The 144,179-nt window shown below is 37.1% G+C and overlaps 1 protein-coding gene across 1 annotated transcript; it reads right to left on the bottom strand.

Moving 5' to 3' along the window:
* Positions 1–22,639: 22,639 nt before the first annotated feature.
* Positions 22,640–137,647, bottom strand: ELP6 (elongator protein 6). The gene is made up of 6 exons (XM_090016931.1): positions 137,417–137,647; positions 133,929–134,184; positions 133,791–133,863; positions 133,448–133,659; positions 133,208–133,354; positions 22,640–23,487 (listed from the first exon to the last, which is right to left on the bottom strand). Exons 1-6 carry the CDS (start codon positions 137,554–137,556, stop codon positions 23,353–23,355), a joined length of 963 nt encoding a protein of 320 aa, XP_089873057.1. The 5' UTR covers positions 137,557–137,647; the 3' UTR covers positions 22,640–23,352.
* Between the last annotated feature and the right edge of the window lie 6,532 nt (positions 137,648–144,179).

Genomic DNA, 144,179 nt, shown 5'->3' with positions numbered 1-144,179 from the left:
CCTAAATTCGGTTTTCACTGGTCGAATTTTCTAAATTCGGTTTTTACTGGTCGAACTTCCTGAATCCAGTTTTCATTGGTCGAACTTCCTAAATCCGGTTTTTACTGGTCGAACTTTCTAAATCCGGTTTTTACTGGTCGAACTTCCTGAATCTGTTTTTACTGGTCGAACTTTCTAAATTCGGTTTTTACTGGTCGAACTTTCTGGATCCAGTTTTTGCTGGTCGAACTCTCTGAATCCATTTCTTACTTGTCAAACTCTCTAAATCCAGTTTCACTAGTCAAACCCTCTAAATTTGGTATTCACTGGTCAAACTTTTTCAAAACCCAGTGTTCGTGCTGGTACTTTTTAAAATTTAGTGCTCGTACTGGTATTCTTCCAAAATCTGGTGCTCGTGCTGGTACTTTTCTAAATCCTGTTTTACTGGTTGAAACTCTTAAATCTGATTTTGTTTTCTTCCTAGTCAATGTTTCCAAACCCAAATTATATGGGTCTAATTTTCGTTCCTTCAAATGTCTTGAATTGGTCTAGAAGATCCGAGTTTCGACTCGAAATTTCTTCCAAATCCAATTCAGAATTGGTCTAGAAAATCCGAGTTCTGACTCGAATTTTCTTCCAAATCTAATTCATCTAGTTTTCTTTCCTTCAAATGTCCTTAATTGGTCTAAAAGATTCGAGTTTCGATTTGAATCTTCTTCCAAATCCAATTCAGAATTGGTCTAGAAAATCGGAGTTCTGACTCGAATTTTCTTCCAAATCCAGTTCATCTAATTTTCTTTCCTTCAAATGTCCTGAATTGGTCTAGAAGATCCAAGTTTCGATTCGAATTTTCTTCCAAATCCAATTCAGAATTGGTCTAGAAAATCTGAGTTCTGACTCAAATTTTCTTCCAAATCTAATTCATCTAATTTTCTTTCCTTCAAATGTCTTGAATTGGTCTAGAAGATCCAAGTTCTGACTCGAATTTTCTTTCAAATCCAATTCACCTAATCTTCTTTCCTCCAGATTCTAGAATTGGTCTAGAAGATCTGGGTTTCGACTTGAATTTTCTTCCAAATCCAATTCAGAATTGGTCTAGAAAAAATCTGAGTTCCGACTAGAATTTTCTTCCAAATCCAATTCGCTTAGCTTTCCTTCAAAAGTTTGAACTAATATCAAAAATAACATGTTTTAGGGTTTTGATGCAATTTTCGTATTGAAATAATATCAAAAATATATTTTTATGATTCAAATCTAATTTTAGGGTGATAACAAATAAAAGTGTTGATTTTTATCAATTTTGGAACCCATTTGATGCTTATATGAGCCAAAATGCAAAACAGGGTGCCCGCAGGATCCCGAAACACTGCCAAAATCATGATTTTTGTGATATTTTTGGTTTTTTATGCATAAGTTTATGATTTTAGGGTGTTTTCATGTTTATAATCATGTTAGGACACTTCATGGTCAATTTGTCTGTCATTTGATTTCATTTAAACCCTAAACCCAAAGTTTTTACCAAAATATTTTATGAAAACCCTGATTTCAAGGCCATAGTCTTGCTATCAAGGGCATTTTGGTCATTTGACCTAAATTTAAAAATCCCTAACCTATATTTTCTCATTTTTAATCATGTCATATCATCTTTGGCTTAAGTTATCCTCATTTGAATTTCAAAAGTTGCATTTTACAAAATATCTTTCTGAAAACCCTGATTTCAAGGCCATAGTCTTGCTACCAGGGGTATTTTGGTCATTTTGACCCCAATTTTGAATTTTCAAATCCCATTTTCATATTTCTTCAATTTTATTTCATATTTCATTATGTTTATCTCTGGGAATCATGGAAAAAGGTTTATATCTAGCAAAATCCAGTAATTTCCATATATTATTGGATAAATCTGGAAAAGCCAACATATCTTCACTAACAAGTTTTCTAGTTTTGCAGGGACATTGAAGACTTTATTTTTATATATTTAAATTCAGTCAGTGATGTAAATTAAATTAAATTTGGGATAAGAATTTTAATTTCTACTTAGATTAGGATTTGCATTGCATATAGTTTAATTCTGCAAATTTTAATATCTGATGAATGCATCATTCATGCATATTTTTTTTATAAATCCACCATGGTCTACACGAATGGCACATGCACAAGCTCTTAGGGAGTTGACAAACTTGGTGGAATTCGTATTTATGGCCATAGTCAGAATACGAATGAGACCCAGATTTGTGATCTTCGTATTAGCCACATTCAGCCTACACTCTTAGGCTAGCTTCAAAATGCACTACATTTCTCAAAAATACAAAATATCTTTCTCAATTCCTCAAAACTATGTCTTTCAAATTCATATTCATTCATTTGCAAATTCCAATTCCCATTCAGAGAAATCGATTTTCTTAAAATTTTCTAAGTCTTACTCAGAAATTGATTTTCTCAAAACTCTGTGCTTTGAAGTGGTATTTCAAGTATTTCTCAACTTCAAATCACGATTTTTCAAGTCATGATATCTTCAATTTCAAAGTCTGAATTCAGAGAAATCAAGTTTTTCCAAAGTTGTTTAAAATTCCTCAAAAATCGATTTCCATAAAGCAGTTGCATTTCTTCAGAAACTCTCTCCTAATCGTGATTCACGTTTTTCAAAGTGTTATATTTTCCAAGAATCTTCCAAGTATTTCAAATATTCAAAGCAAACATCATGTTTTCAAATCTGCATTTTTCAGAAAATTCATAGCACATGCCTGATTCTTTGTGCATTTAGGAAATAGAACACGATTTAGACAAGTTGAGCAAAACTAAGCACACTTTTGATCCTTGGTTTGATTACCCTTGGTAAAGGTGCCAGGAATGGTTGAACCTCATACCGACAGGCGAGTCCCATTCTTCTAAATTATCCTGCATTTGAAAACGGAGGTGAGTTATTTTCAAAACTTTTTCAAATGTCAGTTTGACTTGCAAAAGTAAAATTTTGCGATAATAACAGGCGCCTCTTATTCATTTATTTCTATAGGATTTATAAAACAATTACATGTTCTTGTTGAACCTTTGAACTACCCGTTGGAAGTACATACTCTAATTGGTGAACGTTCCTTGTGTGTAACTTATGTGTTGAACATAGAAGTGTTGATAGAAGGCCAAAATCTGCCTGTTGATACTATCCTACTTGATATGACCGACTTTGATGTCATATTGGGCATAGATTTGTTGTTTGAGTATCATGCTCAAGTCTTTTATCAAGAAGGGAAGGTTGTTCTGTCTTGACCCAAATTTTTGAAAGTAGAGTTTAAACTCTCTAGGCCCACACTAAAGGGCAGAGTGATTTCTTCATTTAAGGCATGGAAGTACATGTAAAAAAGGTGCACTGCCTTTCTGGTCAATATCACACTAGTGAAACCAAAGATTGTATTGATAGAAGAACTAGACATTGTATGAGAGTTTCCAGATATGTTTCTGAAGGAGTTACCTTGACTTCTTCTACATCGAGATGTGGAGTTTAGTATCGAGTTATAGCCTAGAATCACACCAATTTTTAAGGCACCATACCGCATGGCACCAATTAAGCTCGAAGAGTTGAAGAAATAATTTCAAGAGTTAATAGAGCGAGGGTTTGTTCAACCGAGTGTATCTCTCTGGGGTGAACCGGTATTATTTATAAAGAAGAAAGACAGATCGATGAGATTATGCATTGTCTACAGGATGCTCAATCAGACTACCATAAAAAATAAATATCCATTACCGTGTATTAAAGATTTGTTTGATTAGTTGTAGAAGGCTAAGGTATTTTCGAAGATTGATCTTAGATCTGGATACCATCAACTCAGAACTAATGATGAAGATATTCTGAAAATTGCCTTTTAAACAAGGTACATGCATTATGAGTTGTAGTGATGTCTTTTGGACTCACTAATGCACCAGCAACCTTCATGGATCATATGAATCGAGCGTTTCTACCGTACATGGATACGTTTATGATCATTTTCATCAATGACATCTTGATTTACTCTGAAAATTTGGAGCAGCATCGAGATCATTTACGGATCATTTTGAGAGTTCTTAGTGAGCACCAATTATTCGCTAAGTTCTCCAAATACAAATTTTGGCTTGAGGAGGTCATGTTCTTGGGACACATGATCTCCAAGGATGGAGTGTTTGTGGACCCTACTAAAGTAGAAGTCATGCTAGATTTAAAGCAACCCAAAAATGTTAGCAACATCAGAAGTTTTCTTGGACTAGTAGGATATTATCGGTGATTCATTCAAGATTTTTTCAGAATTGCCTTACCTATAACAAAACTCTTGCGCAATGAATTCAAGTTTGAATGGACAGACAAATGCGATGAGAGTTTTCAAATCCTAAAGACAAAGCTCTTGACCGTACCTATCTTAGCTTTGCTATTTGGTCGAGGTGGTTTTGTGGTGTACGCAAACACCTCGAGAACATGATTAGGTTGTGTATTAATGCAAAATGATAGGGTTATGGCTTATGCATCTCATCAGTTGAAGATTCATAAGGGAAACTATCTGACCCATGATTTGGAGTTGGCAGCTATAGTGTTTGTACTGAAGCTTTGGCAACACTATTTGTATGGAGAAAAGTTTGAAATTTGTATAGACCATAAGAGCCTTAAATACTTATTTCCTCAAAAGGAGCTAAATATGAGATAGTGGTGTTGGTTAGAATTTATCAAGAATGATAAATTTACCTTATCCTACCAACCAGAAAAGCCAAATGTCGTAGCAGACGCACTTAGCCGCAAGTCTAGTAGAGTTTTGGCCAGCCTTGTGAGAAGTTGGAAGCTTGTTGAGGATTTTATCGCTTGGAAACCCTTTGCAGTTGGTCACAGAGTCATACAGTTGTCCAATTTGACCATGTAATCCAAGATCCTCTCAAGAATCATTACGGAACTGAAGCAGGATTTGCAGTATAAGAAGCTTAAAGTACAAGCACATAAAAAGAGTACATCTTTTTGTATTGGCAATTATGGAAGCATTCAAATGAAAGGTTGACTTTGGATGAGTGATAACCTTGAGTTGAGGAAAGAAATCCTCAATAAAACTCATATGACCAAATATACCATTCATCGTGGAGGTACCAAGATGTTTAAGGACTTACAACGAAAATATTGGTGGAATGGCATAAAGCAAGAAGTGGCAGTGTATGTCTCAAGGTGCTTGACTTGCCAATAGATTAAAATTAAGCATTAGAGACCTGGTGGGACAATACAGATAATTGAGATTTTATAATGAAAATGGGAAGACATTACCATGAATTTTATGGTAGGTCTACCAAGGACCTGCAAGAAACATGATGTGAACTGGGTTATAGTCAACAGACTCACTAAGTTTGCTCACTTTTTACCCATTATGATCAGTCAACTTCTTTAGAGCTTGGCTAACTTGTACATCAAGGAGATTGTGAGACTACATGGAGTACCAATTTTGATCATTTTGAACTACGATCTATGGTTCACATCTCGATTTTAAGGACAGCTACAAGAAGCTTTGGTTACGAAACTGAAGTTCAATACCGCTTTTCACCCTCTAACTGATGGTTAGTCAGAAAGAACTATTCAAACTTTAGAAGACATGATGCAAGCATGCATGCTTGATTGAAAGAGTCACTGGGATATGCATTTGACAACAACAACTATCATGAGTGTATCAGGACGGCTCCATATGAAGCCTTGTATGAAAGGCCCTGCAGATCACCAACTTACTAGGATGATATCAACGAGCGAGCGAGCGACCAAATCACCAATGGTGTTGCAGCACTATACTCAGCAAGTGTAAAAGATCTGAGATAGACTGAAAGTGGCCTAGAGTTGACAGAAGAGTTACGTTGACCATCATTGCCGAGAACTCACTTTTGCAAAGGAGATATGGTCTTTGTGAAGGTGTCTCCTACCAAAAGTGTTCCAGATTTGGAAAGAAGGAAAAGTTAAGTTTAAGATTTGTTATACTGTTCAAAGTCCTGAAGCGAATCAACGAAGCAGCATATCGTGTGGAGTTACCGCCATAATATGCTCAGATTCATAATGCTTTTCACGTATCAATGTTGGGAAAGTACATTTATGACCCTTTGCATGTCATCTAATATGAAAACATGGAAGTACACGAGAACTTGATTGTGTTAAAACAATCAATGGAAATAGTTGATCGTTGATATTAAGTTTTGCGATTGAAGATGATTCTTTTGGTCAAGGTGTGTTGGCAACACAATGGCATTGAAGAATGCGCATGGAAACCTGAGGCCGGCATGAGAGAAAAACATCCTAACCTGTTTATCTAATTGTGTAATATTATTTTGTGGATGAAATCCTTTTTAAGGAGGGTAGGATGTAAGATCTACAAAAAAATCAGTAATTTAGACAATACTTTCAGTATTCAATGTGAGGAAATTTGACTACACCTATCTAAATAGGTCTGTATGTGTGTTGGATTTATGAAAGTACCTAAGTTCTAGATTTTTCCCAAGTCTTTAGACAATTATTGTTCAAATTAATAACTAAGAAAACAAATAATAAAAAAAAAATAGGAAGTTAATCAATTAGCCATCTAGAGAAAAATTACCTTTGACTATGCTAATGGCTATTTACCCTGATAAATAAGTATTAACTAGATGAATTAAGTAAACTATGGTTGATGAAGACACATACTAAGTATTAAATAAATAAAGTAAGCTTGGATTGGAACAGACCCAATTGGAATTGGATCCAATTGGGGATCTAATATGAAAATTGCCTAATTAAGGATTTTTAAAATAAAAATCAAAGAAATAATACTTGCAAATAAAACAAATATATATAAAATAATATTTATGTAGTTAGTTGGACTTAGTTGGAATGCAAACAACTAAGTCAGCCATAAGGGAGGCAATTTTGGTTTGGACCCTCCTTGGAAAATGTGTGAGGGGTGAGGCCCAATGAGCCTCCTCACATGGGATTCCAAGGAATGATCTCCACTTTCTCCAAGGAAAAAAAAAAGAATGCATGTGGTGAGGTTCTTAGGTAGCATACTATTTTTGCAAAAGAATCTCACATGCCATGAGTAGGAGAAAGTCAACATGTGAAAACAGTTTTGGATTAGAGGGCTACACTCCACCACAGCCCTCCATCTCTTCTCTTGTGTGCTTAGCCACACATCTCATATGGCTTTCCAAAATCCCTATAAATACATCTAAAAATGGTGAAAAGAACCATTATTTGGCTCCCTCTCACTCTCTCTCCTACATCCATCAATTTTTTTTTAAGTCCTTGGAGTTGTTCACCTCTTTTCCAATATAAGCGTAGTGTCGGGTACCTTAGAGGGACTCTATTCTGCATGATTTTGTGGTGAAAGATTCACTTGAGATAAGCAAGATCCATTTTCAAATGTAAGTTAATCTCACACTTGTATGGTGTTTTGAATATGACTTGCTTCTCCTTCTTCCATCCATGCATACATGTATTCATGTAATGCATGTGGATGTGGACAAAGATCTTCATGAGAAAAACCCATGAATACATATGTTAATGTTCTTTTCTTTTAAGATATTGTTGTTGTAGTGTCATTTTCAATTCAAAACCATGGTAAAAAATGGTACCCACTAATTTTAATGGTGTCTCATCATTTCGATCCATGTCAATGGTTAGAAACCTTGTTCATAGATTTTTATTATTGTCACATCAATTTTAAAGCATATCAAAGGTTAGAAACCTTGTTCATAGATTTTTATTATTGTCTCATCATTTTTGAAGCACATCAATAGTTGGAAACCTTGTTCATAGATTTTTATTATTATCTTATCATTTTTAAATCACATTAATGGTTAGAAAACTTGTTCATAGATTTTGATTATTGTCTCATCATTTTTGAAGCATATCAATGGTTAGAAACCTTGTTCATAGATTTTGATTATTGTCTTATCATTTTTGAATCACCTCAATGGTTAGAAACATTGTTCATAGATTTTTATTATTGTCTTATCATTTTTGAAGCACATCAATGGTTAAAAACCTTATTCATAGATTTGATTATTGTTTCATCATTTTTTAAGCTCATCGATGGTTAGAAACCTTGTTCATAAATTTTTATTATTGTTATCATTTTTGAAGCACCTCAATGGTTAGAAACCTTGTTCATAGATTTTTATTATTGTTTTATAGTTTTTTAAGCACATCAATTGTTAGGAACCTTGTTCATAGATTTTGATTATTGTCTCATCATTTTTGAAGCACATCAATGGTTAGAAGCCTTGTTTTTAATGGTCATGTCATTGTTGAAGCAAATCAATGGTTAGACACATTGTTCATAAATTTTTTTTATGATGTATTAGCATTTTTGAAGTACATCAATGGTTAGAAACCTTGTTCATAAATTTTAATGACATTTTATCATTCCTAAAGCATATCAATGAATAGAAGCATTATTCATAAACTTTAATGATGTCTTATCATTTTTTAAGCATATTAATGGTTAGGAAACATTATTCATAAATTTTAATGATGTTTTATCATTTTTTAATCATTTCAATGGTAACATAGTTCATAAACTTTAATGATTCTTATAATATTTGAAACATATCAACAGTTAAGAAACATTGTTCATAAATTGTGTTTTTTTGTATTCTTGTTATTTTTGAACCATACCAATGACTAAAAATATGATTCATAGATTTTTAAGGTTGACTTATCATTTTTTAAAAATCATTCTAATGTTTAGAAAAAAATTTAGTGTTTACCTCATGCATAGGCTAATTCGGATTAGCCTGGACCACTGTGGGTTCAAGTCTGGCCCAAACTAGTGGGACCAGACCTGACCCGAGGTTCAGAACAGGCCGATAACCCTGCCAGATCAAGTTGGTTCAGACCTAGCCTGGATGCTGGTGAGTCTGACCCCAAGCCGGTCAGATTGGCTTGGACCTACTGGTCGGTCCAAACCGGGCCTGGCCACAGTTAGGCCTACACCCAGCGGTTCAGACTAGGTCTGAACCCAAGGAGGGACAGACCAAGTTTGAACCTGGTATGGCCAAACAGGGTCTGAACCCCGGTTTGATAAGACCTAACCTGATCCAATTTAAATCTTGATCAATTAAAAAGAAATATATAAATATGGTGGAGGGGGGGGGGGGGCAAAGTGAATAATGAAGCAATGAGTAAACATACATATTCGGTTCTATATATTGCATAGGTAAGCTTCAGTGGACATACCTATGTTGGAATGCATATGTATAGGTATATATGTTTGTGCATTCATGATGAGATGCATGATGAAAAAAATGCATATATGATCATGCCATAAAATATACATATTATGCCATAGAACAAATACCTTCTAGACAATGGTGCATGTCTTGAGCAATAAAGTATGGTACGATGATGTACCTTATAAAAGGTATAAATAAATAAGTTATGCCATGGAATAGATATAGAATGCTATGGTGGTTAAGTAGCATAACATGATGATCATGAAATGAATGCATGAATGAATATGCCATGACATACATATACCATGACATGAATGAGTTACATTATAGTTTTGAATCACATGACGTGAAGATGTACACTACAAATTTAATGCTTGCTTAATCTTGTAACTAAAGCCATTACGCCATGGATTAGATGTAACTTCCTATGGTTGTTAGAAAAGCATGATGCAATGATGCACATCATGAGTTAAATGCAAACATGAGTATGCTATATGTCAAATATGCCATGCTATGAGATGATGTATGTTCATCATGTTGAATACTCCCTGAGTAAGGCATAAGGTTCAAGGAACCTCGTGAATATCAATGCCTACATGTGTGGATTGCTTTGTTATGAATATTAATCTTGCAATGTATAGCTGGTTGCTCACATATGAGCTCAGGTGGGATATGAACCCACAGAGTGCGAAAGGAAGTCTCACACCTCGCATGTATACATTCATACTTAAAAATTGTTATTATCGCCTTCATCGGCAAGGTGCTTACATGGGCTAAAGGTGCTAGAGCACGTGAATGGGTTGGGTGCAAACCATGTCATGACATGAATACTACCATGAGAGGGCACTCAGGCCACAGAGTCCTTTTTTTTTTGTGAATCGAGGGGCATGAACTGCTAACCACCCTAAGAAAAAAAAGAATGCCCAGTAACCCATTCACAGTGTGTTGGTCTACCTTGGAGAGGTGGAATGGTACAACCTCGAGTGACAATACCGCATGTAGATTTCACCTACATGTTATACTGACTTGAATTCGGGAGCAATGACATCCTTGGACCTCCTGTCACTCAAAGTTAGGGAGCACGGGGTTATTCAAAAGTGGCACACCTCATCTATTACAGTAGTATAGATTGCAATCTTGTTAAGCCTTGTAGATATCTTTCAGTCATGGACCACTCGCTTGTGGTAGGGACATAGTTTGTTAGGTACTATGGCAAAATACATCAAATGGCATAATAAACACCATAGTATTCTCTGTAGATACGATGAAGTCATCCTTCACATACCTGAAGGCGTAATCAAAAGAAACAAAGTTTATACTAACACTACTAACTATCTGACCTCAATGATTGTTATAGCTATTTTAATGGATCTCCATGAAACTATATTCATTACTAGTTGATCTCATATTGTAATATTTGTTGATAGTTATTTTCCTTTATGCCTTTATCTTGCTTATGTTATTGTTAAACTATGAGGCCATGATAGCATAATGTCATAGATGCTTTGGTATTTTTCATTATCTATATGAGTGTGGTTTATCTTACATGCTCACAAGAGTCTGACCCCGTTTCATGGGGTGCAAGTGATGTTTAAGAAGCGGTGCAACGATGTGATGTGATGTGATGTGACGGCGAGATCGAAAACCATATTTCTATTTGTCTTGTCGATCTATAGACTTTTGTGTATCTCAACTAAATTGAGATGTTTGAATTTAATTCAGAAACTTGTTGTTTTAAATTATGAACAAATGATGTGATTTTAGAATGGATATGTTTTTCCTTATAATGTGAGTGGGGATAGATCCAGTTTCATGTTCTTGTAAGAATTGGATCCAGTTCAGTTTAACTTTTCATCTCTGTAACCCGCCCAGGGTTTTCCAACTTTTAAACCTAAACTATTTCTGTTGTGTTATATTAAAAAATTGAGTTGGAATTTTTATATATCTTAAGTTGAAAATTTTGGGACGTTACAAGTATACTCAAATTCTTTAGCAGATCCTTAAGGAGATACGATCCATTAGGACTGACTATGTAGATATGAGGTAGCTATTGGTTGAGCAGTGTGACCATCTCTTTGATGTAGAGGGCAAGATTGATGCATTAGAGCGATGTTTCCTATCCTCCTAGGCTGATTATAGATGTCATCATAAACATTGGATTATATTTTGTCTGGATATAGTATAAAGTCATATTTTGGCTGACTTATTCTATGTACATTTTGTTGACTAATCAAATGACATCATTTTGTCTTTCAAATATATTGCTTATATGCAATTTTTATGTTATTGTGCTTAGTATGATTATCTTTATGAGTGTGTGTATTCGATATATTTTATGATAATATCAAAAAAGGGGAGAAAATAAATGATTTGTGTTTGTAATCATTTTTTATAATGTTGTTATGAATGATAAAATGCAATGCCTTTTGTATGATCATATGAATCAAATTAAGAAAGCATGTATTGAAATTAAAAAGGGGGAGAAATGGTAAAACTTGATTGTATATGAATGTGTAAAATACAATCATTTTTGATATATTGAAACACGTAATATGGTGAAAGATAATATCTTTTTTGTCAAATAAATGATTAATGATTCCTATGTGTTTATTGAATAAAATGAAATTAACGATTGAATAGCATATGTGCTAAATTGAAAACTAAAAATATGATAAGGATCAAACAAAATGTACATTTCTTGATGAATTGTGAGTGTGCATCATTTGATGAAATCTACATTTAAAACATATGAATCATATGTGCAAATCCTTCAAACGTGTAAGTTCAATTGATGATGTATGAAAATCAAATTATGAAAAATGTGAAAATCAAGTGTGTATTGAAAAGAATTTTTGTATCAATCACTTGATGAAATATATGTCAATAAAAATGAATTAATTGAATCAATACACATTGAATTGAAATGAATGTAAAATGATTTGACAAGGAAAGAAAAAAACTTCTTTCACAATCAAATGCATGATAAAAAGATTGAATCTAATCCAATGATTGTGATAAAACTTGAAGCAAAATTGTATATGAAAATATAAGAATTTCTCTTCACATCAAGTGCTTATAATTGAGTTTATTTATGCTTATAAGTGCATATTCTTTTATTCGCAAAGTCATAATGGAGAGTTTTGTCATCATCAAAAAGGGGAAGATTGTTGAGCTCCCAAGTATGATTTTGATTAATACAAAACTGTCCAGGTAATGTTTGAATCTCAAGTGTAAAGGCATTTTAGATTCTTTATAACTTGAGATTGAATTTAAGTAAAGAAATTCCTTCTAAGAAGTGCCAAAAAGTTTGTCAAAATTAGCGAGAAAGTTTTATAGAAATTCAAGAATTAAAATGAAAAAGAGTCAACCCCTGAGAAGCTAGTGTTGACTCCTGAAGAATTTCAATTTGCACTTCAAGTTCAAGTAAAAAATAAAAGTGGGTGTTGACTCCTCTAACAAGGTGTTGACTCCTGAGAGAAGTACAAAAGAGTTGACTTCTAAACAAACCGAATGTAGCTTAAATCTCTGACACACAAAGTGTCGAGTCTTGAAAATCAAGTGTTGACTCTTATATGTAAAAGCTTAAATCTTTGAGACACAAAGTGTCGACTCTGGAAAATCAGGTGTTGACTCTTGAATGTAAAAGTCTTGAAGTGGTTCTCACTAAGACACATAGGTGTCGACACTCGAGATTCAGGTGTTGACTCCTGTCGTAGCCGAAAGTTTCTAACGAACTTCTAGTGGTTGTCAACTGTCATATTTTCAAATCTAATGGCTCTCCAACATCTATTTTCAAAGAAGAACTATAAGAAGAAGGTGAAGAACAACTTAGATTATTGGTGAACAAGAGCATATAAAAGATCTATCAAGAAAAAACTTCAAAGACAAGAACATTCAAATGTTCAAGAGTTTTAACGATCTCCAACAAGCAACTTCATTTGTTTTACTCATTCTTATTTGATTATTTGTATTATTCTTGCTTTGGGTCATTAGATTTCACTCTTAGGAATTGCTTTGAGCAAAACTTGTATAGAAAAGAGTGAATCTTTTTATTGTGAACTTATTCGTAAAATCTCTAAGGTTGAGCTTGAGTGAACCAAGAAGGTTTACGTTGTGAGTTTCACAAGGGGTGTGAAACAAGTGGTTGCTAACACCATGAAGCTAGTTGTATTGGTTTCTAGCACCATAAAGTTAGTGGTTGGTTACTAGTACTGTTAAGTTAGTGGATCTATTAGATTTGGCGGGAACCCAAGAGGACGTTGGTCGGGTTGGGCTGACCTTTATAAATTCTTGTGTATTATTCATTACTTCTCCCTCCTCTAGCATTGTGGTTGTGCATCACAAAAAATTTTAAACACCAAATTCACCCCCCTCTTAGGTGTTTTTCCATTTAGGGACTCAACACATCTTTCATCTTTTGAGAATTGGATCTTTCACTTTTTCCCACTAACCCTTACATATGTGATTTGCATATTTTGGTTAGTGGGAATCAGTTTTTGAATCATCTAATTACAATGTAAGGATGATTTTATGAGACTTAAATAATCAATGACCTGCAAATTAAAAACTACCAATTAATTAAAAATATATATATTCAAATACATACACTTCAACAAAAACTTCAAATATACTAAAATTAACAACTGAAGCATACATTCAACAAAAACAATATTACACTTTAAATATATACTTCAAACATACATCCTCAAATATTCAACTTTAAATATATATCCTCAAACATTCACTTCAAACATATATCCTCAAACATTCAACACACTTCAAACAGACATTCAATAAAAACTTTAAATACGCTTTAAAAAATAAACATACACTTCAAAAATACAAACCTCTTATATCTTCTCCAAGCTTGCAACAAACATACTTCAATTACAAACCCACTACATCTTCTTTAAGCCTGCAACAAACACACTTCAAATACAAACCCCTTACACTTCATTTCATCCTCTTCAAGCCTGTAACAAACATATACACTGCTAATATTCACATAAATCAAAATTTAATTATAGTAATTGTAGCAAAGAGTTTAACAATCAAAACATATACACTTCTCATTAGCTACAAAATTCGGGCCTGGCTGAATTAAGATGGTTTGGATAAAAGAAAAATGCACTCATCCCCTTCACATGTTTGTACCGCTCCTTGAAGACCTTGTGAAGAAGATGTTAAATTTTCAATCTCCACAGATTTCAACTTTGTCTGCACGTCGTTAATAATTAGTTATCAGTAACTAATGACAATGTACAAAATAGAATGAATGAATGTGGCACTATAAAGTGTGAGTTACTTACAAAGGTGTCTTTTATTTTGCTATAGATGAATGTTGTGTGATCTGAATGGGTGTACATCTCCTTGTAGAATGCACTCATCGTCAGTTCCTGCCCATCTATTTTAATCTGCAAATAACAAATTAAGAATCTATTAGATTAAAAATATTTAATATTATACTATATAAAAAAAATAAACTTAGAGAATAAGAAACTTACCCTCATATGATACCTCTAGAGGTACGAAGATGATCAACTAGTATGTTGGACTATCTATTTTGCTATATTCATTGAATTTTTCTTTGACGCCTAGTGTTAACCAATGGAATATTAATTAGTAGACAAAAATCTAAAATTTGAACATTTATTTACTTATAAATATACATTCAATATTTACCATCCAATAATCTCTAATGAAAAATATGCAAATCCCTTTCCACGCTTCAGAGTTGACTCTTTCGGGAGGATGTTGTTGTGATACATCATGGTTTTAAAACTTCTGGTAATGCTTATAGAAACCTTCTTGCACCCTTGAGTATGATAGTTGAAGATGCATCTCGATGCACCACTGATATTTAGGTATATCTTTATCTAAATCAAACTCTTCTTGCACCAAATTATCAAAATATAGTTAGTAACACTTCTTTTATGTATTAATTTGTTTATCAAAATATAGTTAGGCAATATACTTATATAAATTGCCTCACACAGCACCACCTTCTCTTCGTCTGGGACCTTCTTTCATGAGTTGTGAATGAGTATGGAACACTCCCTAACAATGCACAAAAGCCTCTTAGAGAATACAGAGGAGCCCTCGCCCATGACTCCTTGCGCCACAGGCTTGATAGTTACTGATGCTTTTTGTTGTCTGATTTGCCTTTGGTGGCTATACATTTGTTCTTCACATGTTTGCGCTTGAAAGATTTTGCAATTGCCAATTTTTAGTAAGAAACAAAATAAATATTAATAAGAATGACAATAATAAATTTTTAATTATAATAAAAAAATACTTAATTAATATTTACTTGAAGTCGTCATGGACGACTCTAGAGCTGCAATGGCCTATGGTGTGTGGGGGTCACCTCTTCCTCCCTTGAAATATCACCCACCTGTGATCTGAAGTCGGTCTCAGTTAGGTGTTGACCTTGGCTAGAGGGTGGTGAATCGGTCCTGAGGGAGGAAGAACGCCCACATCCTCGTCATGAATGTGTCGACATCTTTAGCAAAAAATATTAAATTAGACTACACTGTACATAATTGAATCGTACAAGAATATTCACTATCATATAAGAATAATATTAAATTTGATATATACTATGAAGAACTGATTCAGAAATTGCAGATATATCAACTGAACGACAACAATGAGATCATGAAGTTAAGATAGCACACCATTATGAAATATAAATATGGGCCATATATATTTTTTAACTTGTTTTCAAGAGGAAAAAAGAACATAAAGGCAGAAAACAGAGCAATAACACATGCACTTACATTACACATCCTTTGTAACCCTAGATGTTTTGCCAACTCCTCAATAGGTAGATGTTCGATTGCACTTATATCAATTTTTGGGTCTAGTCATGAGTCCTCCAACCAATTAAGATTTTTTGGCAACACATGGTCTTCCTTCTCCACTTTTAATGGAGACATGCTGCAGTGTTTATGAATCCCAAAACAACACGTGTGACTTACGTATCAAAAGATCAACCAAATTCATCCATGAGTAACAAATCACAAAAATTCTAAACTATGTTCAATTCCATTCAAAACTAAGCACATAGGCACATAAACATTCATTTCAAAAAATATATTTCAGAACCTATTCACATAAAGACATAAGCATTCATTTCAAAAAATATATTAAGTGTGTCTGCATTACTAGTTTACTACCCATGGTTGCCGGAATTGTTTGAAGTGAGAATTTACTCTAGATGCTATTTAAATTACACTAAAAAATCATCTCACATTCATATTTGTGAATTTCAATTATTTTTCTATTTTCACTTTGAACATTCAAGTAGTTATTAACATAAAATCCATCTTCAAATTCTTAACTAGCATATCCAAGATTCATTGTGATGTTGAAGTAATAAAAAAGTTCAAAAGTATTTACCATGGGGGAATGGACAAAAGAGAGCATTGGTACGGATAACCTAAGATCTTGCAATATAACACGTGTATTTAAACCAATGACTGCATAAGAGAAAGGTTGTTGAATGCTAATAAAACTACAAAGGGATAAGATCACACTGATCTGATTATAGAGTATAAACTGATATTCAACTTTGGGTCATTGATCTCTTCTGAGAATACATCAGAATCAACATGCATACCAATTGGCCAATGGATGTTCTTCTATGACGATATGATCCCAAACTTCGTAGCCGGTAAAAACTAAAAAGACACCATGTTCATCATTCATGGAAAAGTATGTGCATAAAGATGCATGATTCCCCAATTCATAATTTATGACTCGTCAAATCATCTATGATAATAGTCTATTGACATTAATCAGGCTCATTGGATGAGTCAAACTAGATTCATCCAATTATCCCACTCGTCACAAGCAGAGATTCTCAAGAGGAGGCGCAATGAATTTGACCATTCGACATGGGAACTTTGCTACAAGGTTGTGAGTGTATCTTAAGTTATTTTGAGAAGAATTATATCTTTAGTTATTAAATAGGAAAGAAAGAAAACAAACAGATAAAGCATGCAATTCTACATCAAATTGGAAGTCCTACAATCCCATTTCTTCCAATAAACCCAAACACTAACAACCAAACCATCCCAATTTTAACATATCATGATTTTAACATGCTGCTCCTGATCTTATGGATCCTATGCGCTAGACTACTTTGAAAAAAAAACTTTTTTTTTCAAGGCTATGTTTGGGATCCTTGCAATGGGATGGAAACATGGTTTCAGTGTGTTGCCAAAATAACGTTTTTCCAATGTGGCATTGCTGAAACAATGTGTTTGGACTGGTGTTGCACCCATCACGCGAGAATTAATATTTTTGGCAGCTCCATTTCTCGTGACATCACACATTGGCAAAATGATATTTTGGCAACACACCGGTGTTTCCATCCCATTTCAAGGCTCCCAAACAAAACATTAATGGAGCTAATAGATCATTACTCGGGACAAAATAGCAAGATCTCAAAGAAGGATTGTAAAGCATGATCGAGTTATGGGAAGGATTTTACTTAATGGTCCAATTAGTAAATGCAAGAAAAAGAAAAGTGGCAGGTGAGGATCGATCTTTTCTTTGGTGCATGCATCAAAGAGAATTCCTTGAATGGGGTAGACAAACATTGCCTTTTTTCAGAAGTCTTCATAACATAACACAAGGTCTTGTGGCACAGGGCCACTACTGATAACCCCTCACAAATGCCTTTGAAATTGATGGTCTCGTGCTCTATTCTTAGTCCACCCCAACAACACCCCCCCCCCCCCCCCCGCAACACAGAAACTGCCACAAAAAAGGGCACCCATCTAGACCACCTTGCCATAAGTTATAAAAAACAAAGAGAAATGAGTATGAAATGAGCTATACTCAAAGGTTATTATAGGATAAGGTTTTGGAACTTATTTACTAGAAAAGGTTGCTTCACTAGATTGAAAGGCAGAAGTCGGTCGTTCAATAGTTTGCTTGGTTAAACAATGCAGCCTTCATAAATGGTTGGCACAAAAACCTTCGGTGCTATCTATGTAACAAGGTATAAGAAAGAAAGCTTAGGAAGCAATTTCTGATCCGTGTCCTATAAAAGGACCCTTCTTTATGGTAAAGAAGAGGAAAAAGCATCCCCAAAACCTCATGCACCTCAATTTCTTGTATCCACTGTAGAACTTTCTATGGCACAAGGATCAAACTATCTTATAAGCTAAGTTTTTAATATATAGGACAGGAAATAGAAACTCTAGAGGAGATTTTATTAACTGATAGTAATCAAGAAGATTAGATCAATATTTATGGTCTCAAAATGCTGCAGATCAGGAGCGACATGTGAGTCTAGCGCATAGGATCCATAAGATAGGCGATATTTTGAAAACTATTTTTGAAAAAACTTGCCGCTTGAAAAAACATGCAATGACTACATATGACATTAAAAGAACATATCATTTATATGAGTGCCAAAACCCTAAAAAATCAAAGAGCAAGAGATGCCAAAACCCTAGAAAATCGAGAGAACGTGAACCGAAGAAATACAAAGGAGAAGAACTCATTTTTGGCCCTCTCTACCCAATCACAAAAAATGAGCAGGAATTGGGAGGTGGTCATCGACGGTGTCACCTGAGCAGGGAGGAGGATCAGGAGATGGTTGTCAGCAGTGTCACCCGAGCAAGGAGGTTGGCGGTCCAACGAAATTGCAGAGAGAGAAAGAAAGAAATATAAAAAGGGCTCGTTGGGCCCTTTTAAATATGACTATATAACAATAATATAACTATCATTGTTATCGAGTAAAACCATATAACGATGTGATCTAGATCTCTCCGTTATTGATCTATAACAGCGAGATTTTGTGGTCGTTACTTAATGAAAGAGAATTCTGTTGTTATACATATGTCTTTAATGAGAACATCTAGATGTTGCCACTATAGATATGTTTATAACAGCAAGATATATGCAAGGGAAAGGCTCGGCCCAACTTGTTGTTATTGATGAAGCAATAATGACAAAATCATGTAAAAAAAACACATTTTCAGCCATTTTCCAACTAATGGCCGGCCAGAGTCAATTGTGGCTAAGGAGGTGGTAGACGTTGAGGGGGTAGGAACACCCGCCCCTGATAAACCAGGTTTGCAACCTACGGGGGTGTTTTTTCACTTAACTAGGATTTCATTAAATTGAAAATGATTGTACTATCCTGTAAAATGCCACATTCTTGCAAAAACCCACAAATATGCTAAAATTCTTTGTATGTCTAAAATAATTGATTATTGATTTATTTAGAACTATTTTACCCTTCATAACATATTTATGAAGACTTGATGTTATGTGAACCTCCTAATGTTTACACAAATATGTTGCAAACCTACAGACATTCACACAAATATGACGTCAATTTTCTGAAGTTCTGCATGTGAACCTCCTGACATTTGCATAAATATATTGCGAACCTCCTGCAAATATTTTTGTGGACCTCCTAACATTCACACAAATATGTTGTGAACCTCCAAATATATTTGTATGGACCTCTTAAAGTTCGCAAAAATATGTGGTGAACCTTCGAATATAAAATCATATAAGAGTTTCACAACATACTTGCGCAGACCTCCTTATGTTCATACAAACTTTTTGTGGATTTCTTAATATGGTTAAAAATCACTTGAGAGATTTGCATAATAACTACCTGACCTTTGCACAAATATGTTGCGAACCTCCGAATATTGTTAAAATCAACGAGATTCAGAACATATTTGCACAAACATCCCCACATTCGCTTAAATATGTTGCAAACCTCCAAATAAGATCAAAATTACTGAGATTCACAACATATTTATACAGGCCTCCTCATGTTCACACAAATATATTGCGAATATCCGAAAGATTAAATTCATTGAGAAGATTCTCACTTGCTACAAACTTTTATTTTTATTTGTGCATATCTCCCAACATTCACACAATTATCATGCAAACCTCTTATTATGGTAAAAATCATTGAAAAAATGCATGATAATTGCATGGACATGCCCACATTCGCACACATCATCCAAGAATCATAGAAAAATGAAGGATAACATACAATAAGGATTCTCTTGATGTCCAAAGAGAGTTAAAAAAGCACAACTATTTATACGAGTCTTAAATCATGTGACTATAAACTTTCGAAAGTTCATGAAATATTTTATGCAAATGTTGAAAGATCACGTGAATCTCCTTAGCTTAACTTAAACCACATGTGGAGATTCACAACATATCTATGTGAATGTCAAAAGGTTCACAACATATTTATGTAAATGTTATAAGGTTCATAATATATGTGTAAATGTCAAGAGATTTGCAACATATTTTTGTGAACATCCAAAGATTTGCATGTGAATGTCAAGAAGTTTGACATATTTGTGCGAACATCAAGAGGTCTGCACAAATATGTTGTGAAAGATAAAATGATCCTAAGTTAGGAATCAATGATTTTGGCCATGTAGAGAATTTTGACATATTTGTGAATTTTACTAAAACCCATAATTTTTAAAGGATTGGTTTTTACCCAAAACTGGTTTTGGGTGTAGGTTTTTTGCTTTTCTGGTGTTTTTTTGTGTGTGTGTGATTCTGAACCCATACATGTGTTTGGCATGGTCAATTTACGAGGAATTGACAGCCAGATTATGTGTTTTTAACAAAAATGATATTTAGGGCCTAAAAAAGTTACAAAAATTTTCTACAGTTGATTTTTTGAACATAAAAACCCACTCATGTGTTAAGACTTGAACACTCCAAGAGCATGTTTCATTTAATAAGTTTACCTCTCTCTCTCTCTCTCTCTCTCTCTCTCTCTCTCTCTCTCTCTCTCTATATATATATATATATATATATATATATATATATATATATATATATATATATATATATATACCTGACTGCATCCATAGGGATCATCAATTTTTGGTGTTTTTTCAAAATTCTAACCTTACATATGCGTTCAATGTGATTGATTTACTAAAAATTGACACTTGGATCATTTGATTCCTATGCATGGATAGGTTTTTATAAGGTTAAAAATCAACGGTCTATACAACAACAACAACAACAACTACGCCTTCATCCCAAAACAATTGGGGTCAGCGATATGAACCAAAAAAGAAATTCATTTTGGGTCTTCCACATGAATCCTTTTCCTCCAATCATTTCTATCCAACGCCATGTCCTCGGTGAGGTTCAAAGCATTCATATCCTTTCCTATCATCTCCATCCAAGTCTTCCTAGGCCTACCCCGACCTCTTTTAACTAATATATTTTCCCATTTCTCCAACCTTCTAACTGGAGCATCATTAGGCCTTCGCCGAATATGTCCAAACCACCGTAAACGATTCTCTCGCATCTTATTTTCAATGGGTGCAACACCTACCTTCTTACGTATCTCTTCGTTCCGAATCTTATCTTTTATTGTATTTCCACACATCCATCTAAGCATCCGCATCTCAGCTACACTCATTTTTTGAATATGATGTCTCTTGGCAGCCCAACATTCCGTACCATATAGTAAAGCGGGTCTAATAGTCGTCCTATAAAACTTTCCCATTTCAAAAATCAACGGTCTATAATTTTCATAAATTTTTTAGGCTTCAAATATCATTTTTTCATCCAAAATGCATGATCCAAGTGTCAACTTCTAGTAATTCGATCATACTGAACACAACTGTAAGGTCAGAATTTCAAAAAAATACCAAAAAAAATCTTGGTGGGTAGGGTTGGTATGTTTTCTATCTAATAGGTTTTTCCATCTCTCTCTAGAGAGAGAGTAATGGGTCCGTGTTAAACCACATTGGTGCTAAAGCACGTTGACCGTCCATCACAGGTGTTGATAGACGGTCAGCACTTAAAAAATGAAAGAATCACATCAAAAATGAGATTTTGGGGCAAAAAACCCTTTAGCAGCGCATTGCGCCGCTAAACATGTTTTTCAAAAATGCCATGCGTGTCCCACTCAGCTTTTAGGGATACACTCAATGCGCAAGTAAAGGTCCTGGGACCTTTAGCGCGCTTTGAGTGCACACTAAAGGTTTTTTTGATGTGATTTGTTTTTTTGCACACTGACCGACAATCAACGCGGGCGATGGATGGTCAGCACACTTTAGCTCTGGTTTAGCACCAAATGGGTTTAGCACGGACCCATTTGTATATATATATATAGGTAAATATTTGGTACTAAAGAAGGTATAGAACTATTGAGTAGAAATCACATTTATTTCGATACTCATTATTTTTGTGTAACCTGACTTGCAAGATAGGTTTTTCAATTACAAAAGAACCAGTTATTCTATCACGAGTGAAGGTTGAATCGGATTCAAGAAAACTTTACAGAAGCATCAGATGACATAAGCCCTTTCAGTTGCTGCAAAAGACAAAAAAAGGGGGAAATAAACGAATTTGACCAACTGCAAAATCCTAAAATATTTCTTTTGATTTTGTGTTTCCATTTACACAGAACCCTTTTTAGCAACACACAACATCAGGTCAAGAGTTGCAATCAGAGACATGTTTCCAGGCAAATAAATGAACAATTCAGGTACCCCACAAAATCCATGTGCTTACAATTCATAAAGACAGGCTCCTAGAGCCTTTCCACCATAGCTGAATCATTACTTTCTTGAGGCGCTCTCCACTGTGGAGTTTCTCTTGCTATTGGCAGCATCTACAAGGTGATACTGTTCTTGCATCTTTGTGTCCAGAACTTAAATAAACCAAAAAGCTAAAAAAAGTATTCCTTTTGTTCACAAAATCATTGTTTAAGCTAACCACCAACATCAACCGTGAGGCAAACAGGTCTCTGCTACTCAAAACAAATGAGATTAAGGCCATAGAAGTGAGCTGCTCTTGCTAAACTGAAGGTCAAGGAAGTCAATTGCTTCATATTATACAATCATCTAAAATTTGGTCATGGTGGCTTCATATTATACAACCATCTAAAATTTGGTTATGGTGCCCCCGTGGTTGAGGTCCTCCTGGCTAGGGAGAGAGTCAAACATCTGGAAGCTCTGGACATCCTGAGTTCAAACCACCAGAAGGAGGGTGTGCCTGTAACTCTACCAGGAGTGTGAAAATATCAGGTCAATTTCATTCCCGGGTTTACCATGCAGGTGAGCCTGACGTGGCTCGATCTAGGGTGCATTCCTCAGCATGAAAAGAAAAGAAAGATCATGGCCATCTAGAAAACGAACTGATGAATAAATGACTTTACAGGGTCATTGAAATCTGACTTCCAGGATGAAAGTATTCAGCACAGTTTTCCCTGATTCTGAAGTGAAAGTTATGGAGCCTACTACTGAGATGCCCTTGTTCATTGAAGATGCCTTTTCTCTCAACTGTCATCTGAAATATAAAACCTAGGAATCACATATCCAGAAATAAACCATTGAAGATCAAACATGGTTACCAATATATGCTTAGCAGATTGACATGCTAGCTGGCTACATTAGCATGACAGGGATGCAGCATAAAGCAAACAAAATATGAGATAATCAATAACCGCAAAAAAGACGCTGTCCATAGTGGAAAATGCCTTTAGGTCAATAAATAAATTTATGTGGTCCAATATTATACCCACAGTTTATCGCAGCATGGAAATAATAGTAAGCACAATTAAAAGGAATTTGCCCGCAGAACCTACTGATTTCCATTTTGAATAACATTTTCTAACACCAGAAGGCAACAAGTGACAACGGATACTGAATTCCTGTCAGTCGTGAACATTCAGTGCAATAGCTACAGTAATGTGTACACCTTTTTGTATGATCGTAAGGCCTTCGGGTTTAATTTTGATTGATATTTATGTAACTGTTGACATCATGTGTACTTGATCCTTTATAGTTGGACGAGTTAATAACCAGTAAAAAAAAACTATTCCTTGCCCTACTATTTATGGCTAAACCAGTAGATAATTAAAAATTAAAATAAAAAGAGTGCTCGCAATAAGGTGTACACAGTTATTAGACATGCAGTTTTGAAAAGCCACAAGGGGTATGGCACAGGTGTGCATGCATGCACACACATACACACACAATAAAAGACACACTTCAAGCAGAGGTTAGACTGATTATGATACAAAGATCAAGTGGTTCACATGCAACACTATCCAAAACAAGACCAAATGAGTGATTTTGCTACATTGCATGATTGACACTAAGAAAAAAAAGTGTCAAAGTCATAATTGCTTGTGATGCTAGAGAAACCAGTTTGCAGGTCATAGGTTGTCACCTTAGTAGTCAAAGGTGCTAAGTGATGCCTAGGCATTGGCCCCCATAGGTGCTAAGCAAGTGCCTACGTGTCACCTAGAGACCCACAAAAGATCATAATTATTTGAATAAAAAATCATAAAAAAATGAAAAGCTTAAATGTTACAAAATAGAAAATACATAATTAAAACATGATTATAATTAAGGGTGTCAACGGGTCGGGTTTACTCGGACCCGACCCAGACCAAACCCTATAGGGTCCGGGTATGGTGACAAATAAGAAGACTCGATTAAGACCCAGGTCCAGACCCGAAGGTTCGATTAATACATGGACTTAGGTATAGTTCGTGAAATTTTATACCAGACCCGGGCGCGACTCGAGTTCCGATTAAGACCCGCACTTTTTCAATGTAAAAATGATAAAAAATATTATTTTACTAGGTACGGTCTGGGTCTGGTTCATGTAGTTCTTATCGAGTTCGGGTATGGTTTCTCTTATAGTAGACCCGCTTAGACACAGGTCCAGACCCGATATCATACCCGAAAATCTGGTCCAAGTTTGGTTCCACCTGGATCTGAACCAAACCCGACCTGTTGACACCCCTAATTATAATGGCTTAAATATTATAAAAAACTAAATATAAAATACCAACATTAGTGTTCCCCACCTAAGCACTTGCCTACGCACCTAGGCAAGATTTTAATTGATAAGATTTTCACATGCTTAGAGACCTCAAAATCCGCACCAAGGGGCACAGAGACCTAATTTAAATATTATAAGACAAATATAGAATACCAACCTTGGTGTCCACCTACGCACCAAAGCAGGACTTTAACTAATAAGATTGTCGCATGGTCAGAGACCATAATATCCACCATATATATATATATATATATATATATATATATATATATATATATATATATATATATATATATATATATATATATATGTCACATGGGTGCGGGTGCGGCACTTTCAAAAACCTTGAGTGCGGGGGTGCGGCAATATATATATATATATATATATATATATATATATATATATATATATATATATATATATATATATATATTATAATTTTTAAGTTTTATCAGTTAACAACTGTGAAGCGTCATCCGTTGATTCCAACATTGAAAATATCAGTGCAGGAAAGAGCCGTTTCGGCTCCCCACCTGAGCCGACACATACCGAACATCCGAAAGCCCACATAGCGGCAAGGGAACCAACAACAACAACACGTTGCAGTGTGGCCTGCCAAACTGCATGTCCAAGCCCTCTGTCAAGTTCCACAAGGAACCTTGCAGTTGAGCTGTTAGCACCGAGTAGGGACACGATTCCACTGCGGCAAAGGGAAAGCAAACGCAGAGACCCAAGAAGCACAAGTCGTGCACACAACCATGTGCACGATGGACATGTTGAGAAGTCGAGCACCCAAGCACCTCGTGGCAAATTAGCACCGCTTGCAGCCACGACAACGTCGGGCCCCTCCCCGACATTCTAAGAGGGTGAGAGGGAAGACGAAGAGGAGAGGAGGAGAGCATAAGGAGTCGGGGGCATACCTGGAAAGGTCCGACAAAGCGATCGGCAGCGGCGTCGGGGTTCGGCTTTAGGAGGAGAGGAAGGGAAGATTAGGGCAAAAAAAATGTGCCCTAATCCTCCTCTTCGCAACCCTTTTCATCAGGGATTTTTTTAGTCTAAAAACTGGACAAAAATGACCCTGGGTGCGTTGACCGCACCCAGAGTCAGGTTGACCGCACCGGGTGCCGCATCGCGTCGATGCGGGTGTAGCACCTGGTTGGCCGAATCCCTGTGACATAGTATATATATATATATATATATATATATATATATATATATATATATATATATATATATATATATATATATATATATATATATATATATAGAAAGTGGTAGTTGTGCAACCCTTAGGTGCACAGCTAGCTACCTGCACAATTGCGTTGGCCATGCGATGGACAGCCAATGCAAAAAATAGTTAAAAGTGTTTTTAGCAGCGGTTTCTGACCACTGCTAAAGGTCCCAGTTTTCGTTGGAGCCTTTAGCAGCAGAATTGGGACCTTTAGCAGTAGTCAAAAACTGCAGCTAAAGGCCCCAACGGAAATTGGGACCTTTAGCGATAGTTTTTTGACCGTTGCTAAAGGCCCCAGTTTTTGTCGGGAACTTTAACAGCGGTCGAGAACCGCCGCTAAAAGGGAATTTTTGTGTTTTTAATGATATTTTTAGCATTTTTTGCAGGAAAAACGCTGAGCGTCGTTCCATTCAGGGTTGCACTCCTATGGATTGTGGAGCTACACCTCTCTCTCTCTCTCTCTCTCTCTCTCTCTCTCTCTCTCTCTCTCTCTCTATCTATCTATCTATCTATCTATCTATCTATCTATCTATATATATATATAAAGAGAGAGAGGACTAGCTTCCTATGGTCTTAGGTGCCTACTGCCTACCATGAATGAAGGAGGGGTTTCCAAGTTTTTCCCAAATCTGACCATGGACCATGCAAATGCATTCGGCATGGTCAATTTGCTACGAAATGACACTTGGATCATGTTTTTTCAATAAAAAAAACATGATTTTTTAAGCCTTGAATATTTATGATATTTATAAAAATTTTACACCATAGATTTTCAAACCTTATAAAAACCTACCTGAACAAAGGAATCAAATGATGCAAGAGTCCATTCCTATAAAATCAAACACGTAGAACATATTTGCATGGCTAGGTTTGAGAAAAACATGAAAAAAAAAACCTTCAAAAGCCCCGTAGGCGGTAGGCACGGATCAATGTAGGCAGCTATTATCTCTCTCTCTTTATATATATATATATATATATATATATATATATATATATATATATATATATATATATATATATACATATATATATATATATATATATATATATATATACGGAAACCGGAATACATTTACCAACCAAATATGTTTTTTGGTATGAATCAAGATTTTCATAGGTTTTTTTTGCAAATCTAACCTTGTAGATGCATTCGACGTGGTCCATTTGCTAGGAATAAACTCTTGGATCATCATAATCAGATAAAAAAATGTGATTTTTTATGCTTGAATATTTATGAAAATTTTAAGCCATTGATTTTCAACCCTTAAAAGATCCTTTTTATACATAGTAATTGGATGATCCAAGAATCTATTTCTATAAAACCAAACGTCTAGATCACACCCGTATGGTGAAATTTCGAAAAAAGTAAAAAAAAAAAAACTATGAAAATCTTGATTCATACTGAAAACATATTTGAGTTACACAATATATATATATATATATATATATACAAAAAGGAATAACATCGAACAAGTGTATTGTTGAATGGTGTGGGACATACGAGCATCACGCATCGATTTTGTGCAAAACAGAACTGTTGACCTTGACCATGGAGATGTGTTCAGCATGGTCAAATTGCTAGAAAATGACACTTGGATCGTGTTTTTTTTATAAAAAAATATGATTTTTTAAGCCTTGAATATTTATGATATTTATAAAAATTTTACACGGTCGATTTTCAAACCTTATAAAAACCTACCTGCGCATCGGAATCAAATGATACAAGAGTTCATTCCTATAAAATCAAACACGTAGAACACATTTGTATGGCGAGGTTCAAGAAAAACATGGAAAAGAATCCTTCAAAATGAACTAAGCATGTAAGAGAATAGGTTGAAGAAAATTTCTCATAAGAATGATGAAGAATCCATGTTGGTTGTCTCTAGGCCTGGATCCAAATAACTTGTTGAGAAACAGCCACCGTATATATACATATGCATTAAGGGTAGTTTGGTAACTATTAAATAGGTTGGATCTATCTCGTTTATTTTATTGTAGCAAAGGGTATTATTGTAAATAATATATTCCTGTCTAATCTCTCTATTTAAGTGAGATTAGCCCTAATGAGAATTAACGATTCTTTCTCCTCTTTCTCTCTCTCTCCTCTCTCCTGTTTTACTTGAAACCCTAGCCGACTTCAACATGGTATCAGAGCATATTACAGATCTGGGCGTGTGATCTGATCGAGTTTCTCCTCCTTGGGCAGCTGCAACCTAGTTGCTCAAACCATATGTAGCAACTAGGTTTACGCGTGGGAGCAGAAAGATTTTTTTCTTTCCGGCCTGCAACTTGAATCTGATGCCAGATTCTTGGATCTGACGTCAAGTTTTGTTCATGGTGTGGACGTAGACGAGAGATCTACTGTCGACATCAGTGTGGAGGTCAGTCGACGGATGGAAGTATGTGATTTCAGCATTGTGGTCATCTGGTATGTAAAGATTGCAGTCGTTGTTTGAAGTCGATCTGGTGTTGAATGTCTCAGTTTTTTTTATCCAATTCTGCGTTCAGATCTGGGTGTCGATCTGAAGTTGAATGTTGCAGTTTTTTTATGATCCAAGTCTGCGTTCAGATTTGGGTGTTTCAAATCTACTTGTTGTCGTGGTTGTGGGTTTCATGTTGCCTGTCGCAGCCTTTCTCTTTGTGATCTAAATCAGATCTGTTGTGTCGATGGAAGTGTTTGTGGGTGGTGGTTTTAAATCTAATAATGGAAGTTGCCGATCGGGTGGAAAATCAGATCTGATCAGCGTCTCTTAAATCTGATCAGATCTATTAGTGTTGGAGTTGTAGATCGATGTTGGTCAAATACATAGTCGTTGGTGGACATCTCAAATCTGAGTATCAAGGTCGTGTTTTAACTAAGTTATAATTGGTTATTGGTTGCACTCTTTCACAGAAGAGTAGATTTTTTTTTGCGACAGACTGTTGTGTGGGAGTGTTTGTGCAGTGGAACACATCTACGGTCCAATCACATGGCTGAAACGCAGCAAACATATTCGAAGAATGACTCAATGACTGATTATAAAGCTTTTGCAAATCCATTCTCCTATGGATCATCCGTAAAGCTGGATGAGACCAACTATGCTAGATGGTCTCGTACGTTCATGATGTTTGTCTCAGGGCATCGCAGAAAACATATTTTGTTAGAAAGTTAGCTTAAAGACAAAACGGGAAAATATGTGACATGGGAAGAGGATAATGATATTGTCATGCCATGGATTATGAACAGTGTGCAACCTTCTGTAGCTGATGGGCTAATTTATTACACAACTGCAAAACAAATGTGGGATAATTTGTGAGATACTTACTCACAAGAAACTAATGTAAGTCGTATTCTTCAAGTGGAGCAAGAGATCTATCAATTGCAGCAAGGAGAGCAAACTCTAGCCCAATACTACGCCTCTGTGAAAGCAGCTTTTGAGAGATTAAATGCACATAGACCATTGTGCTGTGATAAACAAAAGCTACACCAAGAGCACACCATGGTCGCGCGGCTCCTTACTCGTTTGTCAGTTGAATTCTCAGTTGCCAAAGTTAAGATGTTGACGGGCTCAGATGTCCCCACTCTTGCTGAGGCATACAATCGACTGAGCAGGCTTGCCATGACCCTTCCTTCATCCCAATCGGAATCACAAACCTCTGCTTTGTTTGTTCCTATGGCTGAGGCCGAGGTTTTATTCCTAATACACGGGGTCGTGGATGTGGTCGAGGCACATGAAGAAGAGGCAAGTTCTAGTGCACCTACTGCAGGAGATTTGGGCATTTAGAAGACAGATGCTTTGACAAGAATGGACGACCTTCTGCACCTTCAGCTAAAGTTGTTCCTACGGCACAAGTTGCCAAACCTGAGTCTCTCGTTGTTCCTCCTAGTGATTCGGTTACACTTGCTCGTGTTGAGTATAATGATCTGTTAGCCCATCGTTCATCTAGTTCTTCTCCCATGGCTGATGTTGCATGTTCTGCAGGTGATGGATTATCTTGCCAACGTAGTAGATGGATTATTGATTAGGGGCATCTAGACATTTGTGTGGAAATTCATGTGATTTTTCAAATTTAAATAGTGTTGCTAAGCATAAAAAGGTAGTTCTTGCCGATGGAAGTTCCTCTCCCATTGTTGGCCAGGGAAATATTGCTATCTCCCCTACTCTTCAGTTATCAAATGTTCTTCATGCCCCTTCATTCCCTCAAAATTTGTTATTTGTTAGTCGTGTTGTCAAAGAATTGAATTGTAGAGTAATATTTGATCCTGCCTGCTGCACTTTTCAGGACTTGCTAGCGGGGAAGAGGATTGGTGGAGGCTATGAGGAAGGTGGAGTTTATTATTTACACCAACCAGTTGGATCTGTTCATTCGGCAGTTGAGTCCTCTTCTAGTCCGCTGCTTTGGCATCATCGTCTTGGTCATCTTCCGTTGCTGAAATTGCATAGAGTTATACCTCATATCTCGTCGTCCACTACCCTGTTGTGTGAAGCATGTCAACTTGGGAAGCATCACGGGAGTTCATTTTCGTCTAGTCAGAGTCCTTCGAGTCAGAATTTGTTTGATCTTCTTTATGTTGATGTTTGGGGTTCAAGTAGAATTCATAGTCGTTATAAGTGTCGTTATTATTTAGTCATTGTATATGATTTTTTCAGATTATCTTGGGTATTCTTGTTAAAAGATAGGGTTGAAGGCCCCATTATTCTCAAATCCTTGATTATTGAAATAAAAACTCAGTTTAACTCTTGCGTCAAAGTTGTTCGCACTGACAATGCTCTTGAATTCAAATCCTCTGAATTATTATAATTTTACAAAAATCTTGGAATCCAACCTCGGACTTCTTGTCCTGATACCTCGCAACAGAATGGAGTAGCTGAGCGCAGGCATAGACAAATTCTAAATGTCGCCCGTTGCCTCATGATCCAGTCTAATATGCTTGCGTCCTACTGGAGAGATGTGGTTCTAACTGTGGGATACCTAATAAACCGTATGCCTTCAACTTCTGTAGGGGATCGTATTCCCATTCAAATTCTCAGTCCTGAAGCTCCTCTTTTTCTTATCTCTCCAAAGGTATTTGGTTGGTTGCATGTGCTTTGTTCATAAACTTGGTCCCAACTGAGATAAATTGTCACCTCAGTCTATAAAATATGTTTTTGTTGAGTATCCCAAGCACCAAAAAGGATATTGTTGTTATGATCCTTTATCGCAGAGAGAGTATGTCAGTGCAGATGTTTCCTTTTTTTAGTCTATCCCATATTTTTCTAGTAATTCTCTGATATTACATGCTAGTCAAGGTGATTCCTTTCCTCTTCATGTCCCTCCTTTTCCATTAGAGTATGTCTGTCTTGAGCCACTTGTTCCATGTCTGACTACGTCTCGTTACAAGAATCCTCCTGTGGTGTACACACATCGAGCTCCACCCAACTCTATGCCCTTGCCATCAGCTTCTCCAGAGGTAAGTGTTCTTGATCCTACTGAAGAGCCTATTGTTGATGGTGATTTACCTATTGCTCTTCGAGAGGGAAAAAGGCAGTGTACGCTTCACCCCATTTCTCAGTTTGTTTTTTAGGCAAGACTTGGTGTTAATATGAAAAATTTTGTACTAGCATTATCTGCTGCATCCATTCCCCTCAATCATCATCAAGCTCTTCTAAACCCCAAATGGGCGAAGGCCATGCAGGATGAAATGGATGCAATGCTTTTTCGGGGAACATGGGCTTAGTCGATCCTCTGCATGAGGCTGATATTGTTGGTTGTAAATGGGTCTATACTATTAAGTATAACTCAGATGGATCGATTGAAAGGTTTAAAGTCCGCCTGGTTGCTAAAGGCTATACTCAAACCTATGGAGTGGACTTCTTTGAAACATTCTCTCTTGTTGCTCGCCTTGGGACTATTCGTCTTGTTTTGTCAGTTGCAATGCACCATGGTTGGTCTCTATGTCAGCTTGATGTGAAAAATATCTTTTTGTGTGGGGACTTGGAGGAGACAGTTTACATGCAGCAACCTCTAGGGTTTGAGGTTCAAGGGGAGTGTCAGAAAGTATGCAAGTTGAACAAGGCAATCTATGGTCTTAAACAGAGTTCCCGTGTGTAGTTCTCCAAGCTGGCTAAGGTCATTGTAAACACCCCAAATTTTTCAAGTTCATTACGGACATCTCTGTTCACATATGTCAGTCCCCTGCAGGGCGATATAGAGCCCCCCCCTAGGTCCACTCCAGTCTAGAGGTCAGTTTACCCCATTTTGATAATAAAAATATCATTTTACCCCTAAGTCACCCTTAGCCTTTTTGTCTGATCATTTCTGACCATTTCAGCTAATTTAGCTCGTTTCAGGAGAAATAAGCTCATTTTAGCTCGAATCTTAACCAAACTACCCCCGAGTTAGTCAAATCCATTAGATCCCATCCCAGTGAGTCTAATCTAAGTTCACCAGGAGTTCGAACAGCTCAGTTCCAGTTCAAAGTTACTCAAACCTTTGTTTCAGCTCATTTTAGCTCGTTTGAGCTCAATTCAGTCCAAATCGAGCTGACTCCAGTCGGTTGAGCTAATCTTCTGGCTCTGAATTTAGTTTATTTGAGTATAATTGGCTTCGAATTCAGATCATTCTGATCGTATCCAGTTCAAATTAGTTCAGACCAGTTTTGTACTGTGTTTCTACCCCTGTAGGGCGAAAACAAAAAAATACAAAGTTCTTCAGGGCATTGTTTCTGACATTTTTCTAAACTGGGACAAATCTCAATTCAGACTTAGATCAATTCCTTCATCTAACATCTTATCAATATCCGAGATCCAATCCATTTCTATTCAGATATTGGATCCAATGTTGAATCTTGTATCTAATTTCATTCCGAACCTGGATTTTCATCTGATTCATTCAGAAATCCATACCTAGAGTCCAATTCATTCTTTGAAACCTGGAATATCTCATCAGATATCCAGGATCCAATTAAACCATTTTCGGATTCATTTCAATCTGGATCCACCTTCTGATCCGTTCAAAAGTTTAATCGAATCAATTTCTGAATTCAGATTAATCTAACATCTGAGATTCAATTTCACTTTGATTCTGATTCAGATCCAAGATTCAAATCCATTCTCTGAACTGGATCCAAAATCAAAATCCCAATTCTCATTATAAATTTGGGGTTTTTCCATTTTCAATTCTTTAGAAATCTATATTAAAGGTTCGATTCCCATTTTTCGAACCAATTTTCTTCAAATCGAGATCCAGATCCAATCTTTTTTCAAAACCTCGGATCCAGATCCTTTTCAAAATTCAATTTTTATTCTAATTCCAAAATCAATTCATGAATTTCAAATTCAAAATCCATCATTTTGCAAAAATTCTTTTGAAAAATACCCTAGATCCAGTTCAAAATTCAGTTTGGATTTCAAAATATCAAAATGGATCCAGATCCAGTTTCAAAATCCAAATTTTATTCAGAATCGATTTGGGGATTTCGAATTCAAAATCAAAATCCAATTTTTATCCCCAATTTCAAAAATAATCTTTGAATTTCAAAATCCAAAATCAACATTTTTGCAAAGTTTCTCAAAATTCAATCTGGATCCGGTTTTAACCCAATTTGGATTTCGAAAATCAAAAATGGATTTTTTAATCCAATTATTTCCAATTTTTCCTTTTTATTTCTCATATGTTATTTCTCTTTTTTACCTTAATTTCAAAATCTTAAAAATAATATTGTTTTCAAAGAGGAGCGCCACTTGGTATTTTCAAAAATCAAAATCAAAATCAAAATCAAAATTGTTTTGAATATAACTTTAAAAAACCTTTTGCTTTTTAAAACCACATGAGCATCACTTGCAAGGTGATGCCATGTGTCAAAATTTCAATAAAATGCCCTCTTTGCCCATCTACAAAACTAGAAAATGACACATGGGCACCCTCTTGCAAAAGGGTACCATGGGTCAAGATTTTTGACAAAGGGCATTTTTGCCCATTTAATAAACTAGGAAATCCCACATGGGGTTGGAGCCAACTTTGGGCCCTCTGGGATTGCCACATTAGCCTATTCCAATTGATTTTGAGCTTTGGGGATGCCCATATTGCCCCCAAGCTCAACTATAATAGACCCCTTATGGGGGTCGATTTTGATAAGTTGAAAATTTGAGAAATTGAGAGAATGAAAAGAATTCTCTCTTTCTCCTCTTCTCCCTCTCTCTCATTCCTTCCTCCTTGAAGTTGACGCCATTTTTGGAGAAGCTTCAAGCCCTCTTCAGCCCAAGGTAGGCCTCCTTCCCTCTTTTGATTTTTTTTTATTTCTTGTAATTTTAATTTCCATAGTTAGATTTTTTTTTCCTTGTATTTTCAATTTCATTCAATGCATAGCACTATGGATTTAATGTATTTGAATCTCAATTTAGATCATCTAATCCATGCATTTTGATCATTAATCTATGCATTTTCATTCAAGCCCTTAGAATTTTGAGATTTGATCGTCTATAGATCAAATCTCATATTCAATGGACTAAATCAATTTCAATTTATGTCCCAATGCTTTCAATTTGATTTTTAGATGTTTTAATTCTTTTTTTGCATCATTTTCATCATCATCCATGATTTGAAATGATAGATCTCATGCTTGATCACTAGATCAATTCATTAATGAGATGTTATTCTATTCAATCATGTTTAGATGATATTTTCAATTTTTGCCCGTTTTAAATCTATTAATTCACCTGTAATTAGGGTTCATTTTAATCTGAATTTTTTACTGCAACTTCATGCATATGTTTTCAGAATCTCCACCAAAAATCAGATCATTCTGAGTTCGTTTAACCCACTTTAAAAATCGAGATTCAAAACCTGTTATTCTGCACCGTCAAGATTTTAGCAGAATCAGGACCGACTTGCTGGAGTGATATCTCCCTAACCGGAGATGATCTCTCTGATCCGTAAAAAGTGGTGTCTCCAAAATTGAATCTAGTTTGCTCATACAAAATTTTAGCAATTTCTATGATCGATTTCTATTTCATTTGCATTTAAAACCGAAACGATGTCTGTCTGCAACCTCAGGCGTTGCTCAGATCTACGATCGAATTGTTGCAATCATATCTCCCTAATGGGAGATCATTTTCCAATTCTGTAAAAAAGGTTCTCTTCATTTATATGTCTAGTTTATCTCTGCCAATTTTCAGAAATTTCTATGGTCCATTTTTATTTTATTTTGATTAAGTTTCGAAACCCTGTATTCTGATTCTGTATAGACAATTTTGTATATATTTTGATTTCATATCATAGTTGTTGCACTTTTTCAACAAATCGTCATTCGATTTGCGACATTCTTTTAGCAAATCTCTATTCGATTTGCGCAAATCGCTATTCGATTTACATAAATTGCAATTCGATTTGTGAAATCGTTATCTCAATTTGTATTCAGCAAATCGTTATCTCGATTTGAAGTTAGTAAGTCGTTCGATTTGCATAAATCGATATTCGATTTGTGCAAATTGTTATTGGATTTGCACCGATTTGCGTAAATCGCTACTCGAATCAGGGCCAACTTGCCAGAATAATATCTCCCTAGTCGGAGATCTCTTCGATCCGTAAAAAGTGGTGTCTTCGTAATTGAATCTAGTTTATTCCTGCCAATTTTTAGCGATTTCTATGATCATTTTATGTCTAATTTTGATTGAAAATCAGATCCCTGTCATTCTACATTATTTGAGTTGCACAGGTTTTAGTCCATTTTTCTAGAGTCAACAGGAGATCATTTTCCAAAATTATAAAAAGGGTTTTCTTCCTTTATGTGTCTAATTTTTTCATATCAAATTTTATAAACTTTTATGTTGTTTTGATATTTCAAATCTGTCAAAAACCGAAACTGGTTACAGAATCCCCATTTCTATAACAGGTTCAATTCTTGAAATGGAATAGTGACTTTTCGAAGTCACCATTTCCAAACCAAGATTCATTTTCCAAATCTATAAATTGAAAATGTTTCATGATTGAACTGAGCAACTTCTCCCATAAATTTAGGAAAAATTGAATCAGTTTAGCCTCTGAAACTCCAAAATTACAAAAACTTGTCTGTCAAAACTCAATTTCCTGATTTCAAAATTTATTCTTCAAATGTTTCAATCATATCTCGAGTTTTAAAACTTATTTTCAAGATCTGTAAAAGGAAAATGTTTCCCTAATGAGTTAGGAATCCATAGAATCATTTTCAGCTCAATTTGAGTTGTTTTAGGCTTCCATTCATTCGAAATACTCAGACAGGGACGATTTGCGTATCTTGATTTTGAAATATCTTGTTTTAATTGGATAAAGAACCCAAATTCGAATTTTTCTCCAATCTTTATCTACATTTTTTTATTCTAGGACCCTTCTAAGGTTATTAGAAACCTTCACATCAAATTTTATCAATTTTTAACACGTTTATGGATTTTTCTTCATTTTTTAAAGCATAAAAAGGCTAAATTGTGGATTTTCTTCAATTTTTCAATAATTGAAGCAAATTCATAAATGCCTACATTTATTTCTAACATGTTTGCTCATTTTGTAGGATTTCCTTTTTCTTTCTTTTTAATTATTGTAATTCATTCAAGGGTTGTAATAATTGTATTAATGAGAATATTATTTTTATGCTTAGTTTAGAATGAATGAGCATATAAATCAATTTCATGCTAATTCCTTGCATTTTATTTTCCTTTATTTCTAAATACACTATGGAAACACGAATGGCATGTGCACCATCTAATAAAGGGTAAATAATGCTAAGTAAAGTTCGTATTTTCGGCCCTAGTCGAAATATGAATAATACTTAGAATTATTATTATTTATTAAATAAAAATTTGACCTACACTTTTAGGTCATTTTCGAAATTTATCATTTCTTTCATAATTCTCTTTTCTTCCTTTATTTGAATTAAAATAAAGATTAATAACAAATGTATTTGTGGCCCTAGTCATGAATATATTAAAATTAATTTTGTTTTAATTCTATAAAGGCACAAAATCTTTTCATTCTTTTTCTTTATCAGAATTTTAAATAAAGATTCATTTAAAGTATATTTGTGACCCTAGTCATGAATATATGAAAATTAATCTTATTTTTAATTCTATAAAGTATGAAACTTTCCTTAAAATTCAAATGATTTTTCAAAGAAATAGCATTGTTGAGAATAGGTGGTTTTTAGTTTAAGTTCTTTTATATTAGAGGTCTTTTGAAATTTTGTTCTCATAAGGACTTAGATGTAATTTTTCCTTTTAGCCTCTCTCTATTTAATATAGAGAGAAGCCCTAATCTGAATATAACGTGATTAGTTTTCTGTGCAGCTCTCTCTCTCTCTCTCTCTCTCTCTCTCTCTCTCTCTCTCTCTACACAGGTGGCTGCTCCCTTCTACATGGTATCAAAGCCCTCGATCTCGGGAGCGTGATCACGAGAGGACTGATCTTCACCAACGAGAGAAAAAAAAAAACCAGACTGCGTGAAATCAGGTTTGCTGTTGCACTATTGTGGAAGATCTGATAACAGATCTGGGATGTTACCCAGATCTGTCGTCAGATCTAAGGATGGAGCTCCTGTCGTGATTTCCTGGAGCTGTAACCATTTTTTTTGAATCTGGAGTTTTTTTTCTCTTCGTGGGAGTTTTTTTTTTTCGTGATCTCCTGTCGTGAGTTCCTGGACATTGACGAGTTCCTGCTGTTGCGTGCTTGCCGTGATTGACGTGCTATTGGTTGTTCCTGTTGTTTGGGTCACGCAACAAGTTTCTGTGTTGCTGCGTGCCAGCTGTGATTGTCATGTTTTCTGTGCTGACTGCGTGCCAACCGTGATTTTTCATTTTTCTGTGCTGATTGCGTGCCTGCCGTGATTCTAAAATTTATTTCCTGTGTTTTCTGCATGTGATCGAGATATGATTGATCTATTTAATGGTCTTCTGAAGACTTATTGGCCTTTATGCCTTATATGCTCGGGGAACAGCAGTTGTCGTGATCATTTGTATTGCAACTGAATTTTATCGTTGGTCGTGGTGTGTTTGGGTGCAGCAATGGTCGTTACTCCCTGCTGTGTCGAGTTTTGTTTCGTGCTGTGTTAGTTTAAGCTATCCCTCTGTCGTGAAAGCAACAGGAGTGATTCTCTGCTGGTTGTGGGCTGTTTTTTTTTTTGGAAACAGCAGGGCTGATTCCTTACAATGTTGGAAAATTCTACTTGAATACTTGTTGTTCAAGTGAGCAGTATAGTTGAACATTCGAAATATGATTCTAAAATGGAACAGATTGGGGAGTATAAGGCTTTTGCCAACCCCTTCTCGTACGGCTCTTCCGTAAGGTTGAATGAAACCAACTATGCCAGGTGGTCCAGAACTTTTATGATGTCGGTATCTGGACATCGTCGAAAACATATTTTGTTGAAAGACGAACCCCCTGAAAAATTGGGAAAATATGTTACTTGGGATGAAGATAATGACATAGTTATGTCATGGATCATGAATAGTGTCGAACCCCATATTGCAGATGGATTGATCTACTATAATACAGCCAAATTGATGTGGGACAATCTTCGTGATACATACTCACAAGAAACTAATGTGAGTCGTATCCTGCAAGTAGAACAGAGATTTATAATTTGCAGTAGGGAGATCAGACCTTGGCCCAATACTATGCCTCTGTCAAAGTTGTGTTTGAAAAACTTAATGCTCACAGGCCTCTTTGTTGCTCGAAGCAAAAGGATCATCAAGAACAAACCAAGGTTGCTCGTTTTCTTACAGGTCTTTTTTCAGAATTTTTTGTTGCAAAAGTTCAAATGTTGACTGGATCAGATGTTCCCACTCTTGTTGATGCATACAATCGTCTGAGTAGACTTGCGATCTCTCTGCCACAATCTCAGCCTGTGACTCAGTCATCTACTCTTGTTGTCTCATCTGGTTATGGGCGTGGAAATACTCAGAATATCAGAGGACGAGGACGTGGACGTGGTATGGGAGGCAGAGGAAAGCTTTAATGTACATTCTGTGGAAAATCTGGACATTTAGAAGATCGTTGCTGGGATAAGCATGGTCGGCCAACCTCTTCTTCATCAAAGTCATATACTCCTAAAGCAAATGTTACTACTATCGAGACAACAAACGTACAGGAGAATATCTCTGCAAGTGACCGTAGTATCACCCTCAGTCGTGCTGAATATGATGAGTTGATAGCTCTTCGTCCTTTGAGTTCCATTTTCACTCCTCCTGTAGCTGGTGTTGCCTATTCAACCGGAAATCATCTTCATCCGACTGACAGTAAGTGGATTATTGACTCTGGTGCATCCAGACATTTGTGTGGAAATTCACTTGTTTTCTCAGATAAAAAGGATATTAATGCTCATCGAGGAGTCTCATTAGCCGATGGGAGTTCCTCCCCGGTCGTTGGTCAGGGAAATATTTCTATATCCTCTTCATTACAGTTGCAAAATGTTCTTTATGCTCCAAACTTTCCTCAAAGTTTACTTTTTGTTAGTTGCCTTATAAGAGAGCAAAACTGTATAGTAATATTTGATCCGATGAGTTGTCATTTTCAGGATTTGCTGACAAGAAAAAAGATTGGTGGAGGCTATGAAAAAAATGGAGTCTACTATCTACATCATCAAATGGGTAATGTTCATGCTGCAGTGGAACACGCATTCAGTCATGTTCAGTGGCATCGTCGTCTTGGTCATCCTTCTTTGTCAAAGCTTCGTTCGGTCTTTCCTCAAATTCCTTCCACCACATCATTTCAGTGTGAAGCATGTCAATTGGGAAAGCATCATCGAAGTTCGTTCCCTTCGAGTCAGAGTCAGTTTAGTAATAAAGCTTTTAAACTTTTTCATGCAGATGTATGGGGTCCTAGTAAGATTCCTACTAGGACTCAGTGTCGTTATTATCTTGTTATTGTTGATGATTTCTCTAAGTTGTCATGGGTATTTTTAATAAAAGAACGATCAGAAGTTCCAAGTATTGTCAAATCCCTAATTCTTGAAATAAAAACTCAGTTTGAATCTATTGTCAAGATTGTTCGCACTGAATGCTCTCTAGTTTAAATCAAAAGGTCTGTTACAATTTTACCAAGATCATGGCATCCAACCACAAACTTCCTGTGTCTATTCATCTCAACAAAATGGGGTGGCTGAGCGCAAACATCGGCACCTGCTTGATGTTGTCAGGACCATTATGATTCAATCCAATGTTCTTGCGTTATACTGGGGTGATGCGATTACCACTGTTTGCTATCTGATCAACCGCATGCCTTCGTCTTCTGTGGGTGATCAAATTCCATTATATATCCTAAAACCTAATGCCCCACTTTTCTCTTTCTCACCAAAAATATTTGGATGTGTTTGTTTTGTACACAAACTTGGCCCTGACCGTGATAAATTAGCCGCTCAAGCTACAAAATGCATATTTATAGGTTATCCAAAAAATCAAAAGGGCTATCGATGTTATGATCCTATTTCTCGCCGAGAGTATGTCAGTGTGGATGTATCTTTCTTAGAATCCTCTCCATATTACTCTATTCCCAGTTCCCTGCTGCAGGTTGATCCAGCTGAGTCTTTTCCATTACCTATACCTCATTTTCCTTTGGAATATGTGCCCTCATTACTGAACCAAACTTCATCCTCTTCCAGATTTAATAATCCTCCATTGGTATATGTGCGTAGAGCTCCACCTCCGCAAGAGCCTTCATCTTCTTCTTCTCCTGAGGTAAGTTCTACTGACAATAGTGATCTTCAGGATGATGATAACAGGCCTATTGCTCTACGAAAGGGGACACGACAATGCACCTTATATCCCATATCTCATTTTGTCTCCCATGCCAGAATTGGGCATCAGATGAAGTCTTTTATTTCAGCCTTATCTGCTGAAACTATTTCTCTGAACTATCAACAGGCAGAACTTGATAATCGCTGAAAGCTGGCTATGCAAGAAGAAATGAATGCTTTAGTATCTCAGCATACCTGGGATCTAGTTGATTCCCCAGCAGATGCTGACATTGTTGGATGTAAATGGGTATATACAATAAAGTACAAATCTGATGGTTCTATTGAAAGGTACAAGGCCAGATTAGTAGCGAAAGGGTATACTCAGACATATGGTATTGACTTCTTTGAAACTTTTTCTCCTGTTGCACGGATGGGTACCATCCGTCTTGTTCTCTCAGTAGTTGTTCAGCATGGTTGGAGCTTGTGCCAATTAGATGTGAAAAATGCATTCCTATATGGGGATCTATCTGAGACCGTTTACATGCAACAACCTTCAGGATTTGAGGCTAAGGGGGAGTGTCAGAAGGTGTGTAGATTGAGAAAGGCGATTTATGGCTTGAAACAAAGTCCTCGTGCAAGGTTTCAAAAGTTGTTTGAAGCGATGTCAAGCTTTGGCTTTAATAGATCAGCAGCAGATCATACACTATTTATAAAGAAAACTAGCTCTGGCATAGTTCTTATGGTGGTATATGTGGATGACATCATTCTTACAGGAGATGATGTGAAAGCTACTGAAGCCACAAAGGCTCATCTTCAAAAACACTTTGTTACAAAAGACCTTGGTTCACTCAGGTATTTTCTGGGTATAGAAGTTGCTAGGAGTCGTGAAGGGATGGTTTTGTCTCAACGGAAGTATGTTCTTGACTTATTAAAGGAAACGGGCATGTTGGGAGCTAAACCAGCAAATATTCCCATGGACCATAAAGTTCAGTTGTTTGAAGAAGGGTCAAAACCAGTTGATAGCAAAAGTTATTGCTCCCTAGTAGGGAAGCTATTATATGTAACTGTTACCAGGTCGGATATTGCTTTAGCAGTAAGCAAAGTTAGCCAGTTTATGGACAAACCAACTGAGGTACACTGGAATGCAGCCATAATGATTCTCAGATATCTAAAATCCTCTCCTGGAAAGGGGTTATTGTTCAGGAAAGGTGGAACTCTGGATATAGTAGCCTATTCTGATGCTGACTATGTTGGATCTGTAGTAGATAGAAAATCTACCACAGGATTCTGTGTGTTTTTGGGAGACAACTTGATTTCATGGAGAAGTAAGAAACAAAATGTGGTTTTCCAGGTCGAGTGCAGAATCAGAATATCGGGCTATGGCCCAAACAGCTGCTGAATTGATGTGGGTTCGCATTGTTCTTCATGATCTCCAGGTGAAGGTTTTCTCTCCAATGACCATGATGTGCAATAACAAAGCGGCAACATATATAGCAAACAATCCTGTCTTTCATGAGAGAACAAAGCACATTGAGGTTGATTACCACTATGTAAGAGATATGATTCAAGCTGGTCATATCACTACCAAATACCTAAAGTCGGAAGAACAAGTTGCAGATATGTTTACAAAGCCTCTTGTTAGGCCAAATTTCTCAAAATGTTGTGACAAGCTGAGCATGATTGATATCTATGCTCCAGCTTGAGGGGGAGTGTTGAGAATAGGTGGTTTTTAGTTTAAGTTCTTTTATATTAGAGGTCTTTTGAAATTTTGTTCTCATAAAGACTTACATGTAATTTTTCCTTTTAGCCTCTCTCTATTTAATATAGAGAGAAGCCCTAATCTGAATGTAACGTGATTAGTTTTCTGTGCAGCCGACTCTCTCTCTCTCTCTCTCTACACAAGTGGTTGCTCCCTTCTACAAGCATATTCATCATTTAAGATAGAATTGCATCATTTTTTTAACTTATTTCAAGTTATTTTCAAATTTTCAAGTGATTTTCGAAATGATTTTCAAAAACAATTTTTATTTCTGAATTCAAAGTCATTTTTCCATTTCCATTATCAAATTCAAAGTTATTTTTCAATTTCAATTTCATTCAATTTCAAATCTTATTTGAAATATCTATTTTCAATTTCCAATTTTCGATTTTTATTTCTAATTTTCCATTTTTTTCAACTTTGAATTTCATTTCAATTTCAAATATTAAATTCAATTCTTTATTCCAAATTTCGAATTCTAATTTTATTTTCAAATTTTCCATTCTAAAAATTCAATTCTTAATTCTGAATTTCATTTCAATTCTCAATCTTTATTCCAAATCAAATTTTGAATTTTCAATTCTAAGTTCCAATTTCATTTCCAAAATTCCAATTTTCAATTTCTTTAGTTTAAATTTCAAATTCAATTACATTTTAGATTTCAATTCTTCAATTTTAAATTCAAAGTTCAATTTCCAGTTTCAAATCTAATTCTGATTTTAATTTCAACTTTTAATTCCAAATTCAATTTCAAAATTCGATTTCTAAAGTCCAATTCTCAATTCAAAAATCAACTCAAATTTGGATTTTTTAATCAATTCAGATTTTGAAATTTGACTTTGAATTCAATTTCAAAAACTTCAATTTCATTTTTTTTTTTCATTTTCAATTCAAAAACTCAACTTCAAAATTCCATTTCAAAGTTGAATTCAATTTTCAAACTCAAACTCAATTTCAATTTATTTAGTTTAAATTTCAAAACTCATTTTTCGATTTCAGATTTTAATTTCAAATCAAAAGTTCCATTTCAATATCAAACCCAATTCTGATTGTCAACTTCAAATCCTAAAATTCCAAATATAAATTCCAAGTTTGATTTCTGAATTTAATTCTCAATTCAGAAATCAAACTCCAAATTCGATTTTCTATTTCAAATCAATTCAGATTTCAAATTTCAAAACTTAACTTTGTATTCAATTTCAAAATCTTTAAATTTCAAGCTTTCAATTCAAATCCATTTCAAGTTCCAACTTCTCAATGCAAAATCGATTTCTGAGTTTCAAAGTCATTTCTTAAAGGATATTTTCAAATCCATTTCAAAATCACTTGAAAAATCCAAATTTCTGAAGCATTTCCAAAAGCATACATATCTTCAAGTTCAAATTCATAGCACAAGCCTGATTCAATGTGCATTTAGGACTTAGAATAATTTCTTAGGCAAATTTAGGCAAAGCAAATGCATAAATTCGATCATTGGTTCAATTATCCCTGGTAAATGCACCAGGAATGGTTGAACATCGTACCGACGAGCGAACCCCATATCTTCATTTTCTCGCACTTTTCTAAAAACGAAAGCGAGTAAATTTTCAAAATCTTTTTCAAAAGGTCAAGTGGACCTTGCGAGAGTTTTCTCTTCCCCTAAAAAGGAAAAAGAAAAATTTTTGCAACGATCACAGTCATGTCAGCATTTGGGTTTGCCAGATCAGCCTCTGATCAGTCTCTTTTTATGAAAAAGACTTTTACAGGGATTATAGTTATGCTAGTATATGTTGATGACATTATAGTCACAGGAAGCAGTGAAAAAGACATCTCTAAGACAAAGTCCCATCTTCAGAAACACTTTGTGACTAAGGATCTAGGACCACTAAGATATTTCTTAGGCATAGAGGTTGCAAGGAGTAGAGAAGGATTGGTTTTGTCACTGCAGAAATATGTCTTGGACCTACTGAAGGAGACAGGGATGTTAGGGGGCCAAACCTGCAAGGATTCCTATGGATCCTAAGGCTCATCTGTTTGATGAAAAATCAGAGTGTGTGGAAAGTAGTCGTTATCGCTCTTTGGTTGGTAAGCTATTATATGTGACTGTGACCAGACCTGACATATCTTTAGTCGTGAGCAAGATAAGTCAGTTTATGGACAAACCTACAGAGGCTCACTGGGAGGCTGCAATGATGATTCTCAATTATCTAAAGTTCTCCCCTGGTAAAGGACTATGGTTTAAACAAAACCCTTTTTTAGATGTTACTGCCTATTCAGATGCAGATTATGCAAGGTCGGTTGTTGATAGAAAGTCGACAATTGGATTTTGTGTGTTTGTTGGAGGGAATCTGGTTACTTAGAGAAGTAAGAGACAAATTGTTGTTGCCAGGTCGAGCGTTGAGTCTGAGTATCGGGCTATGGCTCACACTGCTGCAGAGATGATGTGAATTAAATCTGTGTTGACAAATCTCCAAGTGAAAGTTTCATTACCTATGGTGATGATATGTGATAATAGCGTTGCTACTTATATTGCCAATAATCCAGTGTTTCATGAAAGGACAAAGCATATTGAGGTGAATTGTCACTATGTACGTGACCTGGTACAGACGAGGTACATTTGTACCAAGCACATATCTTCTGAAAACCAAATTGTTGATGTCTTCACCAAACCCCTAGCTAGTTCTAATTTTTCAAAATGTTGTGACAAGCTGAGCATTATTGATATATATGCTCCAGCTTGAGGGGGAGTGTTGAGAAACAGCCACAATATATATACATGTGCATTAAGGGTAGTTTGGTAACTATTAAATAGGTTGGATCTATCTCGTTTATTTTATTGTAGCAAAGGGTATTATTGTAAATAATATATTCTTGTCTAATCTCTCTATTTAAGTGAGATTAGACCTAATGAGAATTAATGATTCTTTCTCCTCTCTCTCTCCTCTCTCCTGTTTTACTTGAAACCCTAGCCGAATTCAACATGACTATGACAACAAAAGAAAAATCATTTGTCATATTGTATCAAACTAAGGAAAAATGATGAAAAATATTATACGAAGAATAAAGTGGCTACGTTTGAAACACCTCAAGAGACTAAGGATGATGATACTTCTCAAGATACATCCATTTGAATAGCTAAATCCTTATCTCAACTGGTACAACCTCTTATTAGATGATTTTCTTCTTCAATTAGAGTCGTGGTCTCATCTTAGACCAATCTTGGTAAATTTTCTTGATTCTGGTGCATCTTTTCACATGACTCCAAATCATGATATTTTATCTGAATGTCATAATAACTCTAAGTGTGTCAAAAGTTTTGCCTATCGATGGTACATATCTTGAAATCAACGGAATAGAAATTTTGAGAAAAATCTTTCAAATACAAAAAAAAATCTAAAAAATAGATATATTATCAAATTAAATTTGAATCTTCTATCTGTCTCCCAAATATCCGATTATGGTTGTAATATCTCATTTTCTTCAAATGAATATTGGGTGCAAGATCGTCAGTCAAAGAAGCTGATTAGAGAAAGAGGTCTCTACTATATGGATTTTTTTGAGATACCCAAAAATACATTTTGTTGATGTAAAACCTGTAAATTTTTTAGAGTTTAAATAAATAAAGGATTAACTGTAACTTCGAGTTAAAAATATACTTTCATCTTTTAAACCTCAATTTTGGATGTTTTATATGCTTAATTATGTATTTCTGACAAAGGGTAAAATTTCCATTTCAATAATTTTTGTAGATAAAATATTGTTAAAATATTCAATTATCATAAAAATTGATCATTTTAAAGAGTCACAAACTCATTTAGGTGTTTTTTATGTGTTTCAAACTTAACAAGACATATTTTAATGATTTTCGGAATAATTTCTTAAAAGGGTATTTTGGTCATAAAATTATTCACAGGAAATATTTTAAATGAATAAAATATTGTTTAGAACCAAACTTTCGTCTAAATAAGACTATTACTAGCTAAATAGACTTAGTCTAGTTTTATTTTTATTTTACTTTAATTTTTTTATAAAGAATCTTTTTTTTATTATTTATTTTATTTGTATTTATTTTAAGCTCTTTGGGTTGAGCTGAACCGGACCCAAACTGGGTCCAATCCGAACCCAACCATTTTACGCAAAACGAAGAGAAGGGCGGGGCCATTAGAGCGCCCGACCCACCCCCTTCTCTCGTTTTCCTTTCTCCTTGTCTCCTTCAACCCCCAGCCTCCTCCTCCTTCCCTTTTCTCCTTTGTTCACCCCTTCTCTTCCCCATTTATGCGTTGGCCAGTGGCCGAGCCACCGTCGTTACCGCCCCTGTCTACGGCTCCTCTTCCGCTTTCCCCCCTTCTTCGTCATTTCTCTCAGTCGCCGCCCCTCGCCTGTGCTTTTCTCTCCTTCACTTCCTTCTCCTCCGTTCACCCAAACCCGATCGGCGCCTCTTGGTCTGGATCGACGACCACGTGATTTGATCCTCCAACTCCATTTTCTTGCTGATCGAGAGGGTTCGACCTTGATTTCAAGCTCAACGGTGACCCCAAACTCGCATTGCAGAGCTACGGGCAGTACCTCTACTGTGGTCTTGTTCTCATCTCGCCCTTCGCCCAGAGGTGAGTAAGATTGTTGGATTTGGCGACCGTTCTCAATGTTATTGATTCCGGTCACATTCTGATTGTGGCTAGAGACATTGGGGCTTATTTAATTTGTGATCGTGAAACCAAATGCATAGCATATTTCGGTGAGGAGCGAAGAAAGGGAAGCATTGGGGCGATATGGTATCATTTTGGCGTATTGCTTTGCTGAGGTAAATGTAGATTCCTCAATATAAGATGCGCTATTTCTTTGTATCTCACTAGATTAGCGTTTTGGCGTAGCTCTGAGTGAAGTCTTGGGTTAGACTTAGAGGGTTTGATGTAGATGTAGGAGGTATTTTACCTTTTGATCGCGCCTCTTTGCCTGATCTCGTTCATGCAAAATTTATTTCTAAAAGGGAGGAGTACACTCAAGTTTGGGCCTAGTTAGGGGTTTTATTCGGGTTTTTGCACGTTCCCTTGAATAGGGACCCGTGCACCGCAGTTCGGGATCATTTTTCACGCTTAATAGTGGGTTGAAGTGTGAGAAAAGCCCAGAATTGATGAACAGGAAGCTGCAAAGGAGAAAGTGAATGGGCTGCAACTAATCACGTTTTTCCATTGTGGAAAAATCGTGACCTCTTCAATACTTATAATGTAAAGCATAATACATGACCTAATACATGGCTATATGACACAAATAGCCCTAATAAGTTACAGTATTTACAAGTTTGTCTAATATCAATTAGACATATTACATAAGCGGAGTTTGGATCCGGGTCCGGATCCAAACCTTAAGTACAAACACAAGTATACCCAGTCTAATAGCCTCCCTCAAGTTGTGCATGATTTTGAATCATGGACAACTTGCCTTTTAGAAACCAAAACCGGCACTTTGTGAGTCCTTTGGTGAACAAATCGGCCACTTGGTCTTCTGTTCTAATATAATGAGGCTCCATCTCTTTCTCCTCAATCTTCTGTCTGATAAAATGTTGATCAATCTCAATGTGTTTGGTCTTGCTGTGATGAATAGGATTAAGAGATATTTGAATAGCACTTTGATTGTCACACAAAAGAAAGCAACCAGTAATCTGCTCCTTTAATTCTGTTAACAAATGTCTAGTCCATGTCACTTCTGCCGTAGCAGCAGCCATCGCTCTATATTCTGCTTCCGTGCTAGATCTAGCCACGGCCTTCTGTTTTCTGCTACTCCAAGAAACAAGATTGGCACCAATGAAAACACAATACCCTGAAACTGACTTTCGATCATCAGGATCCCCGGCCCAGTCCGCATCTGAATAAGCAATGATGTCATGAGCAGTATTCATGGATCTGCTTTTGGTGTACAAGAGTCCATCTCCAACCGTACTCTTCAAGTACCTCAGTATCCTTTTTACTGCATTCATATGTCCCGTCCTTGGCTCATGCATGAATTGGGAAACTTGATTGACTGAATATGTAATATCGGGCCTGGTAAAAGTAAGATATTGAAGCATTCCCACTAGACTCCGATATTTGGTGGGATCATGATACAAGTCTCCATCTTGCACACTTAGTTTCTGGTTAAGCGCACTAGGAGTAGCAAGAGGCTTGCAATCTTGCATTCCACCCTTTTCTAGCAGATCTAGGGTGTATTTATGTTGGGTCAAAGTAAGTTTATTTCCTTGATTATCCAACTCTACCCCAAGAAAGTATCGAAGGTTTCCAAGGTCCTTCATTTTGAACCTTTGACTCAGAAGATCTTTAGTTTCTTGAACATGATTCTCACTGCTTCCTGTAATAATTATATCATCCACATATATCAACAAGAAGGTATAGTAAACTCCTTGCCTCGAAGAATAAAAAGGGAGTGATCCAATTGTGATCGATAAAAACCATATTTTTGAATTTCTAGGGAGAAACTCTCAAACCAAGATCGAGATGCTTGTTTCAATCCATAGAGTGCTCGATTTAGTCTACATACATACTCCTTTGAATCTCCTTCTGTATAGCCTGGTGGTTGTTCCATGTATACTTCTTCCTTCAAATCTCCATGAAGAAAAGCATTCTTCACGTCTAGCTGACTTATTCTCCAACCATAATCTACCGCCAATGAAAGAACAATGCGAATTGTGCCCATTTTGACAACTGGACTGAAAGTTTCATCATAGTCTTGTCCAAACTCTTGGGTGAATCCCTTTGCTACAAGACGAGCTTTGTATCGTTCAACACTCCCATCCGGTTTGTATTTGATTTTGTAGACCCATCGTGACCCAACAACATTCTTATTTGGAGGTCGGGGGACAACTGTCCATGTTTGACATTGGTACAAGGCTTCCATCTCTTCATTCATAGCTTGAATCCATTTTTTGGATTTAATGGCTTGATGAAAGTGTCTAGGCTCAGTCTCTTTCTCAATCTGTGACAAAAACAATTGAAAATCCATGGTGAAATTCTCATAACTGACCCACCTTTCAATGGGATGCCGAGCTCTTTCAGATCGTCTGATCGGAATGGCTACTGGATTAGAAATTGGAGAAGTAATGTCATTGGATGACATAGGCTCTTCTTGTTCAATATCATCCGGAGTTAAGGGTGAGTCCCTTTCTCTTCTCCTATAAACTTGCCCAGCAAACTTGTGAATCTCTGGAGGATGTTCTACTTCAAGTTCTTGTATGCTACTATTTCCATCTTGACAGGATGTTCCTTGAGCACAGGAAGAAGAACACTCATTGTTGGTTGCAGGAAATAGCTTTGCACTGAGCCATGGATCATAAAATAGCGCATTCATATTGGTTTGGGCAGAAACATATTCTCCTTCTCCAAAATCATTTTCATCAAAAACTACATTCCTAGATTTCTTGATTCGTCTGCTGTCAGGATCATAACACCTGTACCCTTTGTGATGATCTGCATATCCGACAAACCTACACTTTGATGCCTTAACCTGAAACTTGTTTCGCAAAGAAGAGTCAATATGAACATAACGCATGCAGCCAAAAATTTTTAATTCATCATAATCAGGATGTTTCCCAAATAGGATGAAATAAGGGGATGTATTTTCTAAAAGCTTCATGGGCGAACGATTAATAAGGTGAACAGCAGAGTGAAAAGCCTCTGTCCAGAGTCCTATGGGAGTACGGCTGCCGTGCATCATGTTCATAGCGCTTTCCACAATGTGACGGTGTTTCCGTTCTGCAATTCCATTCTGTTGGGGCGTATGCGGGCAAGATACTCTACGAGTTATCCCATTATCTTGGAGGTAATTGATAAAATCCCTGGAGGAGTATTCCCCCCACCATCACTTTGGAAATGTAAAATATTGCAAGAAAAGTGAGTTTTGACAAATGCATGAAAACAACGAAAAATAGAGAAGACTTCGGATTTATTCTTCATGAAATATATCCAAGTGAAGCGGGAGAAATGATCAATAAAAATAACATAATATCTGCTACCAGAATTAGAGGGATTAGGAGCCGGTCCCCATACATCGGAACAGACGATTTCAAAAGGCCTTGAAGCTCTCTCATTTATTGAATGAAAAGGAAGAACATGACTCTTACACATTTGACAACTTGAACACATTTTATTATCTGGTCTAGAAATCAAGCTAGACTCAGGAATAAGACCATCAGACACTAGTCGCTCAACAAAGACTCGACCACAATGACCAAGACGCAGATGCCAAAAATAAGGCTTATTACATTTATTTGAAGATTGCAAACTGAACACATGAATATTCTTTGACGACATAGACTTAGGAGATGTCTTCAAGGTAGGTTGAACACAAGTAGAAGGATCCTCCTGGAAGACATACATATTTTCCCGGCGTTCCCCTCTAGCGAACGTCTCCTTCGTTTGTAGATCCTTGACATAAACAGAAGATGGAGTAAATTCAACAGAAGAATTGGTATGATCAACAAGCTTAGAAACAGAAACAATATTTTTTGTAATATCTGGGGCATGAAGAACATTGGACAGATGAAGTGAGGATTTAGGCAAGGGGATAGAAACATTTCCAATGTGGGTGATGGGGTGGTGGGACCCGTCTCCAGTAACGATGTTAATTTTTCCAAAATAGGGAGTTGAAGTAGAGAATTTACCCGCATTACCTGTGACATGAGTAGCTGCTCCAGAATCAATATACCACACTCCTTTATCATCACGCTTCAGATCAAGTTCAGACAGCGTTGCCAAGAGAAGCTCTTTCACATCGCCACCGAACTTTGAAGAGTTTTCCTTTCGTCCTGACGAGCTCTCACCCTTTTGGAACTTTCCTTTGTTCTGCGGATTGTGCCAACAATTGGCTTTAATGTGGCCTCGCTTGTTGCAAAGATAACAGGTGGGTACGTTTTTTACATTATAGAGAGGTGAAGCATTTGGGGTAGGTAATAGCCCACGTCCCCTTGGAGCACCTCGACCTCGTCCTCTGCCACCACCAAAATTATTATCACCACGTCCCGGACCAAAAGAAACCCCAGTAGCAAGAACCTGTCCACCAGTCTCATGAGACATCCCTTTCAGAGTCATCTCATATTGAAGTAATTTGGCTTGCAAGTCTTCAAATGATGGTAGATCAGGCAGGCATAACAAGGAAGTCGAGAGAACATGAAATTTCGGTCCCAATCCATTCAAGGTTTGTCTGACCTTGTCTTTATCTGCCACTTCATACCCAACAACTGCAAGTTGATCACTGATGATCTTAACCTTATTCAAGTACTCCATGACGGACAAGGAACCCTTAGTCAGGAGTTGAAATTCACGCTGAAGAAAGGAGATTCTAGCTTCTGATATCTGAGAGTACGTCTTCACTAGTCTGTCCCATAATTCTTTTGCTGAGCATTCATCTGGAATCCCCACCAATACTTCTTGAGAGATAGTGGAGATGATAAAGGCAACTGCAACTTGATCACGCTTCATCCAAATCTCATATTGAGGATTTGGAATTTGTGGTATGAGATCAGCCTCATTTACATTCTTAGCTTCCTGTATGATAAATTCTGGAGGAGCTGGGATTGATCCAGTGAGATGTCCAGAGAGACCTTGACTTTTAATAAAAGGAAGAATTTGTCTTTTCCAAATCAGGAAATTGGAATTGGTAAGTTTTTCAGAAATGAGTTGACCGAGAAAATTAGATGAGAGAAATGACTGAGAAGAAGCATCCATGGCTAAAAATTTTTTTTTTTTTAAAAGTGCAATCAGTAGAACAGAATGAGAGTATCTGTAGACAGATCACGATGCAACAAGTAAGACGCGTTTTTTTTTTTTTTTAACTTGAGTACTTAACTTGAACGAGAAATAATAGATCTGGTGTACAGATCCAATCTGATTTCAAAGTTGCATACGTAAGATTGCACACTGCAGTAACAAATGTAAAGAGACAGCAGGCTAAATCAAGGATTAAGGAAGATAGATAGAGAAAGGTAAATCTAAAAGGGAACTTTAGATTTGATTCTAGCCAGTTATCGGATCTGATGCACAGATCTGGGAAAACAAAACCCGATCCAACAAACCTGATATGCAAGAGTAACGTGAGAAGAATCAAACAAAGCAACACAGAGAAAGAGAAACTGATTTGGGGCAAGAATAAATCAGTTTCAGGAAATAGGGGCAAGAATAAAACCTTTTTGAAAACGTGAAACTGATTTGACGCTGTCGTGAAATGGATTTGACGCAAACCCAAAGAAGACGTGAAACTGATTTGGGGCAAGAAATAGGGTTGTCGTGAAATTAGGGTTGTCGTGAAATCAATTCAGCACAAACCCAACTCAGTTACAGATCTGAAGAGCAAAAACGTAATCCAGAGAAAACTGGAGAAGAATAGAAGGGAACGGCAAATGAATAGAAGAGAGATAAGAAGGAGAGTTAGGTCTCTTAGGTACGTACCTACTGGAAAAACCTTCAGCCCTTGGATCAGAGTTGCTCTGATACCATGTGAGAAAAGCCCAGAATTGATGAACAGGAAGCTGCAAAGGAGAAAGTGAATGGGCTGCAACTAATCACGTTTTTCCATTGTGGAAAAATCGTGACCTCTTCAATACTTATAATGTAAAGCATAATACATGACCTAATACATGGCTATATGACACAAATAGCCCTAATAAGTTACAGTATTTACAAGTTTGTCTAATATCAATTAGACATATTACATAAGGGGAGTTTGGATCCGGGTCCGGATCCAAACCTTAAGTACAAACACAAGTATACCCAGTCTAATATGAAGTACCTACGTGCATTGTTTTTAAGTTCAATCATGGATTATGCATTGGTTACGTATTTTTTCAGCTGAATTATGTTTCTATCGTTTCCTCGGTTTGTGTGCCTGATTCCCAGCATTAGAAATCGTGCATGGCTATTGTTTTATGACAGCAGGGGTACCCTTCGCGTTATTGGCATTTTCTGATGGAGGTTCCTTGGTTTGGTTTTGATTCCAATAAGTATATATAAATATTTTGTTGGAATCATGTACCTCGATGTTTGTGCCATCACTGGGTGATGCATGGGGCAGCGTGCAATGCTGTCCAAACTTGTTAGTGTGTCGCTGTGAGGTTTTTGCAAATCGGGTTACTGAATTACGTTTTGATTTTTATCGCTAGAATGCAAAAGTGTATTTAGATAAAAGTTATTGATTTCTTGTGCAGCCCTGAAGCGCTCTCTCGTTGTGAGGGGTCGAGTAGCACTTTTTCACAAAACTTTTTGGTTTTCGAGTCCGCTACCTCTGATCTTGCATCGTAAAAGTAGGATTCTTAAACTAAATTTGTAGAATGTAAATTCTTGTTGTTTGATAGCAATCTATTGTATTTCAGTACCTATGTCACAGGGACTCTTCAACTAGGTGCCGCACCCACACCCGCACCAGATGCGGTCAACCTGACCCTGGATGTAGTCAACACACCCAGGGTCATTTATGTCCAACTTTTGAACTTTATATATATATATATATATATATATATATATATAATTTTTTATATTTTTGCCGCACCCAAGTTTTTTGAAAGTGTTGCACCCCCGCACCTGCACCCATGTGACATAGTTCAGTACTATGTCGAGTATGAATTATTGTGTAACTAAATTCATGTTAGAATGTAGAATGTACTTAGATTAAAATAGTAGTTTAGTCGTAATAGTAGAAATTACTGAGAGATACATGTATATTGCATTGTAATTGTTTGTTTGCAGGTACAAAACAAAGAAAAAGGAGAATAAGTGATACTTGTTAAGTATCACTTGCGGTTAGAAATTCTATACGCATTGAATGCAATGCATAAGAATGCAAATCGGGTAAATACATGTGGTAAGTATGCGGTGCAATTGCATCATACACCATATTTATTTTATTAAATGCAACACCTTTCTGCTCTCACACTCACTTAGTTGTGGATATCTAGGACTGTTATGTTGTAGTTCAGAGATCATGTTGAGCATGATTTGAATGTATGAGAATAGAAGTGATCTTATTTTTGCAATTTGAAGATCATGTTTGTCATGATTGTAGTTAGCGGGATATGGAGTGTGTTTGCTACAAGTACATGTTTGAACATGCATTGTGTGAATTGTATGAATGCATGATTTGATGTGATTTAAGATGAGTATTGAATACTTGTGTGAATTGATAACTAAATGAAACATATCATATGTATGAAGCATGTAACATGAGTGCATAGCATAGAATGTATGTATCATGTGCGGGAGTGTGAATGTGTGTTAATGTATGTGTGTGAATGTTGTTGTGATATGTAATATGTATGAAAAATGAAATCTTGTATGAAGGGTACATGTACAGTGACTTATGTAAGAGAATCATGCATAAAGTATGTTGAATGTGATTCATACATGAAAGCATGATAGAAATGAATCTTGCCTGAGAACTTGTGTAGTTTAAATCATGAACGCATGTAAGGTTAAATCATGCATATGGTATAGATTGTTTTAATAATGCAAGAGAGCATGAAATGTTGATATCATGCAAGAGGGCATGAGAGGGTTATTCTGTGAGAAGATAATACTTAGCTTTGACCTATGACTTAATAATAAAGATAACCCTATACCATGGGTCCATTTAAGGCGTCAGTGAAGTCGAGCTCTCTGAGATGGCTGGGTCCATCTCGATCTCTTGTCCTCCCGAAAGAGAGAAGAGCAGTACAAGCCTCGTGAGACATGTGTTTTCGAGGGTTGAAGTCGTCTCTTGTCCCCGTCCCACGGAGGTTAAGGGACAGGTCTACCAGTGAATCCCAAATGGTAGTACCACAGTTCTACAAAGTTAGGGATGCATGCCCATTTTGTTCACTGGTGATTTTTGTTTAGCGTAAGTCAAGACCTGGGACCATGGGTCTGTTCTCCCAACCGCTGTATTGCAGGGTTGAATCGCTCGGAAAGAACCAGTTAAGCCAAAGGAGGGCAATTAAAATACATAGAATAATAAATACTCCTATGGTTGTTTCTAGATGTCTATACCCTCTTTTATACCAGATGGGTCTGAATAAACAATAGAAACAATTAATTAGATTTCTTAGAATCACTTATATCATATGTATAATATAAATGTGAACATGCAGAGACCACTAAGGTTTGCATGAGTATTGCATATGATTTGTTATATGTGAATGAAAAATACATGTTTATGTTGGTCATGTGATTTGACATGTTGATGCAAGCCAAGGGATTGGTTGTTGCAAATAAGGTGCTTGTATGTGAGACACACGAGAAAGGTCGAATGACGGCCTATTTTATTTTTATATAATTGAATGCAAAGTGCATAAATGTTCTGAGAAACGACTTGAGAATTTATAATTTAGATAATGCATGTCTTAGTCATGAGTTGGACATGACCATGCTTCTTTTGAGGATAAAGAAAGTGAATGTTTATGTTATCTTGCATTGTTAACTATTACTTTACTTCAAAGCATGCTAGAAATTGTAAACTTTCATTCATTTATGCAAACACTTGTCATGGTTATGAATGATTGTAATGTTTAATGTCATGCTTGAAAAAAAAATGAGTTTTAAGTTTCATGCATATGAATTACGCAAATATGAATAATATGAAATGAATGATGATAATGAGATTGAATTGTTAAAATATATGTACTCATATATATATATATATATATATATATATATATATATATATATATATATATATATATATAATACCGTCATACCCGACTAAGAGTATTTTTGTAATTCTGCCCAATAGAGGCATTTCAGTCTTTTTTATGTTTTTCTTCTTTTTTTTTCTTTATTATTTGTATTTTTCCTTGTTTTGTTTTTACTGAGCATGCATTAAATGCATGTTCATTGGGGGTCCCTATTGAAAAGTGAAGACCTCCACACTCACCTGTGCAAGAAAGGAGAAAATGAAGATTGAAGAAGAGGATGCAAAACACGTCAAATGATTCCAACGTGTTTTCATTGTATTAGAGGTTGAATATACAACTAATACATAATTTGTTTAGGGTACTAAACTACCCTCTAATAATGTACATAATTACAACAGACTTTCATCACTTTGGATCTGGATCCGATCCAGTACAGAAATCTGCTCCAGACCCGACTTGGTTTAAAGAACCAAAATCGACTTCTTTTCAGCCTCCCTCAAGTTGTGTATGGTCCTAGACCATGAACAACTTGCCTTTTAGAAACCAAAATTTGTTCTTTGTCAGTCCTTTGGTGAATATATCTGCAACTTGCTCTTCAGTTTGCACAAACATGGGCTCAATCTCCTTTTCTTTAACCTTTTTACTGACGAAATGTTGGTCTATCTCAATATGCTTTGCTCGACTATGATAGATGGGGTTAAAAGGCATATTGATGGCACTTTGATTATCACACAACAGAAGTGAGCGAACAATCGATTCTCCCATCTCTGTTAGGCGATGTCTTATCCACGTAGCTTCAGCAGTCGCAGCAGCCATCGATCTGTATTCAACCTCTGTACTTGACCTAGCAACTGCCTTTTGCTTTCTACTACTCCAAGAGACCATGTTCGATCCAATAAAACTACAATAACCAGATACAGACCGTCGTTCATCTGGGTCACCCGCCCAATCAGCATCAGCATAGATAATGATTTCATGGCCACCTTTATTTAATTCACTTTTCCTGTACACCAGCCCACCACCAACTGTACCCTTTAGACAACGAAGTATTTGCTTAACTGCCTCCATGTGTGATGTATGAGGTTCATGCATAAACTGAGATACTTGATTTACCGAATAGACTATGTTGGTTCTAGTAAAAGTCAGATATTGTAACATGCCCACGATGCAATGATATCTAGTGGGATCTTCATATAAATCCCCTTCTTTAGAACTCAATTTTTGATGGACGATGCTTGGAGTTGCCAATGGCTTGCAATCTTTCATGCCTGCTCTACTAAGAATATCCATCGTGTACTTGTGTTGAGTAAGAGTAAGTGTATCACACGTTTTATCAACTTCCACCCCAAGAAAATATCGCAGATCACCGAGATTTTTCATTTTGAATCTCTGATTTAATAGCTTCTTTACTTCCTCAATATGGCTTATGTAGTTTCCTGTGATGGTAATATCATCAACGTATATTAACAGAAGAGTGGTCACATCTCGTTCATTGTAGATGAATAATGAGTGATCTAGAAGAGACTGAGAGAAACCGTGTTGTATTTCCAACGAAAAACTCTCGAACTAGGACCGAGAAGCTTGCTTCAATCCATATAGAGCTCTTTTCAACTTACATACATAATGATTGGCATCTTGTTCTGCATACCCGGTGGGCTATTCCATATAGACTTCCTCTTTAAGGTCCCCATGCAAAAACGCATTTTTAACATCTAACTGGCTAAACGTCCATTCGTGTTCAATGGCAAGACCCAACACTATACGAATGGTTCCCATCTTAACAACAGGGCTGAAAGTTTCATCAAAATCTTGTCCTTGTTCTTGTGTGAATCCTTTGACTACAAGTAATAGCTTTATACATTTCAAATGCTCCCATCTGGTTTATATTTTATCTTGTACACCCATCTTGACCCAACTACATTTTTATCTAGTGGTCTAGGTGATAGAAATCATGGGTTCCTTTCTTCATCTACAAGCAACAGCACAGCATGGGGAGAGAGAACGTGGCTGCAGCAAAATTCCCTAATCAGGGTATTCAGTTTTGCTTCTCTGATTAAATACACACATATACAATAGCTAGGGTACGAAAATACCCATTACATGTTATGATAAAATTACAGCATGCCATTAATGAAACATTAATGAGCATGTGTTTAAAATGAAAGGAATTGGGTCTGGATCCTGAGATCCAGACCTTATACTAAATGACAGTATCTTTTCACCCGCCCTCAAGTTGTACATGGTTTTGAACCATGAACAACTTGTCTTTTAACATCCAAAATTTGTCCTTGATAAGTCCTTTTGTAAACAAGTCAGCAACTTGATCAGCAGTCCGCACGTATTCTGGTTCAATTTCCTTCTCTTCAACCTTTTGTCTTACAAAATGTTGATCAATTTCAATATGTTTGGCACGACTGTGGTAGATAGGATTGAATGACATGTTGATAGCACTTTGATTGTCATACAAGAGAATACTTTTAGAAATCAATTCTCCTACTTCTGTCAACAGGTGTCTGATCCATGTTACTTCGGTTGTAGCAGCTACCATTGATCTATATTCAGCTTCTGTGCTCAACCTAGCTATGGCTTTTTGTTTTCTACTGCTCCAGGAGACAAGATTTAGCCCAATGAAAATGCAATATCCTGAGACAGACCTACGTTCATCTGGATCTCCTGCCCAATCTGCATTTGTGTAAGTAAGGTGAGCATGTGATGACCAGGCATACTCTTTCTGTACAGAAGACCATTTCCAATAGTACACTTCAAATATCAAAGAATGCGTTTAACGGCTTCCATATGCCCAATATGTGGTTCATGCATGAACTAAGATACCTGATTGACAGAATAGACAATGTCAGGCCGAGTGAAGGTAAGATATTGAAGCATTCCTACTATCCTGCGATATCCTGTAGGATCCTCATACAAATCTCCAACTTGCAATCTGTCATACCTGCCTTGCTGAGAACATCAATGGTATACTTATGTTGAGTAAGCGTCATGCCTTCAGGAGTCCTGTCAACTTCTACTCCAAGAAAGTATCGCAGTTTACCAAGATCCTTCATCTTGAATCTATGATTCAAAAGTTCTTTAACCTGTTCAATATGTTCATTAGAGTTACCTGTAATGATAATGTCATCAACATATATCAATAACAGGGTAACTATATCTTTGCATTTAAATATGAAAAGAGAATGGTCAAGAAGAGACCGACTAAACCCATATTTTTCTACTTCAAGAGAGAAACTGTCAAACCAAGATCGAGATGCCTGCTTCAGACCATATATAGCTCTCTTTAACCTGCACACGTATTCTTTAGAGTTCCTTTCTGCATACCTAGTGGGCTGCTCCATGTATACTTCTTCCTTCAGAGTTCCATGTAGAAACGCATTCTTCACATCCAATTGGTTGAGAGTCCACTGGTGCTCAACAGCCAATGATAGTATGATGCGGATAGTTCCCATTTTCACGACTGGACTAAAGGTCTCATCATAGTCTTGTCCTTGCTCTTGTGTGAATCCTTTGGCAACTAGCCCTGCCTTATATCGCTTGATAGTACCATCTGGCTTATACTTTATCTTATAGACCCATTTTGACCCAACCACATTCCGATTATGTGGTTTGGGAACAATATCCCAAGTGCCACAGTCATGAAGAGCCCCCATTTCGTCGTTCATAGCTTCAATCCATCTCTTAGAATTTATTGCTTGATATAATGTTGTTGGTTGATCTTCCTTGCCCAAAGAGGTTAAGAAAAGTTGAAAATCCATCGGGGTTCTTGTAGACGATGGCCTGAACCCTAGAAATAGAGAAGAGAGAGAGAGAGAAGAGAGAAAGAGAGAGGAGAGAGAGACGGCTGCAAAGAAAAAATCAGAACTCATAATATGATTAGGGCCTCTCTCTATGTTAAATAGAGAGAGGCTTAAAGACCTAATTACAATACTGCCCCATTATAAAGAACTAAATTACAAAAAGCACCTTAATGAAAGATAACTCTACTTAAAACCACCTATTCTCAACACTCCCCCTCAAGCTGGAGCATAGATATCGATCATGCTCAGCTTGTCACAACATTTTGAAAAATTTGGTCTGGCAAGAGGTTTTGTGAACATATCTGCAACTTGGTCTTCCGACTTTAGATATTGGGTAGTGATATGACCCGCTTGAACCATATCCCTTACATAGTGGCAATCAACCTCAATGTGCTTTGTTCTCTCATGAAATACAGGATTGTTTGCTATATATGTTGCAGCTTTGTTATCGCACATCATGGTCATGGGAGAAGAAACCTTCACCTGGAGATCAAGAAGCACAGTATGAACCCACATCAATTCAGCAGCTGTTTGGGCCATAGCCCGATATTCTGATTCTGCACTAGACCTCGAAACCACATTTTGCTTCTTACTTCTCCAAGAGATTAAGTTGTCTCCCAGGAACACACAAAATCCTGTGGTAGATTTTCTATCTACTACAGATCCTGCATAGTCAGCATCAGAATAGGCCACTATATCCAGAGGTCCACCTTTCTTGAACAATAACCCTTTTCCAGGAGAAGATTTTAGATATCTGAGAATCATAATAGTTGCATTCCAGTGTACCTCAGTAGGTTTGTCCATAAACTGACTGACTTTACTCACAGCTAAAGCAATATCTGGCCTGGTCACAGTTACATACAGTAGTTTCCCAACTAGGGAGCGATAGCTTTTGCTATCGACCAGTTTTGACCCTTCTTCAAACAACTGAACTTTATGGTCCATGGGAATATTTGCTGGTTTAGCTCCCAACATTCCTGTTTCCTTTAATAAGTCAAGAACATACTTTCGTTGAGACAAAACCATCCCTTCACGGCTCCTGGCAACTTCTATACCCACAAAATACCTGAGTGAACCAAGGTCTTTTGTAACAAAGTGTTTGTGAAGATGAGCCTTTGTGGCTTCAATAGCTTTCACATCATCACCTGTAAGAATGATGTCATCCACATATACCACCATAACAACTATGTCAGAGCTAGTTTTCTTTATGAATAGTGTATGATCTGCTACTGACCTATTAAAGCCAAAACCTGACATTACTTCAAACAACTTCTGAAACCATGCACGAGGACTTTGTTTCAAGCCATAAATTGCCTTTTTCAATCTACACACCTTCTGACACTCCCCCTCAACCTCGAATCCTGGAGGTTGTTGCATGTAAACAGTTTCAGATAGGTCCCCATATAGAAATGCATTTTTCACATCTAATTGAGACAGGCTCCAACCATGCTGCACAGCTACTGAGAGAACAAGACGAATGGTACCCATTCGTGCAACAGGAGAAAAAGTTTCAAAGAAATCAATACCATATGTCTGAGTATACCCTTTGGCTACTAATCTGGCCTTGTACCGTTCAATGGAACCATCAGATTTGTACTTTATCGTATATACCCATTTGCATCCAACAATGTCAGCATCTGCAGGGGAATCAACTAGGTCCCAAGTATGCTGAGATAGTAAGGCATCCATTTCTTCTTGCATAGCCCTCTTCCAGTGAGTATGAATCTCAGCCTGCTGATAGTTCCGAGGAATAACTTCAGCAGATAAAGCTGAAATAAAAGATTTCATCTGATTTCCAATTCGGGCTTCAGAGACAAAATGAGACATGGGATATAAAGTACATTGTCGTGTCCCCTTTCGTAGAGCAATCGGCCTGTTATCATCATCATGAAGATCATTATTGTCAGTAGAACTTACCTCAGGGGAAGAAGATGGAGGCACTTGAGGAGGTGGATCTCTACGCACATATACCAATGGAGGATTATGAAATCTGGAAGAGGATGAAGTGTGGTTCGGGAATGAGGGCACGGATTCCAAGGGAAAAGGGGGTATGGGTAATGGGCAAGACTCAGCTGGATCAACCTGCAGCGGGGAACCAGTATTAGAGTAATATGGAGTGGATTCCAAGAAAGACACATCCGCACTGACATACTCTCGGCGAGAAGTAGGATCATAACATCGATATCCCTTTTGATTTTTGGGATAACCTATAAATATGCACTTTGTAGCTTGAGCAGCTAATTTATCACAGTCAGGGCCAAGTTTGTGTACAAAGCAAACACATCCAAACACTTTGGGCGAGAGGGAGAAAAGAGGGGTATTGGGTTTTAGGATATGAATTGGAATTTGATCACCCACAGAAGAAGAAGGCATGCGGTTGATCAGATAGCAAGCAGTTGTAATTGCATCTCCCCAGTATAACGCAGGAACATTTGATTGGATCATAATGGTCCTGGCAATATCAAGTAGGTGACGATGTTTTCGCTCAGCCACCCCATTTTGTTGAGATGAATAGGCACAGGAAGTTTGGGGTTGGATGCCACTATCATGGTAAAATTGTAACAGACTTTTTGATTTAAACTCGAGAGCATTATCAGTGCGAACAATCTTGACACTCGATTCAAACTGAGTCTTTACTTCAAGAATTAAAGATTTGATAATATTTGGAACATCAGATCGTTCCTTTATTAAAAACACCCATGATAACTTAGAGAAATCATCAACAATAACTAGATAGTATCGACACTGAGTCCTAGTAGGAATCTATACATCTGCATGAAGAAGTTCAAAGACTTTATTACTAGACTGACTCTGACTCGAAGGGAACGAACTTCGATGATGCTTGCCCAGCTGACATGCTTCACACTGAAATGATGTGGTGGAGGGAATCTGAGGAAAGACCGAACGAAGCTTTGACAATGAAGGATGACCAAGACGACGATGCCACTGAACAGGACTAAATGAATGGTCCACTGCTGCATGCACAGTACCCATTGGATGATGTAAGTAGTAGATTCCATTTTCTTCATAGCCGCCACCAATCTTCTTCCCCGTCAGCAAATCCTGAAAATGACAACCCATTGGATCAAATATTACTCTACAGTTTTGTTCTTTTACAAGACAACTCACAGAAAGTAAACTCTGAGGAAATTTTGGGGCATGAAGAGCATTTTCCAACTGTAATGAGGAGGATATAGAAATATTTCCCTGACCAACAACCAGGGAGGTACTCCCATCGGCTAATGAGACTCCAAGCTGAGCCTTAATATCCTTCAGATCTGAAAAAACAAGTGAATTTCCACACAAATGCCTGGATGCACCAGAATCAATAATCCACTTACTGTTAGTCAGATGAAGTAGATTTCCGGTTGAATAGGCAACACCAGCAACAGGAGAGGTAGAGCTCAAAGGACGAAGAGCTATCAGCACGACTGAGGGTTATACTACTTTCACTTGCAGAAATATTGTCTTGTGCCTTTGTTGCCTCGAGAGAAGTAGTATTAGCCCTAGGAGTATATGACTTTGATGAAGATGAGGTTGGTCGGCCATGCTTATCCCAGCAACGATCTTCTAAATGTCCAGATTTTCCACAGAATGTACATTGAAGCTTTCCTCTGCCTCCCACACCTCGGCCGCGACCTCGTCCTCTGATGTTCTGAAGATTTCCATGTCCATAACCAGATGAGACAACTAAGGCAGAAGACTGAGTCACAGGTTGAGAATGTGGAAGAGATATAGCAAGTTTGCTTAGACGGTTATATGCCTCAGCAAGAGTAGGCACATCCGACCCAGTCAACATTTGGACTTTTGCAACAGAAAATTCTGAAGATAAACCTGTAAGAAACCTAGCAACCATAGTTTGTTCTTGATGATCCTTTTGTTTCGAACAACAGAGAGGTCTGTGAGCATTAAGTCTTTCAAAAGCAGCTTTTACGGAGGCATAGTACTGGGCCAAGGTTTGATCTCCCTGCTGTAAATTGTATATTTCCTGTTCGACTTGTAGGATACGACTCACATTAGTTTCTTGTGAGTATGTATCTCGAAGATTGTCCCACATCTGTTTGGCGGTATTATAATAAATTAAACCATCTGCAATATGGGGTTCGACACTATTCATAATCCATGACATGACTATGTCATTATCTTCATCCCAAGTAACATATTTTCCCACCTTTTCAGTGGGTCCATCTTCCAACAAAATATGTTTTCTACGATGTCCAGATACCGACATCATAAATGTTCTGGACCACCTGGCATAGTTGGTTTCATTTAACCTCACAGACGAGCCGTACGAAAAGGGATTGGCAAATGCCTTATATTCTCCCATCTGTTCGAATTTTGAATCACCTTTCGAAGTTTCAGCCATACTGCAGGGAAAAAAAAACTGGACAGTCTCCACACTATCCAAAAAAAAAAAACCCGCGTGTTACACCCACACGCCAACTGATATTCCAACCAGCAGTTGTTCACTTACGAACAACAATAAAGAAACCCCACTACAGTAGTGAGCAGCAGCCCACAAGCAGATAGATAATTCAGCACTTCAGTGATTCACAGCTAACACGACTTCTGCATATGCAGAAAAATTTTTCATAACAGGGGCAGCTCCCCAGACATATACAGTTTGACAATACGTCATTAATTTTTCCCGAGCAACACCACTAAGAGTTGGATTGCTGGAGGGAAAAAAAAATAAGCAGGAAGTAATAGCACCAATCAAACTCCACACAACCACGATATCACCAATCAAACTCCACACAGCCACGATATCAAGATACACAAAACAGGCCCCCAACCATATGTAAAATCACCAACAGTAATCAGACTCCCAACAGCAACTATAGCAATATCTCACAACATGTTCAGTGTATATTATACCAACAGCAATCAACTCCCAACAGGTAGCCACGAAACCGAGACAGTAGGCAGTCATGAAATGATAAAAACAAGAAGCTGCGAACTCACAGCAAGCATCCACGACAAGAAGCTGCGAACTCACAGCAAGCATCCACGACAAGAAGCTGCGAACTCACAGCAAGCATCCACGACCAACTACGTGATCAGATCTGTCAACAGATCCAAAAAAAAAAAATTATCGCTGACCTGATTAGGTATTTTTCCTTTTACTCATTAGATATGTTGACAGATCTGGTGGCCTCCACGATCTGATGGCCTCCACGATCGATCGAGCCTTGATCAGACTCGATCACGCTCCCACGATCACGCTCCCACGATCACGCTCGATCACGCTCCCACGATCGGTACTGCTTTGATACCATGTAGACGATGGCCTGAATGTAATGAAATGGTGGTCTTCAACAAATGCACAAATAACTCACAAACAAGTGTCTATTGGAGACACTACAAGCATGACCCTTGAAAGGGTATAAAGGGAAGAACACTTGAAAAATAAATAATACTTTATTCATGAACAAAATGCTTAAGAAGCATGGTAATTTACATTGAAGGGGTTCACCCCTATATATACAAAACAATGGGAGAGAGAGGAGAGCTCATTTTGAGCTCTCCAAAAAGAGACGTTGGATTCCAACGTCTCTTAATATAGCTGTTGGACTACAGTCCAACAGCATTTATTATTATAGCTGTTGGACTATAGTCCAACAGCATTTATTGTAGCTGTTGGACTACAGTCCAACAGCTACTTGCACAGTCAAGTTCCAACAGGAACTTGACTGGATCAAAATATCTAGTTTCTATTGAACTAGATGCTAAAAAAGAAAATAAAAAAATAGAAAAAGAAAATAATAAAATAAAATATAATAATAATAAATAATATATATATATATATTGCAGTTTACATTTTAACACTCCCCTTCAAACTTACGGTACAATGAGCGAAAGTTTGACTAAGAGGAAGTGAAATCTGGGAGCAGCGAGAGGCTTGGTGAAGAAGTCTGCTAATTGATATTCTGATGTAACATATGGCAGATCAATGGTTCCATGTAAGTATTCCTCTCTGACATAGTGACAGTCCATCTCAATGTGTTTAGTGCGCTCATGGAATGTCCGGTTGCTTGCAATGTAGATCGCACTTTTGTTGTCACAGCACATCTTTTAAGCTTGCGTTGCTTTAGCTCCCATATCTGCTAGCAATCGTCTGAGCCAAACAACCTCCATAGTGGTGGTTGCCATGGCTCTGTATTCAGCTTCGGTGGAGGAAAGAGAGACTTTCTGCTGCTTCTTGCACCTCCACGAAATTAAGGTTTCACCTAGGAACACACAAAAACCAGTAGTTGAGTGTCTATTATTGGGATCATCTCCCCAGTCAACATCAGTATATGCAATTAAATTTAATGAAGATGAAGCAGACAAGAAGAGTCCTCGTGAAAGAGAGGATTTTAAGTATCTAATAATACGCAAAATCGCTCCCATGTGCACGGAGGTGGGAGCATGCTGAAACTGACTGACTGTATGAACCGCATGAGTTATATCTGGCCTAGTAATGGAAAGATAAGAAAGAGCTCCAACAAGTTGTCTATAAGGAGTAGGATCATCAAGAAGTTCTCCATCATCAATTTTCATTTTAACATTGACAACTTCTGGAGTGTCTACTTTCTTATCATCTGTAATTCCAGACCTGGAAACAATATCAAGAGCAAATTTAGATTGAGATATCAAATACCCCCGAGGGGAATAAGCAACTTCAATGCCTAAAAAATATCTTAATAAACCTAAGTCAGTCATTTCAAAGTGAGTTTTAAGAAGAGATTTGATATTTGCAACTCTCTGTTTGTCGCCTCCGGTGATGATCATATCGTCCACATAGAGAAGAAGAATAATGATGCCTGCATCAGATTTCTTAACAAACAAAGCAGTGTCAGTTAAACAAGGTTGAAAACCAATATCAAGCATAACATGACTAAATCGGTCATACCAGGCTTTTGGAGCCTGTTTAAGACCATAAAGAGCTTTTTCTAGACGAAGAGCTTTACCCTTAGGGATACTAATACCAGGTGAGGCTTCCATGTATACTTCTTCAACGAGATTCCCATTCAGGAAAGCATTTTTGACATCTAATTGAAAGATAGGCCATGTTCTAATGGAGGCCAAGGCTATTAAAGTTCTAACAGTGGTCATACGGGCCACAGGAGCAAATGTTTCTTCATAATCGATGCCATACTCTTGGGCATATTCTTTTGCTACTAAACGGGCCTTATATCTTTCCAGGGTCCCATCACTTTTGGTTTTGACTTTGCATACCCACCTACAACCTATAGGTTTCTTACCCGGAGGAATATCTTGTATCGTCCAAGTATTGGCCTTTTCTAGTGCATCTAATTATATTTTCATGGCTTCTATCCATTCTATATGATTTTTTGCTTGAGAATAGGATGATGGTTCAACATATGATTGTATTAATGTAATGGCGGCCCTATACGTGGGTGAAAAAGATTCATAAGACACAAATTTTTCTAGAGGTTTAAAGATTCTAGACGTTCTTCTAGGTGGGACTTTAGAGTATTTTTGTAATGCACATGGAAGATTTTGCTCTCTACGTCTTGAATATTGTAGACTAACATCCCTATGGATTTGCTCTTCATTATCATCATTTTCAACAACAATAGGACTTTGATCATTGTCAAGGTCACATCCAACATCACATTCATTGGATTTTGAAGTTGGATCAATTAAAAATGAGTATTCAGTGACATCCTTGGATTTTTCAAATTCAAAGAAGCTTTCTTTTTCCAAAAAAGATACATTTCTTGACACATATAATTTGTCATTTTGAAAATCGAAACACCTGTAGCCTTTTTTATTATCAGCATATCCTAAAAAGGCACATGGGATTGCACGAGGAGAGAGTTTATCATTTCTGTTGGTGAAAACAAAACATTTGCATCCAAAGACTCTTAATCTAGAATAATCTGGAGTTAAATTAACAAGCTTTTCTATTGGAGTTGTATTCTTTAATGAGGAAGATGGCATCCTATTAATGAGGTAGGTGGCAGTTAGGACCGCTTCAGCCCAAAAACTTTTTGGAACTTGATTTGCAATTAGCAATGTCCTAGTAGTTTCCATAATGTGCCGATGTTTGCGTTCGGCTAGGCCATTCTGTTGTGGAGTGTGTGGACATGATCTTTGATGTGTAATACCATGTAAATTGAGATAGTCTTTGAATTCGTTGGACATAAATTCTCCCCCTGAATCAGTGCGAAAAACAGAAATATCATTTTGAAACTTATTTTTAACCATTTTATGAAATATTTGGAAGTTAGCAAAGACATCAGATTTATGTTTAAGAAAATAAATCCAAGTATGTCTAGAAAAGTCATCAACAAAAATGACATAATATGTATAACCACCTTTGGAAATAACTGGTGCGGGGCCCCAAACATCCGAATGTATTAACTCAAGTGGTCGTGAGGAAACAAAAGTTCTATTAAGAAATGGTAACCTTTTCATTTTGCCAAGAATGCAGTCTTTACAAGAAAAATTTTCAGAATTACAAAATTTTTTCAAACTTGGAAAATATTGAATTTTAGACATATGAGGATGGCCAAGCCTTTTGTGCCATAAATCTAATTCTAATTTCTGAATATTATAACAAAATGCATTCTTGGGTAATTCCAAAAAGTCCATGTAATAAAGTCCTCCTTCTCTATGGCCTTCCCCAATCAGCTTCCCTAACTGGCGATCCTGTACCCAACAACCATGAGAAGAGAAGGAGATATTACATCCATAATCAGATATTTGCGAGACAGATAAGAGATTCAAATTAAGTTTAGGGATATATCTAACTTCTGGGATAAAAAATCTTTTGGATTTTTGAAGATTTTCAAAACATCCTATTCCTTTTACTTCGAGAGATGTGCCATCGGCTGTAAAAACCTTTGACACACTTGAGTCATTTTTAAGACATTCGGATAGACTATTAACATTTGGGGTCATATGAAAAGAAGCACCAGAATCTAAAAGCCAAGGAAAGTTACCTGGACCGGAGAAAGATGCAACTGCCGCTCCAGTTGAGGCTTCGGTTGAGGAGGATACCCCTTTGAGAAGAGGTTGAAGGATTTCCATCAGTTGAGCCATAGACACAGGTGCATCTTGATCTTTTGACTCAGATTCAACAGATGCAACTCTTTTTTCTTCTCTTCTTTTTAACTTTGGACATTGAGGCCTATAGTGCCCCGGTTCATGACAATGATGACAAATAACTTTTCTTTTATCAAAGTCGCCGTTTTGCCTTCCAAAATGAGGCGGCTTGTAAGTACGAGTATGATTCCCCGGTCTAGATACAGCTAAAACGGAGTCATCATCAACTTTTGGAGTACTTTTTCTAAGTCTATTTTCCTCCATAGCGAGCTCTTCTATAGTATCAACAATAGAAGGAATTTTTCCACGATGTAAAAGGGCCGATTTGGTGGATTCAAACTCCGGCCTTAGACCATTCACAAATTGATAGAAATGTTCCATATCGAGTTGCTTTTGGCGAAGCTCGATGTCTTCGGCACAATGCCATTTGGGCTCAAGAAGAGCCAACTCTTCCCAAAGTTCGGACAACTCATTATAATATTCTCGAATAGTTTTATCTTTTTGAGTCATTGTCCGAACTTTATCTTGTAAATTGCATACATGTGCAATATCTTTAAGGGAATACATGTTTTTGAGGTATTCCCAAGCCTTATCGGCATGCTCAAACTTAGCTAGACTAGAGCATTTTTTAATGTCTATGCTATTGATGAGCCATGACATAATTTTTGCATGCCCTATCCTCCATTCTTTCCATTTCTTTTCATAAGTGGCTAACGCCTTACTCTTCTCTTCTTCCGTTAGAGAAACCTCTTTATCACCCTCTTTCTTGGTAAGAGATAGTTTAGGTTCCAAATCGGAACCATCCACTATACCCCATAAACCTTTTCCCCAAATGTGGTGCTTCATAATCGAAGCCCACATTACATAGTTAGTATCATTTAGCTTCATAGGAATGATGGTGATCTTATCATTGTCATCCATCTTTTACAAGGGTAAGAGAGGAATAAATAGGAGGAGAGAGAGAGAAAAATAAAAAGAAAAGAAAAAGAGTAGACAAAGGAATAAGAGAGGATACAAAACCAAATTTTTTTGTAGCACAAGTTCGCCTTTCTTCAAACAAATCTTCTTGAGCCAAGAACAAGGTGATGAAACACCTTTTGTAAATGTGGCACGGAAATCGAGGCGAAAGCACTTCAAGATCTAAGGATTTCGTAGCTTTGATACCATGTAATGAAATGGTGGTCTTCAACAAATGCACAAATAACTCACAAACAAGTGTCTATTGGAGACACTACAAGCATGACCCTTGAAAGGGTATAAAGGGAAGAACACTTGAAAAATAAATAATACTTTATTCATGAACAAAATGCTTAAGAAGCATGGTAATTTACATTGAAGGGGTTCACCCCTATATATACAAAACAATGGGAGAGAGAGGAGAGCTCATTTTGAGCTCTCCAAAAAGAGACGTTGGATTCCAATGTCTCTTAATATAGCTGTTGGACCACAGTCCAACAGCATTTATTATTATAGCTGTTGGACTATAGTCCAACAGCATTTATTGTAGTTGTTGGACTACAGTCCAACAGCTACTTGCACAGTCAAGTTCCAACAGGAACTTGACTGGATCAAAATATCTAGTTTCTATTGAACTAGATGCTAAAAAAGAAAATAAAAAAATAGAAAAAGAAAATAATAAAAGAAAATATAATAATATTAAATAATATATATATATATTGCAGTTTACATTTTAACACTGAACCCTAGAAATAGAGAAGAGAGAGAGAGAAGAGAGAGAGAAGAGAGAAAGAGAGAGAAGAGAGAGAGACGGCTGCAAAGAAAAAATCAGAACTCATAATACGATTAGGGCCTCTCGAGGCTTAAAGACCTAATTACAATACTGCCCCCATTATAAAGAACTAAATTACAAAAAGCACCTTAATGAAAGATAACTCTACTTAAAACCACCTATTCTCAACAGTTCTCATAACTGACCCACCTATCAATAGGATGTCGAGGTCGGGTAGACCTTCTGTGAACAGGTGATTGAGTGGAAACATAAGGAGAATTATGCTCCTGATTAAAGTTGGGAGGTATCTCCTTCTCACGTCGAGAGTATGCAATGCCTTTATACCTTTCAGGGCCAATAGTGATTCAGACGTTACACTTTCTTGAGTTCTTTGCGCAGCAATAGATATGTTTCCCTCGTCTCTTTGATTATATTCAGAAGAACATACATTATCAATACTAGAAAAGAGATTTGAGTTCAACCAAGGGTGATAAACTTCAAGTTCAGGAGGAGTGCTAGCATTATGACCAAAATTTGATTCGTCAAACACAACATTTCTGGATATTTTGATGCGCTTGCTCACGGGATCATAGCATTTGTAGCCTTTGTAATCATCAACATACCTCACAAATCTGCACTTTAGGCCTTATCCTGAAACTTGTGCCGCATTGAACTGTCAACATGAACATAACATACACACCCGAATACACGCAAATCGTGATAATTTGGATGCACACCATGCAAAGAGAAATAGGGTGATTTGTTCTCTAAGATGTTTATAGGCAATCGATTTATGACATAAACCGTTGTGTGAAAAGCCTCTGCCCAAAAGGTAACCGGAAGGTTACTATCATGCATCATGCTCATTGCACTCTCGAAAATATGGCGATGCTTCCGTTCAGCAATCCCATTCTGTTGAGGTGTATGAGAGCAAGACACCTGTCTACTTATTCCATTTGTCTGGAAGAAATTTATAAAGTCTTTTGAAGAGAATTCACCCCCTCTGTCACATTGGAAACAAATAATATTCTGAGAGAATTGGTTTTGAACAAAAGAATGAAAATTCTGAAATAACTTGAAGGTTTTAGATTTACTTTTCCTAAAGAAGATCCATGTATATCGAGAATAGCTATCAACAAATATGAGATAATATCTAGTGCCAGACATGGAAGGAACCAGAGTCGGGCCCCAAACATCAGAACATATAATTTCAAATGGTCTTGAAGCTCTTTTATTAATGGAATGAAAAGGAAGAACATGACTCTTACACTGAAGACAACTAGAACACTTTTTATTATCGACACTTAAGTCTAGACTTGACTTGGGAATAAGACTACTTGAAACAAGCTTATCAATAAAGCGAGTACTACAATGACCCAGACGACCATGCCAAAGATTCGACTCAATACATTCAGAAAGATTAAAAACACTCTCAGGAGAAACTGAAGATGATTATGTGAGCTTCAAGATGGAATCAACAGGTTGAACACGAGAGGAAGGATTCTCTTGGAACTGTAATAAAATGGTGGTCTTCAACAAATGCACGAATAACTCACAAACAAGTGTCCATTGGAGACACTACAAGCATGACCCTTGAAAGGGTATAAACGGAAGAACACTTGAAAAATAAATAATACTTTATTCATGAACAAAATGCTTAAGAAGCATAGTAGTTTACATTGAAGGGGTTCACCCCTATATATACAAAAAAGTGGAAGAGAGAGGAGAGCTCATTTTGAGCTCTCCAAAAGAGACGTTGGACTGTAGTCCAACGTCTCTTATTATAGCTATTGGACTACAGTCCAACAACATTTATTATAGCTGTTGGACTATAGTCCAACAGCTATTTGCATAGTCAAGTTCCAACAGGAACTTGACTGGATCAAATATCTAGTTTCTATTGAACTAGATGCTAAAAAAGAAAATAAAGAAAAATAGAAAAAGAAAATAATAAAAGAAAATATAATAATATTAAATAATATATATATTACAGTTTACATTTTAACACTCCCCCTCAAACTTACGGTACAATGAGCGAAAGTTTGTCTAAGAAGAAGTGAAATCTGGGAGCAGCGAGAGGCTTGGTGAAGAAGTCTGCTAATTGATATTCTAATGTAACATATGGCAGATCAATGGTTCCATGTAAGTATTCCTCTCTGACATAGTGACAGTCTATCTCAATGTGTTTAGTGCGCTCATGGAATGTCCGGTTGCTTGAAATGTAGATCACACTTTTGTTGTCACAGCACATCTTTGAAGCTTGCGTTGCTTTAGCTCCCATATCCGCTAGCAATCGTCTGAGTCAAACAACCTCCATAGTGGTGGTTGCCATGGCTCTGTATTCAGCTTCGGTGGAGGAAAGAGAGACTTTCTGCTGCTTCTTGCACCTCCATGAAATTAAGGCTTCACCTAAGAACACACAAAAATCAGTAGTTGAATGTCTATTATTGGGATCACCTCCCTAGTCAGCATCAGTATATGCAATTAAATTTAATGAAGATGGAGCAGACAAGAAGAGTCCTCGTGAAAGAGAGGATTTTAAGTATCTAATAATACGCAAAATCGCTCCCATGTGCACGGAGGTGGGAGCATGCTGAAACTGACTGACTGTATGAACCGCATGAGTTATATTTGGCCTAGTAATGGAAAGATAGAAATAGCTCCAACAAGCTGTCTATAAGGAGTAGGATCATCAAGAAGTTCTCCATCATCAATTTTCATTTTAACATTGACAACTTCTGGAGTGTCTACTTTCTTATCATCTGTAATTCCAGACCTGAAAACGATATCAAGAGCAAATTTAGATTGACATATCAAATACCCGAGGGGAATAAGCAACTTCAATGCCTAAAAAATATCTTAATAAACCTAAGTCAGTCATTTCAAAGTGAGTTTTAAGAAGAGATTTGATATTTGCAACTCCCTGTTTGTCGCCAGCAGATCAGACCCGATCTGCATGCATATCTGACCTTGCTGGCAGCCTGCGTCCAGCAGAGTGCAAGCAGATGAGATCTGCTTGATTGATTATCAGCAAACCTGCCAGCCACAGTCCAGTATGATTGTTTTTTAACATCCGATCTGCTTGTTTTTTGGGGATATTTATTTTCATTCGGACCAATCGGATATGAATGCTTTGAACCTCACCGAGGACATGGCATTGGATAGAAATGATTGGAGAAGGATTCATGTGGAAGACCCAGAATGATTTTCTTTGTTGGTTCATATCGCCGACCCCAATTGTTTTGGGATGAAGGCGTAGTTGTTGTTGTTGTTGTTGTTGTTGTTGTTGGACCAATCGGATGACCCAACCAAATGCCAGCCTGAGATCTGGTCAGATCCGGTCACTCGCCCAGGTCTGCAACTTTATTTTCAGAACCCTGCCAGCAACTAGATTCAGCTAGCACTCGGTCTGCAGGGTCTTCTTTTGGGTTTTATCTAGTTCAGGTCAGCAGCATAGCGGGTGCCACCTGCGTGTTATTTTTATCAGCCTGCTGCCAGCCGAGCAGTCCATCAACGTATCAGGCCGAACCCGATCTGCTGATACAGATCAGTCAAATCAAGTGGTCCAATTTGCATAACATCTGTTAGCAGGGCATATAGCTGAAATAGATTTGTGTGTTTCAAGTTCTTATCTTATTCTTTTGTTTAGTAATAGGTAGTAGTTTATTAATTTTGTTTTTCAGTAATAGCTTAACATAGTTAGTTGTCACTTTTGCTATATATTTAATGATAAATTGAAAATCTGTTTTGAAAATCACGTTCTAGGAAACTGTGAGCTGAACCAATTTTTTAGTCTAGATTTTCCTTTCCTTTAGAAATTAGATACATTTAAATTTTTTATTTAACTAAACTAGATAGTCTAGCTGCTTTTGTTTTGTGTTTAGTGTGTTTTGTAGGTGGATTCAAGTGTGCGAAGGAAGCATCATTACTAGCGTCATGTCCGTGTGAAGTTAAAAAGAGCTAGCCCGTGAAAGAAGAAGCCCTGCAGATTTTTGCTTTTCTTTATTTTAGTTTTTTTTAGGGCCACAGGCCATTTAATCTGGGTTGTAATAATTTTTAATTTTTGCTCGACTATTGTAATAAGGTAGTCTTAAGATAATACAGTTTTGTCATTGTGTGGAGTACAAAAGCTTTTAAACCCGTTCCTTGTGTTTGACCCAGACTTCACCACTAATGGAAACCGAAAATTTAAGATTTGATGCATGGTTTACATAAATGGTTTTCATTGGAAAATATCTTTTAAAAATATTTCTACGAAAAGTTGCATCAAATTTTTTGTGCCATTGTCGGGAAACGGCGATTTAAAAACTCATTAATTACTTTATTGTTTTTTTTGCGTTTATTTAGGATTGTTAGTTTGTTTTTGCAATTTATTAGGATTGTTTAGTTTAATTTCCTATTGATATTTAGGATTGCCTAGTTTGTTTTTGTATTTATTTAGGATTGCTAGAATCACGTTGAGTGCAAAACATAGAGCCCGCTTATTTTTCTTGCACGGCCCACCTATTAGGATACCATCTTAGGTGATTGTGCATGTAGTTTGCTTTGAAGTTTTATATTTGCACTGAGTGGTGGTTGTTTATTTTCAGCTTTATTTTGCTTTGCCTGCTTTCGTGGTGTAGTTTGATCGCATTGGCACGCTAGATTAGGTAGAAAACCAAATCCTTAGGACGGTTGCTACACTGGTCTCTAAATAAGGTGTATGCTCGCAAGACCTCGATCTCATTGAACCTCTAGAGGACCCAGAGTTCATCCTTAGGCGAGCCCGTAGATCCTACCATATGACTAAAAATTAGTAAATCATTTGTCCTCTGAGAGAGTATTTCATCCCTAATGAATATACTCCCGCCTACTGCATCGCGAGACCTAATGTAGGAAAAAACCAGTTTGAGACTAAGGTCAGCGTCATCCAGATGCTCTCATCTTTTTACGGCCTTAGCAACGAGGAACCTTATCGTCATCTCGATGAATTTTTAGAGATCTTCTCCACTGTGTGGATCAATAATTTTGGAGATGACGCTCTAAGGCTAGCCCTCTTCCCGTTCTCCCTAAAGGACAAAGCAAAACACTGGCGAAAGTCCTTAGATTCGGTACGAATTGCCACTTGGGAACAGTTGCAAAAAGAAATTCTAAAAAAATATTTTCCCATTGACAAGACAAACCAATATCGAAAGGCTATAATCAATTTTCTTCAGATTGAGGAAGAACAGTTTCACGAGACTTAGGATAGGTTAAAAGACCTACTCAGAAAGTGCCCACACCACTAAGTGCCCAAATAGCAATTGGTGCAGTATTTTTATGATGACCTGACTGAGAAAGACAGGCAAATGGTTGATTCTTCGTGTGGGAGCACGTTCACGCTCAAGAGCGAGGAGGAGGCATGGGCCTTATTCGAAACATTGAGTGAAAACTCTATGAACCATGTCTTGTCTTCGAGATTTGATAGGACCACCTCTACTTCTAATGGTCCTAAAAAATAAAGGATTTTTTAAGTTGGGTCCAATCAAAAACTGCAAACCAAAGTGGACCAGTTGGCTAGAAAAGTGGCCCAACTGCTATCCAACCCAACTTCAATAAATCGAGTGAGTAAAGTCTGCGAGTTATGTGCTAACCCTGCACATTATGTATCTGACTATCCGACAGCACCACTCTATCCTGAGTTTGTTCAAGAGCAGGTAAATGTTGTCCAAGGTTTCGCCAGACCGGTGCATGATCCTTATGCACCTACCTATAATCCGGGTTGACGAAACCACCCCAACTTTGTGTGGAGAAATCCACAAGACCCACATCCTATGCCTTCCCAGACACAAGCCAGACCGGTTAATTTCCAACAAAGCTACCCAAGGCTCACATTCCCACAGGCTCCTCACCAGTATAGCTAGTCTTTTCCTCAAGAACCCATATCGAGTCAGACCTTTCAGGAGAAACTCATTGAGGCCTTTTCTAATATAAAGGTCAACTTCAACTCCCACACGCAATCAATAGCGAAGCTAGAGACTCAGATGAGACAGTTGGCTAAGGCCTTGAGCAGGCACCACGAAGGGAGCCTTCCTAGTCAACCTGTCATCAACCTGAGGGGCAAGGAACCCATGCATTCTAGCATGCACATGACCAACTCACACCATGAGAATGTTCAAGCTATTACTACCCTTAGAAGTGGGAAGGAATTTCATGGCACCACGGAAACGACTGAAGAGTTTCAAAGGCAGAAGAGTGATCAGTTGGTCCCCATAGATTTATCCCAGGAAAGTAGGAGGGCTCCACCACCTGAGCCTTCCAGATCATATATACCCAAGGCCCCCTTTCCTGAAGCTCTTGAGAAACCAGAATTTTTTAGCAAGCAAGGGGCCAGAATGCAAGAGATGCTTGAGATATTCAAGCATGTTCACATAAACCTCCCCCTGTTAGATGCCATCTAACAAGTGCCTGCATTAAGGAACTTTGCACGTAAAAAAGAAAATCAAAATCTATCCCCAAGAAGATCTTCCTGGCTGAGCAGGTGAGCTTAGTGCTTCGGCACCGAGCTCCACCTAAACTTAAGGATCCTGGAGCGCCGATCATCTCTTGTGTCATAAGGAACATGACCATCGAGCGTGTTTTGCTCGATCTTGGAGCTAGTGTAAACATATTGTCAGGTCCCCTGTATGACATTTTTGGGATTGGTGATCTAAAACCCACCTCGACCATCCTTCAGTTGGTTGATAAGTCTACCAAGATTCCTTAGGGAATATTGAAATATGAGTTAGTCAAGGTCGAGGATTTTTATTTTCCTATTGATTTTATTGTTTTAAATATGGAAGGCACGGATGTCGTTCACTAGACCCCCATCATTCTGGGTAGACTATTCTTGGCCACTGCCAATGCTTGTATTAACTGTCGTACTCGGGAGATGGACGTCTCATTTGGCAACAAGCGAATGCGCTTAAACATCTTTAATATTGTCATGAGAACGACAGGAACTGACGAATGTTTCCATATGGAGGACACTAATCCTTAATGGAAGCAATTTGATCCATCACAGTTAGAGAGTTGCATAGATGACATTTCGGTTCATGACTCATTATCTAAGAAACGACCCCACAAGTGTCAAAAAGATTTTCAAATAAGTGTGGGGGCTAATCTTGTTCATAGCGGAGAAAAGAGTTATTTCAAGGTCCAGAGGGATAAACTTTTAGGACACGATCAAACTATATATCTCAAACCTTCCGATTGAACATGACCTTGAGTCCATTGATCACATGGACGATGAAAGGTAATTTGAGATCCATCTGGTAAGCAACCCATATTGTTGTTGTAATTTTAGTAACCAAGTAGTTTTTCTGCTTACTTATTTCTTTCTTTTTGTTTTATGAGCATGCATGATAGATCGTGTATACATTTCACTTCTTGGATATGGTTTATGAGTTACAGGTGACAGGAGAGCTTCCAACAAATATATCAGGTGATATCTATCACTTCTCTTGTGTATCTTTTGTTTCCTAGTATGCATTCATTTAGTTGCATACAAGCATGGAGGAGTGCCACTAAGGACAGTGTCATTCAAGCATGAAGGAGGGTATAGTTTGGACCCAAATTTTTTTGCACTAAAATTTTTTTTGTCCTTGTATTTATTATGATAAAACTCATAAAAATTAGGCTTTTAAGAAATAAGTTTGAACCTATGTCACAGGGATTCGGCTAGGAGGGTGCCGCACCCGCGTCGACGCGACTCGACGCGGGTGCGGGTGCGGGTGCCGCACCGGGTGCGGTCAACTCGATCCTGGGTGCGTTGACCGCACCCAGGATCATTAATGTCCATTTTTAAAAAAAAAAATTGCCCAAATGGGCTTCGAATTTTTTTTTAAAAAACTTTATGCTAGTCTGTCAGCTGCCTAGCATAAAGTAAGTTTTTCAGTTTTCACGCACAGCTGCTGACAGCAGCTGTCAGCACAGCTGCTGACAGCAGCTGTCAGCACAGCTGCAGCAGCTGTCTGTCAGCTGCTGTCAGCAGCTGCAAAGTTTAAAAAAAAAAACCCGCCTATTCCCCAACCCCCTTTATATATATATATATATATATATATATATATATATATATATATATATATATATATATATATATATATATATATATATATATATATATTACTTATTACATTTTTGCCCCTGCCGCACCCCCGCACCCGGGTTTTTTGGAAGTGCCGAATCCCCGCACCCGCACCCGCACCCGCACCAGCACCCGCACCCGCACTCGCACCCATGTGACATAGGTTTGAACTTATATGAATGTGTCACATGATCCAACATTTTAGAGAAGTTTTAAGCCCCACGAAAAAAAAATCTGACACTAATCTAAAAAGCGTGATCATTTATGTGGATTTTAAAGAAAGGATTGTAGATGAATGTTAGAGTTTATTTTGAATCATGAATATGAGTGTGCACAGCGTGTTTTTGAAAAACTAAGCAAATGAAAAACATCAAGAATAAGATCTTAAAAGAGAAAATGAGCATACGTTTAGTCGTTTAATGTTTTCATTGTTCCCTTGTAGCTGGGCTCCGACACAAGTTGAAGTGTTTGATTCCCATGTTGAAAAGGACAACGAAGGAGATCGTTTCTTTGTGTAGTTGACATATGTGGCTTATCTGGTTCGAGCAAGTAGAGCTTGAGGGGTGTTTACACCTGGTGCCCTTAAGCCATCCGGTTTGGGAGCCACCGGCCCGAAAGCCCGTTATATAGATTTTATAGAGAGTCTAAGAGATGTTGACATTGTACATGACAAGAAGAAAATTATACGTAAAACTATAACAATTCAAGGTCTAGTGACTCGAGCAATTAAGTCTGAGGGATACTCTGTATCGGGTGCCCTAAGGTCGTCTGGCCTGAGAGTCACTGACCTAAAGTTTGCTACATGGGTCACGAAAACCTGAAAATGGATATAGTGCTCAACTGAAAAAGTGAAAGTGTGAAAATTGAAAAAGGAAAAAACAAAGAAAAAGTGTAACGTGAGCTTAATGAAAAAAGATTTATTGCTTAGAAATAATTATGAAAACTGTGTAGAAAACCTAAATGTGAGGATAAATAAGCAATAGCATGAGTGTACTTGATTATCTGAGAATAAAGCATAAATAATTACAATTTTTAGAAAAGTAAAAGAAAAGGTTTTTCTTCTGTGGTGGCATATGAAAACTCTAAATATGTTGTGAAAGTATAATTGTATGAAATGTTTGTTTAAATGAAATTTTTAACTACCTAATACTTTTTTAATCTGAACTTTGATGTATACATGACAGATATATTTGTGAATATCATCACTGCAAACCCTCACGAGACTTTACTCGTCCACGGGGGTAACCCAGATATTTAAAGGGCTTGTTGCATATGCTAAATGCAACCAATGATTCTTACGAAAGTGAGTTAAGTTTTATTTGCATGTTTTTTTTTGTTTTTTTTTTGTTAAGGGTCAGTTTGCTCAAAGACTAGCAAACGATAAGCATGGGGGAATTTGATCATGCATAATTTTATGCATATTATATATATTTTTATGTGCATGATTAATTGCGAAAAAAGATTAATAACCCTTGTTTATCAACTTTTGGTAGGGCATTACTTAGTTTTGAGAAAAAGCGCACAAAGTGAAACCCACTTGAGTGGTTTTGGGAAATTTAATTTTTTTTAACCTTTTTTAAAATAATTTTCTTTTTATGTTGCTATTTTGAATTTATTAAAAATTAGTAGAGTTTTTAGAAAAAATTTTAACCCTAGTTTTAGTTATAAATAATAATAATCAAGAAGAGGGGGGTCTCCTATAGAGATTCACGCCAGCCCCTTCTCCTCTTCTCCTCTCTCTTCTTTCTTCTCTCTCCCTCTTGATCCCAGCCGGTTCTCCCCCTTTTCTTCTTCTTTCTTTTTCCTTATTCCTCTTTCTTTCTTTCCCTTCTCACATCAGCTACTTCTTTTCCTCATCATCGGAGAGCGTCACGCGTGCAACCTCGGAGGACGACCATTCTTTTCTCACGCGTGCAATCAAGAATAGATTTTTTTATTCTTTGAATGCATATAGCTTAGTTTTAGTTTGGTAGTTGTTGCATACATATTAATCAGTTTTCTTTAGCATTGTGGTGGAGTTTTTAGTTTGCTGAAAAGAAAAAAGTAGTTTTTTTTTGTTTTTTTATCAGATCTGCCATCATCGACAGACCCAATCTGGCAGCATAATCGAGCCGATCCAGCCTGCCTGATCCGACTATGATGAGTCCTATTCAGAGCCTAATCAGGCCTGCTAGCGAAGGCCTGATCTTCTGTTGGCTGTAGCGATCAGATCGGCATCTGATCTGCTAGCTGCACAAGCCAGCACATCGGACCCAATCTGCATGCATATCTGACCCTGCTGGCAGCCTGCGTCCAGCCGAGCCAAAGCAGATCAGATCTGCTTGTTTGATTATCAGCAGACCTGTCAGCGGCAGTCCAGCCTGATTGTTTTTTAATATCCGATCTGTTTGTTTTCGGGTGATATTTGTTTTCATTCAGACCAATCGGATCTGACCCAGCCAAAGGCCAACCTGATCTGACCAGATCAAATCTGGTCAGATCCAGTCACTCGCCCAGGTCTGCAACTTTATTTTCAGAACCCTGCTAGCAACCAGATTCGGCTAGCACTCGGTCTGCAGGGTCTTCTTTTGGGTTTTATCTAGTTCAGGTCAGCAGCAGAGCTGGTGCCACCTGCGTGTTATTTTTCTCAGCCTGCTGCCAGCCGAGTCCATCAACGTATCAGGCCGAACCCGATCTGCTGATACAGATCAGTCAAATCAAGTGGACCCAATTTGCATAACATCTGTTAGCACTTAGCAGAGCATATAGCTGAAATAGATTTGTTTGTTTCAAGTTCTTATCTTATTTTTTTGTTTAGTAATAGGTAGTAGTTTATTAATTTTGTTTTTCAGTAATAGCTTAACATAGTTAGTTGTCAGTTTTGCTATATATTTAATGATAAATTGAAAATCTGTTTTGGAAACCACGTTCTAGCAAACTGTGAGCTGAACCAATTTTTTAGTCAAGATTTTCCTTTCCTTTAGAAATTAGATACATTTAATTTTTTTATTCAATGCAACTAACCGTAACTAAACTAGATAGTCTAGTTGCTTTTGTTTCGTGTTTAGTGTGTTTTGTAGGTGGATTCACGTGTGCCAAGGAAGCGTCATCGCTAGGGTCATGTCAGTGTGAAGTCAAAAAGAGTTAGCCCGTGAAAGAAGAAACCCTGCAGATTTTTTGCTTTTCTTTATTTTATTGTTTTTAGGGCCACGGGCCATTTAATCTGGGTTATAATAATTTTTAATTTCTACTCGACTATTGTAATAAGGTAGAACGTTTATTTGTTTGTTTACTTGAAGCAATAAAGTTTTGTCATTGTGTGGAGTACAAAAGTTTTTAAACCCGTTCCCTATGTTCGACCCAGACTTCACCATTAGTGTGAACCGGAAATTTAAGATTTTGATGCATGGTTTACATCAATGGTTTTCATTGAAAAATATCTTTTAAAAATATTTTCATGAAAAGTTGCATCACTCTCTTTCACTTCCTTCTCTTCCGTTCACCCCCACCCGATCGACGCCTCTTGGTCTTGATCGACGACCACGTGATCCGGTCTTTAAACTCCATTTTCTTCAATTTCTGCTGATCGAGAGGGTTCGACCTCGATTTCGGGCTCAACGATCACCCCAAAGTCGCATTGCAGGGCAACGGGCAGTACCTCCATTGTGGTCTCGTTCTCATCTCGCCCTTCGCCCAGAGCTGAGTCAGATTGTTGGATTTGGCAACCGATCTCAATGTTATTGATTCCGATCACATTTTGATTGTGAATAGGGACGTTGGGGCTTCTTATTTAATTTGTGATCGTGAAACCGAATGCTTAGCAGATTTCGGTGAGGAGCGAAGGGAGGCATTAGGGCAATCCGATATCATTTTGGCGTATTGCTTTGCTCAGGTAATGTGGATTCCTCAATCCGAGATGTGCTCTTTCTTTGTATCTCCCTAGATTAGTGTTTTGGCGTAGCTCTGAGTGAAGTATTGGGTTAGACTTCGAGGGTTTGATGTAGATGTAGGGGGTATTTTGCCTTCTAATCGCGCCTCTTTACCTGATCTCGTTCATGCAAAAATTATTTGTAAAAGGGATGAGTACACTCAAGTCTGAGCCTAGTTAGGGATTTTATTCGGATTTTTGTGTGTTCCCTTGCATAGGGACCTGTGCACCATAGTTCGGGATCGTTTTTCATGCTTAATAATGAGCTGAAGTACCTACGTGCATTTTGTTTAAGTTCAATCATGGATTATGCATTGGTTACGTGTTTTTTTTAGCTGAATTTTGTTTGTATTATTTCCTCGGTTTGTGTGCCCGATTCCCAGCATTGGGAATCATGCAGGGTTGTTGTTACATGACAGCAAGGGTACCCTTCGCGTTGTCAGCATTACACGATGGAGGTTCATTGGTTTGGTTTTGATTCCAATAGGCATATATAAATATTTTGTTGGAATCAGGTACCTCGATATTTGTTCCATCACTGGGGTGATGCATGGGGCAGCGTGCAAGCCATAGTATGTTGTCCAAACTTGTTTTGGACTTAGTGTGTCGCTTCGAGGTTTTCGCAAATCAGGTTACCAAATTACGTTTTGATTTTTATCGCTCGGGTGTGAAACTGTATTTAGATAAAAGTTATTGATTTCTTGTGAAGCCCTGTAGCGCTCTCCCATTGTGAGGGGTCGACTAGCTATTTCAAGTAGCACTTTTTCGAGGGACTTTTTGGTTTTCGAGTCCTCTACCTTTGATATCGCATCGTAAAGGTAAGATTCCTAAACTAAATTTATAGAATGTAAATTCTTGTTGTTTGAAAACAATCTATTGTATTTCAGTACTATGTCATGTTAGAACGTGGAATGTACCTAAATTAAATTAGTAGTTTAATCGTAATAGTAGAAATTGTTTAGAGATACATGCATATTGCATTGTAATTGTTAGTTTGCAGGTATAAAATAAAGAAAAAGAAGAATAAGTGATACTTGTTAAGTATCGCTTGCAACTAGAAATGCCATACGCATTGAATTCAATGCATAAGAATGCAAATCGGGTAAATACCCATGGTAAGTATATGGTGCAATTGCATCATACACCATATTTACTTTATTGAATGCAACACCTTCCTGTTCACACACTCACTTAGCTATGAATATCTAGGATTGTTATGTTGTAGTTCGGAGATCTTGTTGAGCATAATTTTAATGTATGGGAATAGAAGCGATCTTATTTTTGTAGTTCGGAGATCATACTTATCAGGATTGTAGTTAGCGGGATATGAAGTGTGTTTGTTGCAGGTACATGTTTGAGCATACATGTGTGAATTGCATGAATGCATGACTTGATGTGATTTAAGATGATTGTTGAATAGCTATGTGAATTGATAACTAAATGAAACATATCATATGAATTAGAAATGAATCCTGCATGAGAACTTGTATAATTTAAATCATGACATGATAGGATCATACATGAAACTGAATATGATTATGTTATGAGCATGTATGAGTGCATGTAAGATTAAATCATGCATGTGACATAGATTGTTTCAATAATGCAAGAGAGCATGAAATGTTGATATCAAGCATGAGGGCAAGAGAGGGTTATCTTGTGAGATGATAATACTTGGCTTTGACCTATGACCTAATAATAAAGATAACCCTAAATCATGGGTACATTTGAGGCGTCGATGAAGCCGAGCTCTCTGAGATGTCTGGGTTCATCCCGATCTCTTGTCCTCCTGAAGAGAAAAAGGTGGTACAAGCCTTGTGAGACATGTATTTTCGAAGGCCGAAGCCGCCTTTTATTCTCGTCCCACAGATGTTAGGGGACAGGTCTACTAGTAAGTCCTAGGTGGTAGTACCACAACTCTGCAAAGTTAAGGATGCATACCCGTTTTGTTCGCCGGCGATTTTGGTTTGGCGTAAGCCAAGACCTGGGACCATGGGTCCGTTCTCCCAACCGCTGCATTGTAGGGTTGAATCGTTCGAGAAAGAACTAGTTAAGCTATAGGAGGGCAATTAAAATACATAGAATAATAAATACTCCTATGGTTGTTTCTAAATCTCTATACCTTCTTTTGTACCAGATGGGTCTAAATAAACAAGAGAAACAATTAATTAGATTTCTTATAATCACTTATATCATATGTATAAACATATAGATGTGAACATGTAGAGACCACTAAGGTTTGCATGAGTATTGCATATGATTTGTTACATGTGAATGAAAAAAACATGTTTATATTGGTCACATGATTTGACCTGTTGATGCAAGCCAAGGGATTGGTTGTTGCAAATGAGGTGCTTGTGTGTGTGAGACACACGGGAAAGGTCAAATGAGAGCCTATTTCATTTTTATATAATTGAATGCAAAGTGCATAAATGTTATGAGAAATGACATGTGAATTTATAATTTAGATAATGCATGTCTTAGTCATGAGTTGGACATGAGCATGCTTCTTTTGAGGATAAAGAAAGTGAATGTTTACGTTATCTTGCATTGTTGTATATTACTTTACTTCGAAGCATGCTAGAAATTGTAAACTTTCATTCATTTATGCAAATACTTGTCATGGTTATGAATGATTGTAATGTTGAATGTCATGCTTGAAAAAGAATATGAGTTTGAGTTTTATGCATATGAATTACGCAAATATTAATGTTATGAAATGAATGATGATAATGAGATTGAACATCATGTGCATGTTTCGATGTGGATTCTCTTTACTCTTGTTTAGTATTTAGAACGGTTGAAATGTAGCCATAGACAAACTTATTGGCATATTACTTTCGGGAATCATGTGAATTTTTATAATAAATAAAAAAAAAATCTTAAAATTTTGGGTTTGGGAAAGTTTTTAAAAAGGTTGGATTTTTTAGGGACGTTACAGTTGTAATGTCCAAAAATTAGATTTAAATTTATGACATAGAAGATTAGGACATCCCAATGTATCCAAAATTCAATTTTTTCCAAGATTGAAAATTTTTTGTAAAACTAATGACTTGTGAAGATTGTGTTCTTGGAAAAATGATGAGATAAACATTTAATATTAAAACTTTTATTTCCTCCAGACCACTTGAGTTAGTTCATTCAAACGTTTGGAGTCATGCACCAGTTATGTCTAAAGATGGATATTGTATTATGTCATATTTGTGGATGATTTCACTAGATATACTTGGATTTACTTAAACATAAATCTGAAGTTTTTCTCAATTTCAAAAGTTTCATAAGTTGGTTCGAAATAGATTTAATAATAATATTTCTATATTTCGCATTGATTCAAAGGGAGAATTTTTGTCCAATGAATTTAAAATTATCTCAACTTACATAGCATCACACATCAAAGATTGTGCCCACACACACCATAACAAAATGGCTTAGTTGAAAGAAAACATAGGCATATTGAAGAAAATTTGTAAACTTATTGTTAGTCATGTGCCTAAGGTCTTTTGCGAAAAAGCCATTTTGAAAAATATTTCACCGGCTGAAAAACTTTTTAAACTTACTCTTGATTATTCCAGATTAAGAGTATTTGGTTACAAATGTTTTATTTTAACCAATAATAAGAAAATAGCATATTCATGTGGAACAAAATTCACTTACGAACCTTAATATTATGGTTATAGTTTTTCTAACCGCTTTCCAATTGTATGATTTAAATCTCTCTCTCTCTCTCTCTCTCTCTCTCTCTCTCTCTCTCTCTCTCTCTCGTGCATGTGTGCTAGTCCACAAAGTTTTTTGGTTAGAGAAGATGACCATTCATACTTGTATAAAAGAGATTAACTCAAAGAGTATTCTTGCATGCACGTGTATGATGAAGTTGCTGGAGGAAATATTGGGGCATTTCTCATTACATGAAAGACTATGATCGACATAGAATGGAACCCATCTTATGCCAAAGGATGGGATCCTTTCTGTGTTAATATTGGTCTGAGTTGGAGAACGATGGTTTTCGTGATCACTATAAATAAAGTTGCATAGTGCGATTGGACGAAAATCTTAAAGTGTTGTAGCACCCGGCCTTTTGGGGATCAAGACGATGTGGGTTTTGTTTAGGCTCCTCACAATCTTGTTTTTAGCAAAAAAATTGGTGATTGCTTTCGTGACATTAGACAATGTCCCAATGCTTTTGGAAGAAACTTCCTAGGATTTCATCGAGACCTAGGGCATTGTTGTCATTCGAGAGGAAAATTGCTTCACATACCTCCTCAACCGAGACTGGTGCTTGGAGCACACGTTTCTTTTAAACTTATTCTCCATCACCCATAGTATTGAACAGAGCCCCAGAGCACCTAATGTGGGAGAGGATGACATGCATCTTGTATAGCCATGAAGTCGACTACTTCCTAGTCCTTGACTTGCAACTTGAAAACGGAGTTCTTGTTTTTTCGTTCAGCTATGTCACATGGATACAACTGCAGATACGGAGATGCGACCATTTTTATGGAGTTTTTAATGTGATTAGTATATAAGGGGATACAAAACCAAAACCAAGATACACTACATAAGCGATATAGGTGTCTGACCATCGACACATGAAAGAAGGCAGTGTTATCCCCCTCTTGCAACCAAGTCAGCAGAGCTTTTTGACGCCATAGAGATTCTTTCGCTTATAGGCTTGAGTTCAATTTTTAGTTTCCTCTCACGATCAATGACTATAAGAGATCTTGCTTCAACTTAAGCTTGGATCACACTCAATTGGAAGTTGATGCCCCATACCTTTTTTGGGATGTTGATGAAGTTGGTGTTAAAATATGTATATATATTTTTTTATTTATTTATTTATTTATAATATAATTAATATATATATATAATTTTTGTTGTATTAAGTAATGCCCATTAGGGGCATTTTAGTCTTTTTATTTTTTCATATAGGTCTATCCTATAGGGACAGTTTTGTATTTATTTTGTTTTTTATATTTTTTGTAATTGCCTTGGTTTTGAGGGGCTCTTTTAGTCAAGTTTTTTTTGGACTAGTTAACGTAGAGTTGACTAGTCAATAGAGTTGTTGGAACAGTCCAACAACTCTATTTCTTGGTGTTGGACTCTATTAAGACTACCTATTGTGTATAAATAGGAGCAAAAACCCCCATTTATTTCTAATGCTTTTCCTAAGCATGCTACTCAATAAAGATGATGTTTCTTATGTTCTTGTGTTATTGTTTTGACTCTTTTAAGTCTAGTATGTGCATTGTGTATTTGTACTTGTGTAGTGCCTTAGTGCTTTTGTTTTTTTTATTGGACTTGTAATAGTGTTTTCATTATATGATATCATCATCAACAACAACAACAACAACCACGCCTTCATCCCAAAACAATTGGGGTCGGCGATATGAACCAAAAAAGAAAATCATTCTGGGTCTTCCACATGAATCCTTCTCCTCCAATCATTTCTATCCAATGTCATGTCCTCGGTGAGGTTCAAAGCATTCATATCCTTTCCTATCACCTCCATCCATGTCTTCCTAGGCCTACCCCGACCTCTTTTAACTAATATATTTTCTCATTTCTACATCCTTCTAACTGGAGCATCATTAGGCCTTCGCCGAATATGTCCAAACCACCGTAAACGATTCTCTCTCATCTTATTTTCAATGGGTGCAACGCCTACCTTCTTACGTATCTCCTCGTTTCGAATCTTATCTTTTATTGTATTTCCACACATCCATCTCAGCATACGCATCTCAGCTACACTCATTTTTTGAATATGATGTCTCTTGGCAGCCCAACATTCTGTACCATATAGTAAAGCGGGCCTAATAGTCGTCCTATATCATATTTCATTATATGATATCAAGCCAAGAAATTTTCTTCGTATTTTTTGCATTTAGGACTTGAGATTCGTTGGTTCGAGTTTGTGCTTTGTGAAGGAATCGTGATTAATGTATGACTTGGATTCAAGGGAGATCTTGACCCGGTATGTATCTTAAATCTTTATTTTTACTTGAGTTGTCTATCTCATGCATTATGCATGAGAAAGACTCGTTTTTCTTATCTTTGAATTTTTCAAATTTATTTTAGAATTTATTTTTTTTAATGATTTATAATATTTATTTTGTCTTATGAAATGATATTTATATATGGTTAAGGTCTCAGTGACTATGGATATCTTGTTATTTTAAAATTTGAATAAATATTTTTTCATATTGATATATGATCATTGTGCACTTGTGATTGTCTTACATACACATTGATGAATGAGTTTGTCTATTTGTACATAAGGAATTGAGCATGATTTCTTCATACAAAACTTGTTCTTTTATAGGAATTATGCAGTCATCCTTGTGGAATTTATATTGAACTCCTTTACGATGTTTATAAATGCTTTTTAAGTATGATTTTTAAAATTATTAAAAACATTTATGTTATTGTGTTTTCTCTTGTTGGCCCTTTTAGTGACCCTTGTATTTGTGCCCATTTGGGAGGTAGTTTTATTGCATTTGAAAGATGTGTGCCTTGTGGTTATGATATTTCTTAGACTTATGACTCTTTAATGAACATTATCTTACATGTTTTTTACATCATGTTACCTCAGATGAGTTTCAAGTATTATACTTTTTGCATACTTGGTATTATCTCTTTTGGTTATCAGCATAACCAAAAAAGGCACAAAGAATAGCTTTAGGAGAAAATTTGTCATTCTTATTGGCTAAAATAAGCACTTGCAACGAAACACTCTTAATATGGAATAGTCAGGAGTGAGTTTAAAAAGTTTTTCAACATGTTGTAAAGAAGAGGATGACATCCTATTTATAAGGTAAACCACAATCACAAGAGCTTCTACCTAAAAAACCTTAGGCACATGGCTAGCAATAAGCAAAGCCCTTTAAGTTTTCACAATGTGCCTATGTTTTCTTTTTAGCTAAACCATTTTGTTGTGGCGTGTGTAAACAAGATCTTTGATGTATGATGTCATGTATGTTGAGATAATTTTTAAATTCATTGGACAAAAACTCTCCTCCTCAATCAGTACGAAATATAGAAATATCATTTTCAAACCTATTTTTAACCAACTTATGATAGTTTTGAAGATGAGAGAAAGCTTCATATTTATGCTTAAGTAAATCCAAGTATATCTAGTAGTCATACACAAATATAACATAATATGCATATCGACATTTTTGATATAATTGGTGTTGAACCCCAAACATCTGAACGAACTAACTCTAAGTGGTCTAGATGAAACAAATGTTATATCATTAAATGGTAATCGCATCATTTTTTCAAGAATAAAGTCTTCTTCACAAGTGAAGCCATTAATATTACAAAAAAAATTCAAACTTGAAAATTATTGGATTTTGGATACATTGGGATGTCTTAATCTTCTATGTCATAAATTTAAATCCAATTTTTGGACATTACAAAAAACAAGTGTCTTTGGGTATCTCCAAAAAATCCATATAATAGAGACATCCTTCTCTATGGCCTTGCCCAATCAGCTTCCCCAACTGGTGATCCTGCACAAAACATTCATTTGAAGAGAAAGAGATATTACAACTATAATTGGATATTTGGGAGACAGATAAAATATTTAAATTTAATTTAGGAATATATCTAATTTTTTAGATAAAAAAACTTTTTTAAGTTTCAAAAATCTTTTTCGAAATTTTTTATTCCTTCGATTTCAAGAGATATACCATCGACCGTAAAGACATTCGACACACTTGAGTTATGACATTCAGATAAAATATCATAGTTTGGGATCATGTGAAAAGATGCACCAGAATCAAGAAGCCAAGTAAATTTACCGGGGTTAGAGTAAAGATGAGATCGCTGCTCCAATTGAAGACAATGATTCTCATAGAAGATGTTGGAGAGCTTCAACCAATTGAGATAAGGATTTGGCTATTCTAATGGATGTATCTTGAGAGTTGTCAATATCCCAAGTCTCTTGAGGTGCTTCAAACAAGGTTGTAAGTAGCGTATCGTTACCCGTATCGGTCGGCCCAATAGTAACATCGTATCGTATTGTAAATGTATTGTAAATTTTTAATAAAAATTTTCAAAAAAATCCAAAAAAATCAAGAAAAAAATAGTAAACCGTCTAAAATATCATATCACATGAAATAATGATAAATTGCATAAAATATAACCATAAAATCACATATGAAGCATTTATGCCTCTATGAGCCGCATAAGACATCATCAAACATCAACTAATATAAAACCATAGATAATATTGCATGCATATCTCAAAAGAACTATGCAAAATATTAAATATCTTGCAATTAAGAACATACCACAAGACTCATACTTTCATATTACATAAACAAAAACAAAATAACCAAGTCTATGAACAATTAAATGTTAAATAACCAAGTTTTTTAATAAAACATGATACATTAATAATCATAATCATCTTAATCATCAATATCTTCTTTTTCTTCTCTTCCTCCTTCGAGATTCACATAGTCTCCAAGATACGCGGGGTCTTCATCATCTACCTCTTGAGATCCTTCCATGTTAATCCACTTAATGTCTTCTTTGTTCAAAAGAGTCCCAGATTCTTCTTCAACCCATGCATCTAATTCATCAAAATGTTCCAAACTGATGGGATCAAATTTTCTCTTTGTGCTTCCTTATTGATAACTTTTCGATTTGACCAAAAAGATGACATAAAATATTAGAATTAGTTGGGTTTTGAATAAAAATAACACAAACTTGCTAATTTTGTATACCTCTGACTCAATCATAAGTTATAGCAAACGTAGACGAGGTAATTGAGCATTTTCTGCTCCAATCTATTTCTTTTTTAGGTATGGATTTGCTCAAAGACACTTTAGTTTCTCTCGTATCCACTTGCAGTACATGTTTGGCTAAGAATGTAAATGACAAAAGCAATTAAATTTGGAACATCACTTCCAAACCTGATCCACATGTCTTAAAAAAACAAGAAAATGAGAAATCAATAAGACAATAACAGATACAAACATACAAAACATTATAACTAAATAACAATTTGAAATTAAAATTAAAATAGACAAAATAAATTACTTGGATGCATCGTGGCACGATTTCACACTGCTGCATGTCTCTCCATATCATACAATGCATTATCATAAGTTTTCATTTCCTTATGAATTTCATCTTGAATGCTACAATCAAGGTTCAACCTTTCAATGCAATTCAAAAGTCCTTTTTGACTTCCCTGTTTATTTTAAACATAGAAAAGTATCTAAATACAAATTTAAAATAAGATGTTGAAGCATGAAGAGGTTGATGAAGTTGCCTAGGTCACCTATGATTAGTAATGTTCCATATAAGTATGTACAAATTTTTTTCCCCTTCAAATTATCTCTAATGACCTCTTTTGCCTTATATCATAGAGATAACTCATAATTGGTCTATCTTCATTGTCAATCAATCAATCGACACAAAAGGTATAGTTATTCTTAACAACTTGACACATGAATCCCAGAATTCACTTCTGAATACAATATCTACAATTCTCTGGGCTTTCTTTTTTGTGCATGGGGATATGCATTCCACTTATCTGAAGAAAACATTCTTTTTACTGCAGCTCTATTCTTTACTAGACTTTGCACTGTCAAAAAATTCGTAGCAAATCTAGTGATTGCATTACGAATCAACTCAGCACTACCGGTGTACTTTCTCATTAGGCTCAAAACCCATACATGGTTGAAAATAAATTTAATAATTTCTTGGCAGCATTGAACTGTCTGATGTACCTCATCTATATTGTCGATGTCCTCAAACATGAAGTCTATGCAATGGGCAGCACAAAGGGTCTAAAAGAATGACCCAAAATTTTTTGCCAATTCTTTACCTGTTGTCCTATAACTTGTTGCATTATCAATAATGAATTGTACAAAACCTCTTCCATAACCTGGTCAATAACCCTCAGCAATACATCTGGTGTCTTGGGCATATCAGACAAATCAATTGATTTCAAAAACATGGTTCCTTTGGAGAACTAAATAAGAAAATTTATTAAGGTCCTCGACTTTCTATCTGTTCACCCATCTGCTATGATGTTACACCTAGTTTCTCTCCATAACTGTCTCATCTCATCACAATATACCTTCACTTCTTTCACATTAGCATCTAAAACTTCTTCTCTCAAAGCATGATATGAAGGCATTTTATATTCAGGCCCCATATTAGTTATAACATCTTCCCTGGCCTGAAAATGAAAGGAATTTGCCGCATTGAAAGAAATGCGGACATCATAGAATTGTCTTCCAACCGTGACATCCACCTGCTCGACTAAATGTTGAGGAGTTATCGCAGTACGAATGTCGGGTTGCACTTTAGGGGTAGTCCTATGAGTGAAAAAAACTCCTAATAGAGCCTCTAACTCTACCTCCTGGTCCTCTCGAAGAACTCACGCCTCCTCTTCTTTCTCCTTATCTTCTTTTTGTGCTAGTGGTAGCAGCCGCAACACTACTACAGGCACCAGCCACACCTTTTCCTTCGCTATAGAACTTCCTACTTATGATCCTATGCTATGAGATATAGGATTAGAAGTAAAGAGTTCATCTTCGTAATTCACATCCTCTTAGGGCTCTGCATACCCCATTTCTACCTCAGTCATCTTTTTTCTTGTCTTTTTCCTCTCAGATCAAGTAATTGCTAGCATTGACATTTTACGACATCCAACAATTTTCTTGACATGTATGCATACACATTATGATATGTCCCAACTAAATGATGCTTCAGCCGAGAGATACCACCCAAAAAACTATTTTGGCAATAATTGTATTTGATTTTTAATCGGTTTCCACTCGTTATTGGAGTGCACCATTGCCATGCCGAATCTTCCGATGCCATCTTCTCCCAAAAACACTCAATAACAATAAAAGAATAAAGATTTTTTTATCTTAACCCACTTTCTTGAGTGAAAAATGCACTATTGAGAAATTCACAAAATCCCTCTCCCTTGAGCACGAATCAGCCCCAAATCGATCTCACGGAACCTTGGGTGTGGGTTCGCTTCTAACAGCCTCTAGACATATGAAAAACTCGGCCCTCAAGAGGCCTTTTAAACCCAAAATGAATAAAATTGACTTTCAGGTCCTTTTAAGTGCGCTAGACCCATATTGTATGATACGGGGTGTACCGTACGATACGGGGTGTACCGTACGATACGGGGTGTACCGTACGATACGGGGTGTACCGTACGATACATACTTGTATCGCGATACGAGTGTGCATCGTATCGTAAGCCCCAAAAGTAACGATATATATCGTATCGTATGATACGGTACAATATGGACAACCTTGGTTTCAAGAGTAGTTGCCTTCTTTTCTATATAGTTCTTGTCCTCCTTTCTTCTTAGTTTAGGGGACATAGGCTTAATATGCCCCGGTTCATGGAACCAATGACATTTTTTTGTCATATTCATTTCCTTGTCTCTCAAAATGAGGTGGTCTATAAGCACAAGTATAGGATCCCAACTTAGAAACGGCTAAAATGGAATCATCTTCATTCTTGAAGATAGGTCTCTTTAGTCGATTTTCTTCCATACTTAGCTCTTCAATGCAAGGTTTTAAAACCCAATGACTCAATGACTCGAGACTCGACTCATTCTTTATTGACTCGGGATTCAGCGGGTCAACTCGGTGACTCGGATCGGCTTTTGTTAACTTTTGATTTTAAAAGAAAAACAATATATAAATTGTCAGTCCATGGGAAAGATGCATTATTCAGTACAAGAGTGATTCATCACGCCAACACCTTCATAGCCCTTGGGAAACTACATGATCCCAATGTCACTGGTATCCTGTGTGATTATGTATTGCAGTCACTTGGATCATGCAATATACAGAGAATGGCAGGTCCGAGTTAAGAGATTCATTATTTTGGACAAACAAAGAACACATAATGGAGTTGGACAGATTTTCTGCACCATGCATCACCTTGAAAGAATTCAAACAACTATTAGCAGCTCGAAAGAAGATATAATAAAATTTCCAATGCCTAAGATTAGAGGTTAGGAAAAGTGAAATTGCTACAAGCCTTAGATTCATGATGCCCAACTCTTAAATAAAAGAGATTCCAATTAGACAAAGGGCAGAAACAGAGACAGATGATGGTGGTAAAATGGCCCAGAAGCTGCACCAAATGCTACAGACTGGGGAAAAGTATCACTGTATAAGATAAACTATCATTTACAAGAACATAAAGTGGAAAACTAGAAGTTGCCTTGGACCTCTAGTGGTCCACAAAAGGGTGGTGATGGGGCAATGTTAGTTATAGAGGCAGAGTTTTTTTTATGAAGTTGTATATAAAGTAATTTGATATTCAAATAAGGAATCCTTAGGTCCTAACTCTCCAATCTCCATATGTGTCTTGAAAGAAATCCCTGCTTTTAGATGCATAGAATTCTTTGTTAATTGGGTTTATAGACTAGAATGCTTTGTTGTTTGATTTATATACTATAACGGTTATTTGTTCAAAAAGATCTTTCCTGACAGTCCATGGGAAAGATGTATTATTCAGTACAAGAGTGAATATGTGTGTGTGAAATACCCAAAAAATCAAATTTCAAACATCCCAGAACTCGGCCGAGTTAGTAGCCGAGTCTTCGCAGCCCGAGTTAAGCCTGCCGGGTTGACTCGCTGGAGGGCCGAGCCGAGTCACCGAGTTGACTCGGCGAGTTTTAAAACATTGCTATAAATGAGTTTTATGAACTTTGGGAAGAATTGACTCTCCTTGAGCCAAAGTGGCATTCTCCCGAGGATATTGATCTCCACCAAAAGCAAATTGATGTGGAACACTTATATCCATTTATAAATGGTTTGAGAACCGAATTTGAGTCAACCAAGTTGACTCTTCTTCATAGAGGAATTTTTTCTCTATCGTAGATACCATTGAACTACAAACACAAAAGTGTTCTTCTAAGGTACATACCCACAAAGGGGTACACACAAGAAGGCTCACAATATAAAAATAATATTTTATTAATTCTCACAAGTAAGCAGAAAGCATACTTTACAAAGGGGGGAGGACCCTTATTTATATACACGAGGGAGAGAAGATAGGGCTAAAAAAGCTAGAGGGTCAGATTTCTAGCCGTTAGATCTAGTCTAACGGCTAGAAATCTAGTCGTTGGGCTTGGTCAACTGAAGTTGACTAAGTTCCAACAAAAACAAAAAAAAAAAGAAGAAAAAAGAAAAAATATATATTTATAAATATACATAAATATATGTATATGTACATATATATGTATATAATATTGTATATACATAAATATATATATATATATACATTTTAACACCTCCATGACTGAAAAATAGTTATGAAGATCAAACCTGATCCACCAACATTGAATCAAGGAGCTAGGGGATGCCAAACATGTTTGCCTTTTCAAAACTGTTTCAGTATTTTTCCCGAAATTTTATTTTCTGTCTGACAGATTTCAATATCCCAAAATTCCAGAGATTTAGGTCAATGATAACAGTGTGCCCTTTTCCAAACCGTAACCTGAATCCCAATGATACAAAAAGATCAATTTTTACTTTGTTTGTCAAGGACGTTTTCCCACAATTTCAGCATTTTCCCCATCTGTTTACTATTTTTCCCACATTTTCTACCGAAACCTGTCTGTTTCCCCTAAATCCTAGAGTCGCCGGATTCCGATCCGACTTGCCGGAGTGGCACAGCTCCGACCATAGGTCAAAAACAGAAAGTGTAAAAGAAAAAAAATCTTTTTCTAACTGTCCTCTGTCACCCCATAAAATTTGGGAAATTTTTATGGAAGTTTGATATCCAAAATCCCCTTTAGAATCAACATTTTAGGCAAAAAACACAAAATTTAGGGTTTTTATTTGAATTTCCATATATTAAAGTACAAAAAAAATAGATTTTCGAGATCCATTCTGTTTTCAGGGTTATTTTAGGTGTCTATGCCAAATTTGGTTTAATTCCAAGTTCATTTGCTCCATGTGTTAGTTTATCTTTAAATTCAGAAGCGAAAGTCAGGCGAAAATCAATTTAAATTTGATATTTTATGATATTTTCACCCATTTAGGGTTTTTATCATGTACATAAGCATGTAGAATCATATTAAGGTTAATTTCAATCTCATTTGCATTTCATATTTTCAATTTTGCAAAATTTATTTCAGAAAACCCTGGTTTCAAGGCCATAGTCTTGTTATCGGGGGTATTTTGGTCATTTTGACCTAAATTTCAAAATTCCAATCTTTAATTTCATAAATTTTCATGCATATCATCATATTTCATCATATTGTATTTGATTTATTTCATTTGATTTTCAAAATTCTAAAATTTACAAAAATTCTTCCAGAAAACCCTGATTTCAAGGTCATCAGGGGTATTTTGGTTATTTTGACCCTAATTTCGAATTTTCAAGTTTATTTTCAAAATTTATTCATTATTTCTCATGTTTATATCAAAGGGGGTATGAATTTGGGTTTATATCTGAATAATATCTGATAATTTCTCATATTTCGGATAAATTCAGAAAAACCTACATTTTTGTGCTAACCCTGTTTTCTAGTTTTGCAGGAACATTCAAGAAGAAGGATTAATCACTTTATTTCTTTATTTTATTCAATTGAATGTAAAAATCAATGTAATATTTGGAATAAGATTTACTTTTCTGCTTAGAATAGGGTTGCATTTCATATAGTTTAATTTCCGCAAATTTCAATATGTGATGTATGATTCATGCACATTTATTTCAAATTCACTATGGTTTACACGAATGACACGTGCACAAGCTCTTATGGAGTTTATAAACTCGGTGAAATTCGTATTTATGGTCATAGTCAGAATACGAAGAAAACCAAGATTTATGATCTTCATATTAGCCACATTCAGCCTACACTCTTAGGCTAACTTAAAAAATACACTCATTTCTCAAAGTTTCAAAAGGATTTTACAATTCCTCCATGAAATTACCTTTTCAAATTCATATCATTCAAATTGCATTATTTTCAAACTCATTTTCCAACTTCAATTTAAAAAAAATCAATTTTCCCAAGAATTTCCAAGTCTTTCTCAGGATTTGATTTTCTCAGAATTCTGAGTTTTCAAATGAGATTTCAAAGCATTTCCCAAGTTCAAATCAAGATTTTCCAATGTTTTAAAATTCTCAAATTTCAAAAATCCCAAGTTTTCAGAAATCGATTTTCTCAAAGATCCAATTTCTTGAGAATTCATCTTCCATTTCAAAAAAATTATTTTCCAATGAATTTCCTGATTTTCCCAGAATTCTCAATTCAATTTCCTCAAAAAAGCAATTCAAAGCTCAAAAACTATTTTTCAAAGTTCAAGTTTTCTTGAGAAATCACTTTCCAATGCAAGTTTCTAATTTTCAATGAAATTCAATGATTTTCCCAAGTATTTCTCAAGCATTTTTCAAAGCATACTTCAATTCTCCAAAGCAAACATCATATTTCTCAAACTTGCATATTTTTCAAAAATTCATAGCACAAGCCTGATTCTCTGTGCATTCTAGGAAAAATAGAGCATAATTTAGATATTTGAGTCAAGTTAAAGCACATAATTGATCCTTGGTTCAATTACCCTTGGTAAAGGCGTCAGAAACGGTTGAACCTCGTACCGATAGGCGGATCTCATTCCACGGAATTTTCCCGCGAATTTTCAAAACGGAGGCGAGTAATTTTCAAAACCATTTTCAAAACTTTAGTGGAGTTTTACTCGCGAAATTCGTTTCTCTCTCGCAAGGGAGGGGAAAAATTTTGCGATGATAACACTCGTACACTTAATTGTCTCTCAGAAATGATATACGTATTGCCTCTGTTGTTTATACTTGTGCAAAAGATAGAAACATGTGATACTCTTACACTTTGCACTTGGCACATCCTGACATAGTTGAGTAGTGCACCCTGAGGAGGTACATTGCTTGAGGCATTGGTAAGCGCACTAGGTGCACTTACTTCATGAAATGAAAAGACTGAACACCATAGGGTATGAAAATGAAAATGACATGATATGGGCTCAGTTGGAGTCTTCGAGCAGTGGCCCTTGTGTTTTGAATAGACTCTTGTGTGATATACCCTAAAACAAAAATGAATAATATGGTGTTATGACTGCTTTCATGAGCAGTGTGCTCTGTTGGCCGCGTGAGGCTGAGCACGTGAATGGGCAGGCCAAGTCCTTGTTTTGCATACCCTGCGGGGACCACGAGGCAAATTCCTCGTTGTGAGGTATGATTTGAATATGAGCCTAAGAAAGATAAACCTGATTCGCCCCATTCACAAAACGGTTCACCTTGGGAGAGGGTGGATGGTACAACCCTGAGTGACTTGTCGTTACTACGACTTGTGTTTTGACAGGAGCTGTAGCGTCCTTTGGCCTCCAGTCACTCAGAGTCAGGGAGGTCGAAGTTACCATTTTAGGACCTCACTACTGCAGTAGTATGGATTGCAATCCTTGCCTATGCGAGTGTTTTCTCCTAGCCGTGTGCTGCTCACATGAGGTTGACTCGGTTTGTAGCTTCCCCGGTTACCACTCTATAAGTTGAATATCAGACGCCAGCCGGGTGCATGTTTCACAGAATGCGAAGTTCATTCGCGTACCCGAAGAAGTAATCAGAAGAACTTAAAGACTAACCAATCAGCTAACTTACAGTAGTTGTTACTTTACTTGTGTTGTTGACTTTACTTCAGTTATTTCACTTGTTCAGTTGTTACTTAGTTACTCTACTTGCTGTTAGCACTTGTTACTGTTTAAGTACTTGTTACAGTACTTCAGTGTTACTATAGTTGTTTGTTGCTTAGCACTTGTTACTGTTCAGATTTGCTATTTTCGTTACTTGTTGTACGGTTGCTCTAGCTGCTTGCTCGTTTCCAGTACTTGTTACAGTTACTGCAGTTTGTTACCTTTCAGTTGACTTGTACTTGTCCCTTTCGCACTTACCCGACACCGTTCACGGCACATTTGCTTATTATGTTCCTTGATGCATACTTTACTAGTTGATATAGATTGTGCAATGAATTAGCGTAGTTACTGCTCATAAATTTCTGCTAGTTATTTTCACTTATAGTTTTGTACTCTTGCTCATGTTGTAACTGGTTAACTATTGTAAAGGTGCATGCTAAGTATGCCATGTATCGCTCTGCTTCGTTTTCCATACTTTGGTATATTGTGTTTGGTTTGTCTCACCAGCTCGAAAGAGTACTGACCCCGTTTTATGGGGATACAGGTTGCTTAGGCATGCGGTGGAGCTCGATGTGCTGCAGCAGACTCTGAACCCACAGTTCTGATACTCGCTAGATCTTGGCAGTTTTGGTTTTGTATAAGGGAAATGATTTGTACACTTTGTAAATGTATTTAATAAAAGTTGTTTCCTTACTGTTGTTTCACTCCTGTGGTGGCCGCCCAGACTCGCGGCTTTGTGGTTTTACGTACACTGTGTTTTCCGTTGTTCTCTGGTTAAACCTTTTCAAAAAAAAAATCACAGAAAATCCTAAGTTTTTCCAAAGTCGGTGTTTGAGGTGCCACAGGTAATGGTATCAAAGCAGTGTTTTAAAAGAGATAAAGAAGTGTGGTTCAAGTCTATGCAAGCATCGACCATTGCACTGTAAGTATTTTTAATTCAGTTTCTCTTGTTTAATGACTTGTACTGCTTGATTAGATGATCTTGTGTGTTTTTCGGGTGTCGTCCGATGTAAGACCCCATTTCGTGTTTAAGCCTCGTATATCGGGCTTAAGTTATTGATTGTCGGAACCTAAGGGTTCATTCGCGCTTATGAACCTAGTTTCCCAAGCTGTTTCGAGTAGACTCCTGCAAGAGTTGAAGCTTTTGATTGAGATCTAAGGGACTACTCGGGTAGTTCGCCCTTCTCGTTCCACATTGTGTGGTAGAGACGATTGATTTATCATAGCGAGGATCGAATTATTATCCTAGTTGTGTTAAGGATGAGATGGCTTTGATTACGCATGCTTTTGAGAGCGTAATGCTTATAGTGGCAGTAATGAGTAGCGTAGTGTGAATCTCCTTTGTGATATGATTGTTTTGCTATCTGAATAGAATTGTCGAGAGCATGCAGTGAATGTTTAGATCCGATGTGTGATGGTGGTTCATGGAACCTTATTGGAAGGATGTGTGATTCTGTGTTTTGTTCTGACATGATACGAAGCGTACTGTTAGTATATGTGCCTATACCCTTGTTAGTGGTTTCTGGCCTTGAGTGCGGTCCATGATCTTAGTCAGTCGATTGTACTGATGTATCACTGTGTATGGAGTATCTGTGAGGGTAGGTATGACCAAGACCAGGTAATCCGACTAGCTTGGTGAATCTCTATGAGGATACACTGTCGAAGACCGGGTAGCCGCGGAGACGGTGAACTGTGAGGAAGTGTACTGTCCAAGACCAGGTAAACCATCTAGGGCGGTAAATCCGTGTGAGGTTGTACGTTTCCCAGATCAGGCGATCCGACGAGTAACTTGTGTGATTTTGATCTCCTGATATTGATTGATATAGCTAGTTGTGATCTATAAGTTTGATCTTTCTAGCGATAGCGGCCTGATATGGTGTCGCTTGAGTTTGTTCGTAGAACACGCTTCTATGTCGTGTTGTTGCCCGATTGAGTTGCAATGTGACTTTTGTCTGAATTTTGATGAATGTTGCCTGATTGTGTGTGTTGTGTGCTCGTTATTTCTATATGATAGTGGCGATTATCGCTTAGCGAGATTGGTTGTCAGACCTATCGATTGATTTGTTATGTCTTTTTGTCATGATAGATGACTCGAAAGACTAGAGGCAACGATATTTTGGGTGTTGTGAACAACCTTGCAGAGGTTGTGCAACAACAAGCGGTTACGATTCAACAGTTGAATGTGAATCTTCAACACGTAGCCCAAGGTGGGCAGAATAATAGTGCAGAAACCTATAATTCATCCATAGATTTGAATCTTCCTGCTCTTAAGGATGAGACAGATCCTGAGATTGCCGAATCGTGTATACGAGAGAGAGAGAGCAGAAGCGTCAGAAAATATCTCAGAACCGCCAGCGTAAGCGATCCCAGCGATCGTATGTCCAGCGGAAGCGACCGGAAGCTCAGCGGAAGTGTCGACGATGCAACGTCGATCATGCTTCTGGAACTTGTCCTCTCTTCAATGGCAAGTGTTTCAAGTGTGGACAAACCAGGCATGTTGCCAAGTTCTGTCCTAAGAAGTCGACGGGAGACTTAGTTGTGGCCGATTAGGCGTTGTCAGACGAGATCTGACCATTTTGTTGTTGCCCCTTGTTTTGTGATTTCGCGGACGAAATCCTTTTTAAGGAGGGCAGGATATAAGACCTGCGAGTTTTCTAAGGAGTTTACTGCTTACTTAATGTTGATATGTATGCTTTCGTATAATTACAAGGTTATATTGCATAATTAAGCAAATTTTGGTCGTGCCTTGTGTTTTGGCTTTGTACGCACGACCCGAAAATCGCGTAAATATACTATGTAAGTAAGAAGTGCCTAATTCTGGATGAATTTATCTTTGAAATTTTAAGGGTTAATTTATAATATATTTTTATAGTTTGTCCCCGAATTTGGGACCTATACGACGTAAAAACCTCATCAGTGCATGTGAATTATGAGTTTTGGACCTGAAGTCATAATACACTTAATTCTCGCGAACGAAAGGAAATTTTATTGAAAGGCATGAAGCATTTCACATTAATTGAGGTTATAAAGAGCACTATATGATTTATTGGAATATTTTAGTGCATTAATTAAGCGTGGTTTTGAAACACTACATATGGCGATTTTTGGATTTGGAGCGGATCAACTAGAAGAGGACCCAAATCCATTGGGTGTCCTCTCTAGTGGACATCCTTGGTCATGGTTGACCAGCTGGTCAAGGTTTGACCAGCTGGGTGGCACTTTTGAAAACATTTTGCATGGATTTTTGAAAAGTAGGCCACTATTGGCCATTGTTTTTTCAAAAAGGCTCATTATGAAGCATTATGAGGGGCGCACCTTTCAAAGGGAGGCATGAGGCTGGCGCCCCATGGTATTTCTGAAAGATTTTTGAACCTATTCAAATAACAAAACTCGTATGGCTGGCTTGGGCGACAGCCAAGGGGCATTTAATGTAAAAAAGTTCAAACTTTGGTGGCTTTTCAAAAGGGCGTTTTTGAAAGATTTCTAAAGGAATTTGAAAGCACAACATGCATTGGGCGTGGACTCCTAGGAGGGGTCGTGGAGCACCCCAGCCCTCCATCCTAGCTGGGTTAATCTCAGTCGTCCACTCCAAAAACCCTACCAATTTAGAGTTTTAAGAGAGAGAAGAGCCCATCCCTTTGGGCGATTTTTTTTTGGAGAAGCTTCTCTCTCCCCCTTCCTTCTCCAAACCGTGGTGAGTGTGAGAGATGTTAGGGTGTGAGTGGTACCTAGCTGGAGCTCCCACCTGTGAACACCCCAAATTTTTCAAAATATTATAAATATTCCCTTTTTGCCCCTAACCCCATTTTCTGAGCAATTAAGTCAGTTTTAAAACTAAATCCCAGTTATTTCTCAGATTTTATTGAAATTAACTTTATTTTTATACATCTGACTCAGTTTCGGATCCAGATCTGAATCTGAGCTTCCTTATCCAATTTTAAATCAAATTCTCAAAATTACCAAATTAACTTTTTGAAAGGCTCGGACAGTCCACCCGGCATCCGTTTGGATTCATTGCTCTATATTTCTCAATTCGAGGTTCAAAACTCGAAAATCTTCCCAAATTTTGAATCCAAACTGATTTTCTGAAGAAATCAAAACCCAAATTTTTAGAAAACCTCTATTTTGTAAATTCTTACCAAAAAATACAAAAAATAGTTTTGTCCCTCATATTTTCTTAGGTATTTATTTTCCAAAACAACAAAAAGAAAAAAAAATCAGAAAATACCGAGAAAAGAGCAAAAAAATCGAAATAGAAAAGAAAAAAATACAAAAAAAATAATTTAGAAACCCCCTTTTTGGAAATTTCTGTTAGTTAAAACCCTCTTTTGAGAAAACTCTTTAAAAAAAATGGGAGGGTTTTAACGAAAGAAAAAAATGTTTTTTTTAGAGGCCCTCTTTCTCGCCTTCTCTCTCTGTTTTACATCCCGTTTTCTCTCCATCTCGGATTCTCTCTCATCGGCGAACCCTCTGGAAGCTCCTCCATGAGCTTCTCCATAATCGTCGCTCCCTTCCTCATCCCTTCATCGCCAACCATCTTCTCTCAGCCACCGATTTCTAACAACCCCTCCCCTTCTCGATGGTTCACCCCTTCCTATATGAACAGGCATCGAGAAGAGGGAGGACATCGATTCTTTTCCTCTGGCATCCACAAATCCCCCCTGCAAACCACGGCTAAAGGAGCACTTCCTCCGAAGCTCTACGAAGAGTATACAAAGGAGAAGCCTCCCTTATCATTTCCTAAAAGCTCACGACACATCAGAAGCCCCGGAGGCATCGATTACATCCCTCTTTCACCATTCTCAATCACGCATTCATCAACACCATCGGTTCTCATCTCCCCTCCATCGCCTCCCTCTTCCCTCGATCTTTGATCCCTTCTCCTCTTCTGGCCGATTGAAGAGATTATCATCACAGTAGCTGAAGCCCTCTCCGGCCTCGATTAACGATTCGGTAAGTCTTCCTCTCCTTTGTTCTTTCCTGTTCCTCTTTTAGTTTTTCATGTTCTTTACCCCCATCTACGCATCATTGGTGACGTTGAGTTGCCTATGGCAATCTCAACCCACCTCGTGCAACAGCAAAGGAATGATTCCATCCCGACATGATTTCTCCCTTTCTTATTTTGATTTTCGTTTTCCTGTTTGATCTAAGGGTCTTTGATCTAAGGGTCTGTTTATATTTGGTTTCTCGTTTTGATAGAATCTAATATTCATTTCTTTTCTTTTAGCTGTGGACTCATTGTTATGCCTTCATTATCTTTGAAAATCCCGAAGTCATCGTTGCTATTTCGGGTTAACACATAATCATCAGACATTGGATTGGTTATAGCTTTCTTGTTTAAATCTAAAGTAAATTCTCGTTTTGATCTGCTGTAAAGCTTCCTTTCTTTTACTATGAAATTTACCATGACTTGCTATGATTGGAATTGTTGTAATATCAAAACAGTATTCGTCATAAGATCCCATTACAAGAGCTCCATCAACAACTCGTTCTTTAGTTTCAAATAATTCATTTTGCTATCAAAATGCTGGGTATTGATGTCTGCTATTGTCGAAGTGCAGAAGATCTTCTTACCCCTGATAAATTTGTTTAGTTGGCTGAAGCATACCCCATTAAGTATGTAAAGACTGTGACTCAATATCTAGGTTTTGAAAGGTTTTTTTGCCAAAACCAATACTGGAGCTCACGATTGGCATTCCAAGTGCAGAATTATAATTCCAATCAAATGATTGACACAGGGCTCAAGAGCAAACTCCTTCCATGTTATCCTTCACATAACTAAGGATACAAAAGTTACTGAAAGCACTACCAATGTCTCTTTGCTTATTTTCTGTCATGTACATTGCTCAGCTGAAAAGCAGAGCTGGGGCAAAAGGGGACTAAGATTCTCAATAATCATTCACTTGATATTTTATCACACTCATTCCTGTCATCACGGGCTCAAGAGCAAACTCCTTCCATGTTATCCTTCACATAACTAAGGATACAAAAGTTACTGAAAGCACTACCAATGTCGCTTTGCTTATTTTCTGTCATGTACATTGCTCAGCTGAAAAGCAGAGCTGGGGCAAAAGGGGACTAAGATTCTCAGTAATCATTCACTTGATATTTTATCACACTCATTCCTGTCATCACCCACTATAACATTGTCTATTTATTGAAGCTATCAAAAATGGCTTACAAAACTAAGTTTTAGCACATCATGACACTTGCTCTTTATTGTTCCATTTTCTGAGAACCATCACTGTAACACTCTGTATCATGCTCAATGCTTACTTGTGAACATGTTCCCTGATGTGTCATTTGCTATCTCTGCTACATTCACCTTACCTGTTGCACATTTTCTGCAAAAGCCATTATTTACAACACTCCACTCCACTCAGCATATGCATGTATTCTCAATATAACAACAGCCCATTCTATGTTGCCATTTCCTGCTTCAACCCGCCAATGTCCCACTATCGTTAGCTACAGCAGTATCACCTCGATACCCTGCACATACCCCATCTTCATTCACCATGATACCTTACTGATCACCAGCATGCATCATTTACCTTCTACACTGCACCTTATTCCCAATAGCAATCACGCTGCATTCATTTCCCACATCATACTCTCACCCTCACAGCATTACCAACATATTTTTCCATTCCAGTATGGCACATAGGTATGTTTAGCTCCAGCCTTGGCATTTCTTTTGTATTCCTAACAGCCACGGTCACGCTTCTCTACCCAGTTTTCACCATTGCTGCACATATGCCATATATATTCATTAGATGATCACTGCTATACCCTACATATAGCGGTGTATCTAGGAGCTGCATCTCTCCAGTAGATTTCATTGTATTGTTATCAACACTAGCACCTACTTTCTTCATGTTTATCTCACTAACACCATCGTGCATATACTTGTAAATTTTCTTTTTGTAAATTATTATTTCAATGTATATCAGTGTATGTCTGAGTGTTTTATTAGTTAGGCTCAATGTGATGTAAATTGCTTCCTATATGCATCTTTTGTATTGCACTAATCCTGTTTTGCAGAAAATATGCAATGCTACCTGTGAACACCCCAAATTTTTTAAAGTTTGGTAAAAATGACCATTTTGCCCCTGATTCCATCTTCAGAGAAAATCAAAAATAAATTTCAGTTGTTCTTCAGACTTTCTGGATTGAATTCCATTCAAATTCGATTTTCGGATCCAGACCCAGTGTCAAAACCCAAATCTGAGTCTCGTTGTCCAAAGTTTCAAATTAAAATTTCAAAATACCAAAAATAATTTTTGAAAAGCTCAGACAGTCTATCTGGTATCCTGTTGGATCCACAACCCTGTATTTCTCAATTCGAGGTTTTAAACCTCGAATATTTCCTAAAAATCCGGATATAAACCCATTTTTTAAAGAAATTTTCCCAAAATAGCCTTGAATTCTCAGAAAAACTCTCTTTCGTAAATATTTTGCAAAAATACAAAAAAATAGTTTTTAATCTTTGTTTTCTCGTAAAATTTTAGAATTTTATTCCAAAAATACAAAAAAATGGAAAATTAACACAAAAAACCAAAAAAATTGGAAAAACTGCGAGAAAAACAAATGGTTTTAAGCTTTTTAAAGTTAATTTTGCTAAAAAACTCATTTTAAACCATTTTATAAAAAGTTTCTTTTAAACAGACCTCCTTTTTGAAAAAAGGGGAAAATTTGCAACGGCTCCCTCCTGCGCATCCCCTCTCTTGTTCACCATCGTGCATCTCCAACAATCCCCCCTCTTTTCCACCTTCCATCTGCAACTGTCTCCCTTCTCGAACCCTCCACTTTCCCTTTAAGAAGAGACATCCCATCTTCTTCACTTCATCCATTTTCCATCGACTTTCATCCATTATCTACGCTCACGCAACCACCTTCAGCAACAATTCTCCTTCCCTCTTTTCCTGGTGCTCGTCTGCCTCAACTGAGGGAGCTCAACCGATTCCAACCCTCCTAAGTTGAAACTTAGCAAGGAAGACACAATCCGATCCCCATTGGTTCTCTTTTCTTCCAGCTTTGAAGATCTAGAACGACAAACAAGTTGCAGAAAAACAATCCATCGAATAAGGAAGCACAAGAAAGAGATCTCCCTCAAGGTGATCCGGTTCAGGTAAGATTTCCTCTTCGGTTTGCGTACCCATCTTATCCTTCATCCCTATTTCACTACGCGATTTCTGAATTTCTGTGAATTCCCTGTGATTTATCACCAATTCTATTGTGTTTTATCATATCTCTACTACTTTCTGTATTCTTTTTTTTTCTGATTTGCGTTTGACTTACTTTCCCTTTCCCTTTAGCAATTTTTCTAGCAGAAGTCTACATTCGGATGTAGCATAAACATCTTTTCCTTAAGTTTCGTTGTAAGCACGCGTTTATGCCTTGCCATGGCATAAATGCGAGCTTATAGCCTTTGGATCTCATCATAACTCGCGTTTACACTCTGTTGTAGTGTAAACGAGTGTTTTCATTTTTTTTACTGCATTGCTCTGTTTCAGTTATTGTTCATCGTTTCTTCTCCCCTTTCTTCTTTTTTTTTAGGGCATCTCTGGTGGGATCGACCTGCACATAGCAGTGTCGACCCACCTAATGCTATAATAAATGGAACAGTTGTATTCCAATATATTTCCCCTTCTCTTCCTTTTTTTTTTACTTTTTCTGTATTCTGGTCTGTATTTAATCTCCTATGTTGATATACATTCCTTCATTCAACATAATAGAATAAGTTGTCAGGCCCTTAGCAATTTAGGATCGGTATTTCAGTTCAATGTAATGATTGTATATGCCCTTTTTTTTTGTAGAATTTGCTTAATCGTTATATGAATTGAACACAGTTTGCATCCACCATGATTCCGATTTCATTATGCATACCCCAAGTTCTTTATCATATTGCTTTAGATTGTATTTCCTGCAAAACATTTTTGCAGGGTTATATACATGGTGTCATCACCCCCCCGTAACATACATATAACGACTGTGTGGTTAGCCGAATGTCTTGGATATGACAATTTGGCTTCTGTGGTAACACATCTTACACCACAATGGCATTGTTATAGATGGTTTATAAATTCTCATAAAACTCGGCTCTGCACAATTGCATTAGCCACAATCTCCAAACTCCAGTTAGAGTCATAAGGTTACTCCTCCATTGCGAACCCAAATTTGTGACCTCTATCATAGATTGCATCCACGGTTTCCAGTTTCCTTCATTTACTAACTGTTTCAATTTGTCATCAAATTCATTTGTGTTGGCCAATCTAAAGGAAATCCTGTTATCATATTACAATCTGTATACCTTAAATTTGAGCAAACTGTTGCTCATTGGAGATTCTGATCTCTGGTTGTCCCATCTATCCCCAACTCGCTTCAATCCTCAGTTTGCTATGTATTCATATATCCACGACTTATTTATATTTTGATAATACATCTTTGTATTTTCCAGTAGCATATTAGTAGTATCATTTGCATAATTGCTGTGTTTCTTTCCTGTTTTCTATCATACCATATGTTATGTCTGTTTCCTGTAATCATTCTGTCACTCGATATGTTCATTGTGCACCTTGTTAACCTTCACATCATATCGGCTAATATACTTGCAGTATAGCAGTCGATATATTCACAACATGGTATAATACATCCTCTGGTATGCTTATGATCCATTAGTTGATATATTTTGCAATATATCATCATCTTGATGAACGTATCAGAGATGCAGGTAAGGGTCAACTTTTATAATGAAGGTCCCAGCCCATGAATGCTTAAGATGGAGGTCTTTTGGGGACTGATTCTATCTAAATTAAAGATAGTTCTGGAAAGAAATATTATTTAGAAACCCTGTATCAGTTTGATTTGACCTGTTCTAAGTTTGCAGAGAAGGTGATGCAGTTCTTTCTTCTTCTTTTTTCTCGGCTGGCCAAGTCAAATGAAGGATTAAGTATTGTCTGATATGGTCCCTATGGGGTACATACTCCAGATTGTGTGGATCTCTCCTCCATTTCGATAGGTTTTGTATATTTTCAATCAAATGTTTGATTCATTCTGACTCACTTATCTATAGTTGCTTACTCTATTTGTATATATGTAACATTTCTTCACAACCACCATGACATCTGTTGTAGTATAGCATTTACATCCACTGTAATTTCTGCATATTCACCTTAAAAAACAGCACCCTGTTTCATTCACTCCTCCATCAATAGTTGTCATGTGTCTCCTCCACAGTCACATATTGAGATTCCAGCAGTTCCAGCGTTGTCACTGGCTAGTATATAATCCACAGGGGAGTATCTTATGCTAAAAACTTGGAATAGTTGAGCACCAATGCAAACTGGCTCAGATGATTCCAGCTTTCAAAATCTTGCCGCTGAGAAGGGCAACTACAACTGTTTCAGCATAGCTCGTAGAAGCAATAAACTAGGACCTACTTACAGCAAAATCCCCAGTTGCATCTTCATCACGTTGATGCTCTCTACCCATATTCACAAATCTGATTAAGTACTTACTGCACTCATGTCATGGCATTGGTTAACAACTGCGTGAGCACATTTCCTATTACGTTAGTTAGGTAGTTCCATTACAGTTCACAGCATAAGTTTAACTGTTATTATAATATGCTTCACGTCATCCGCACCCTGGAGATTTTTTTTTTTTTTTACAAAGATCCAGAGGTTGTTCTGCTTGATGACGGACAGGTAAATGTATATCCCATATAGCCTAAAGCTGGTACCTGCCAACCTTGTGCTTGCAATCATTGATGACAGGCATTACAGATTTTCAGAAAATTTGGTATGCCCACCAGTCGGCATGCTAATAGATCAAAGGAATTATTGATATAGGCTAAAACAGTGTTTGATGCAAAAGCTTCCCCCGGGAGTGAAATCTTTGATGCCATTTTCCGATCCCTCAAGAAATCGTTTGCCTAAAATCTCTCTAGAAAAAGTTATTCTTGGTTTTGTGCCTTATGAATTCATTAAGAGTCTTGTTGGTTCTGTTGTACAGGTATAAACTTTTGGGATGTCACTGTCAAGGTGCAACATCCGGTTATTACCCTGAGAAAGAGAAAGTGGGATTTTCCTAAGGGCCTGGGAAAATTGATTTTTAGCAGAGACCAAAGCTACTTGGAAAAAGCTAAAAATTTACTGGGAAATAATAGATTCCCATAGGGATTCATTGTATTTTTTTGAGGAAAAATCAAATAATCCATATAGGATATCTTGGAGGTTTTTGTCTGCCAAAACTGAATTGGGAGTTTCTAGAGAACAGAAAACCTGATTTAGGATTTGATTTTCTAGGAGGGTTTCCGAAACCCAAATTAATCTAAAATTTTGGTAGGAAGTCAAGGACAAATAATCACATCTATCATAAAATTTCTAAGATTTTTAAACAAAAATGCTTACATGAAATAACAACTGGAGTTTGCCTAAAATCAAAACTTATGAACTAACATGCAAATACTACTGAAACTAAATAAAATGCCTATGAAGAGATAAAATAAGCTAAATAAAATACCTATAATATGAAATTTATGCAAAAACATGAATAAAATCGAGAATGCTCAGGGAAATATGTGATTCATATTTGATATGGGTTGTTGGTAGTAGAGGATCCGATCCATCCATCGGATGGATCCTCTCCATGTAGCCTTAACAAAACCCTCATTTTTTTTAACATAAACCCAGTTACAAACTGGGTTTTCCTTTTTTTTTTTTTTCTTGGACTCATTAAAAGAAAGAAGTAGAACGGATTTTACCTTGGAAGAGGCTCAGAGGGGCTGCCGAAGGGCTAGAGCTTGGAGGTGGCGCTGCCTTGATGAAGGAGTTGGAGCTGTAGTGATTGGACCTCGATGGGGTCTGCAGCCGTGAGGGAAGCTACAACAGTGGTTGGAGGTGGAAACAACAGTGGTTGGAGGTGGAAGCTTCTGGAACTGATCGGAGAATAGGGTGGCTGGGCGTGAGTGCTAGCAGGGCTGCAGTTGTGTGGTAGATGGTGCTCCTTGGTGGAGCTGGAGCTGGGCGTCAAAAATCAGCTGCTGAAGGATGGCTGGCGTGAAGGAGGCGGATCAACTGCCAAAGATGGAGGAAGGCTGCAGCTGCTTGGTTGGAGGAGGGAAGCTCCAAGGGGCTGGGTGTCAAAGACACCAAGAGAGAGAGAGAGAGAGCTCAAAGGAGGTGTTGGGTGTGAGTCTCTTTGGGTTGAAGACTTAGGGAAAATCCAAATTTTCCTAAGTTTTCAATGGGAAATAGCTTTAGTGAGAGGGGAGAGAAGGTGAGAGCTGGAGAATAAGTGAATGACCTTGGGAATAGGTAAGTAAGGGGGTGTTATGGTGGCTGGACTAAGGAAAAGGGAAGGAAAGAGAGGAGGGAAAGAAAGAAGGAAAGAAAAGGAAGAGAAGAAAGGAAAGAAGAAGAAAAAAGGGAAAAGGAAAGAAAGAAGAGGGAAAGGAAGAGAAGGAGGAGGGGCTGGAGGAGATCCTACGTGAATGAGAAGAGAAAGAAGAAGAAGAAGAAAAAGAAAAAGAAGAAAAAAAAGAAAAAGAAGAAAGAAAAGAAAGAAGAAGAAAAAGAAAAAGGAAAGAAAGAATAAGAAGAAAGAAAAGGGGGAAGGAAAAAAAGGAAAGAAAGAGGAAGGGAGAGGGGGCTGGTCGACCCCCTTGTGGGTCCCACTTCCTCTCATAAAATAAAATAAAAATAACAAAAATTAAAAAATGAAAGAAAGCAAAAGAAAAAATAAAATCCTTTTTTTAAATGATAACGAAGGAGTTTTCAGAATGGGCTCACTTTCCAAATTTGAAATTCATTTTGAGAATCATAGGGGTAGAATAGTCTTTTTAGAAAAAATTTTGGACGAAACGAGCTATTTTTGACAACTTTTTAAACAGGCTCTGAATTTGAAGTTCAATAACCTGTTGCGAAGCAAATCCAGTTTAGAATTTGAAAATTTGAGTTTGAAATAAATCCAAATTGTTTTTCTTGAGAAAATATTTCCAAATTTAGAATCCTGGGAGTAAAACTGCCAATTTTGGAAACCAAGGGTTTGAAATTGATTTTTAAAAACCTTTAAAACTCAATCTGGATTGAAATTTATGAAATTAGAGTTCTGGACCTCGAAAATGAAATGAAATGTTATGAAATGCTGAGAAATGATATAAAATGACATGAAATGCTATGTGAAATGCTAACCTGAATGAAGAAATTTGGACATTAGACTCCGATTGGCAGTTGTATCAGTTCAAAAAGTATTAAAATTGACAAAATTTGCAAAATGGTTCAAGAAATGGTTTTCGGGGTCTACTTTGCTAGAGTGACACTGAAAATTAGGGTTTGAGCTGAATTGAACTGAAATGAACTAGATTGAGTTGGGTTCTAGAGTTTCAGAACTCAACTGGACTGACAAGACACTGACTCAATTAACCTTTCCGACTAAATTTTTAAGAAAAACTACCATTTTTAGAAAAATGGTATGGAATGGTCACTGAAATGAAGTGAATTATGAATCTGAATTGGGTTTGAGCTAGAACAAAGGTCAGTAATATAACTAAAATCAAAGTTCAAACACTATCTTAACTGATTAGACTCAACTCAATTTCAGCTAAATGAGCTGAAATGGGCTAAAATGGGTTCCTAGACACTTGGCAGTGGATTTGAACTGAAACTGGAGCACTTGAACTCCTGGTGAACTCAAGCGAGACTATGGAGAATAGGATTGACTGTGACTGACTGACTCAGAGACAATTGACTTGGATTTGAGTGAGAAATGAGCTCATTTCTGAAGAAATGATCCCATTTTGGCAGGAATGGTCAGAAATGAAAATGGTCTGTTCATCATGAGTTCAGATGAGCTTGAAATGACTAATGTTTTACCTGTTCTGAACTGACCAATGAGTTTGGTTGACTTCGACTGACTGGGGTCTGGGGTGACCTAGGGGTAAAATGGTAATTTTTCTAATAAAAGTAGGTAAAATGGTAGTTTTATGACACAGATTTGGGGTTTGACTCCTACACTGACCTAACAGGGTTGACACTTCACGAGAAGGGTTGTCTGGGCATAGATGAGGAAAATTTGGGGTGTTTACACGCATGTCAATGAATAAGCATTTAACTAGTATGAGAAGCTAGTTATTACTAAGCAAGGAACTGCGTAAGTAGTTTAACCAACTTAGAGTAATGCCTCGACAAGCGTGCATAGTCAACGGGTAGTGTACTGAACTACCGAGCTAACAAGCAATCAATTCACATCACAACACACATATCTTATAATCATGTGAATAAGTTTTATCTTGTTCTCATTATGAGCAGGCTATTGTGGGTACGCACAAGGCAAAACATAAAAACAACTGAGATCGATTCGGGGTTTAATTATGCTATGTATTTTATTATACCCCGAATGACTGACTGAGTCTGATCCTTAGAGGACGACCAGTAGTCAAGAGAGTAAGTCCCCAAAGGCAAAACTAGGCCTATGGATGCATCCATCTTCTGCAGAAGTGCTAGGCGACTACCACCTAGGATAATTATGGTAGCCCCATTTCCCCTAACCTCTGATGACTGGGGAAGCCGGACCTTCGCCCGTAATAGCCATTAATGGCCTGCCCATCAGAGTTTTGTATCATCCATTCTCTCTCTTGATGAACCATCCCGAACGAGCACGATGGGGGGTTTCTTAACTGTCGTCCCATTCTACATGCTCTGGTCTTTTGACCCATTCAAGCATCTTACCTTTGAAGGCGCATAATTATCATTATGTGAATTACACGCGCCATTGCGCGTTCGAGGCAACCACACACCTCTCATCCTACTCACCGCAGTACGCAATGTACCTGTTCAAAAGTATAACCACAATAAGAGGGGTAAGGATCTCTCATAGGAAATCTCCCAATAGATTTGCTTTACAAAAGTTCACAGTGAACTCATTGAAGTTTCAACTTATCGTGCTCGGGTCCTTTAGACAATCTCAAGCATTTTGCCTATTAGGCGAATATCAACATAACGAGATTTAGCTTAATGCGTCAATATACGTTTTGAGGTTACTATAGACCTCTTGTCCTGCTCTTCATAGTCCAAACATATTGTACATGATCGAGAGTACGACTACAAGGAGAGAAGCATGGATTTCTCAAAAGAAATCCATCAACAATAATCTCACGAAAGAAGAAAGTGCGCCAACTATCTTAGTCTGACCAGAAAGCCTAGAACTAGGTCTCGCATCAGAGGTGATATAACGTCAATCTAGTGATGGCACAAATACCTCGATATGATTCTCGCCCTACTCGTGCACAGGCTCCTAAACAGGGTTATCCAAGTCGTATTGGAATTGAAGTTGTAACACATCTTTTCTAAATACATCGATTTGGGAGATCCAGCCACTATCTCTGCTTTATAAAGCTATACATTTTTGAAAATAGGTTTGCACCTAAGACCATCATTTTTGGAGAACCGAAGTGCATAAGTGTGTGTCGTGGCTTTTAAAACAAATAAGCAAAACGGTATACGCTATAGACTTGAAGCTACACTCAAGGAGTGTAAGCTGACAAGGGGCAAACCCGTGCACATGATAGTGTCGTGGCAAATCGAGGAGCAAGACTTGATGTGTGAAACTGTACCTCAAGCATAAAGCGCACAAGCCACACACGAGGTATGGAATCATACCTCGACCATCGAAACACACATGCAGACAACTACGCAGGCAACTCATGGGGTATGGAAATCTATCCTGACTAAGCAAGTGCAAAAGATGACTCCCGAGGCATGGAGTTGTACCTCGATAAAATGATAAGCGTAAGCAAGTAAAGGAGCATACAACAAAGATAAGAATACATGCACAAGCAAAGCATATGCACGAAGTGCGGCAGCAAAGTAAGGACGAACAACACATACAAAAAGTAAGTGCAAGAGCAAGCACGACAACAACAGAAAAGTAAGGTATGAAGGGCAAAAGTAAGTAGCGAGGCCATGGGGCATAAAGTGTGGGGCAACAAGTAACTGCAGAAAGTAAAGTGCGAGAACATAAAGGAGGACCAGGATTGCATCCTGGAGTAAAAAGGTATATTAGTAAATGCCATGGCGCATAAAGTGTGAAACAACAAGAGAGTAGGGGGGGCTCGCCTTCTGCCGGGAAACACAAGACAGGGGGCAGAGCCCCCTGCTGGGAACAGGATGGGGGCAGGAGGGGTAGAGCCCCCTACCGAAGGACCACAGTAGGCAGGTGGCAAAACCCCATACCGAAAAACAACAAAAGCGACAGGGAGTGGAGCCTCTTGCCGACGAGAGGCGACGACAGGGGGCTCAACCCCCTTGTTGATCGAGCCCTGATAGAGAAGAAAAAGAAGTAAAGAGGAGGGGAGGGTTTACCTCAGAAGACCGCGACGACGAGGGAGTCCAAGGACGACTCAGGCGAAGGCGGTGACGGGACCTCCTTAAACAGGAAAAAAGGGACGAAGGAAGGAGAGGAGGCGCTTGGGGTCACCGGCACGTGCCCGCTGACAAGCACAGGGAGCTCCGACGTCAGGGGATCCTTTGTCGAACCGAAGAGACAAGAGGACGAGGGTAAGGGGCCATCAGAGTGTAACGCCCCAGATTTTCAAAACAAAGCTAAGTTAAAATTTTCATGAATTTCTTTTTTTTTCTTTGCAGCGGAACTTAGAAAAGCTTTTAGCAGCGAAATCAGACGATAATGAGTCGTCGGTTTTAGAAAACTCTGAGCGCATCACAGGTATGTGGCCAAGCAACTCATTGACCACCAAAGTGTTCCATTTTATTGAAAACCACATGTTTATTATAACATCACTGCTTGGAAGAACAATATAGGTTCAATAAAAGGAAGTAGTACAACTCAGTCTAGAGAAACCCTGGAACTCGATGCCGCATTGCTCCGCATATCGCAACGGAAGTCCAACACCTAAAATCTCCATAAAACAAGGTTAGAACCACTGATGGTCTGGTAAGCAAGCAATCGTATATTCATTCAACTTAAGTAAATGCGTTGACCACTCAGGGTCACAGTTCGCAATAACGACGCTCAAGCTTCCATGGCTTAGCGTATATCGCAAGAGCCTCCTCAAAGTTATGAGTTGAACATCTGCTCAAGTCTTCATGATTTAGCGTAAGCCTCTTTAGAGTTGTGATTTGAATAACCGCTCAAGTCTCTACGACTTAGCCTTGACCTCTTTCGGGTCTCAAAGGATGTCTAGCTCAAGTCTTCATACTTGGCACATCCGTATCCCACGCATCTAAGGACAACTCTTCAAGCTTCGCTTAGTCGTGCAGATACGACACGGGTCTTTGCCCAGTCGGTCCAGTCGTATACCGATTATGACACATTCACAAAGGTTATACAGGACTGACTCAACAACGTCCATCCACTCATACATTCAAGCATCGCTGAACCTAGAGCTAATGCATTATTTCGATATTTAACCTCTTCCACCCTTGGTACGCGGGCGAAACAATTGTCCGGGCATTAACTCGACGTTCTGGGGGTTGATTATTCTATGTATTTTAGATACCCTAGAGGCCTGTTGACTCTATCCATAGTAGGGCAGTGTGTTTTAACTGGGAGAACCCTACTAGGCCCATATTCAGATGCATCATCTACTTGCAGTAGTTGGGTTCAATCCTTAGACCTTAAGGATAACCACGACCCCAAAACCCATGAGTGACTGAAGTCATTGTGGATTCTATCATGTCCAAAGTAAAATACATGTCACTCAAGGTTGTACCATCACTGTCATTCCACAGTGAGCATAATTCCTGAAGGAGTCTGTCAGTCTTACGATTACTTGGTCAGATATTGCATGTCATTTTGGCAGCCCGTGCCTCAGCACTACAGGAGTATGTACCCGACCTCATTCAGTATGCCCCAACACAGTTATTAACTGAGGGGGATACCCCTAACACGATTTTCAACTACGGGGTATATGCGACCTTAAGTCTTATTCATATGCATGTTGAACACTGCTCTCGGCACTGCGGCCATCACGAGCATCATACCTCTTTCGGGTGGAAACAACACACTCTGGCTCTGCGGCCCTTATGAGTCTAGTTGTGTAACCATTCTCAATGAGCATGCATATGACTCGATCTAAATAGATCGGCTGCTCGACATATTTTTACCAATGAGTCCAAACCTAGTCAAGGCGCAACCTCTACTGTGGCTTAACGGCCCTTACGAGCAAGGTGCCCTTACAGGTATTTGAAAGACGAACCATTCTGGCATCGTTCCAACAACGGACATCATTATGCTGTTTAACCGGTTTCGGTAGCTCTTCTGTCAACCATTTCATCAACACCTCCACTGCTCTATCGACAGTGGTGCAATGATCCTTTCTACGTTGTAGAAAGCATTTCATGAACTGGGTAGCACTCCACTATATGACGGAGTATCCTGCTACGTTCTTTCTGAGCTATTCTTAGCTTCTTCAGAAATTTCAGCAACACTTCCTCTCTTTGACAGAGAAAGCGTGCGTTTCTTTTATTTATTTCAGCGACATCTCCCCTCTTTGGCGAGAAATCATTACGCTTAACTCGGAAAATGGATGTGCACCGTTGTGCGTATCTTGCATCCATCAAGGTTGTTTTGAACCTTGGGTCATAGCTAGGTCATACGTAAATGACTTAGTATTTATGAAAAGCGCATTTTGCCAAAAAAGTGAAGCATTTCCAATAGGGGCTTTATTCGTCAAGCAAAATCTTGAATGAGAAGCAGTAAGAGAATCACATTGGCGATTTGGAGTTGATCTCCATTTGAACGCTCATTTACGCACAGTATATGTAATATAAGCAGAAACCTATGCTTTATATGGCAGCGGCGTAAAAGAAATGGATATACTATTTTTCGGGGTGTTTAACCGAACGAGATATTCTACATATATACTTGCAGAAAGTAAGAGCCTTGGCATCTTTCAACGCGATGGCGTAAGGTAAATGCATAATCGGAAGGGCATTAATCAGAAATTGCATAAAGCAAGGAGCCTTGGCATCATACGATGTGGCGATGAATGGTAAAGTACACGGCCTTGGCGATATAAGATGCGACAGCCCAATCCAGACGATATACACCAAGTTTGATATCCGACGATAGTTATGAGGCGAGCGAGTGAACACCAAAGTGTCCTGAAGGGCTCAACTAGAAACTAAGGCAAGATACCATTTTTAAGAACGCATATACTGCGTATTCAACATATATATCCAGCGATAGTTACGAGGCAAGCGGTTGAACACCGAAGTGTCCCAAAGGGCTCAACCAAGAACTAGGATCAGATATTACTTCAGAAAGTATATACTATATACAAACAAGCAAATACTTGAGAGAGATGGATCAACGAAGCGAACTTACTTGTTGATTTGCGAAGAACGGCTCTGAACTGCGTCTTCTACTTCGAACCTTCCTTTGAGAGGTCAGACTAGGTCAGATGAGGTCGACCTAGTTGAGAAAGAGGTAAAGTAGGTCAAGCTGCTCAACCCAAGGGTTTTGAACCAAATTGGGTTTGATCCAAGTCAACTGGGTTCAGCAGGTTCGAACTCAGCCCAAGTAGGCTAAGTCTGGGTTCAGAAAACTAAACTGAAATCTGGACCAAAAAGGACCTTGACTTTGATTTCAAACCAAACCAGGTTCAAGTCAAGTCAACTGGGTTTGGATCAGGTTAAGTGGGTTCAGACCAGGTCAGGTGAGCTAGGACCAGGTCAGACAGGCTCAGACCAGGTCAGGTTGGCTCAGGTGGGCTAGGCTAGGTAGGGGAGGTTTAGGAGAGAGAAGAGGAGAGAGGGGTTGGCGATTTTTGGAGGAGGGATCCTCTATTTATAGGCCAAGGAAGGCAAGCCTTCCTTGCCTTTCTAAAAGATAAGCCTTGTCTTTTTAAAGGATAAGGTTTAGCTTTAAAATAAAGACAAGAGGTTCCTTTGGTGTGGGGCCCACATGAAAATTCCATGGGATATTTTTGTGGGTCCCACTAGATATTTTTTGAGAAATATTTTTGTAGGTCCCCCCAACATTTTTGTGGGTCCCGCAAAAATTTTGGGTTTTCAATGATTTTTTTCTGAAAAAATCTGAGTACGTCATTCTCTTCGTATTGATGTGACTAAGAAAGTTGGCTCGAAGAAATCTCTTGATTTCGTTCAGGTAGGAAGTTATGACTTTCAAAGTGTTTGAGCATATATTCGCGAAGCGACGAATATTCTAAGTATAACTGGTTCGTAGAAATTGATTCATTTCGCATTCTGAGAAAAAAAATGTTATTTTTACCGGTAAATGCCTCATGAATTTTATTCAAAAATGGTCTGAAAAATAGCGGGTCATATATCATTACCCCCTTAAAGAAATTTTGTCTGCAAAATTCAGTTAAGAGTACAAATTTAATAGCTGAGGATACTTATCCTGCATATCAGATTCGGGCTCCCAAGTGCAATCATCGATTCCATGATGTTGCCATCTCACTTTTACAAGTGGAATGACCTTCGTTCTGAGCACTTGTTCCTGACGGTCCACGATTTCAACAAGTCTTTCCTCCACTGTCATATCTTCTCGAATGTCAATATCTTCATGTTGAATGACGTGAGAAGGGTCGTGAACGTATTTCCTAAGCATTGATACGTGAAATACATCATGTATTTGCGCGTATTACGATGACAATGCTACTCGGTAGGCAGTCTCTCCGATTCGGTTCAAAACTTTGAATAGACCAACAAATCTGGGGCTAAGCTTTCCCTTCTTTCTAAAATGGAACACACTCTTGGTTGAGGAGACCTTAATGAAAACCTTATCCCCAACAACAAAAGTGATCTCCCTACGCCTTTGATCTGCGTAGCTCTTCTATCGGTTGTGAGCAGTCAATAGCTTCTTTCTGATCATGTGAACCTGCTCAGTATAGTGCTGCAACACTATGGGTGTGTCCAAGGTTCGCTCACCCACTTCACCCTAATGGATTGGTGATCGACAGGGTCGTCCGTACAAGGCTTCATACAGTGTCATCCCAATGCTAATACGATGGTTATTATTATAAGAAAATTCAGCCAACGCTAGGTGGGAATCCCAATCACCCTTCCATTCCAGCATACAGGCTCTTAACATATCTTCAAGAGTCTGTATGGTTCGTTATGATTGCCCATTAGTTTGGGGATGGAATGTTGTACTGAACTTGAATTTCGTCCCCAGGGCTCTCTGCAGTTGCTCCCAGAAGTGGAAGGTGAACTTCGGGTCACGATCAGATATGATCGATATCAGCACTCCATGGAGTATGACGATTTCTCGAACGTAGATTTCTGCCAATCTTTCGGTTGAGTATCGAGTGTTGATTGGCAGGAAGTGAGCAGACTTGGTGAGTCTGTCCATGATCACCCATATTGAATCGTGTTGTTTCTTGGATCGTGGTAACCCTACGATGAAATCCATCGTAATGCCTTCCCATTTCCATTTCGGAATCTCGATCCGTTGCATTTTTCCACCAGGTCGTTGATGTTTTATCTTGACTTGTTGGCAGATCAAACACTTTGAGACAAACGTAGCCACATCCCGTTTCATTCTCCTCCATCAGTACTTTCTCTGTAAGTCTCGAAACATTTTAGTACCTCGAGGGTGGATAGTGTACTTGCTATTATGAGCCTCTCAGAGTACTTCCTCTCTTAGCTCAGGGTTATTTGAAACCCATATCCTTTCTTCCATCCGCATTCCTCCATCTTCTTTCAAATGGAAGAAAGTGTCATCCTTTTCAGCACGAGCTTTAAATTCCAAGTACTGAGGGTCCTTGAATTGTTCGGCTATGATTCGATCAAGGATCTCGATATGGATTGTCAGGCATGACAATCGAATCTTTCCTAGATCAGCCAGGAATGACCTCCAGTTGACGAAATCCTCCATTAGCTTCCATTGTCCTGTAAGGCTAGCCAGAGTGCCAATAGTCTTGCGACTAAGGGCATCTGCTACGACATTCGCCTTTTCAGGGTGATAGGAAAGTGTGAATTCATAGTCTTTGAGAAATTTCAGCCATCGTCGTTGCTGCATATTGAGTTCTTTTTAAGAAAAGAGGTATTTTAGGCTTTTACGGTCCGACATGACCTCAAATTTCTCTCCATACAGATAGTGTCGCCAGATTTTAAGCCCGAACACCACTGCAGCAAGCTACAGGTCGTGGGTTGGATAATTTTTCTCATGTACCCTCAACTGTCGTGACGCGTAGGCGATCACTTTGCTGTGTTGCATCAACACGCAACCCAGACCCGTTCCCGAGGCATCGGTATAAGCCATGAAGCCTCCTTGGCCAGAAGGTAAGGTAAGGACATGAGTAGTTGTAAGCATTTGTTTGAGAATATCGAATCACTTTTTACACTGATCGTTTCATTCAAACTTCACTCCCTTTTTTAATAGTTTCATCATGGGTACGGCGATTCAGGAGAAGTCTTGTATGAACTTCCTGTAGTATCCGGCAAGTCCCAGGAAGCTACGAACTTCAGTGATATTCTTTGGTTGCTTCCAGTCTATCACAACTTTCACCTTCGCAGGATCCACTGTGATCCCATCTTTAGAGATTACATGGCCAAGGAACATCACTTTGTCTAGCCAGAATTCACATTTCGAAAACTTGGCATAGAGTTGATTATCCTGAAGGGTTTTCAAGACGATTCTCAAGTGCTCCCTATGTTGTTCCTTGTTCTCTGAATATACGAGGATGTCATCAATAAAGACGATGACAAAGCTATCCAAATATGGTCTGAATATCCGATTCATCAGATCCATGAAGGCAGCAGGCGCATTAGTGAGTCTGAACATTACTACGAACTCATAATGGCCATATCTCGTTCTGAAGGCAGTCTTAGGTATATCCTTTTCTTTAACTCTGAGCTGATGATACCCAGACCTGAGATTGATCTTGGAGAATACTCTCGCTGTTTTGAGTTGATCGAATAAATCCTCAATCTGAGGCAACAAATACTTATTTTTGATAGTTGTCTGGTTAAGCATCCGATAATCGATGCATAACCGAAGGGATCCATCCTTCTTTTTTACAAACAGCACCGGAGCTCCCCACGGTGATACACTCGGACGGATGAACCCTTGTTCCATTAGTTCTTCCAACTGACATTTCAACTCACTGAGCTCAGCTGGTACCATTCGATAGGGGGCCTTTGATATCGGCGTTGTTCTAGGTAAGGATTGAATTTCAAATTCAACCTCACGAAGTGGCGAAAGTCTTGACAATTCTTCAGAAAATACATTGGGAAACTCCCGCACTACTTCCAAACTCTCAAGGGGTTGGTCGTTGGATTTTTCCACCGAGAGACTCAATAGGAAGGCCACACGACCCTTCCTAAGGTATTTTTGTACCTTAAGTGTCGATATGAGTCTTTTCTGTGGAACTGGTTTGGATAACCAATATTCCATCTTAGGCAATCCGGGTCGAGATAGAATCACTCGGCCCTCACAGCACAAAATCTTGGCATTATTCTGGGCCAACCAATTCATTCCCAGAATGACATCGTACTGTACCATATCGATCAGGATGACATCAGTAGGCAAGTGTTGTCTTGCTATCTCAATATCCAAGTTTTTCACGCACCGGATACATTTGTCGCGCGAACCCAACGGGTTATATACCTCGATCATTTTATCAATCGGTTGCACCGAAGCGTGAAGTTGCTCGGTGAAATCTTCAGAGATAAAGGTATGAGTAGCACCACAATCAAACAAGACGTAAGCTGCATATTCATTTACAAGTATGGTGCCTTCAATCAGGTCACCATTTCCAACTTGTTCAGTTGTTAAAACATATACACGACCTGCAGCAGGTCTTTGTTCTACTCTAAGTGGCGGTCGTTGAAACTGTGATCGTTGCGGTGCTTGTCGAGAGGGTTCGGCAGATCCAGCATTACTTCTCTGTTCATCTACAACCTTCTTGGCGCAATCCTTTATAAAGTGGCCCATTTTGCCACAATAAAGGCAACCACCAATGTCACGAAGACATGGTCTCTCAGGGTGGTTCACACGACACTTCGGGCAACTGAAGTTGGATTGCTGACCATTTGGGGTAATGTTCTGTCATGGCCTCACGACTTGTTGAGTATTGTTCCCACCTTGGAACTTCTTCTTTTGAAAGAGTTGTCGTGAACTCTGGCCACTTGGGAATGTCCTCTTACGGTTCCCATCGTTAATTATGAGCTTCTTTGCTATAATCACTTTAGATCGCGCCCAGTTCTCTTGGATTTTCGAAGTTGCTGCCACCGCAACTTGAAAAGTTGAGGGCATGCTTGTTATCACACGAGATCGCAACCATTCTCGCAGACCATTTACATACTTGTAGGCCCTTTTCTGGTCTGTTTCAAACAATCGAGAGCAGTAGCGCTCTAGATTCTGAAATTTGGTGGTATAGTCTATCAGACTCATGCCACCTTGCTCAAACTCTAGAAACTCTATTTTTTTCTTGTTTCTGGAATGCAATAGGAAATAGTTATCCATAAAAGTTCTCCGAAAGTTCTCCCAAGGAACGACTTCGAGTTGTGAGAACTGGATTAGCTTGGTGGTATCCCACCACTTCCGTGCATTGTCTTTTAATCGATATGTGCCAAAGTTGGTCTTTTTCTCTTCTGGTACTCCCAATACCAGGAAGGCACGTTCGGTCTCCTCGATCCAACTCTCTGCGAGTTTTGGATCGGCTTTACCAACGAAAATTGGTGGGTCAAGTTTGAGGAACTTTTCATAAGTTATTCCTCCCAGGTTCTCATTGTGAGGTGTGACTAGTTCTGACCTCGTTTCACGGATGGCTGTAACTAGGTTGTTGAGCGTCTCCAGCAGGAATCCTTGGGTATGAGACTCCTCGCTTGACATGATTCTCCTCATCGTAGGAGCCATTTATCTATTCACACACAAGCACTTATTTTAGTTTCTTGATGTATATGAAGAAGTAAAACATTATTTACTTATATATATATATATATTCATTTACACAAGCATCGCCTTAAATAGAAGCATCATGCCGCACTGATAGACTTAGGTGGCGAGAAACTATATACATGAGTCCATTGACTCCAAAACATCATCAGTCGCTCAGGATCTGGATTTTCTTGTTGAAGATGAACTCATAAAAGTCCATCTGTTGCCATATTGCCTTGGTTTAGGCACAACAAGATTTGGCTTGGGTGGCACTTCCGCACTCTCAAGCGAATCTTGGGGATAGATGAGGGATGTCGGCCCACTATCCCAGACAGCAGTATCAAGACTCGAGGAGTCTGAAATTATGATCGGCGAATAAAAGGAATCCCCTCTTTCATTCGGATCATTCAAGCTCGGCGTATGTGATGCCGGATGGTAGCTTGGCGAGTGATTGACTTCTGCAAGGAAGTTCAAATCGAAGTCTCTCAGACGTGGCGATCCATCAGAAGTCGTTGGGGTATTATTGCTCCCAACACTTGAGTGATGCGGTCCACTGACACGCGAGGTCTCATCTTTAAGACCTTTGGATCCCTGCCGACCCATATCGACGGTATATTTTCTTTGGCATTCGTTGGCAGAATGCCCATCCTCGCCACAAAATTGGCAGTCTTGAATCTCATACAAGGCATATCCACTCATCGTGCATGAACTTGCACCGATAGCAATATCCGCGAGAGTCGTGAGTCGCCATCTATAAAAAGATGCACCCAAATCAGCAAGTTTGAAAGAGGATATACTTACAGTGCGGTATCGTGAACATGACGGATCTTGAACCAGGTTTCTCAGACACATGTTGTGATACCAATTCTGTAACGCCAGGGATTTTCAAAACAAAGCTAAGTTAAAATTTTCATAATTTTTTTTTTCTTTGCAGCGGAACTTAGAAAAGCTTTTAGCAGCGGAATCAGACGATAATGAGTCGTCGATTTTAGAAAACTCTGAGTGCATCACAGGTATGTGGCCAAGCAACTCATTGACCACCAAAGTGTTTTATTTTATCGAAAACCACATGTTTATTACAACATCACTGCTTGGAAGAAAAATATAGGTTCAATAAAAGGAAGCAGTACAACTCTGTCTAGAGAAACCCTGGAACTCGATGCCGCCTTGCTCTGCATATCGCAACGTAGGTCCAATACCTGAAATCCCCATAAAACAGGGTCAAAACCACTGATGGTTTGGTAAGCAAGCAATCGTATATTCATTCAACTCAAATAAATGCGTTGACCACTCAAGGTCGCAGTTCGCAATAACGACGCTCAAGCCTCCAAGACTTAGCGTATATCGCAAAAGCCTCCTTGGGGCTATGAGTTGAACATCCATTCAAGTCTTCATGACTTAGCGTAAGCCTCTTCAGGGTTGTGATTTGAATAACCGCTCAAGTCTCCACGACTTAGCCTTGACCTCTTCAGGGTCTCAAAGGATGTCTAGCTCAAGTCTTCATACTTGGCACATCTGTATCCCACGCATCGAAGGACAGCTCTTCGAGCTTCACTTAGTCGTGCAGATACGACACGGGTCTTTGTCTAGTCGGTCCAGTCGTATACCGATTATGACACCTTCACAAAGGTTATGCAGGACTGACTCAACAACGTCCATTCACTCATACATTCAAGCATCGCTGAACCTAAAGCTAATGCATTGTTTCGATATTTAACCTCTTCTACCCTTGGTACGCGGGCGAAGCAATTGTCCGGGCATCAACTCGACGTTCTTGGGGTTGATTATTCTATGTATTTTAGATACCTATAAACACCCCAAATTTTCACCCTGATCAAGTGTTTATATATTTCATGTGTCATTGCATATCATTGCATGCATTCAGCATACCATTTCATTACATTGCATAGCATTGTATGTCATTACATCTCATTTTTGAAATCCAACACTCCTGTTTTCAAAATATTTAATCCAGAATCGAGTTTTTAAAGCTTTTCTTTCAAAATCAATTTTAAAACCTGGGTTTTTAATCAACATTCTGTCATTTGCCAACCCCCAGGACCTTATATTTTGAAATATTTTTCTTAGAAAACAATCTGGATTCGCTTTAAACTCAATTTTCAACCGAAATAAATTCTCAGATGAGACCCATTTAGGTGGTGTCGCTTCTCGATTTCTTCATTTATCAAATTTCTCAAAAATTTCAGAGTCCCAGTTGGATCAGGACTCTATCTTTTTATCTTTTTAAAACATTTTCAAAACTCTATTTTGATTTTAAACCAGTTAGGGTCATATCCCTTGTCCATTTTTCCATGTTGGCCAAAATCTTAGAGTCCTAGTTGGATCAGGACTCTTTTTCTAGAGTCCCAGTCGGATCAAAACTCTAGTTTTTAACTACCTTTTCTACCCGTTTTGGAGAAAACCTTTCAAAATCTTCCGTTTTGGCCAAAATCCCAGAGTCCTAGTTGGATTAGGACTCTTCTTCAAGAATCCCAGTCGGATTAGGACTCTTCTTCAGAGTTTCAGTCGGATTAGGACTCGGTCTTTTGTCATCATTTTTACCTGTTTTAACCAAATCTTTCAAAATGAGTCAAAAACTTGAGTTTCAGTCAAAACAGGACTCTGTTAAAAGAGTCCTAGTTGGATCAAGACTCTGATCCTGATTTCATTTTTTTGAGAGAATCTTTCAAAGATATTTCTATCTATCAAAATTGTTACACTTTTATCAAAGAATTTCAAAATTCTAGGATTTTATCCTAGAGTCCTGATGGATTCAGGACTCTGCCCCAGAGTCCTGATTGAATCAGAACTCTATCCAAAGTTGGTTTTCTCACTCCATTTTTCACTGTTTTTCAAAATTTTCGTTTAAATTTCATCATTTGCTTATCAGAAAACCAAAAATTCTTAGAGTTCTGATCGAATCAGGACTCTTTCTCAGAGTCCTAATCAAATTAGGACTCTGAACCAAAACTTCAATTTTATCCTGATTTTAACTGTTTTTCAAAATTCTCTTATTTGTTTTCACAGAAAATCCAAAAATCTAAGAGTCCTAGTTCAATTAGGACTGTTTCCCCAGAGTCTCAGTTGAATCAGAACTCTGTTTTATTTCAATATTTGTCATTATTTTCACTGTTTTCACAAGTTCTTTCGTTTGTTTTTCAGAAAATACCAAAAAAACTAGAGTTTCAGTCTGATCACGACTCCGTCCCAGAGTCCTAATCAAGTCAGGAGTCTTTTCTAGAGTCTGTTTTTGCTTCCATTTTTACTCTTTTCCATTTGTTTTTCAAAAATTAGGTTATTTTGTAGAGTATCAGTTGATTCAGAACTCTATTTCAGAGTTTCGATTGAGTTAGGACTCTAACCTTGACTGCATTTTCTGCCTTATTTTACCATTTTTTTTTATAAAATCTTTCAGAAACTCCTTCATTTGGCTTTTAAAATCCAAATTCTCAGAGTCCTAAAAATTCAGGACTCTAGTCCAGAGTTCCAGTTTGCTTAGAACTCTATTTTCAAAAGTTTGAATTTCAACTATGATTTTAACCCCTTTTCAAAGCTATTTTCAGTCTTTATTTTAAATTTTCAAAACTTTGATTTGGGGCCCACTCAGTTGGCGCCATATCCAGAGGAGTTCTGACTCAGTCAAAGACTCTGTACCATTTCAAAACTTTCAATCTCAAAGTCTACTTTGAAATCTCTTTTGAAAAAACTCTCATTTTCAAGTTTTAAAATTATTTTTGAAAATTCAAGTGGGGCCCACTCGGGGTGGCACCACATTTAAAGAAGTCAAGGTTAGACTAGGGTTAGTCATTGTCCTAGTTAAGTTAGAGGTTTAGAGGAGTCAAAAGCAATTTTAAAAATCCATTTCATTTAAGTTTTAAACCATTGGTTTTTAAAGGTTTTAAATTCAAGTTTTAAAAACCAAATGTGGGTCCATACTAGGTGGTGCCACATTTGGACTTTCTAGGGTTTAATTAGGTGTTAATTAGGGTTCAGGTAGAGTTCATTTAGGGTTAGGAAACCACAAAAAATCATCCTCCTTTGGTGGTTTTAGATAGAGTTTGAAAAAGTCAAAGTTAGGTATTAATTAGTCCTAATTAAGAAGGTTTTGAAAAACTATAAATAAGGGCTCTTTAGAGGGGTTAAGAAGATGGTTTTTCTCTAAAATTTTTGTGGTCTCCCTCTTCTCTCCAGAACATCTTCTTCTTCCATTGAAGCTGAAATCCCAAGGTGAGTTATTTAATATTATTTTATTATTTTTTATTAGTTTTTTATGATTTTATATTAGATTTCACCATTGGCACCTCCCCTTTCATGGATTAAACCATGGATTCAACCTCAAGAACCTCAAGTTCAATTCAATAAGATGATATAACTTTATTTCATGATATTTTCCATGATTCTAATCCATTAGAATCGTTTATTGCATTGTTTTTTATATTCTTAACCAAGAAAACATGAGATTTATCTGATTAAATGGATTAAATCCATGGTTTCAAGGGTAAAAGCAATTCCAGCCATGAATTCCCTGTGTTTTATTTTATTTTTTAGCATATTAATGTTTATTACATGTGTTTCATCATCAAAATCAATTTTGTTTTGCTGTTTAGATAATTTTTATGGTTTTTCAGGGTTAAATCATATTTTTTTAGTGTTTCTTAGATTTCTGCATATTTTAATTTCAGATCAGTAGAAAGCATGTTAGTTCGTATTGAAATATTCATTAAAAATTTCTGATTTTTTTATATGTTGTTCAAGGATATGTCAACGAACTACTGTAAAAAAGACAGACATTTTGGGATTAGGGAAACCTGTTAATAAAATACAAAGTCAAATCGGGATTTCTGTTGATTAAAATTGTTGTTTAGTTTCAAGCATAACTTGCAGATGTGTTATTTATTTCATCTGATATCTGATTCGAGATCCGTAAAGTGTAGTGGCTTCGTGTTGATATAGGCTATTTACTATAAAATTTTCATAATTTTGTGCCTCTATTAGGTATTTTTCCTCTGTCAGAAAGTCGGATCCATATTTTAAAACTCGTTATGATTTATTAAAACCTTAATCTGACTTGTACTGATCATAGATCTCAAACTGTAGATCCGATTCATGATTTGTAAAAAAGAAAGTTCATTATTTTTCCGTCTACTGTTCACTGATAAAATTTTAGAAATGTTTGATGAGGCTGCTATTTATTTATGTATTTATAACCGGAAGTACCTGTTTTAATCAATTTTAGATTCGTTATATTTAAGTCCAGATTGCTGGAAGGGTATCTCCCTCATCGGAGATGATTTTTCTGATCTGTAAAACGAAGATTCTGTGTTTTTCTGTCTAGTTTACCTTTATAAAATTTCAGAAATTTTCATGGTGAATTTACCTCTGATTCGGGTTTAACACTGAAACTGGTATGTGACCATGGATAAAAATAGCATATTTTAGGGTTTTAATGCAATTTTTGAATTGAAATAATATCAAAAATATATTTTTATGATTCCAATCTGATTTTAGGGTGATAACAAGTGCATGTACCGATTTGTATCAATTTTGGAATCCATTTGATGCTTGAATGGATCAAATTGCAAAACAGGGTGCCCGCATGATCCCAAAACACTGCTAAAATCATGATTTTCATGTATAAGTTCATGTTTTTAGGGTTTGTTCATGTTTAGAATCATATTAGGATGCTTTCATGGTCGATTTTATGTTTATTTCAATCCTAAATCCAAAGTTTTTACCAAAATTTATTTCAAAAAACCCTGATTTCAAGGCCATAGTCTTGCTATCGGGGGCAATTTGGTCATTTGACCTCAATTTCGAAATTTCAAACTTTAGTTTTCTCATCTTTAATCATATCATATCATCTTTGGTTTAATTTATCCTCATTTGAATTTCAAAAGTTGTATTTTACAAAATATCTTTCTGAAAACCCTGGTTTCAAGGCCATAGTCTTGCTATCATGGGTATTTTGGTCATTTTGACCATAATTTCGAATTTTCAATTATCATTTTCATATTTATTCTATTTTATTTCATATTTTATCATGTTTATCTCAGGTAATCATAAAAAAAAGCTTATATCTAGCAAAATCCAGTAATTTCTAGATATTACTGGATAAATCTAGAAAAGCCAACATATTTTCACTAACAAGTTTTCTAGTTTTGCAGAGATATTGAAGACTTTATTTTCAGTTATTTAAATTCAATTAGTTATGTAAATTAAATTAAATTTGGAATAAGAATTTCAATTCGAGCTTAGATTAGGATTTGCATTGCATATAGTTTTAAACTTTGATATATAACTGCTATGTTTGTCATTCATGCACATATTTTCAATTCACCATGGTCTACAAGAATGACATGTGCACTAGCTCTTAGGAAGTTGACAAACTCGCTGGAATTTGTATTTATGGCCATAGTCAGAATACGAATGAGACCCAGATTTGTGATTTTCGTATTAGCCACATTCAACTTACACTCTTAGGCTAACTTCAAAATGCACTGCATTTCTCAAAAAAAATACAAAAGGATTTTCTCAATTCCTCAAAATCAAGTCTTTCAAATCCATATCCATTCATTTCATTCAATTTACAAATCCCAATTTCAATTCAGAGAAATCGATTTTTTCAAAATTTTCTAAGTCTTATCTAGAAATCGATTTTCTCAAAGTTCTGAGATTTCAAATGATATTTCATGTATTTCTTAAGTTCAAAATCTGGTTTTTCCAAGTTATATTCTTTATTTCAAAGTTTGAATTCAAAAAAATCAAAGTTTTCCAAAGCTATTTGAAACTCTTCAAAAATCGATTTTCACAAAACACTTGGATTCTTCAGAAATCGATTTTCATTTTCCTCAGAAATATTCTTTTACCATGATTCACGATTTTCCAAGTGACATCTTTTCCAAGAATTTTCCAAGTATTTTTCAAACTTTAAAGCAAACATCATGTTTTCAAATCTGCATTTTTTAGAAAATTCATAGCATATGCCTGATTCTTTGTGCATTTAGGAAATAGAACACGATTTAGACAAGTTGAGCAAAGCTAAGCACACTTTTGATCCTTGGTTCAATTTCCCCTGGTAAAGGCGTCAGCAACGGTTGAACCTCGTACCGACAGGCGAGTCCCATTCTTTGGAATTATCCCGCATTTTAAAACGGAGGCGAATTATTTTCAAAAAAATTTTCAAAGGTCAGTTTGACTTGCAAAAGTAAAATTTTGCAATGATAACAGATTTGGCGACCGTGATGGGACCTGTCTTCGCGTGATCAATTATGTGCTTAACTTAGTTCAAATTGACAAAATCGTGTTTTATAGAATGTCAGCCTTTACTTTTGATCATCATGTGAACCTAGGAGCCTAGACTTGAACCCAACTGACATGGATTGCATGTAGACTAGGCATGGTTTGGTAGGACCATATTGAGGAGAATTATTCATGCTCACATAGACTTAGGTCTAATACAACACTCCTCAATCTAGGAATTGTATGAAAACAATGCTTGCTTCTTCAAATATTTCTAAATTCTATCTCTTCAGGACTTAGAGTCATCTGTTTGCTTGCATGTGATCATGTTTTCAAAAACCACCCTACTTATCTTTACCCGGTCTTCACGTTGCTGGGCTTTCTTCCAGAACCATAGTTCGGGACAAAGCCTCACAACTGGGCCACCTATTTGGGTGAAAACCCCCCTGCCACGTACCAAGGGCCATAGTCCAACGTATATCGGCAGGCGCTCAAGGATGTTGGAAAACTTGAACTTAGAACCAGAGAAATTGATTTTATGTCACGTACATCGGGCCTCGACCTAAGTATATCGGCATAACCTTCTCTACAAAAAGATGTATGACCTGAATTTGATGGTACAATCACGATTAACATCCTAAAAGTTGTGCGCATTGTCATCAGATGGGTTTAACATAAAATTGGTATGTGGTCGCAGAGCTTCCATTCTCATGAAGGCCCTACTTTCCCTTCTAGCTCGCATCTACACCCAATACTCCAAAATATTCAGAATTCCTGACCAACCAAATAGTCCAATAATACTTGCTTCACTTTCATTGATTCATCAACCAACTCTTGGTCAAGTTCTTCATTAATGCATCAAGCAACTCCTGGTCCAAATCCTCCCTCAACATTGTCTCTCTCAATGTGTCACAACCACTTAAACATGAATTTGCATCGAATCATGATGAGTTTATTGTCTGCGTTATGAGAATGGCTTCATTGCTTCAAATGGTGGTCAATACAATTCTATAAACCATATGATGCACATGATAATTACAAAGGTATGAACACTATCAAGGCCGCTAGGGATGGCCCACGTGACAACTTTTTATGTCCTTATAAGCAAGTATATTTACTATCATTGGTCTTTGAAAATAAAAATTGAAACCAAGAGAGATCATCTGCCTGCATGCCTCTCCCATTGTTAATTTTACATATTCAACTAGATGCTCTTTATTAGACAAAAATTTCAATTCCACTCCAGACATCCACACACTTGGCTAGATGCTTTTCCACCCAAATAAAACTTGATTCTGTTTAGAGCTTTCACTGAAACATAACAAAAGAAGTAACTGGCTATAATAATCATCCAACAGGTTGAATTGACTTCAACATAAGATAACAACGATAATAGCATTGTTGGACATTGTTTCTGCAAATCCCATTCAGACACTGATATAAAAATTACTAATAAAAGAAAGTAATAGTGGCTCATGATATGATCTGAACAAATTGCACAGATAATAAACTTAAAATAATGCAAAGTTAAACATTCAGAAAGTGATAGCAAACTATTTGAAGGCCATTTACAGTATCAGTACCTGCCCGTGCACATCAGTGGCCAAGCCTAGTGTTAATGGCTCTACGTTTATCACAACGTCTGCAGTGTACTCCACTTGTGATAGAAATCTGTCAAGCTCCATATTTGCATAGATATCTTGGTGACCCAACAGAATCAGTAAGCACCCCTGAGTGAAAAAAAAAAAAAGAGTTCAAATGAAGATTTCAGTAGAAAAAAGAATTCACATGAAGATGGTGGCAGAGAACACTTCCACTCTAACCTGTTCAGAAGTTAACGTATGACAGTAATGCAGAAAATCTAAAACACAATCTATATCTCCATGAGCAGCACTCTCCAAGAGACTTATATCATCAACCATAATTGTGAGATGTCCTTGATTGCATTCAGAAGAAACACTTTTCTTCACAGCATTTTGAATTATTCCATACAAATCAACCAATCTACTTGTGACGCCCTTCCCTTCATCCTTACCTAGAAAAGTTGCCCGTGTCAGGATTTTCATTGAATTTGTGTTCACATGTCTAGAATATAAAAACTACCTATTTTATTTGTTTTGTATTTGTGTGTGTATATGTAGAGAGAGGGAGAGAGAGAGATCCCACCAGCGAACCCCAACTGAAGCATGTCAAAGAAAATGAATCTATCAGAGACTCTCTGTGCCACCAAGTTGCAGCCCTGTAATACCAACATTACTAAATAGCTTACATAAGTCAAGAGGGAGAGAGAGAGAGAGAGCTCACAAGCTTTTTTAATATGCGATCGTAATGGGAGAAGGATTCAGAAAGAGAGAGAAAGAGAAGAGCCCCAGAAGGGTGAGAAGGGGCTTTGGGCATGAGGAGGTTCTTGATGAGGTGATGAAGAAGGAAACAGCCGCTCGTTTCAACACAGTCTTTGATGAGGATGGTTCGACCACCAGCAACAGCACCATCACCACCACCCATGAATTCATCACGGCCTTCATGTCCCAATATTTCCTCCAGCAACTTCATCATGCACCTGCATGCAAGAATACTCTTTGAGTTAATCTCTTTTGTATCAGTATGAATGGTCATCTTCTCTAACCAAAAAACTTTGTGGGAAGCTTCTTGCACGCATGCACGAGAGAGAGAGAGAGAGTTATTTAAATCATACAATTGGAAAGTGGTTAGAAAAACTATAACCATAATATTAAGGTTTGTAAGTGAATTTTGTTTCACATGAATATGCATCATCAAGAAGGAAGAAAATAAAAAAAAGCTTTGGGTGATGAAGAAAAAGCCAAAACTATTGAAGAATACTAATCCAAAGTTGAAGATTGGGAAAGTCAGCATGCCAAAATATTGGCATGATTCATGAATAATGTGGTGCTCAAAATTTGTGTTAACTTAGCCAAATTTAAGAAGGCGACTGAAGTATGATTCTTCGTGAAAAGTATGTATACTCAAAAAGACCCTTCTAGGCATTTCTTCTTACAAGAAAAAGTAAGAGGAACCAGGCAAGGGGATATGAGCATTAGAGACTATTATAGTACCCTATGTCCTCTATGGGATAAACTTGCTCTCCTTGAACCGCAATGAGAAGAAAGTGTTACTGTCATGAGTTAAGAGCAAATTGAGAGAAAGATTTTTTCAATTCATTCATGGGCTTCAACCCGAATTTGAACAACTAAGAAGATCCCTTCTTCATAGGGTGTCTACTCTTTTTAGTGAAATTCTTGTTGATCTATGCCAAGAAGAAACTCGCTTAGCTCTTAAAAAAAACATTAATGAGGTCCATGTGGTATCTAAACCGGAAAATAACATGAGGATATACAAAACTCTTCGCTTTTGAAAAAATAACAATGGTAGAAGTTCAAAAATTGTTTGTCACCATTGTAATGAACCGAGACATCTTAGACCTGATTGTCCTAAGCTTAAAAAGAATGTGCCTTCCCCATTGGAGATAGTTCAAGCAATTCAAGTGAATAATCAAGAAGAGATGAAAACATAAAAGACTTCATGGATCAACTTACGAAAACCCTCCAACAATTTATGAGAAATAACTCTTACACACCTTCGACATTCGGTGCTGCAGTCTTATCAACTCTCGGTATGTCCTCTTAGATCCTTGATTCGGGTGTCTCCCTTCATATGACTTCATATGCATCTCTTTTATCCAAACCAAGTCTTAACCTTTTAAATCATTTGTTTTCACGGCCGACGAAACATCTTTGAATGTTAAAGAAATGGGAAACCTTGAAAAGTTTTTAAGCAAAGACAAAGGATTTTATGTTCCAAAAATTAGAATTATTCCAAAACTTAACTTAAATCTTTTCTCTATTTCTCAAATAACCGATCTTGAATGTAGCATCTTTTTTTCACCTACCAATTGCTATGTGCAGGATCTCCGGTCCGAGAAGTGGATTGGGGAAGGCCATAGAAGAGAAGACCTATACTATATGGATTTTTTGTCATTACCATCCAAATCATTTTGTAACCATGTTCAATCTAAAGATGTTGTCACTTGACACAAAAGGCTTGGTTATCCTAGTGTCTCTAAGTTGTATCTTTTTACTTTTTTGAAAAAAAATTATAATGAAAAAGAATTTACATGCAATAACTATATTCTTAAAAAAATGCATTATCTTCCTTATCAACATAGCAACTTTATTTCTAAGAGACTATTTGAATTAGTGCATTCAAATGTATGGGGATCGGCACTCGTTATGTCTAAAGGAGGATATTCATACTATGTTGTCTTTATTGATGATTTCACTAGACACACTTGGGTTTACTTTATTAAAAACAAATTCGATGTTTTTTTTTTCATTTTTAAAGAATTTCATATCCTTACTAAAAATCAATTTCAAAATAATATAGCAATTTTTAGATTTGATTCCAAAGGGGAATACATGTCAAGTGAATTTAAAAACTACCTTAAACAAAATGGCATTATTCATCAAAGATCTTGCCTTAAAACTCCCCAGCAAAATGATCTTGCCAAAAGAAAATATAGGCATCTTATTGAAACAAATAGAACTCTTCTTATTTCTAAAAATATTCCAAAAAACTTTTGGGCCGAAGCCGCGCTTTCCGCAATTTATCTTATAAATAGGATGCCATCTTTATCTTTAAAAATGTTTCTCTTTGAAAAATTATTCAAAATATCTCTGAATTTCAAAAGATTAAGAATTTTTTGTTGTAAATGCTTTATTTTTTTTCAAGGACAAGATAAACTTTCAACGAAAACTCTTGAATGTGCTTTTATTGGTTATGGTGAAAATCAAAAGGGTTATAGGTGTTATGATATTAAAAATAACAAACTTTATATTTCAAGAAGTATGACTTTTCTTGAAGAACAAAATGGATTTGAATCTCAAAAACCCAAGGAAGATATTGATTATTCTTTTCTCTTTGACTTATTACCTAGGAATGAGTCTAAAGATTCTAATGATGCTATTTGTGATAATGGTTGTAATGACAATTCTCATCAAAATAATGATTTGTTTCATCAAAATGATGTTTTTATCAATAAGAATCTTAATGATATCCATGTATATATGTGTGAGGAAAATGAGCATCGAAATGCCCTTGACATATATTCACAAAATCTCCCTTTAAATGACCAAGTTGAAGAACTCCTACCTCGACGATCCTCTAAAAATATTAGACCTCATATGACTCTTTTTTCTCAAATTATAAAGCTTGTCTAATGATTATAGCATACATGTATGTTTTTTAAGACGTTTAAAAATCAACGACACAATATATCAAAATTTCATGACTTGAAAATCCCAGTTTTATATCCAAAAACATTATCCAAAGCATGATTCTATGTTGAATACATCCATAAGGTTTAATTGAGAAATACAACCTACAACCATGATTTCTGGTATGTGGGAGTAGGTACTCCCTGAGCACCGCAGCATTATATATATATATATATATATATATATATATATATATATATATATATATATATATATATATATATATATATATATATATATATAACATATTCAGTATAATTAACAAAATATGCTTGTAGCATTTTACAGAAAAAAATCACATAAGCACGGTAACATATAAACATATATATCCTCTTACTCGGCCGAGAAAGAAAAAGATGATGACGAGAAGAAGGAGAAGAGGCGCAGGAAGGAAAAAAAGGAAAAGAGCGGAAGAAGAAGGGGCGAGAAGAAGAGGGAGAAGGGAGGGGAGGGGTGGAAGAAAAGGGGAGAAGAAGAAGAAGCAGAGAGAGAGAGGCGTACCGAGAGCGTGAGGGCGAGTGTGTCCCCTTCTTCTTCTTCTTCTTCTTCTTCTTCTTCTTCTTCTTCGAGCGTGAGGGCGAGGGCCGGACCGAGAGAGGGAGAGAAACTGTTAGGGTTTTAAAACAAATGTGCTGGTGCATTTGGAATGACCAACAAAAAGGAGAGAGAGAGAGAGAGAGAGAGTTCCTGTCAGGATTCAGAACGGGCAAAAATTGTAAAACCTCATTTCTGGGTCTGAACCATTTGCAATTTTGCATCCTGTGTTCTATATGAGTAGTTATATTATATATGACTTATACGCTCGTTCTGCCTGTTTTCTCGTTCTGCCCCGTTAGGCCCAATTAAAACCATACTTTTTCGTATTTTTTGTAACCTCTAATACCATAAATGTTATCTATAGGTTTTGTTTAGTGGGAACAGGCTTTTGGATCACCGAAATCTTACCTGTATACAGCCTTTTTGAAGATCCAAAATCAATGGTCACGAAGGCATCAATTTTTTTTCAGCTCATAAGAATATATTTTTTAATTGTAAAAACATGATCCAAGAGTCGATTCTTACTAATTAGAGAATGCTAAAGATATCTAACGGTTTAGATCTATCATAAAACACTTCAAACTGTAGGCCTAATGGGGGCAGAACGAGAAAAGAGAGCCTAATATGTTCAGTTATCATTATGTATATAAGTATAAATGGGTTAATATTTAATGTTATTGAAAGCATAGAATTATATAGAACTATTGAGCTGAAAATCATGAGTTCAAGCTTATCTGCTAAATCTGACTACATAGATATGTTCAAGATGGTTTGTTTGTTAAGGATCAAACCTTGGATCAAACCTTGGATCGTGTTATTTCGATCCAGAAATCTGTTTTTTTTTAATCACAACATTTTAGTGTATTACGAACCATTAGTTTTGGAGCCCTCCACAATCATATTATTCAAAACTCATTTCCTACTAAACAAAACTTGTAGATCACATCTATAATCCATAAGATTTAATCTATAAAAGAAATCTAAAACTTATGATTTGCAACTCAATAATTCTATATAATTTTGTCCCTTCAATAGCACCAAATATTAATGCCATATATATAAAGAGGCGCATTTGCTAACCACTTTTCTAGCTAACTGTTGTGTTAAGCTTTCAAAGGGTTTTTTTCATGTATTACTTAAATCTGACTATACAAATGTGTTCGACACAGTCAATTTCCTAAGAAATAACATATGAATCATGTTTTTTAGATAAAAAATTCAATTTTTAAGCTTTGAATATTTTAAAAAATCTTAGACTGCCATTTTTTAAAACCTTATAAAAACCTACCTTTATATCAAAATCGAATGATCCAAGAGTTAATTCCTAAAAACTCAAACATGCAGCTGCTAACCACTTTTCAAGCTAACTATCATGCTAATTTGGGCTTTCATAGAGGTTTTTCATGTTTTGCTTAAATCTAACATTGCATATGTGATTTACTACTTGGTATATCTATATATATAGAGAGAGAGAAACATGCTAAAATGAAAACACTAAATAGGCTTGTGGGGCCTTTTTATCTTATTTTTAGATTCTGACCTTACAGATGTGATCTACGTATTTGATTTTATAGGGATCAGCTCTTGAACCATTTGATTTCCATCCTTAGGTGGGTTTTATAATGTTATAAAAATCAGCAGTCCAAAATCTTCGTAAAATTTTTAGGCTCCAAATATTATTTTTTCGTTGAAAACACATGATTTAGGTGTTGATTCCTAATAAATTGACCATGCCAAGCACATCTATAGGGTCAGAACATTGAAGAAAGCACTGTGAAATCCAAAAAAACCTTTTAGCATGTTTCATTTAGTATACTTTATTTAGCATATTTTCCTCACTCATATATATAGGGTTAATATTTGGTGCCTTAGAAGATACCAAATTATATAAATTTATTAAAGATTAAAATCATACATTCAAGCTTTATCAACTCAATTTAACTACATAGATGTGTTCGAGAAGGTTTGTTTGCTAAGGATCAAGTCTTTGGTGATGTTACTTCGATCCAAAAATATGATTTTTGAGTCAGAAAATTTTAGTGCAGTGTAGATCGTTCATTTTTTAAGCCCTTAAAAAACCTGCTTATGTGTTATAATAATATGATTCAAAACTTATTTCCCACTAAACAAACATTATATATCACATCCATAAGATTTAATTTACATAAAAAACAAAAACATATGATTTTTGAGCTGAATTGTTTCATATAATTTGGTACCTTCGAAGACACCAAATATTAATATATACATACACACATAACAAACATATTGAAATGAAAACACTAAATAGGTTTGTGGGGCTTTTTTGTCTTATTTTTAAATTCTGACCATACAGTGATTTGATCTACGTATTTGATTTTATAGGGATCAACTCTTGAATTGTTTGATTTCGACATATAGGTGGGTTTTATAAGGTTATAAAAATCAGCAGTCCAAAATCTTTGTAAATTTTTTAGGCTCTAAATATTGTTTTTCATTGAAAACACATGATGTAGGTGTCGATTCCTAGTAAATTGACCATGCCAAACACATCTATGGGGTCGGGACAACGAAGAAATCATCGAGAATGCCAAAAACTCCTTTAAGCATGTTTCATTCATTATACTTTATTTAGCATATTTCCCTCACTCATATATATATATATATATATATATATATATATATATATATATATATATATATATATATATATATATATAAGGTTAATATTTGGTGCCTTAAAAGATACCAAATTATCTAAAACTATTAAGCTAAACATCATGTGTTCAAGCTTTATCAACTCAATCTGGCCACATAGATGCATTTGGGAATGTTTACTTACTAAAATTCAAACCTTTGATCATGTTCTTTCGATCCAAAAATATGATTTTTTGAGTCATGAAATTTTAGTGCATTATAGATCGTTCATTTTTTTAAACCCTTAAAAACCCGCTTATGTATCATAATCATATGATACAAAACTTATTTCACACTAAACAAACATTGTAGATCACATCCATAAGATTTAATTTACAAAAAAATGATTTTGAGCTCAGTAGTTTCATATAATTTGGTACATTCAAAGGCACCAAATATAATTCATATATATATATATATATATAGGTGCTAGTTGTTGTGAAGGTTGCAGCGTCCGTCAGTCTGTTTGTCTTGTTACACTAAGAGTAGAGAGAAAAAAAATGAAAGAAGATGAATCGAAGGGACATTACATGGAGAAATACAAGAATACCCTTTGGTATAAAACATATTACACTAAGATATATAAAAGAGAAAAACCCAAAATACCCTTCAGACGTGATTTCTAATAGCCCCCTCCCCCCTTGAAACTGTGCATTGGTCATGAATGACCATGGATGACTTCTTCTTAAAAAACCAATGATGCAAAAAGGAAAGCAGCTTCGTGAAAAGATCTGTACATTTTTATTGGTCTCATTTTGTAAATCAATTGTGTAATGAAATGTTTCTTTTTGTTGTTCATTACATAACTCGCTCAAATTTTTCAACTAATTTCCCTTATGATTTTTCTGCTTGCATAATATTTTTCAAAAAAAAGAATCTCTAAAAATCTAAGGATTTTCCAAGTTGGGATTTTGGGGTGTTACAAATCTAACTCCTATATTTCTTTATCTTCTTCTCCCATCTCTATGAAGGACATTCACACGAAGTGGAATCTCATTGAAGGAAAGAGATGTGTTGTGTTGCTCAGCCTTAATGAAGCGCATGTTGGTCATCCTTAAATTCTCGTGTCAGATGAAATTATCTTCAATAATGATGTCTTATTGTGACACAAGCAATTGAGTCACTGTAATTCAACCTTTCTTAAAATTTTGTGTAATAAGGGGCTTATTCCTTTAAAGAATAAGTCCATTGTTTGTTTTATGTCCCATTTGGCGTTTTTAATAAAAGAGCTTAATTTTCTCTTGAGTTAATATATTTTGATCTTTGGGGTCTTACACTCGTGATGTCCTTGTCTCGATCTCGTTTCTATGTAATTTTCGTGAATGACTTTTCTTATTATACTTGGATCTATTTTTGAAAACTAAAGACTAAGTATTATCCATCTTTCAAAAGTTTAAAACCCTTGTCAAAAATCAATTTTTCCACAAAAATAGTATTTTTTTAGTAATGGTGGTGGTGAATATCTGTCTCTGGCCTTTTCTAGTTAATTAGATAATCATGGAATCAAACATGAGTTACCTATGAACTTCCCAACAGAATGGGGTAGCTGAGAGAAAACATAGACACATATCTGAAACAATACTCACCCTTATGGAGGAATCCAAAATTCAACTAAGTTTGTGGATTGAGGCCTTCCATATAATCACCTTTTTTATTAATCACATACCTCTTACTCCTCTTTGTAGGTATTCCCCTTATTTTATGTTTCACGAACAATAGCCAGATTACTTCCTTTTACGCACCTTTGGCAGTAGATGTTTTGTGCATCTATATAATTCCTTACGTGATAAGTTTTCACCTAAGGCACAAGTATGCAAATTTGTTAGATACGATGATGAATACGAAGGGTATCAATGCTACAATCCTACAATTGGTAAATTTATTATTTTGAGGCATGTTATTTTTCATGAAAATGAGTTTGATGTTACTATCAATTACAACAGTTATCCCAGTCCAATCAACTCACATGAGGGATTCTCAATCTTCTAGCCATTAAGTATCTCAGCGAGTCTAGAAAAACCAGCAAGCAATGGCCAGACAAGTGATACAATGCCATCACCTACATGTGTTAATCATAATGTTGCAGCAACTCTCACCAAAGGTGTGAATCAGTCATAGCCATCAGTTTCCTTCACCTTTCATCCCCAAATATATCATCGGTGTCACCACAGTGCTCCACAAGAAGGTGCTGATCAATTCCCTAATGTTTAGCAGATTACTCATGAGGCTCCTTCAACTATCTTGTTAGAATCTACCCCTTCTACTACAGTTGAACCTGCAGATGCACCTCAATCAAATCAGCCTAGAAGGTCTATCTGGATTAGACATCCATTGCAACATTGTGTAAGCTATAATTATTTTTCTGTGAAGTTTTATATTTTTGCTACATCCATCAATTCTTGTCAAGAACCCAAATTTTATCACGAAGCTCGACATCAACCTAAGTAGATTGAGACCATAAACACGGTGATACATGAGAAGTAGTGCCTAGGCCCGGTAATAAGAATGTTGTTGGATGTCATTGGGTCTACAAACTTAAATATAAGGTTGATGGCAGCCTTGAGAGATATAAAGCAAGGCTGGTGGCAAAGGGGTATACACAAGAACATGGTCTGAATTTTGACGAGACATTTAGTCTTGTTGTATGAATGGGTACTATTTGTGTGGTTTTATCTTTTGCCACTATGTATAGATGAAATCTTACTCATATAGATATGAAAAGACATTTTTTCATGGCATATTACACAAAAAAGTGTACAAAGAACACCATCTTAGATACCCTGAGGCCGATACCAAGACCATAGTGTTTTGCTTAAGAAAGGCTATATACAGTTTAAAGCAAGCATCTCCCGCGTGGTTTGAGACTTTTAGTCTATTGTTGGATATCTAGGCTTTATTCAAAGTCAATGTGATTACTCATTATTTGTTCATTCCGATCAGTTTTATGCTACTATCATTCTTATCTATGTAGATGACCTTGTTATTACAGGCAGTGATCTAGGTAGAATCACACAACTAAAGTCAATGCTCAAGAAACAAATTCATATGAAGGATTTAGGCTCTTTGCGTTATTTTCTTGGCAGTAAGGTTAATCAAACCAACATTTCTCTCATTTTATCTCAGCAGAAATACTCTTGACATTCTTTCTCATTTTGGGATGACATATTGCAAACCAGTTCTCACTCTCATTGCAGGCAGTGTGAAATTGATTGATGATGACCCTTAGGATCCTATGTTGTCCCATCAAAAGCAATTTAGAAGCCTTGTTGGAGCCCTTTAGTATCTTACCTTCACGATGCCAAACTTGGCATATGCCACCAACCAAGTCTCCAGATTTATGTAGTCACCTTTTTTCAGTCACATGGAAGCGACTAAAAGAATTATGCATTATGTGAAAGGCACAATCAACGATAGACTTATTTATAAAAAGCATCCTTCCAGGTCTCAAAATGGTTTGGCACTTGTTGTTCTCCCTTACCCAGATGCATACTAGGCTAGTTATCCTTCCTCCAAGTGATTTGTCACAGACTATGCAGTCTTCCTAGGACAACATCTTGTTTCTTGATCCAGTCAATGACAAAAGACAGTTGCACGGTCTAGTACCAAAGCAGAGTATCGTGCCATGACAACAGTAATGATAAAGGTTTTATGGGCTAGACATTTGCTAGTCAAAAGATATCCCAATCACTTATCTATTGTGATAATAGAAGTGCAATAGCCATTGCCACCAATCTCATGCATCATGGAAAAATGAAACATGTGAAGATTGATCAACACTTTATCCATGAAAAGGTCGAAAGTAAAGAGATCCATCTGATGTTTAGATTCATGGCGAGATCTAGTATTGTACTAGATTTTATAGAATTTTTCTGATAAATATTACTGTTTTTCAAAAATTGGGAGTTACAGACCATTGTATCAAGCTTGTTACAAGTCGTCGGAGTCCTAGATCGACCTAAATCGATTGTGGCTTTCCGACCTGTAAGTCTAATGCTCTATCTCTCAAAAGAGGAATTGTTCCCCATGATGCCCTCTATCATTTCCCCGAATT

The sequence above is a fragment of the Nuphar pumila genome, chromosome 9 (assembly GCF_984573655.1).
Source record: "Nuphar pumila chromosome 9, dmNupPumi1.hap1.1, whole genome shotgun sequence".
Lineage (NCBI taxonomy): Eukaryota > Viridiplantae > Streptophyta > Magnoliopsida > Nymphaeales > Nymphaeaceae > Nuphar > Nuphar pumila.
Note: the sequence above shows the minus strand (reverse complement) of the source record. Positions and strands in the feature narration are given on the sequence as shown.

Excerpts from the sequence above, each read along its gene's own strand:
- ELP6 (XM_090016931.1), bottom strand. The coding sequence starts at position 137,556 with ATGCACCAGCACATTTGTTTTAAAACCCTAACAGTTTCTCTCCCTCTC. Across the intron at positions 133,864-133,928 it reads ATCGCATATTAAAAAAGCTT|GGCTGCAACTTGGTGGCACA; the intron begins GTGAGCTCTCTC and ends TTGGTATTACAG. Across the intron at positions 133,355-133,447 it reads ATACGTTAACTTCTGAACAG|GGGTGCTTACTGATTCTGTT; the intron begins GTTAGAGTGGAA and ends TTTTTCACTCAG.